This window comes from Channa argus, chromosome 16 (assembly GCF_033026475.1).
Source record: "Channa argus isolate prfri chromosome 16, Channa argus male v1.0, whole genome shotgun sequence".
NCBI classification, from domain to species: Eukaryota; Metazoa; Chordata; class Actinopteri; order Anabantiformes; family Channidae; genus Channa; species Channa argus.
In genome coordinates, this window is record NC_090212.1 from 14,494,244 (window position 1) to 14,634,482 (window position 140,239).

General features: G+C 39.0%; 12 protein-coding genes across 51 annotated transcripts in view; 10 read left to right on the forward strand and 2 right to left on the reverse strand.

The window, feature by feature from the left end:
• Positions 1-2,043: 2,043 nt before the first annotated feature.
• lclat1 (lysocardiolipin acyltransferase 1) lies at positions 2,044-12,848 on the forward strand. Of its 6 annotated transcripts, none has more exons than XM_067478798.1 (6): positions 2,044-2,196; positions 6,798-6,965; positions 7,321-7,519; positions 8,095-8,241; positions 9,534-9,650; positions 10,524-12,848. In XM_067478798.1, exons 2-6 carry the CDS (start codon positions 6,798-6,800, stop codon positions 11,048-11,050), a joined length of 1,158 nt encoding a protein of 385 aa, XP_067334899.1. In that variant the 5' UTR covers positions 2,044-2,196; the 3' UTR covers positions 11,051-12,848. The 6 variants fall into 6 exon arrangements, with proteins under 6 accessions (XP_067334899.1, XP_067334898.1, XP_067334897.1 ...); XM_067478797.1 differs by having other exon boundaries at positions 2,137-2,232; XM_067478796.1 differs by lacking the exon at positions 2,044-2,196 and adding an exon at positions 2,239-2,479.
• Positions 12,849-15,011: 2,163 nt separating this feature from the next.
• Positions 15,012-18,343, reverse strand: LOC137101010 (protein yippee-like 5). 2 transcript variants are annotated; one of them, XM_067478804.1, is made up of 3 exons: positions 18,164-18,343; positions 17,157-17,322; positions 15,012-17,059 (listed from the first exon to the last, which is right to left on the reverse strand). In XM_067478804.1, the coding sequence occupies exons 2-3, from the start codon at positions 17,298-17,300 to the stop codon at positions 16,835-16,837; spliced, it is 369 nt and encodes a 122-aa protein (XP_067334905.1). In that variant the 5' UTR covers positions 17,301-17,322; positions 18,164-18,343; the 3' UTR covers positions 15,012-16,834. The 2 variants fall into 2 exon arrangements, with proteins under 2 accessions (XP_067334905.1, XP_067334904.1); XM_067478803.1 differs by having other exon boundaries at positions 17,157-17,328; positions 18,164-18,339.
• A 1,105-nt stretch (positions 18,344-19,448) lies between these two features.
• Positions 19,449-30,701, forward strand: plb1 (phospholipase B1). 2 transcript variants are annotated; one of them, XM_067478794.1, is made up of 43 exons: positions 19,450-19,815; positions 20,314-20,369; positions 20,457-20,520; positions 20,662-20,725; positions 20,890-20,924; positions 21,510-21,576; positions 21,671-21,713; positions 21,838-21,903; positions 22,009-22,074; positions 22,173-22,228; positions 22,350-22,419; positions 22,509-22,616; positions 22,741-22,794; positions 23,237-23,305; positions 23,520-23,606; positions 23,693-23,753; positions 23,833-23,891; positions 24,121-24,194; positions 24,298-24,341; positions 24,694-24,802; positions 24,947-24,998; positions 25,087-25,167; positions 25,361-25,426; positions 25,542-25,642; positions 25,733-25,814; positions 25,989-26,093; positions 26,189-26,284; positions 26,378-26,449; positions 26,552-26,629; positions 26,705-26,765; positions 26,846-26,904; positions 27,249-27,316; positions 27,409-27,452; positions 27,579-27,678; positions 27,758-27,809; positions 27,946-28,026; positions 28,843-28,908; positions 29,090-29,184; positions 29,451-29,532; positions 29,614-29,718; positions 29,832-29,927; positions 30,069-30,143; positions 30,264-30,701. In XM_067478794.1, exons 1-43 carry the CDS (start codon positions 19,752-19,754, stop codon positions 30,483-30,485), a joined length of 3,255 nt encoding a protein of 1,084 aa, XP_067334895.1. In that variant the 5' UTR covers positions 19,450-19,751; the 3' UTR covers positions 30,486-30,701. The 2 variants fall into 2 exon arrangements, with proteins under 2 accessions (XP_067334896.1, XP_067334895.1); XM_067478795.1 differs by lacking the exon at positions 25,087-25,167 and having other exon boundaries at positions 19,449-19,815; positions 24,947-24,962.
• A 1,433-nt stretch (positions 30,702-32,134) lies between these two features.
• LOC137101009 (serine/threonine-protein phosphatase PP1-beta catalytic subunit-like) lies at positions 32,135-44,392 on the forward strand. The gene is made up of 8 exons (XM_067478802.1): positions 32,135-32,289; positions 36,267-36,398; positions 40,311-40,541; positions 40,620-40,724; positions 40,840-40,911; positions 41,779-41,930; positions 42,209-42,343; positions 42,460-44,392. The coding sequence occupies exons 1-8, from the start codon at positions 32,238-32,240 to the stop codon at positions 42,562-42,564; spliced, it is 984 nt and encodes a 327-aa protein (XP_067334903.1). The 5' UTR covers positions 32,135-32,237; the 3' UTR covers positions 42,565-44,392.
• A 1,679-nt stretch (positions 44,393-46,071) lies between these two features.
• On the forward strand, positions 46,072-51,274 carry manea (mannosidase, endo-alpha). Its single transcript, XM_067480139.1, has 5 exons — positions 46,072-46,366; positions 47,136-47,748; positions 49,796-49,905; positions 49,979-50,055; positions 50,222-51,274. The coding sequence occupies exons 2-5, from the start codon at positions 47,235-47,237 to the stop codon at positions 50,853-50,855; spliced, it is 1,335 nt and encodes a 444-aa protein (XP_067336240.1). The 5' UTR covers positions 46,072-46,366; positions 47,136-47,234; the 3' UTR covers positions 50,856-51,274.
• A 778-nt stretch (positions 51,275-52,052) lies between these two features.
• On the forward strand, positions 52,053-58,742 carry fut9a (fucosyltransferase 9a). Of its 2 annotated transcripts, none has more exons than XM_067480141.1 (3): positions 52,053-52,673; positions 54,452-54,723; positions 55,009-58,742. In XM_067480141.1, the coding sequence occupies exon 3, from the start codon at positions 55,017-55,019 to the stop codon at positions 56,097-56,099; it is 1,083 nt and encodes a 360-aa protein (XP_067336242.1). In that variant the 5' UTR covers positions 52,053-52,673; positions 54,452-54,723; positions 55,009-55,016; the 3' UTR covers positions 56,100-58,742. The 2 variants fall into 2 exon arrangements, with proteins under 2 accessions (XP_067336242.1, XP_067336241.1); XM_067480140.1 differs by having other exon boundaries at positions 54,495-54,723.
• A 5,185-nt stretch (positions 58,743-63,927) lies between these two features.
• On the forward strand, positions 63,928-66,749 carry fhl5 (four and a half LIM domains 5). The gene is made up of 6 exons (XM_067480422.1): positions 63,928-64,053; positions 64,232-64,412; positions 64,680-64,854; positions 65,567-65,736; positions 65,892-66,078; positions 66,224-66,749. The coding sequence occupies exons 2-6, from the start codon at positions 64,251-64,253 to the stop codon at positions 66,373-66,375; spliced, it is 846 nt and encodes a 281-aa protein (XP_067336523.1). The 5' UTR covers positions 63,928-64,053; positions 64,232-64,250; the 3' UTR covers positions 66,376-66,749.
• A 457-nt stretch (positions 66,750-67,206) lies between these two features.
• si:ch211-266g18.9 (transforming growth factor-beta receptor-associated protein 1) lies at positions 67,207-72,631 on the forward strand. 2 transcript variants are annotated; one of them, XM_067480420.1, is made up of 11 exons: positions 67,216-68,266; positions 68,395-68,589; positions 68,757-68,911; positions 69,838-69,920; positions 70,055-70,402; positions 70,565-70,622; positions 70,710-70,853; positions 71,034-71,168; positions 71,255-71,390; positions 71,465-71,886; positions 71,978-72,631. In XM_067480420.1, exons 1-11 carry the CDS (start codon positions 67,579-67,581, stop codon positions 72,119-72,121), a joined length of 2,508 nt encoding a protein of 835 aa, XP_067336521.1. In that variant the 5' UTR covers positions 67,216-67,578; the 3' UTR covers positions 72,122-72,631. The 2 variants fall into 2 exon arrangements, with proteins under 2 accessions (XP_067336520.1, XP_067336521.1); XM_067480419.1 differs by having other exon boundaries at positions 67,207-68,266; positions 70,565-70,853.
• A 14,738-nt stretch (positions 72,632-87,369) lies between these two features.
• On the forward strand, positions 87,370-92,347 carry col10a1a (collagen, type X, alpha 1a). Its single transcript, XM_067479278.1, has 3 exons — positions 87,370-87,502; positions 87,866-87,989; positions 89,874-92,347. Exons 2-3 carry the CDS (start codon positions 87,881-87,883, stop codon positions 91,706-91,708), a joined length of 1,944 nt encoding a protein of 647 aa, XP_067335379.1. The 5' UTR covers positions 87,370-87,502; positions 87,866-87,880; the 3' UTR covers positions 91,709-92,347.
• A 2,822-nt stretch (positions 92,348-95,169) lies between these two features.
• On the reverse strand, positions 95,170-98,389 carry marcksb (myristoylated alanine-rich protein kinase C substrate b). Its single transcript, XM_067479281.1, has 2 exons — positions 98,000-98,389; positions 95,170-97,111 (listed from the first exon to the last, which is right to left on the reverse strand). Exons 1-2 carry the CDS (start codon positions 98,093-98,095, stop codon positions 96,542-96,544), a joined length of 666 nt encoding a protein of 221 aa, XP_067335382.1. The 5' UTR covers positions 98,096-98,389; the 3' UTR covers positions 95,170-96,541.
• A 2,750-nt stretch (positions 98,390-101,139) lies between these two features.
• Positions 101,140-117,087, forward strand: fyna (FYN proto-oncogene, Src family tyrosine kinase a). Of its 2 annotated transcripts, none has more exons than XM_067479279.1 (12): positions 101,140-101,351; positions 107,843-108,099; positions 109,986-110,082; positions 110,477-110,575; positions 110,778-110,881; positions 111,272-111,421; positions 111,568-111,732; positions 112,300-112,479; positions 112,803-112,879; positions 113,385-113,538; positions 114,739-114,870; positions 115,525-117,087. In XM_067479279.1, the coding sequence occupies exons 2-12, from the start codon at positions 107,853-107,855 to the stop codon at positions 115,731-115,733; spliced, it is 1,614 nt and encodes a 537-aa protein (XP_067335380.1). In that variant the 5' UTR covers positions 101,140-101,351; positions 107,843-107,852; the 3' UTR covers positions 115,734-117,087. The 2 variants fall into 2 exon arrangements, with proteins under 2 accessions (XP_067335380.1, XP_067335381.1); XM_067479280.1 differs by lacking the exon at positions 101,140-101,351 and adding an exon at positions 106,890-107,025.
• Positions 117,088-121,713: 4,626 nt separating this feature from the next.
• si:ch211-266g18.10 (trichohyalin) overlaps positions 121,714-140,239 on the forward strand; it is a 26,776-nt gene continuing 8,250 nt past the window's right edge. For 27 of the 30 annotated variants that reach the window (XM_067478892.1, XM_067478895.1, XM_067478893.1 and 24 more), the window contains exons 1-27: positions 121,715-122,185; positions 124,944-125,147; positions 125,234-125,317; positions 125,401-125,505; positions 125,589-125,744; positions 126,485-126,628; positions 126,709-126,852; positions 126,994-127,137; positions 127,238-127,357; positions 127,472-127,591; positions 127,714-127,758; positions 127,897-127,944; positions 128,048-128,074; positions 129,719-129,799; positions 129,917-132,022; positions 132,710-132,769; positions 132,908-133,060; positions 133,367-137,242; positions 137,402-137,497; positions 137,916-138,011; positions 138,423-138,518; positions 138,774-138,830; positions 139,016-139,081; positions 139,368-139,415; positions 139,927-139,968; positions 140,084-140,131; positions 140,238-140,239. The exon at positions 140,238-140,239 is cut by the window's right edge and continues 67 nt beyond it. In XM_067478892.1, coding sequence (XP_067334993.1) covers positions 122,176-122,185; positions 124,944-125,147; positions 125,234-125,317; positions 125,401-125,505; positions 125,589-125,744; positions 126,485-126,628; positions 126,709-126,852; positions 126,994-127,137; positions 127,238-127,357; positions 127,472-127,591; positions 127,714-127,758; positions 127,897-127,944; positions 128,048-128,074; positions 129,719-129,799; positions 129,917-132,022; positions 132,710-132,769; positions 132,908-133,060; positions 133,367-137,242; positions 137,402-137,497; positions 137,916-138,011; positions 138,423-138,518; positions 138,774-138,830; positions 139,016-139,081; positions 139,368-139,415; positions 139,927-139,968; positions 140,084-140,131; positions 140,238-140,239 — 8,178 coding nt within the window. In that variant the 5' untranslated portion in view covers positions 121,715-122,175. Of the gene's footprint in view, positions 122,186-124,943; positions 125,148-125,233; positions 125,318-125,400; positions 125,506-125,588; positions 125,745-126,484; positions 126,629-126,708; positions 126,853-126,993; positions 127,138-127,237; positions 127,358-127,471; positions 127,592-127,713; positions 127,759-127,896; positions 127,945-128,047; positions 128,075-129,718; positions 129,800-129,916; positions 132,023-132,709; positions 132,770-132,907; positions 133,061-133,366; positions 137,243-137,401; positions 137,498-137,915; positions 138,012-138,422; positions 138,519-138,773; positions 138,831-139,015; positions 139,082-139,367; positions 139,416-139,926; positions 139,969-140,083; positions 140,132-140,237 lie in introns of all 30 variants that reach the window. The other 3 variants (XM_067478894.1, XM_067478905.1, XM_067478911.1) reach the window with 3 other exon arrangements.

Here is a 140,239-nt window from a genome sequence, read left to right on the forward strand (position 1 = left end):
GGTGAGGGAAGGTTGTCACTGGGAAGAGGAAGTTAGGTGAAAGAGACTCAAGTTTAGTTGTCCATGTTCACTCTATAAACTACCAAAAAGAAAAAACCTCCAGCAAGAATGTTTCAAAAAAATAAATTAGATGTTTTTTCAATAAAGCTTCATTAAAGCGCTACGAATAGACTCCACTGAAAATAAACCAAAACACAGTGTACAATGCCCGAAAAAAGCCAGAATGTCTCTCCCACGTGGTCTTACATAAGTGGATTGGCATGCCTAACACGAAATAACATTGTTGGTCTCTACATTTGTCTGTAAATTTGATATTACCCAGCACTGTAAAACAGTTCTATTTAACCTGGCCTACCTCCCATATTATTTTTATCAGCAAACGTGACCTAAGTGTGCATACCTAATGTTTTTTCATGGATAAAGATGACTGTAATTCTTACAATAGGGCTTAGATATTTGGAGTTCTCAAAGGAAATATGATTAGGAGTACCTGATGTTGCTTCTGCTAAATTGTCTCGGACAAGCTTCATTAATCACATCAATGTACTTCTCTTCTGAAGGTGAGTTAGGACCAAACTAGAAAAAAAAGACGGCTTGTTTCAAAGCTAAGTTTTTCCGTTCCCCTCTAAAGTGATGCGTTGACCCTTGAAAAGTTTATACTGATAAAGCTATACAGTTAACTCAGTGTCTCAGATAGAGTGCATGCCATAGGGAGCAGGTCATGGAAAAGTCTTGAGTTTGAAGTGCACTCTCTCGTTTACCCTGTCTGTCAGTCCTTCTCTACCTCATTCGCCACGCACACACACAACCACATATGTACACACAGGAGAGTGCATGTGCATGCTCGGATACACTCAGACACACTTACCAATCTACATGCACACACATCACTGAATGCTGAGGTAATATGTAACAGTAGAACAGCTCATAACTGTTGGTAAAAGAAACAAATGACACATGGAAGGATCTGCACTACTTTAAAAGGCTATGTTGGAGGACTCAACTTATCAATACCACACTTGAGATTTGAATGAGTTCTGACATATTATTAACATGGGGGTCTTGACGAGGAACACTACAGGAGCAAAAGCTCTGAAGCGAGGCTGAAAAGAGGATTAGTGAGCAGAAAAGTAGCTACAGAAATTGACATACCTCCTTAGCGGCAGTTCGTTTCAGTGATTTCGACAATGATTTAAAGACTTTTAGGCCATAGCACAGCTATCCTGAAAACCTCCTGAAATCAAGAAGGTAGAGTTGATTAAACATTTTCAAGCCTATTGCTTAGTGTAAGCACTTCTGCCATTGTTAGTGTAGTGTTTTTATAAACTTACATTAATGATTAAATTGATGGTGTTTTGATTAGTTAGTAGGATCAAAGAGGTTTTACAAATTACATGGTTTTAAATGGTAATTCAAACGATGATGCTGTGATGGATTTACTGTATTAAAGAGCTTTTTCTTGTGACGTGTGAGGACTTAGGATTTTATGCTGAGTGATTATTGTTTTTCTTTATTATGCACTGAGGTAGAAAGATTAAATGGCAAAATGCACAGAGGTAGCTTACAATTTTGAGGTACCTGAGGTTACTTGAATATTGCCATTTTTTTGCATCCTCCCTACTATATTTTTAAGCGGAATATATTGTGCTTTTTACTTTACTAAAAGGGTTTACACATATGGTGTTTTAAATTATGCATAGTTACAGATTCAACCACCTTACAATAGTAGTTTAACTTTAAAAATACTGCTCAGATATTAATGCAGATAAATAGTCAACGGTTTGATATATAATAACACATAGAGGGTCCATTTTCAAAATAACTACTTTCACTGCCCATATACTTTGAATACATTTTGCTCATAATACTTATGTGCTTTTACTTTAATAAGGGTTTGATCTAGGAGTGTGTGGACACTCCTACCTTAAAGCTCTTATATCCATCACTAATTGCAGTAGCGATTTTTTAATCAGGACCTGGATAAAGAATTGGTATCTTCCAGCTTCTAACTGACTGAGCACAGCTGATGCAGGTAATCAGAGGTTGGGTAGGGCAGGGATGGCTTGAAACCAAGCGGAACACCGGTCCTTGAGAACTGGAATTGAGAAATCCAAATGAACGTGGTTTGGACAAACAGCGCCCCCTGTTGACGCCCGGGTGTAAGGAGACAAGTGGAGAGTTCCTGTTAGCAACACGGTAAGGCGGCTACATTTTTGCTGCAGTCGTAGTAAAGTAAGTAAGAGCAATAAACGAAATTGAATTTGTGGTGGTTCGTTATTGGCTTATTTAATACTAAACAAATCAGATGGAAGACCGTCTCAATAGGTACTGGCCACCAGTACCGCATTAATGTTACTTGTTAAGCTAACCTTAGCAGGCTACTTGCTGTCTTGCTAAATTGCTATGTCGCAACCAAGTGTTTGGACTCACTGGAGCTAACGTCACTAGCTCATCTCTGATTCTGGAATTAAAACCAAAGGTGGGTGTGGTGTAAGTTACATTCGGCCATTGTTAGCAACTGTTGTGCAGCAGCTGGTTTAGCCAGAGCAGGATAACAGTAGTACATTAGCATGGCGTGTATATTGTGTTAGTTAACGGAACTTATGTAGCTAAGCTAGCAACGAGTTGTCTTGCTAAGTTCTTTATGGCAACCGGCTTTTATGACACATTAGCCCTGCGATAACCTGCACCGCACGTACATTATCGGCGATATTTTGTTTAGTCTCAGCGTTATAGTTTATTGCACGGACAAATTGTTTTTGGTTAACAAAGTGGTTTCTCCAAGCTGACATTGTGAGATAAAACTGGGTGAGCATTAGCTAAAGTACAAATGACTTTAAGTAGATAACGTTACAATTTGACTCAATGTCAAATACCAAACCGTAATCTTAAAGCATATTTTAGTCTCAAGATTGATTTAAGTTATGTGGGTAATTTACTACTAAACAGAACGTCACTGACCAAATGGAGAAATGTTTCAGCTACAGACAGAAATGTTACATTTCGTTATCCATTGAGCTTAACGTTAAGCACTGTTTAAAGTGTCACTGTGGTTGAAGTACTTGATGGGGAATCTACGTACAGTAAATAATTTGGATGCTACATTTGTTACTTCACGGTGGTGATTAGATTTGCATCAGTGAGATGTAGCGGTGGTTCTTTGAGTCAGAGTTTCCTAATGCGGGCTGATTTTAATCATAGAAAGTACCGTGTGTTATTGGATCAAGCAGTATAGCTGCTTCTAAGGCCCACGAAGCGGTGACACACATGTAAATATTTGCAAGTTGGCTATGTTTGGCAATTAGATACCCAACATTAATTTAATATTTTTTTTTTTGTAAAAAAAAATATTGAAAGACTTAATTTCCAACTTTGCACAAATTATATTTTTCCTTCTTTTTGTGATGGTTGTGTAATAAAAAGTTGTTGTTCAGCTGTCAAGTGTCCTTTTAGATAAAAAAAAATAGATTTAGATAGATATTTTAAATCAAATTATCAATCTCTTTATTTCTATCTATTTTGCTCGTGCGCTCTGTTATACACACACACACACACACACACACCACTTAATCACATTGTTTAGTCTAGACATACATAACCCCTTCACTTTGCTTTTCTCTCAGTGGATGTCTGGTCTTGTGAGGTGTGGAAAGTGACGAATGCAAAATGATTGCCAGAGAATTCAAATTTCAACTATGAGTATGCCATGTATTGCATGTGGTGGTGTGTTTGGGGAAGTGCTTTCAATTCATTACTATGGTGATTTAAATGCATTTAAACCAGTCCACATGGTTGGGACTAAGTCAAAGTCACAAGTGGTACTAGCTTTGAGTAGGAAAATTTCAGCACATGGTTTAAATAGTGCTTTATCCTTGGTGCCTATAGCAAGTGGAATAAAAAGCATTGTTGGTTAACACTTTGTTTAGGATTACATGTCCATAATTAGATTCAATCCTTTTGTGAAACAGGTTTTTCTTCTATGTATGAATACTCATCTGAATGTTCTTGTAGCCATCCAAGGGTGTGGATTTATTTGTTAGTTTTTGTTTTTTGTGTGTGTGCTAGGAGACATAGTATAATTGTGGAAATTGTGCTGAGCAAGCCTGTTTCTTCACCTGTCTTGTGTCTCATATTTTCCATTGTTAGGAGTAACCCATAAACCCTTACAGCCAGCGTGATCAAGCGCACAAACATGCTTGCAATTTTTTTTTAATATGCACCTTCAGCCACTTTGGTTATAGCCATGAGACTTGCTGCGTCATGTTGCGGCAGAGGGTGCCAACAAGGGCAAAATGATGGGAGTGTTAGGGACAGGAACTTTGAATTGCAGGCTTGTGCAATCATAACCGTAATTGAGGTGGAAAGGTGCAAACCACAGTTAATGTCAGAGAAAAAAAGTACCTACTGGATGAAAAAGGTCTCAGTAGCATTAGCTCAGACTCCTTATGTCAGCAAAGTGAGGATGTAATTAAATAAAGACTCACTGTATTTCCCCTTTTGAACCTACATCTCAGTGGACTTGGTGGTAATTAACACGTTTTTTTTTTCAAGCTTGATGACTCTTCTTGTTTGATTAGGGCTGTTTTCAGAAATGCCATATTTTTAAAAGTTTTTCTGATCCTGTATGCAGTTTCTTTTTTATATTCACACGCAACTAGATCTATGTGCAGCTTATATAAATAGACACACACTCTCTTTTTAAAATTATTTTTATTAGTATTTTTTGGTCTCAAATTTAGCCCTTCATCTTAACTTGTATTAACACGAGTGCTGTTCATCTCCTTAGATTGTCATATTTTGGTATGGTCAGCTCAGGCACTCTTATTGATATTGCTCAATGGCTATGTGAATACTTTTTGAAGGCCCTACACAACAACATAGGTGTTTTGAATTAGTAATTACTAGATCTCTTCTCAGGTTTGTTGGAGGAGTAACAAGAAATACATGAGGTCACCAAAGTCCATGTACTTGTACAATTGAACACAGCAGGTGCAAGAAAATAGCTCTCTGAGGAAGAGCTCAGTCAAGCATGTAGTCTTAAAAAAATCCAATGAAAACAATAAATGAAAAGACCTTTTAAGATGGACTTTTTGAAGTGGTAACCACTGATATCATTGAAATGAGAAAGGATCCCTGTTAGCATGTTGGTCCTGAAAGGTCCTGTTTTTAAAATTCAGAGGGATTATAGGCTGCCTTCTTTTCCCTGAGGGATCTGATGACGAATCATTTTTATTGGTATTCATCCAGAGTATTGGTATTTGTGAAGTTTGTGTTCGTATTTCAAAGCTGTAACTGTTTATAAAATTGCCCGGTCATGCTTACACAAGTGTGAATAATTGGTGTACAGATTTGTAATGTATCATAAAAATAATTATTGAACTAAAGTTGATATCATATCTCTTATGTTTTTTATCCAAGTAAGAACTTATCACTTCAGATAAACCCTTTGCAGAATGTTACATAATTTAACAATTTTTTTAGGTTCACGCATTATACCAAGGTCACTGCCAAAGAATAACCGCCATAGCCTCAGGTTTTGATGGGCTCACTTTGACCACATAAATGGATATTTATTTAAAAACTGGTTTCTATTAGGAGTGTTTTAGGAGGGTTTCCTTAAACTACTGAGCCTACTGAAAGCACAACTAAATAACAGCTAGTTGAATTTAAAAATATTCATTACAACGGAGTGTGATCCTTACATCCAAAAAAGGCTAAATAAAATTGATGAAATATTTTTAAATGTTTTATATTTATGTCTTGATAATGATCCGATGATAATGATAATGATCACAGTACTTTTTCTGGAAAGTCTCTGCATATCCAATATTCTGCTCTTTGCTTGCAAGACCCACAGCTATTGAAAGGATAGCTACCATGGAATAGATACATAATACACAGTTAAACTGTATTCAGGTTACTGATTGGTGAAATGAAAAACGTTTCATTACAACGGCACGTGTCAAGGGTATTATTTGGGCGACTGTGGCACAGGAAGGTAGAGCGGTTGTCCACCAATCTCACAGTTGTTGGTTCAATCCCCGGCTCCTCCGGTCACATGTTGAAGTGTCCTTGAGCAAGACACTGAACCCCAACTTAGTTGCTCCCGGTGAGTGTTGGCCAGCTGCGTAGCAGCTCCCCCATCGGTGTATGAGTGTGTGTGTGATTGTGAGTGTGAATGGGTAAATAAGAAGCAGTGTAAAGCGCTTTGGTGCAAATAGGTAGAAAAGCGCTATATAAGTGCAGACCATTTACCATTATTTATTTATAATAATACATACATCTTGTTTACCAGCTTAATTGAGAAAATGGTAAGACAATTTCAGAGTTGTTAGATCTTAGCAACTTTATTGTATACAACTAAAAATATTTTTTAGAAAATGTGGCACAAAGTTTATGGCACATTATTGAGTACAGTGAATAATTTCAAAGACACAGTCACACTTGATTTAGTGACCATGCACCTACAGTTTATCCACTCTAAGAAAGGTCCCCTATTTACATTCCAAACCAGGAATGTATGCCTCGGATTTTCCACTGTTTGTGGGAAACGTGTGTTGGAAGAACAACAGAACAGCAGGCTTTGCTACTCATGAGTGTTGCTATGTTTCATGTTTAAGTTGCTTCTTTCCATAGTGGAAATATTCAGGAATAAGTTTCATAAGTTCTCTCAAGTCCCCTTTTCTAATACAGCGAATTCAGCTCAGACTTTCAATTTTGGTTTTTTTTGTTTTTTTTTTGTTTGTTTTTTTATTTAACTTTGACTTAATACATTTTTTATTTTTATCTCTCCACAGATGGCTGTGTCAGTGCGGGGCTTGTACTTTGTGATCACCCTTTTTTTGGGCAGTTTCTTTGGAAGCATCTTCATGCTGGGCCCCGTTTTGCCCCTCATGCTGCTGTCTCCTGCTTGGTACCGGTGGATAAGTGATCGCATTGTTGCTACCTGGCTCACTCTACCTGTGGTATGTACACCAAATTAGCAAAAAGTGATTTTGGTGTGACACAGTCACGATCAGCATAAACCTTTATGTATTAATCCCTATTTTTTTTTAAATTGGTAATTTAGGTTTAAGTCAGTAACCTATTGATTGTGCTTGAGGACCAATGTAGTTTATAATAACCCCCCCATGAATAGCATTTATTTATCTTTTCTTTCTTTTCTGTTTTGGATTCATCTTTACTAAATTTCCTCTTCTTAGCCCCTTCTCTCCTCCTCTATGTGCTTTTTAACTTTTTCTCCTATTTATCATTCACTTCTCCACATACTGTCTCTCACTCTCACTACCATTTCTGTCTCTGGCATTGTACCCTCTGTAGTCCTTGCTAGAGCTGGTATTTGGAGTAAAAGTGGTAATAACAGGTGATGGTTTCATTCCGGGGGAGCGCAGTGTGATCATCATGAACCACCGTACCCGTCTGGACTGGATGTTTCTATGGTGCTGTCTGCTCAGGTACAGCTACCTTCGTTTGGAGAAAATTTGCCTCAAGGCTGCACTCAAGGCTGTGCCTGGCTTTGGTGGGTATGACTTCCTGTATACACATGTGCGTACATACAGTACCTGTCTATCATAATATAATGCATATTTTGTGAGGTCCTTCAAAACATCAGTGCAAAGCAGTTTGTTTTTAAGGGGGTATAAAATCATTAAACTTAAAACATCTAAGATCATAAATGATCAATCTATTAGAATTTCAGCGTAGTACAATGGTCTATAAATTCAAGGCATACACACAGTTGCCAGTTGATTAGGCAGACCTGACTAAAACGAATGGAAATTAAACAGTCATGCATTAAGGCCCACCTTAATGAAAGTACAGTTAAATTAATCACTCTAAATGTTTTATGAAAACAGTGACACAATTAACCATATTATTTAAACTAGGTTGACCTAATTACCTGGGAACTGACAGCAGTTTAACAAACCAAAGACTAATGGCATATATTTTTGCAAGAAAATGCTGTTATGAAAAAAAGGAAAGATTTCTGGGGGCAGTGGAATCCTGAGTACATAACTTGTTGAAAAAGGCCCATGGTCCATGGCTTTTTGTCTACTTGGCCGGCAATGACAAATCTTTGTATCTGTTTTCCAGGCTGGGCAATGCAGGTTGCCTGCTTTGTTTTTATTGAACGACGATGGGAGGCAGACAAGAAGCACATGGAGGACATGCTGGACTACTTCTGTGACATCAGGGAGCCCCTGCAACTGCTTCTGTTCCCTGAAGGCACAGACCTCACAGGTGAGAAGAACAAAATGCGTGGTCTGTGTTTGGTGACTCCCTGTAGGAACTGGATATTTAAAAGTGGTATATGAAATACACCAGTATTCATATACCACCATGTAAGCACAGAAATATCCCTGTTTATTAACCAAGCATGCATCACTCTATCCATGCACGTTACAATGTTGTTAGCCTACATTGTAGTTGTTCTCAGAATGCATTACCCACAAACCAGTTCTTGCGCTCAGTGTGGCCCTACACCTGTCTGATGCCTTCGCACTGTCACTGTTAACAAAACACAATTTTAAAGTGATAAGGCATGGCTAAATCCCAGACACACACCATACACAGTTATTTCTGCAAGAATGCTCTGATCTTTCAATCCAAACAACAGTGACACCACTCTCTAAAGCCCTTTCAGATTACTAGTAAGCCAATCAAAGTCCCGAGTAGCTTTACTAGAGGAACACAAACTTCTCTTTACATATCATGATGTCATGAGGGGTCCAATGTAGTTACATCACCGTAATTGGTCAGAAGCTTTAGGGCTTTAAATATTGTTTCACTTTACTAGAATGACAGATGCCCTTGAGAGAACAGAGGCCTTATCAGCAGGGGTATGTTCAGATGTCTATCATATCATAAGTACAACCAGAGTAGCTGCTAATTATGTACTACTACTACTACTACTACTACTACTACTACTACTACTACTACTACTAATAATAATAATAATAATAATAATAATTATGGTGGAGTTTATATATTATTGTAACACATTCTGGAGGAATTCTTGGTTAATAAACCAATGCTTGGTCATATTTCTGTGTTTACATATAAACTCACTGGTGGGTGTATTTCATATACCATTTTTAACATATCCAGTTTCTACAGGAGGTCAGCAAACACATGAAAATCCAATCTTGATGTGTTCATGTGGTCCAATCTAATGCAATCCAATAAACCAGCTCTGCCATAATTTCTACTTTTAGAATGTTATAATTTCTCAGTGTTTAAGTTGAAACTGTCAGAAAGGCAATAATTCAAATTTCCCTTTATTATTGAGGTCAAACTGGTTAGTGGAGTTGTCTTGGTCTGCATTATGAGAAGAGGTGATTCTAAAAATGCGCATGTGAACATGCCCTCAGATTCCACTTCCTCATCTTTTGTTTCAATAGCTGATATACCAAAGGACTAAAATAGAAGATTAACCATTACATCTAATATACTATAATGATTAATGGCCTCCTCCAAAGTATCTATGGTGGTCGTAGCTGCTAAAGGTTCATAACCGTCTCTTTCTTCTGCAGAAAATACAAGAGTAAAGAGTGATGCATTTGCTGTCCAGAACAGCTTGCCGAAATTTGAGTATGTTTTGCATCCCCGAACTACTGGATTCACCTTTATTGTTGACAGACTACGAAAAGGTAAGGCATATTCTACATCAGCAGTTTCTAAAAATCATCTAATCTACTGAAAATATTAGGCAGCTGAAGTGAACTGTGCCTACTCCTTTTTTTTTTGTTTGTTTGTTTTTGCCCGTTACCTTTTATTTTTCATTATTATGGACATGCTACCATCATGACCATCATAACTGTAGTTTTTCCACTGGTGCTCTTTGTTAAGGAGATATCATACCTGTTATACTTCTTTCAGACCAATGCTTCATTGTACATCCAGTCATTACAACACCTCTTAGATTGTTGTTTCCCTATGAGCTAATTCTGGCTGTCCTCCAAAGTTCCTAAATACCAGCTCTGGATTTGATGTCTCATTCCCGAGCCACCCTGGTTGCTGGCATTAACTCTCCCAGCAGGTGTTTTGAATCAGGGTGATGTCATCAAACTAAGCTAATTCTCTCCCTCTTTGTCTGCATTGCTGACTGGCATCCCATGCATGTTGTCTATGTCCAAATCCATATTTCCCTTATAAGTTCTATATTTACTGTGGTTTAACTGAGCTTTACTGAAGCGGGACCTAGTAGGTGTCCTCCACCTCCAGCCCACTTTATTTCATTTAGCACTCCCAGTATTTGTAAGGACCAGTTAGCTGGTGATGGTATGGAACTCATGACTAGAAGTTCTAGAAGTTGTAAGCCCCAGGATAAATAATGGAATTAAGAGCTCTCCTTGTAGTGTTGTCTATGTAGTTTACAGTGAGTTAGGACTGTTTAAGAGTTTAGCATTTTTGTGTTAGTTGTGGAGCCTCAACAGAGCCAAGAGTCTTGTTTTGGCTTTGTTAAACTAGAATATAAGGCATCATTCTACCTTCACAAATTTAAATATTGTCCCTTTTCCCAGGAGACAACCTAGATGCTGTCCATGACATTACAGTGGCATACCCCAAGAACATCCCTCAGACAGAACGCCACCTGATCCTGGGTCTTTTTCCCCGTGAGATTCACTTCCATGTCCGGCGCTACCCAGTGGCATCACTTCCTACCTCTTCTTCTGAACTTGAGTCTTGGTGTCGAAATCGCTGGGCTGAGAAGGAGGCCCGTCTCCGTGACTTCTACACAGGCCAACCTCGGGGCTTTGACAGGGATGGTGTTGCACGTGTGCCACCTTGTAAGTCAGAACTACGAGTGGCTCTGATTAAAGCCGCCTCACTGATGTACTGGAGCAGCTTTATTGCACTGTGCTTCACTGGCCTGTGGCTGTGGGCTCCTTTCAGGCTCTACTTCCTTGTCATGGTTGGAGTGTATATCACCCAGCAGAAGGTGGTTGGGGGCCTGGAACTGCTAGAGTTAGCCTGCCACCGATACTGGAAGTCCTTGGTTGTTGACAAGGGTGAGAAAGATGAGATCTTGGATGGGAAGATGCAGTGAGGGTGGAAGATGAGGATGACTGAACATTGACTTACTCAGCAAGGACTCAGCGGACTCCACTTGGCCTTTTCATTTCAGAGGGCTAGAGGCTAGAGGGATCCTCTGAGGAATGCAGTACTCTATGCCTTAGTAATGGGCTTATAAGTACACCTCCTGATGGTATGTGCAGCCTCAGTGAAGAGAACTTACTGTTCTTTTGAAAAAGAACGATAACAAATGTTATGTAAAATTCTGGTGGGTTCAAATAATTCTTTACGATTGATGTGTCATTTGTCCTGTAAGTCATTTCTTGTACAATCAGTTAATTAGCTCGTCAGTTCATTTTATCCATTTTATGTTGTTTGTTCCTAGTGTGGACATGTCTTGAAACAATGCTGTTAGAACTTCTTGTACTATTATGTCTTTGAACTGGTTTTATGTGCTGTGTTGCCCTTCCTTCTATGTGTCATAAGTTATGGAGCACAGCCATAGTACAAGCACTTGTACATGCAATGACTTGACTCTAACCATTATTCAAATCAGCACTATAGTTGGCTGGATTATACTAATGGGACTAGTTAAATGATCTGGTCTTCAATAATAGTCTCAGCAAAAAAAGAAAGCACAGAGATAATTCTTTGAATTATTCAGAAGTATACAGGTATATATACGGATACCATTGTTTACCTATATTGGGTATAATTACCGTTTTATACAAACTGGGGAATAAATGTTTCCCAGTTAGTCTTTTGAGAAAACGTGATGTTTATTGCTATAGGTCTTAAACATATTGTTTTATTCTGTTTGTTTGCTCGGGTAGCACAAAAGCCAAAAGTGAGAAACGAGGACACTAAAACAGAATTTTAATAGAATGTAGTCTGTCAGGAAAAGGCAGCTTTAATTACCACTTGGTTGCCTGTAGCAACATTGAGGCAACACAGGAAACGCTCCTCTCATCAAGGTCAGAAATTTGACTGATCTTATGTCTGGATGACAGCAAAGGCAGATGAGCTTTCTGCCCTTTCTGGGAATGAAGGGATGCCTTGTAGAGGCAGGATGTGGGTGGTGCTGGGGTGGTAGAATGTCCTGTTGGGACAACATTACCCCACGGTGTGCAGGGTGTCACAGAGGACCACAATTGGACTGGAAAACTGGCCCTGAACTCAGCCTAATCCGTAAAAGCCCTGTAATGTCCACCTCTGCTTGTTGCTCTCCAGTGGACTGGCATTGATCCGCCTGCTAAACTCAATTAGCAAATGATCGCTGAGAAAGCTACTTCATTTGTGCCAGAAAAAGGACAGAAATTGAAACGCGATTGGAGTGGCACTTCAACCATACTTTTGTCCCGTCTTCGCTTACCATTAAACTCAATACTATTTCGCACCAAGTTAATTCTGGGAGTTGGACAGTTTTTGTTTGTTTGTTTGTTTTTATATCTTAGAGAGTCAGTGGCAGTTTGTAACACTTTAATATGTGAGCTAGGTGACCACATCATCCGTAAATTGAGACAAACGTGAACGTGCACAAAAGAAAGTTGATGGCTGACTCTTGTTTGAATCGGAAGCTCCTGCAGTACATGTAAAGTGTCTGATCCAGTCACTGTGACCAGTTGTCAGCATGTTGTGATTTACCAAACATGGCGCTATATCCAAATACAGCTATTTTTAATATGTATTGCTCTTTCACCTTTGCTGTGTTATGTTGCTCATTTTACAATCACATGCTGATGCTGGAACTCTTTAAAATCACTGTCCTCAGGTAAACACAATGGACACTGTAACGTGTGTTATAAACAAATAAATATACAATACTAACTTAATGTAGTTGCTTCAAGTTTTATGGACAACTTAAAAAATGTTGATGACTACCTGTCAAGTCACTTAATGATTTGTTGAATAGCCATTTAAGTACTTTCATGTTGCTATTAGATGGCATAGTCTGTTTAAAATGTTCCAGACATTACTGACACTTCTCATTTTGGATGTTGACTCATGGCTCCTAGACCTTTTTACTTGTTTGAAACTTCTCACTTCTCATTTAAGTAGCTTCTTTCTGCTTAGGAAAGTTTAATGAAACGAACAACTAACAGTAAGCAGTGAAATGTTTTTGAAATAATGAGAAGTCTAGTGGAGTCCAGTGCCCATGACTCAACTTCCTGATTGTGGTGTAACATTTTTAACTTGCAAAGAAATATAGATATTAGCATTTTTATGTCATTGTTCCACTTACGTAGAGCAGTACTCATTACATTGTGATATATTTATACTGACATTTTTAGTAGCTGTAAGGCATCATCTTGTACATTGTCTCAGCAGTCTTTTAATCTAGATTGTTACAGTGCTGCAGCCAATGAGTCAACCAGACCTTGAATGCTCATGTTACAACACAAAGCCTACAGTTTGGCCTGCCTGTGTTGCATGCTCGCACACAAACGCACACATTCAAGTCTACCGTAGACGACCAAAAAGGTCAGGAGCTGTGAAGGTGAAGTGCAGTCACCATAGTAACTAATGTTGACTCTCCTGTCTCCTAGCAACACGATGTAGAGTGATGTCAATGGAAAGCATGCTATTTTCTCCTGCTGCTAGAATGATGTCACTCCTTTGTGTGAAGAGTGGTGGAAAGAGAGAAGTTTATTTCTATATTCTATATCGCTGCTCTCCTGAGGGGATAGAGAGGGGGTGTGATGCTGACATCCTGTGAAATTAAAGCAAGACAAAAGGTGAGGATAAACTTGAAATAGCTTTCTAGGCATGATGAATCACGGGCCAATTAAGGGTGCAATTATGCCTTTCCACCCCACCCAAATCCCCTGCATCTAAATATAAGAATTTACATGAGACACACAAGACCATCATTTTAGTACTGTTTTTTTCTTCTTCTATTTTTAGATTGATCCTAAGTAATAGAATAGTTGAATTGGAGCGAATTGGAGCGTGATGCTAAAATCTTTTGTCAGTCTTAATGTCATAAGACCTGCTCAAAGGGCATATGCGAGGAAAACAAGCTTTTACTGTGAACACACAGCCGTAAAGACTATGTCACATCTAGATTTGTACCATGTCTATCCAATTGCATAGAGTCTTAATAGGATCAACAAGGCCGTGTAATTATCCTTATCTGGCCAGATGGCTTTTTCAATAAAGACAGTAGACAGTCCTTAGTTTACACAGGGTCAATAGCTACAATCCCTGGAAGTAAGATCTCTCTAGTGAAGCACCATCTCAATCCATCAAGTTCCAAATCCTTCAGAGAGGTGACAAGCATACTGTGATGCCAGATACATAACAAGACCACAATAGTTTGTTGTGTTCAACAACGTTAATATTTGTATATGCTAAGTTTTAGCACATTATGCTCCATGAATGGCGCCTCCAGGAGTGACTGCAGAAAAGCAGATATGCTGTTGATTCCATCACTGTGACACAGACCCTCCCAGACACACCAACAAGAAGCTGTTCAACAGCATCGGAGCTATAAATAACTCCACGGCAGCACTGCAATATTAGTGGGTGGATTAGGAGGAAAATCGTCACCGCCTATTTATAAACCTAATGCAGTCAAACCTCCTCGCCGTGGGTGAGTCACGGTGAGTTCTGGACAGGTGGGATTACAACAGGATTTATAGTCGTGATTTGGTGCTCTTTGTCATGAACTGCATGTTATTTTTTGTCATGTTTTCTCTTAACAGTTTATCCAGCACAGACCTGTCTTTATTTAACTGCAAATGATTCAATGGAATTTATTCATTTCCACTCCTCTAGGGAGCAACATCACTGACATGTAGTTCCAGACTGCAGTGAAGCTCTACAGATCATGCCAAGTAGGCTAACGTCAGAGGCAGGCAAGAGACTCAGCATCATCCTTCCAAGGGAAAACATCTTCAGAGATCCTCCTGTGACTTGATATTCTGCTGCCCCCTTGTGGCCCCTAGTGCTTTGGCTCTACTCAACATTTACTAAAACAAACGCATAACAGAGAATTTAAAGCAGCATCTTTATTTTGAAATCATGTCAAAAAAAACTTGCTATAGTCATACAAGTGGACATTTTCTTCAAACCTCTAATCAAGAAATATACAGCAAGATAAATGTATCAATAATCAATAATAAAAACAACTGAACTATCACTAAAATGTAAAAAGTAACAACAAAATGATAACTTCTTTAATGGCCATATACTGTTTACTTAGTTGGGGATATGGATGTTTCATTATCCTCTGAGCATGTGTGATTTTCCATTTTTGGAGAAATCACAGTAAAAACAACAGTGTGTCACTTGTCAAAACTGGACCATTTTCATTATGCCTGAATGCATTCACACTCAGAAATGGCACGTTTTACCAAGGCCATGGTGCAAGCCAAAGCAAAAATAAATGAAATATTCTGAAAATTGAGAAGATTTTTTTAAACAATTTAACATTTTACATTATTCACAGGACTTTGCCAGTATAAAATGAGAGCCTCTGTCATATAGTTATAGAGATGTCAAAGGCTTAACTTTAAAGCTTGTTTGACTTTGTGTTGTAAAGATCTTATGACAAAACGTGCCCCAAGCACAGGATTATAAAAATAATCAAACTCAAGCTTGACTGAAAAATAATTAGGTTGGTTGTTTCCAAATACTCTCTGCTGAAACCCTACTGTGTTCAGTGGCTCTGTCTCCCAACTAATTTCAAATGTGTATATGACCCATCTGCTGATAGTCCACTTTTTTGGCCAGCAGACGGCCACGGGACATCTCCAGCCACATTCCTCCTCCATCATACTGAAGACACCTGGCTGAAGGAAACATTCTCTTGATAAGTCACAAGATCTTCACACCGCACACATACAGGCCCGGAATGCATTTTTATCAGATGTTGATGTCTAGGACCAAATAAAACTGTGGATTGGCTGTATGATTGTCTGCTGTATAGGAGCTCACTTCCACACTATGATCTGCAAGAATGGGACACTTAAGCCAAGTTGAGTACAATTCAAAAATATGACAATGAAAAGAGCCACGACGTGAGCCACATCTAATTAAAACATCTCTCATAATCAAACACAATAATAAATACCTAGATATGACATCAATCTGTGCAGTCTTTATGGTATCATTTGAATGAGAACAGACTTGAAGCACTATTACATTCGTTACACTACTAGCTAAGAAAAGGTAACCGACATAGAAATAACAACTATCATGGGTTTAACTGCATTCATTACTCACCAGTGACAAATACATTAAGACAACATTCACAACACAGAAGCTCAAGCCCCACAAAAGCAATGTGCACACTGACGCCTCTACTGATTCATTTAACAGTGTTCTTTAATGAGTGGGCTGGTTGCTTTGCCCATGTTTTGATGATGGGACTTACTCAACTTTACTTCCTACTTATTTGTAAACCAGAAAAGCAAGTGATGCCTTGTTTGTGTGACTTATCGTGCATGTCGTTAATTACCATATGAAAAGTGCGGAGCATGCCTTGTGGAGCGATGATGACATTTCTGTGACCGTGCATGAAGTAGATGCATCTCCCTATCTGTGTCCCCAGCTGTTTTAGGGGGGGAGGGTGCCCTGTGATACATACATTTTGGGGAAGCCTATTCAGCAATGATAGATCCAGCAAACCAATCTTCAAATCAGCAGAGGTTTAGAATCATAGGCCCGAGACAGGGTAGGTGTGCGGGGTGAAGCCAAAACGTCACTGACCACTAAGTCTGCAAGGTGTGTTGTGCAGCGCAGAGGCAAGGGGGTGAAGGAGAGGTAAAGGTGAACACGGGAGTGGGCCTTCCCAAGATGATCCAAAGTTTGGTGCTCATGAGTTGTCTGAGGGGACATGCTCTTCAAAGCCCTCACTCTCCCTAACCAGCGCCCTCTCCAGGATGACGCGCCCCTCCTTGTATCGCTGACTGTCCTCGGTAGCAAATTCGTAGATCCAGCCCAGCTTGCTGTTGCAGTTCTTGCAGCTGACATCCCTCACCATGTGTCTGCCGGTAAGCATCACTCTGTCTTGCACTTCACTATACTGCAAGTTCACCACCTGTGTGGTTAGGACACAATGATGCACACTCAATTTTTTAAGCGGCAAAGAAAATACTGAATATGACCAGATTTTAGGGCTATTATTCTTTCTGTACCTTATTAAAGAGAAAGGCTCTGCCAGTGGCTCCTGTGAATCGGGTAGAGATGAGCTCAGACCTATTGGTCAGGATGGTGTCACAGTTGGCACATGAGAAGAGGCGTGTTCCACCAATGTGGTCCAGGAAAATGCGTCCCATCATCAAATCTCAGTGAGTGAGTGAACTAAAACTAAAATATGAGATGTTAAAAAGTGAACCAAAAACAGAACATGATACACACAAGTCATTTAAATCTAGGACCTGAAAGAGGTTCTGCCATGATGTTAATGCCGTTGCAGCTATTCATTTTAAATGGATGTGTCAATCAATGTACATACTATATTAGATGACTAGTAGAACTTTGTTTGTTTGTTTAGTCTTATATTTATACCCAACCCCATTTATCTTTTGCTTGTTTATCTCTTCCATTTTTCTTTCTGGCTTATTTTCCAACAACTCTAACCTAAAAGAAAAAGGGCCTCTGAACCAAATGATGCATGATTTGTGAAAAGCAGCGTGAACTGGAGGGCTTCTTTAAACGTGCCAATGCAACAAACACAGAGGTGATATGATGCAGATTCAACTTTAGAGTCACTTGTGAAAAAAAAATCTCTGCTGCATTTTTGAGTAAATCTATTCTTTTACTAAGTCTTGATCACTGTTCATTCTCCTCCTCTCTATTGACATTCCCGTTTAATTTAAAGTACTTTTTGTTCCTGTCTGGTTCGTCATGAAAATTATCAACGGTAGATGGCAGCTGAGCTTTGAATGTCGCGAGGAAAGGCCATTTTGGCGAATACTAAAGTAATCAATAACAGTTATTGAAATGGGGAAAACGTTGCCTGAATTGACAAAAAACGAGCCCGTTCGCTGGTTTTCGTTGGAGTGCGGGGCATTTTGTACTGATTTGTCAAAGCAAAAGCAGCTAGCATTACGTTAGCCAAGCGGCTAACAGCGACGAAGACGAGCTAGGAACAAGAGAACTACAACCAAACCCATATTAGCTCCAAAAGACCCTGTCCTACCTTGTCGGATTGGATTCAGTGAGACAAAGTGTCCACACCACTGACGATGTCAACGATATTTTCGGGATCGTTGAGATGCCCGTCTGGTTGTTTGTGCCTTCGTGGCTTTGTTGTTCTTTTACAGCTGTTCCTGTCTACTCTGCGCTGCGCTGCGCTCCGAGGCCAGTGTCAACATCCGGTCCTGGCGGCCCGCGCGTGCTCCACCAGGGGTCAGCAAAGCGGAGGAAAAGCCGCCACATTCACAGCTCTCCCGTCGTGCGACATTCAATTCAGAGGGGCAGTTAAAACCAATCGAGCCGCGTGAGTGTGTGCAATTAGTGATTTTAAAAGAAAAATGTAAGTCACACTATGAACACCACAGAGGTTTCGTGCACGTTTGCCCACGTGTTAAGTGACGAGGACTGTGCTAAAATCCTGCGAGATTTCCACACAGACATCTACTGGATGATCAACCAACCTGACATTGTGGTGATGCACTAAAGGTTCAAAGGCTCCTTGTAGGAATACATAGATACGTGGCAAATAAAAGGATAAACCAACATATTAAGAGTTAAGGAGACTCGTAAATGTCACAACTTGCCATCATATTTTCTCCTGCTTGATATAAATCTGATAACTCATTGAGACAACTTGTTACTTGACTCTTTTGATTCCAAGGGTCAGGTTATCTGCAAAGCCAATCTAAGGACAAAGTATGTAGCTATCTCATATCACATCACATCTCCAAATAAAATGTGATCCATCCAATTTGCCTTAATTGCTAGTTGTTAACATAAACTTATACAACAGTGGTAAAATACAGGAAACACAGTGAATTGTATTTGTTCTCAATGTGCATGCAGCATGGCATTAAATTGGGTTGCAGCAAATTAAGATTATTAACGTGAAAGTAAAAAATATTTTGGTGTTTGTTTGCCTTTTACACCCAAATGAATTTTATTGTGAACCACAAATGCATTCACTTCCCTGGAAAAGTACTCTGGTTACTTTTACTGTGTAAATAAACTGTATCCTGTTTGCTGAAATGATGGTGGAAACTCAACAGAAAGCTTAAACAACTAGCATTTCTACTAGCTTACGTAACGTATATACACAAAAAAGCCAGTTATTATATAGATGATTATGTTTACATTTTGATATAATTATGAACAATGTTACTTTCTGTCAAAACACACACACACACACACACACTTGTGTCATGGTGACAGCCATAAACACTTAACATTTCACTGATCTTACATAATGTGTCTGTTAGAAATGCAGGATAAATTGCAGGCTACACACATGAATGAATCCCCGTACAGGGAGAGGTCATACTGTATGGACTAGTAGTTTTCGGTCAATTGTTATCCAGATTATCTCATAAGAGAGAGAATAAAAGACTGAGTGAGAAAAAAAGCAAAAACTATATTTTACATTACCAGTTGTTTCACTCTTGTTTTACTATTTTTTTCTTGTTTACCTCACCTCCAACCCTTTACATGTCTTTGAAAGTGTACAGTCATTATTTCCGAGAGGCTGAGATAAAAAGCAGGAGGGCATTACACAAACCTCACAGTGTGGACAGCACTAAGTATCTCACCACATCATGGCTACTGGATCTGCACTCCCAATTCTCGCAGCCCTTGTTGTATCCTGCACCCAGTTTACAGGTACTAATTTGACATCATTTTATTCACAATTGCCAAATTGAATTCTGTCGTCTGGTACTTTCGAATGCAAACCAATTCTGCTTCTTCGAATGTTCTTGTTATCATGCCCATGTGTTGATTGATGCATCTTGCACCAAATTTAGCATTCATGCATCTTTTTTTTACTAAAATTGTTTCCTTTAAGGCATTTATAGATGGTGTATAAATCACTTGTGACATTGTTGCATGTAGCTATACATTTTTAACTTTTATCAATGCACAGACCTTGTCAACATTCATAACTTATTAAGGTTTACAGCATCTCTTTTTGTTTAAATATAAATGTGAACTCTGCAAGGACTTCAGGTTGCAAACACAAAATGAGTAAACCACACAGAGAGGTTCTTACACCACACGTTATTACACAGTCTTATACTGCTGGCAATAAGTGAGAGTAAATCAGTGAATTCTTAACTAATTTTTATTAAATGTAAACTTAGTTCATTTGGAATTTTTTAGATGCTGTGAACAAAGATGTAAAAAACCATGAACTGTCGAGGGACAAATTAGATACGGTACTGTACTCTGTCTTTTCACTTCTAGCTTTATTTAAAATGTGTGTGTAACAAATGAAGTATGAGGAAGTGTATTTTTTTTAACAGACACAAAGTTACATGCCGATACTCTGCTCACCACTACCTGGTCCCTTGTCACGATCCTCCTCAGGTAGTTAGTTCTGCTGCTGTTCTAACTTTTACAATATGAGTGATTGTGCGTAATGATCAGTCCTCGTATTTACTTTTATTGAAGTCAAATGATGGTATCCAAAATATATTGCCCATTGTTGTGTTGTGATCTCTCCAACAGTACATGCTCTAAGACCCACTGACATCTCAGCTGTTTACACGCTGGGAATACCACTTTCACACAGGTAAGAGCCAAACATAAAATCCACAAATATGTTTCAGTAATACTTCAATCATTGGTGGGGCCAAGGCATATACAGTTTTCTCTGCTGGAGTGGCTTTAAATCTAAAGCTTTAAACATATACCAACCTTAACTCTGTGTAAAAATGTGTATGTCCTCCCTATTAGGGATAAAGCATCCAGAGTGATCAATAGACTAGTTGGTAAGTGTAAATGCAAATGCACTACATTTATCTCACTACTGATTGTTTAGAGATGCAAAAGTGTGGTCTTTTACATTTAATACTTCTAATTGCATGGTAGTTGTGCAATTCACAAAATTTAATAAAGATGAATCCATCATTATTTTCAAGTGGAAAACATAAATATTCAATAGAATAAAAATTTATTGAATCATAGTTATCTTCCGTTGTCACACATATTTACACTGTGAGTAAATTAAAGATAAAACCAGAGACATTTGACATTATTTGGGGATTTTAAGTAGTTGATGTAGATTTGGACGTAGTTGATGGTTTCAACTTAAAGTCAGACCCAAGACCATGTCACAGCAAATAGCACAGATACAAAGGACAATTTGATAATTATGTTGTGAGAACAATATATCTAATTGGTCAAGTTTATCTCTAAAGATTAGTGCGCCATAAACACAGGTTGTTGACCTTTATTTGAAAGAAAGTAAGACAATATTTAACATCAATTACCCTCTAATAGTCTTGATCTTCTGTGTGATTGTAAGAAATTAAATGTACATCTCTACAACTGTGTCTATCTACAAACATTTGTAGAGCTGTTGTCCATGTTTAACCCTGAACTGTTCACTCAGCAAGTGGATCAGACCTCACTGCAACCCAGGTAACATGCAAATGTATACAAACATGTGTGTTCACACACAAACATGTTGCTTAAGGAGACAGTTGGAGGTTTGTTATATGTGTCTGTGTTTCAGGAGTTTGGTGGAAGAAGCTGAGGAGCTGTCCCTATCACATCAGGTGCACATAAACTTCTCATAACAAAGTTTTTTTCAATGTTTATATGTAAACTATTTTATTAAAAAATAGGAAACTTTTTATTTATTAGCAGCTTTTACTATTCATGTGCTCTGTGTCCTTGCAGGTGACAGGCTGGAAACTAGTGCTGCTGTTTGTGTCAGCTGATCCATTGTGTGCCTGTTCACAACATGTAGGATTTCTTGTTTCCTACAAAATCATGTTTTTGCAAATAATAGGTTTAGTAAAGGATAAATGGAGTGTACTTATTTGTGCTAACTTACTCTATGTACTTTAGATTGCTGCAGATGTTGAAGCTGTTGTGCAGGAAGTGGAAGCAGCTCTGCAGATATTGCAAAACACGGTGTGGCACTGCTTGTTCAATTTTATTAGCAAAAGACTTTTGTTTTGCCATTAACATCAAAAAATGAAATAACTGATATGTGGACTGTATGTTTACAGTTGCATCAGACTTTAGTTCATGTTGCTGTTTGGAGCACATATCAACAGAAGGATAAGTGAGTGTTTTGATTTTTTTAGTAGTAGTAGTAGTAATCAACCAGACCAGTATCTTATATGGTGTTATGACCCTGTTAATTGGCATTTAGAGTTATGCGCTTCCATTTTATTTTATTGTAGCTGTGGGTGTATGAGAAACAAAAGCATAAACCAGCGACTACATAAAGCGACTCTTCTGAAAAAACTGCAGGTAAATGGTAGCTGTGTACATCTGGTTCATTTTCATCGGAATCATATTTATCTGTCTGTCTGACCAATTCCTATTTGTCTTGTTTACAGGATTCTCTAATTCATGCCTTGGCAAATTCAAAGAGGCACGTCAAAAGTGAGGTCTTCACTGCTGTGTTGCAGCCGGGTCCAGTTATCTTTGAACCAAACTCTTATTATGTACGTAAACAAAGTCATTTTCCAGGTGGCAAAAACAACTAAACACAGGTGGAAAATGTTCAAACTTCCAGTAACAAAACACCTACGACCATTTTATATGTATAACTCATGTTTATCTTTGTAGGAGAAAACTTGGTCTGATCTAAACCAACTAGCTGTTCAGCTATGGACGAACCTGGTACGTTCTTATAAATCTAAATCACGACACGTAAATGTACAGTGTTCCCATCCATTAGGCACTATGAGAGTGTTGAATGTTGAAACCATCAAACATTAATCTGTAGGCTGCCATGACACTGACATTGACCCTGTGTGTGAGTTGTAAAATGATCCAATAGGGAAGTCTCGCCATGGCCACTCAAAGGAAAAGTGAGCGGGAACATTGATTATAGTGTGTTGCTGTGATGAGACGTAAGATAAGACGTGTGAAGTTTAACTTAGTGATATTTTCTACAGGATGACTTTCTCCAGCTCTGCTCATTCTATATCTACTCTACTGCATATGCGAACAGATGAACCATGTAATCCATACTGTTAGACATTGTATTGTCATAGGGTTCACATAATGACTTCCCCTGACCCCACTGCCTTTAAATAATCCTCATTTTTTGCTACCTCAGCTTCAGCCAGTGACAGGTCAGACAGAAGTCATGGACAACAATATTATTACAATTCCTTGCCCTACCCAGGTAAGGCACCATATCATCATATAACACAGGTAATCCCTTTATGGTGGTCCCATATGTCATACTTGATCCTTGATGCAAACATGTCACAGAGACATGCATCAACAAATGTTCAAATGTTTGCAGCAGCATTTGGTACTTAGTTCAAGGCTAAATAAAAAATAAAATCTAGCAATGATACTTTTGTCAAAAACGTTATTTTCCCCTCTCATATCAGGAACGACCTTTCCTGCGAACACACATGAATTCCCCTGCTGCCAGAGGTGAGGCAGTTCACAGCGAAGCCTTTGCACTAACAGAACTTGTAAGTCAGTCTATATTCAGCCTCAGACCTAAACAGTATGGCAGCACATTCAGTTAGATTTATTGGAGAGTACTCTATGTTTACAGGACATGGGTACTGAAATACCTTGCACAGAGCGGAGTCCATCTCCTACCGTACCAACTTCAGGTAGAAACACTTAGTTCCCTTTCTGTTAATGGTTTGGGGTTAACGCACTGTAATCAACTCTATCCTCTCTTCTGTTTAGTTCATGAACTCCGACCTGCAGATATCAAGGTGGTGGCAGCAGTCGGTGACTCTCTGACGGTGTGTGTTCTATATATTTTTATATTATATGAATATATCTAAACCTCTTTGGAGCAGGGATAGATAGATGGATAGATAGATAGATATTTTAGACGTAAGACTTGTATGTATTGGTCTTGTGGCTCATGATACCCCATATGCAGTGCATGTTTCTGTTTTAAACAATTGTAAACAATATTTCCCCCAGTTCTACTCTGTCTGAGTATCTAACCCCTGATGGTTTCTGCAGGCAGCCAATGGTGTGGGAGCAAAGAAAGACAACCTTCTGTTAGTGATTAATGAGTACAGGGGACTGTCGTGGAGGTAAGATAAGTAGAAACTTTTGATGTGAGAAATTACTCAAAGAGTTCATTTAGTAATTTTTCCACTGCAATTAAAATTAACAAGGTATATGTGCAATTTTTAGTATCGGAGGGGATGAAAACATCACTACTGTGACCACCCTGCCCAGTATGTTTGCCTTTCAGTGTCTATCTCTCTCTCTCTGTCTATTTCTCTCCTTTTATCATAAAAGTATTGCCGAAAATCGAGTGATTCAAAACGCAGCTAAAATATTTGATGTCCAAAGTTGGCTGATTACAATATTGTGCTTGATAACATCTATATTACAGCATCTCATCATTACAATATCAGCATTTCGTGCTAAATGTTTTTAGGATTCTACATGTTGCCATAAGAAAATGCCACACCTTCAGAACATGTCACAAATGGAAGACATAATTCACAAATTAACAGTAAATTGTGAATACAATTTAGCCCAGTTTTGCTTTTTCCTAACCTTCTCTCTGTTTGTGGTGTGCAGACATCCTTAAGGAGTTTAACCCCTCTCTGACTGGCTTCTCAGAGGGAGTAGGTAATCAGAACAGTCAAAAGGCTTTTCTCAATCAGGCTGTGGCAGGAGCAACGAGTAGGTCTGTTGCGTTCTCTATTTGTCAATATTTTGCTTCTTACTCTTATTTACCCTTTTTAAATTAATATTCAATAAAACCTCATAAGAACCCATGGTGCACAGGAAAAACAACCCTTTCACTACTTAACAAAACTTTTATTTTCAGTGATATGGTGCAACAGGTGCGTGTCCTAGTGGATAAAATGAAAAGTGATTCGGTAAGGAGCTTTAAAAACCCGGTTGTGTTTAAGTTTTATGCTCACAATTGCCAAATGAACACAACATTACTTCTAATCTCTTTTCCAGGGCATTGATTTCAAAAATGACTGGAAAGTGATCACCATGTTTATTGGAGGCAATGACATATGTGACTTCTGCACAGACAGTGTGAGCACTTATTTTTAAATGATGTCAGATTTGGGACTTTATTTGTCTCATCTTTACGTAATCCGAAATTGTCAGACTTATTATTTAATAATTGGCTAATCTTTTTAGTTGATTAATTTAGTTAATTCATTTTACATGATATAATTTATTGCATTTCCCACTTTGGGTTTAAGTGAGCAAAATTTGTCCACAGGTTCTTCTCTCACCCAGGAATGTGGTCAGACATATCCGCCAAGCTCTGGACATACTCCACAGTGAAGTACGTTACTTGTACCTTCCTTACAGCCTCGCCGAATGTTTTGCAGGCTCGCCGAATTCAAAGCCATAATACAAATTACACATAGTCTATAAACTTCATGTTTTGTATCATCCAGGTGCCTCGTGCCATTGTCAATCTGATAGAGCTGTTAAACATTGTACCATTGCGTGATCTGCATAGAGATAATACTCTGGGCTGTCCCACTTGGTTTGTGAGGTCAGTGATTTTTGGAAGTGTGGCAAAAACAACTTGATAAAAAAAAAACCTCGAACACATCATTATTCACCTGTTTGATCCCTGTTTCAGATTAATCTGTCCCTGCATACTAAAACCTAATGATGGATCATCTGAACTCCGAAGGGCCACTGACTTCAATAGAGCTTATCAGGTACAAAACAAAGAAAACAAATCAACTAAAAACCATGAAAAAAAGTAAAGTAAATGTAAACATGGTTTTCTGGGAAACAACCGCAGAACTACCATTATGCCATTGCCAGCTAAACACAATTGTCAGTGAAAAAAATTCAAGACACAGTTACACGTCTTTTTTCCTTCCCTGTAGCATGCAATGAGAGAGCTAATTGACTCTGGACGGTATGACACACACAACAATTTCACCGTGGTACTGCAGCCCTTCTTCAGAGAGGTTTTTCTTCCCATGTTAGAGGTAAAAACTGACACCCTTGACACATTAAACATTCCTTATGATACCGTTTGAATTTTTTACAGTTTCCTCTCTTCTCTAACTTTTCATTTCAAAAGGACGGCCGGCCTGATCGCTCATACTTTTCACCTGACTGTTTCCATCTCAGCCAAAAAGCTCACACTCTCATGGCTCGCGCTCTTTGGAACAACATGGTGGGATTTACTTTATTTTTAGAGGCCACATTTATATTTTGGAAGATATGGTTTTTACTTTTCTCTCATCTGCTCTTAAATGACTTCTTTTAGTTAGAGCCTGTGGGCAACAAGACTTTTACACAAGACTTCACAGCTGCCACTGATCTAAGGTGCCCCTCTGAGGTATGTTCGCAGTCAACAACATTTGAGTCCAAACAATTTATCACATACTTGATATTAAATGCACCAATTAAATATGTTTTTTTTTATGGTTTTCTTTATTAGGCAAACCCATTTATCAGGACTGCAATAAATAGCAACTATACCTTTCCAGGCCCCCCACCCACTCCTGCACCTGTTACAGTAAGTCATAGTTTCTGTCTTCATACACAGCCTCTTTCTTAACTTTAAATGCTTAAAGGATGTCTCAATCTTCAGAACTGGGGAAGCGATTTCTCCTGTGTTGACACTTCTCCATCCAACTCTGTGCCCACTTCAGGTAAGTATTCAAGGTGTAACTGCAACATAAAGTGCATTTCTAAGGTAAGATGTAAAACATATATTTTGCCCTTTTGTTAGCTCACAGATTACGACCAGCAGACATTCAAGTGGTGGCTGCTTTGGGAGATTCCATAACGGTAGGTCTGTGCACAATGTGACATTTTGACTTAAATATTCTCCTTAATACAGTAGTTCAATAAAAAGATTTTCACACATGACCCACTTACTACTAGTATTTCTTTGTTCCATGTCAAGAATGAATTTTCACACACTAGAAGGTTAAGAAGCAAAATTAGTGAACACTGACCTTTCAAAAGCATCTTTGTGTTTTTCTGTTTTGTGCGAAACAAATTAAGTTTACTTGCTTGGTTGTCATATTTTATATTTTTTGGGTCTCTACCATTTCAGTGGCTTTTTAATAAAGCTAATGCTAATCATCACATCTGGAAATGACAGACTGAGCATCTTTGTCTGTATGTAGGCTGGATTTGGTGCCAAAGCAAAGAACCTGCTGCAGCTAAAAAACGAGTATAGAGGAGTGTCATGGAGGTGAGAGACTGCATACAAATTACATTTCATTTTCAGTGCATTGTGAACATTTCATTGATTGTTTCTTTATTTCTATGTTCCCCATTAACAAGTGTTGGAGGTGACAAGACTCTTGAGACCGTCACAACATTACCAAGTAAGTACAAAGCGCTCTTGATCCCCCAGTTTTATTACAGTGTCATACACATGAACTCCACTAGATGGAAGCATTGGGCTGTAGTGAGGCTAGCATCCTGGTTGTATCTCTACTTTTTTACATCAGATATCCTAAGGAAGTTCAATCCTAAAATCAAGGGAGTGTCAAAGGGACAAGGGAAGAGGCAGACTGGCTTCAACATGGCCGTGTCAGGGGCTAAAATATCGTGAGTTCTAATATTTCTTTCAATGGGTCATTTTAAAATATTGAGTTGTACACTCATAATTATCTCTAATTTCATACAGAGGCATCCCAGGGCAGGTCCGGCGCCTGATTGATACCATAAAAAATGACACTGTGAGTTTAAGATTAGCACATTTTGTCGCACGCACATGACCACAAATTATGTTTCAGTAATGTCCAAAATAAACTAAAAGCTGTGTTCTATCTCCCAGTCCTTTTAATTCCTTCTCTGTCCTTTTTATGAAAATAGGCCGTGGATTTTCAGAATGACTGGAAGCTGGTGACCCTCTTCATTGGAGGCAATGACCTGTGTCAGTACTGCAATGACAGAGTGAGTTGCTTTAAAAAGTCGTCACAGGAGATGTAGGGTGAGCCAATGGATGAACGGCGTTTCAAAGCACTCCCCTTAGTGCATATCTTTCCATAGCACAGTGGTTAAACATCTCGTAGTATTGTGCGATGCCCTGTGTAGAGCTGTCTCATGATATCACTCTTCAAATGGGACTAAGCACTGGAGCAGAATAATCAAGCTTTGTGAGCAGCCCTCTCGTAATTGTTTTATTGTGTCAGAGTGAGATGAGAGCAGACATGGCTTCTCTTCAATGAGCACATTCTGTCACTCTTCCACCACTCTAACACAAAACACCCCCCTCCCTCCTCACTCTACATTAAACAATCACATGGGCCACAGTGACAGGCCTTGTTTTCTAAGCGGCATAAACAACACAGAAGCCAAACCCAGACTCTCTTCATCCGGTCTCTATCTTGCTCCCACCCGTCCTTTATTTCGTCTTTCTTATTTTGCCTCCATCTGATGTTTTTTTTTCTCTCTCCTTTCATTGCTTGGCTTATGTTCCACTGACAGGGTAGTCCCTCTTTTAATGTTTGTGCTTTGAAGCAGAATTTCAAAGCACAGCATCAATATAAGATAAGCCTGGAGACTGTGTTAGTGACAGCTTAGGGTTAGTTGTTGCTTGTATGCTCATACATGTTGCATGGTGTCTGCTCTTTTGGTTATGTGCTTTTGGCTAGTTACCCCCAAAATATGCCTTAATTATCCTGCACAACAGACAGAGAACAATTAATTATTGGTATGACTTGATAAATACTTTTATTTAAATGCATGTTGTGTGTCTCAACACTATAGGCCTCTTTATCACCTCAGAACTACAGCCTTCATCTGATGATAAGCTTGGATATGTTGTACAAAGAGGTAAAAAAATGTAATCTACAATAAAATAACTTTACTTAATAAAATATTTCCGTTCCTGCTATTTTTTGAAACTTGATTCCTAAAGAGAACAGTTCTGAATTCTGTCCTTTGCAAATGCACAAAGCTTATGTTCTTTCTTTCTTTCTTTTTTCTTTCTTTCTTTCTTTCTTTCTGGATGTAGCTTCCCAGGACAATAGTCAACGTCTTGGAGATCCTGCAAATTGAAGGTCTTCGCAGGATCAAAAGGGACAGTCTTGGGTGCAGTGTGTTGCAAAAGTATGTTCATCGATCAGCATGTCAAATCCGTGAACCAGTGAACCAGAGTCCAAAGCAGATTGCTCCTGTCTGTCAGGAGCACTTCTCTTTTATTTATAGATAGTTGTGCCAATTTAGCAATGAAATACATAAGAATTTGGTATCTAATAAAGGATTAGATCATCCACAATTGTTGTACTATGCTATGGGTTGCATTATGTAGCAAGCAGCTGGACTGAGCATTTATAAAGACAAACAAACTTTTACTTTTCATCTTTGATCCACAGGTATGTCTGCCCATGCTTCTTGTTACCTGGAGAAGATTCACTAGAGCTTGCTGAAGTAAAACGGATAAATCGGGAACTACAGGTTTGCAGACAGTAGCAGTGAGATCAAGTGTTGACATTGCAGTAGGTTTAATACTAAGAGCGTTTGTTGTATTTGTCTTAGATTGAAACTGAAAATTTGGTTTACGGAGGCCGCTACGATGGCAAAGAGGACTTTGCTGTGGTTGTGCAGCCATTTTTTAAAAACGTTATTGTTCCGTTGAATGCTGTAAGTTATTTGCCAAACACACACCCATTGTTCATATGTAATATATCTATTAACTTTAGGACAGTAACAAAGCACAATTCTTGTGAATACCGATTGTATTATCTCTTCTCAAGGAGGGCAGTCCTGACACCACGTACTTCTCTGAGGACTGTTTCCACTTTAGTGAACGGGGTCATGCTGACATGGCTTTAGCTCTGTGGAATAATATGGTGAGTCCAGCAAGGAGGACAGAGAAACGCTAACTGTGTTTGTCAGGGGAAGGGCATTGGGATGTATTCTGTCTAAACTATCGCATCTCAATTCAGTTTGGCCATTAACTAAATAAAGAAGCATTTCTGTTTTATCAATAGCTGGAGCCAGTGGGTAAAAAACTGACATACAATAATTTTACAAATGCCAGAGATAACATCAAGTGCCCCACTCAGGTAAGAAATGCGCAATAGAAGCACACTGTTGTGATTTATCTGTGAATAATATTTAAAAAGAATGACCACCCATGGAATTGATTTGACTTAGTTTAAGGCCTTCCTAATTGTATGTTCCAGGAGCATCCTTACATCTTTACAAAGATGAACAGCTCACCACACCACCCAATCATCTGTGATTGTAAGGACAAGGTGCCAGTATGGCTTGCTGCTACGCTGGCTGTTATTGCTCTCCTGATTGGTTGGGCCGTTACCTGGCTCCTCTTATCCTGCAGAGCGCGAAGCAAAAGAAGCAAGGGAATGATGACGCCTACAGTGGAGATGAAGAGTGTATTGTTTTAAAGTGCGACTTACTTTACTTTGCATTGAACGTCGTGGAAACTTTTAGAAATGACAACTCCAAAATTATGTTGAGCAATTTAGATTTATCCCTGATTGTATCATTTACGTCTATAGTAGTTTACATTGCACATGGCACAATTGTTGAATGACACTATTATACATTGTACAATATAAAACATCTTGGACAGCCTTACTGTAATAAAATGGTTAAAAGGAGTATTTTAGACAATTGTGGACTTATGGAAAAATGCACTGTGGCACTGCACAGCAATATATGTCATTATAATCTTTTTTATTATTGACTTAGCTAGAAACGCCATTGAAACTTCAAAACGTTCAGCTCATAAGGACATTAATACGTTACAGCTTTTTAAATATCTTTTATAGTTTTTTAGGTTTTATTACTTTGATTACATCATCACTGATGTCACATAATTGCCTTTGAGGTTTTTAAGGTTAACCGGCTTTGAAGTTTGCCTCACTAGTATATAAGGAAGCGACTTTCGTTTGAGCTATTTAAGCAAAAGCAGGTTAGCTATTTTCAGGTTATATCTGGTACTTTGACATACTGAGATTTCAATATCATGAAGTTTTGAAATGGTAATAGTAGTTTAGGTGTTTGACTTAAACTTTGCACTCATCTATTACATTTCTACAGTTTCCAGGATTTTTATGTTACTATTTCATGTTACATCTACTTGAGGCAAAACAGCTTACCTTCAATTCTACTTATTTTCTACATTTTTAATTTTTCTTAACATTTTTAAACATTAAATTAATGTAATGTAATTTAATTTATAATTAGATTAGCAAGATTTAATTATTTAAACATTGTTAAAAACATAGTTTTTTCTGTTTTTCTTTTTTAAAGTTTACTATATTTTCCACAGAAATGTTTTTGTAGTTAACTTGAATAATTCAAAATCATTAACATAAACTGCAGCCTCTTGTTTAATGTTTTTACTTCATGATTATGTTTTATAAACTAGATGCACAATGCAATGATGCATTGGTACTGCTTAAACTAAAAACTGAGGGGTACTGAGGAATTATAATTTTGTAAAAGTAGAATTAATGGCAGAGCTACTGTAATGGATAGCATTAGATTGCACAGGTGTACTTTGTTTTTATTTATTTGTATTTTGCTTTGCTTTAGATCAGCGATGGGGAGCATATGGTGGACTGCTATTTTATTCATTTACATTTGGATTTACATTCACATTTAGTCATTTAGCAGACGCTTTTATCCAAAGCGACTTACAAGTGAATTTATTCTTGAATTTATTCAGAGGTGTATCTAGTATACAGCTCACTCTCTTGTGTGTAAATTAAAAGAACAAAAAAGAAGATACACATTTGTAAAAACTAATAGACATATATGATTATGAAGAATTTTCAATCATATTAACATCATTAACAGTATTCAGACATCCTTTGAAAAGTGGTCACTGAGTAACTACTGCTGAGGTAACGCTTGGGGATCATGCTGTAGTACTTTTACCTTCAAAGACCATGGCTGTATGTGGTTGTATGCAAATGCAGCTCAACAGAAACTGTGCCATATATAACAAAATATTGTATGCGAGCTGGAAGAAATGTAATAATGTGAAATACATATGTATCGCCAAAAAACTCAATTAACACACAAGTGGATGAAAGCGTAGCTACGGTGATTGTTTTGTTTACGACAGCGCCCCTCGATGTCTGCAGGGGGAATCGCACCGGCCAGCGCTGTACAGCATCAGTTTGAAGATGGCGGAGAGTGAACTGAACGTGGACAGCCTCATCTCTCGGCTCCTGGAAGGTGAACACATTTAACACTGGTTCTAAAATGAAACACAGTTAATTGTTTTGGTTCACTGCGCCCGGGTTTGGGATATCTCAGTAACTACCGCGGTTTCCCTGGAAGACGCAGGAAAGTGTTAGCTAGCCGTGCTAACTCCAGCCAGTCGTAGCGGCGGCTCCCGGCTAGCTTGTGGCTAACATTACCGTTAGCTGGCAGTGTTTATAAACACTGTCGGCTGTGAACGCCTACATTTCTCAGTCTTCACACTAATGACTACGTTGATCTTGAGCTCATTTTATCGTGTCGCGGACATTACTTTAGTGTGTAATTTAACTTTCTGCTTTTGTTTAAGGTATATTTCATTTATTTGCCACATCAGGTACGGCTGGCGTGGATGGGGATGGAGGGGTTGGACCGTTTGCCCTGTGCGTTGTAGCACTGAAATATGCCTCTAAAATACACCCTATAATCATTTGGCCTGGCGTCAATGGTTTGGACTGTTTTGCAGCTTGGATTATTATATTTTTGTGAGGCACGAACTTCGGTTTTTAGTGGCTCCCTGCCCCTTGACACGGTTAATGTTTGCTCCGTATAAGCGGCGCTGAAAGTTGTCTTTAAAACATAGGCTATCGTGCAGTTTCTGATGGCGAACTGGTTAATGTGGCCTTTTTTTTTTTTTTGAAAAAGCGCATACTTGGATAAAGCAGCTGTATAAAATTGAGTTATATTAAGCAATACTTAAATTAAATCATCCGATATCAGATTTAAGCACAGCCTTCTTTTGAAATGTTTTTACCCTCAGTGGCTTCCTCTTCTCTGGGTTTGTAGGTGTATTTCAGTGGGCAGGTTGTTGTGATTCACTGCACTCATGCACTGCCTTCATCCCATGATGGCCCTTAAAATGTATGAATGTATCTGAATAATACACAAGTTGAGGCATTGCAAACTTTATTAAGCTGAAAGAAATACCTTTTGACATTCTCAGATCTGTCCAGAAAAATATTCAATTCTCCTGGTGAATTTGTACGATCCTGTTTTGCTGCGATCACAATCGCACAATTGTTTCGGTGTTTGGCAATTTAAGGGAATTTTCTTGGCAGTGACAGGAATGTATAAAAATTAATTTGTGTTGCCGGTCCCCCTGCTTCAGAAAACACAGGGAGTCTTCTGTTCCCCTATCATATGTCCTTTGAGATAAGCCAGGCCATTTAAGTATATTCCACTGTCCTTGGCATACTTTCCACCAGTGTCTGTGACTCCGTTGGACACCATGGCATCACTGAAATGTTAAGATTTGTTATTTATAGGCATGTTGGAAAATACTATCAGACTGTAATTGCCTTGTGTTTCTTGCCGTTTCCTTTTTAATTAGGTAACACTACAACCAAATGAAGATGAACTGAAAAAAATAAATAGTACCGTTACCTCACAGCTTACAGTAAACTTCTTGCCCTCATTCCAATCTAAGTTGGAAAACGAAATTACATCTGTAGTGGAACAGTTATTATTTTCTTCATTGATCTGATGGTTTGTGGGATTTGGTATTTGACAACTTGCGACTGACTTGTCATACCCATTTTTCTCAGTTAGAAAGTTTGTTGTTTCCCCACACACTGCATTTTTTGGGCCACTCCACTCAGACTGCAGTAATTTATTTTTTGTGTTGCTCATATTTTAACACAAACTAGACTGGTCAATTTCTTTTGTAATCTCATTTGTTTACACTTCTATTTATGCAAATAAACCAAGTGGATACTAAACGCAGGTCAGATTGATTTTATTTGATAGATTTTGCAAAATATTTATATAAATATGTAATAGCTACAGTTTCCAAAATGTTATGATTTGCTCCGCTTTGTTTGATTTTACATTACAGTATATTTAATATCTTTGGGTTTTGGACTGTTAGTAAAAAAAACTAGATATTTGGGTGGCATCACATTAGACTCTAGGGCAAGTCGAAGGAAATATTTGGCAGAGAATTATTTTACAAATAATAAAATAGTTTTTTGCAAAGCTAAATTGATTACTTAACTTTGCAGAGCTCTCTACAATGTCCGATTCATATAAATATAGCATAGGCTTGTTGTGGACTGAACAAAACAGTTAGAGGCCTCAACAAATGCACTGACTTTTGCTGATATTTTCTGATGTTATGCATATATGCACCATATTCCCACTAATAACTATCCAGTGCTGACTTTGTCGACCAGACAATTAGAAAAGGCTTGAGCCCTTATTTTCCACCCCAACATCACATAATAACATTCATTAGAATTAACATTTATTTTCTCCAGACAAATGCACAATTACACAGTTTAACACGCCAACAAGTATTTGGTTTAGGATGGTGTCACTGCTTCATTGTAACCTTTGCCCTTCAGTGATCATAAGAACATAATCCGTTTTAAAAGTGGCAGCCTGTAAAATGTGAACAGTGAAAGGTTCAGTGTTAAAGCAGCACTGGCTAAGCATCCAAATTTAAGTCGCTCAGCTCTGAGGGGAACTAGCTCTTGACTGGAGCTCAAGTTCTGCAGTTATATGCTTCACACATGGGTATAAATCAGTGCAGATAGAGTAGATGTATTATAAATAAAATTTATAGTGTGAAGCAGCAGTTAATTAAAATTAGTGTACCCCAGGAATAGTTTTTGGCTCACCAAAATCACTTTCTGTGAGGATCCATATTCTTCTAATTGACTCTGATCTCTCAGATTTGGGAAGATTACATTTCTAATAAAGCAGTCACAGTGAGCAAGTCAGAGTACAGTCTGTAAATAGTATGTGTATGCACACTGCATTTGCATATGCACAACCAAGCTTTAGGAATTCCTCACCACTTCATCTATTTTAAGCTATACCCAAACTGGAAATTCTGTAAATTGCTATCATTGTTAGGACACAAAATACGCTTTAGGAAAACTTCTTTCTGACAACTAAGCATTCGTTTCACCAGGCTCTGCACTCTTTCATTGGAATCTGTAGTGGGTGTTAGGCCTCGTTATTACATAATTCTTCAGTAAAGGATTTGCTCATCACATTTGTTTCCATTATCAGTTGTTTTCCATAGTGTTTTAATTTGCTTGTTTTAACGCAGAACTAGGACCAAAGTTTAAATGTAAGTGCAGTCCAGTTATTATTAATTTATCATTTAATGGCTGTCTATAAATATAGTAGGTTAATGAGACACAACTGATGCCCTTTTATTAGCATTTTGTGACCAATTCAATAGCTTGGTATTGTATTTTGCATTTCAGCTTGTGTTTACCATCAGCACTATTCTGTTTTCTAAGGCTACAGTTGCATGCTCTCCTGATGCTCTTTTTCATTAACCAGATTTGCTTTAGATCAGCTATGGTGATGATATGGTGGGCTACTATATCACTAACCAGGTTGTCTGATTAGTGATATGGTGGGCTACTATATCACTAACCAGGTTGTCTGATTAGTGCAAAAAAATGCAAATATCCAATATTTTAAACACAAGTTAATAAAAGTTATGTATTATGTATTTAGAACCTAGGTATGGCAAGTAAGCAGTTTTTATGTACAGTATATTGCCACTTTTCAGATTTCTGACTATTTGAACTGCTGACTGTAGCCAGTGTTTGCAATTCTCATTCCTCTTTTCATCATTTTAAGATAAATCTGCATTTAGAGCTGTGGCAGACGGCCAGAAAGTAGGTTTATGCTAACAGTGCAACTTCACAGCCAATAAGCCCACACCACTGCCGATGCCAGCTCCTCTCATAGTCTAAGCAGTGGGGTTTTTTAGTATGCCTGCGACTAAGCAGCTACAGAATCATTACGCCCACAGCTGATTAGATTTAAAGATTACGTTGGGTTGTGCAATAACGTTTTTTTTCCTTCTCATGAAAAATTTTTCTAGTTTGGCCTCATTCTTTGTGCTGTTGGGTGTTCCTTGTTGCTGCATCAACACATACAATGATGATAAAAATAGACAGTACTGACAGTGTCTTTTCTCTCCTCTTCAGTGCGGGGATGTCGCCCAGGGAAAATAGTCCAGATGACTGAGGCGGAGGTGCGGGGCCTCTGCATCAAATCCAGGGAGATTTTCCTCAGCCAACCCATCCTCCTAGAGCTTGAGGCACCCTTGAAGATCTGTGGTCAGTGTTTCTGACTTATATTGCCTCACCCCCTCGTGCTTATTTTTGCTTGTTTACTTGCTTGCGTTCAGTCTCTCGTAACTCTTTTTACTCTGTAACGTACTCCACTATAATATTTCCTTTAAAGCACTGTTCAAATGAGACATTTAAAAGCACAAGAAGGAAAATGTGAAGATTAATATGAAAATATCTGTAAATAATTGCAATGCCACTGTTCACTTGACCAACTACTTTAATTGACATTCTTCACTGCTAATAGTAATTAATCATGAGAAAGCAATGGCAGACTATAGTATAGATGATATTGGCCATATCTAAAATGCTTTATGTATGCTGTAAAAAGCATACATCAAGCAAGTTTATTCAGTTTTTATAAGCAAAATGAAAGGTCAGCACTTCAATATTTACTTTTTCTTTGGTCAGATAATTTATTGAAGTGGTGTACAGCGCTTGAATTCTTGCCTGTAGTCCTTCACAAATGTCAAAAAGTAACACAATGTACATTTTTAAGATGCAACTCGAGTACAAAGCTACATTCCGACCGTGAAGGGCTGGGTGTACCGATGGCAGACTCCCACTCTGCAGAAGACAGCCCAGAGCTGCATTTACTTCTTTCATGCAACTTTCTGACGTAACAATTACGTCATTAGGGTTAACTTATATAACCAGACCAGATAATACTGTCATAGCCTGGGTATATATTAGGTTAGTTTTACTCACTCGACTCTTCTGCCTTGTGAAACTTGAAAAAGGGGACATGCAGGGGATTGGCACAGACACAATGTACAGATTGTCCATCACTGTCTTTCATGCATAATATAATCAGCCCAAAATAGAGCAAAGAAGCACATATCTGCAGTTTAGCTTCTTTTCAGCAGTTGAAATAGCCTCTGCCATCACTATCTCTAGCTGGCTCCTGCACATCTCAGCACACTCCCACATACTTTATCTTTTCTCTACAGTGTAACACTGCAAGTAGCTCCAAATTGTGTAATGTATGTACCAGTCCTCAAACATACAATACACAAGCTCATACTCAACATATATGCTACATATGCCTACACTTAGTTAATTTGTGAGCCTCATTATAACATTAAAACTTTGCGTTCTTCAGACTTAATAATATATCAACCTTAAATTAAACTTTTTGTATATTAAGTAACCCATAATTTATTAATGTAATGCGAGGGACAATTATCAATATGTCTGTGCAGTACAGTGATCAGAACTAGTGACTTTTTAAAGGCATCAAATGCTCTCACCCTTGTAGACATAAACCTGGCATATTACTCTAAAACATGATTACAAAAGAGGTGGTTTGTCACTGTTTGAGGTTTTTCTTTAACTTTTTGCAGCTAAACCTCTAATCTGAGACCGATGGCTTTGTCGACAGGCTTTCAAAGCACCAGCACTAACCAAAGAGTGAATGCCTTTAAATATTTACTAAGGTCAAGTGAATCAGGTTTGGCTCTCATATGTTAACCATAATGCCACTGGCACTATTCAAGCTGGCAGCTTTGACAGGGTTTGGCTTTATCATGTATTTACCCAGAATAATGTTTGATTCTTAAAATATTGGTTGTTGACTAACTTTCTTTCTTGTGCATGAATAGTGTCATCATTTTGCACAGCATGGCATTTAGGCAAATATTTGTAGGAGCCTATTTTCCATGATGTGTGAAATGTTTACAACTTGTGTATTTATTTGTTGTTCACCACTGTGTTTTTTTTTATGTCTGTGCTTATGGAACGAAGTAATGCAATAAGTCACCTCATAATAGATAAAGTGAGATGTCCTAATGTTGAGCTAATATAAAGGCCTTTACATTGTGCAGTTTATTGTTTTTTTTAACAATTGCTTATTGAAATGTGGTTATAAATATTTTTTATGATGGCTCCCATTGGCTTTATATTTATGTACCATAGATAGGTGGTATTATATGCACTGTTATGTTACAAACTTTACTTTAGTGTAGTTTTATGAGGCAAGTCTTACTCATTTATTAACACTGACCTCAGGTTCATTGCTCCTCTTTTAGCCTTCTGCCTTTTGCTCCGCTTTTTAAACCCTAAATCTCTGCTTTTATTGTCAGACTGTTTTGACACTGCAGAGGCAGTGTTGAGTAAATAAGTCACTGTCATGCTAGAATTTCTTGCGAGAGGGCAGGCAGAGGACTTCCCATTGGAAAGCCAATCTTGGTGAAACTCAGAAATTCATGTACATAATACAGTGTGCTGCATTGCATTACAATGTGAGAAACTGTAAGTATTTGACATTGTAAAACTAACCTATGGCACCTTTCAGACAGACAGCCAATCAGATGAAGACTGCTTAATCATTTAGAGGAAGAGAAGGAAATGATAGTATCTAAATGTTTAAAAGGCAATAAGAAATTAGTTGGTATGCCATGCATGAAAGAGTAGGTTATAAAACTGTGGTTCACTTCCAGGTTCATCTACTGGGCACAACCTAGGTGAAGTTAACCCTCCTCTTACAAAGTTTAATCACTTACACTTAAGACCTTCTGAAACGTTCCTTTAATCAAAACTCCTAAGACCATTTTAGGACACAGGCAACAACAGTAGGTCTGTAGCCTTACAGGTTTGGTGCCAACTGTGGTTTGCAGTTTAGTGTTTAAATAGCTGATGGGCACCAGGAAAGAGAAAATAAAACATCTCAGCCACTCTTATGACTTGCAATTTTTGCTGCTCATTTTAATCTCAAGGCCAGACAGCTGCACAATTTAACAAGCCCTATTATTTCATTTTAATTTGTATTTGGTGCCATCTTGTATGAAAGCTTTACCAGAAAAAGACTCTGGCACATACATTTTGCTTTCAATTTTGGTTACAATAAAGCCTGTTATTATTGTGCTAGTCATTCTGGTAAAGCTCACTGCAGTGATCTGTGTCTGGAGCACTTAGCCAAAATTAGAGCAGCTCTTAAGATGGTGCAAGAGGATATAAACGGAAGCAGATCTTGGTTAGGTGATAAAGTGAGCCTTCCCTGCAGAGTTGCTTTGTTGAGAGTGCGGGCAGCTCATCACTGTCTGACTGATGTTGAATAGAGAAGAGAGTGACCCTGACTCCTGTGACAGAAGTTAAAATTAACATCAGTTTATGAAGGTGTGTATAGCAGAGTGGAAAAAGTTGGCATTCCCTTATGTTGGAATGGCAAAAACAGTAAAACAAATCGACATATTTATTTAATGAACATTCGGCTAAGAAAAACAACAATCAACACTCAAGAAGTGCTTAAAAAGAATGCTGTAGTAAAATAATGAATATTATGTCAGTTTGCATCCTCTTTTTATAAACCTTCCACATCTCTGCATTATTTGGCAGAAAGCCTTTGCTTACTTTTAGACATAAGGCAGCATGTAAAGAAACCAACATGTGAATTTTAAAACAAAATGACGTGGTCTGATAAAACCATAAGTGGAATGATTTGGTTCTTTCACACTATGTTGTGATCCTAAAGAAAGGAGGAGGACGTATACTACAGTCAAACCAGAGGGTTTACTGATGTTTTGGGACTTAATAAAGTGGAAAGGAGGATTTATATATAAGAAGATTTTAAAGCAAAGACTCGTGCCACAAGTCAAAAAAACTAACAGTGGCTCAGTTGGTAGAGTGCCTGCCTACCGACCATAGGGTCGCAGGTTCGCACCCCGCTCTTCCCGACCACATCCCGTAGTGTCCCTGAGCAAGACACTGAACCCCCAACAGCCCAGCCCCATCCCCAGCCGGGCAGTGCTGGTCCCAAGCCTGGTAGAAATTGGGGTGGGTTGCGTCAGGAAGGTCATCCGGTGTGGCAACTCTGAACTCAGGATAAGCTGAAAGGTCACTGCATTAACAATAAATAGTAAAAATGACATTTTGTGCACCTCCTTGCTTCTCATTGGGTTTTAGGTGATATCCATGGACAGTACACAGATCTACTGAGGCTGTTTGAGTATGGTGGTTTCCCTCCAGAGGCAAACTACCTTTTCCTGGGTGACTATGTGGACCGAGGAAAACAGTCACTGGAAACCATCTGCCTCCTGTTGGCCTACAAGATCAAATACCCAGAGAACTTTTTCCTGCTCAGGGGCAACCATGAGTGTGCCTCCATCAACCGCATCTACGGGTTCTACGATGAGTGTGAGTAGAAATCATTGTGCTCAAATGTACCCACAAGCACATGTTCATGTTTAGAATCATGTTTATGTGCTCCAATAGGTAAACGTAGGTTCAACATTAAGCTGTGGAAGACCTTCACTGACTGCTTTAACTGCCTCCCCATTGCTGCCATCATTGATGAGAAGATCTTCTGTTGCCATGGCGGTGAGTCAGTTGCTTATCTTAAATTCAAACTTGAACAATGTTCATTTTTATCCACTGAGTAGCCATAGTTTGAGTGTCGTTGAACCAAAAATAACCTCTTTTTTCACCTGTCCAGGGCTATCGCCAGATTTGCAGTCAATGGAGCAGATTCGCAGGATCATGAGGCCAACAGATGTGCCTGATACAGGTACTGTGTGTGTGTGTGTGTGTGTGTGTGTGTGTGTGTGTGTGTGTGTGTGTTTGTCTTTAAGTGTAGTTGATGAAGAACATGTTCACTCCCTTTGTATTCCTCCCAGGAACTTTTAAATGTATTTTTATTTTACCAGGAAAAATCTTTTTGAGAGTAAAAATCAGTTTTTCAAGAGTGTCCTGCCAAGACAGGCAGAAACACAATCAACTAGTTCTGACATACAATAAAACAAACTTTCAACCATTGAATACAAAAAACTTTAAAACAAGGATACCAGCAATTGATAATTTGACTTAAATCATAAAAGTGTAAATGGGTTGGTCAGGTAAAACATCTACAGCCAGATGACTCTTCTTCCAAGACAGTGGACATTCTCTTAAAGACATTTAATGAAACCACTTTAAGTTTCAGCTTTGTTTGAAACTCATTTAATGAAGAAGGTGGAGCCAAACTGAAAGCCTTTTTTCCCTGTTTGGTTTTAACTCTCTGGAAGGACAACAAAAAGAGGCACTGAGACTCTCCTGAACTCTTCTGTTCGACATAGTCTAAAAGATACTGAGGGATCAGACCTAAAATGGCCTCATAGATCAAAATATGCCAGTGCTTCAATCAACGCAGAGACAGGGAGGACTGACCAAGTAGTTCATACAACAGACAATGTGTGAGAGCTTAAGTTACCTTTAAATGAAAAAAATAACACTTTCTTTTCCTGAGTGAAAGAATGTTACGTCAGAAAGTCATCTGTTTTACATCAGCTTGGTTTTAGCACTTTCTTCCTCCTGTGGTCTGCCTGCACCCTCCTTTTACCTCTGTCTGACTTTTGTGTTCTTTATCTTCATGTCTTTATCTGTGTGTGTCTCACAGGCCTGTTGTGTGACCTGTTGTGGTCAGACCCAGACAAAGATGTCCAAGGCTGGGGAGAGAACGACCGTGGGGTGTCCTTCACATTTGGGGCGGATGTTGTAAGCAAGTTCCTCAACCGCCATGACCTTGACCTCATCTGCAGAGCCCATCAGGTAATTTAGAAGCCAATGAAAATAGCCTACGTATATAAGAAGCACATGGTAACAAACTAAGGCTGTGGACTTTCTTTCTTAGAAAAAATGATTGCAGTTAGCTACAAATTAGCTGCAGCTCTTTAGGCCTTGCAGTCAGCATTTCTTATTGATTCAGTTGTAGGTGGTTTTGTACACTCAACACTGAGAGCTAAGTTGGATTTGGAATCTAAGTTAGGATCTGTTCCTTTGTATTGATTTCTGTAAGCAATGGAATAATGTCAGGTGTCTTTGACCAGGTTGTGGAAGATGGATATGAGTTTTTTGCTAAACGCCAACTGGTCACACTTTTCTCTGCTCCAAACTACTGCGGAGAGTTTGACAATGCAGGCGGCATGATGAGTGTTGATGAATCCCTCATGTGCTCCTTCCAGGTAGTGTGAAAAAACATAAGGACACATGAATCTATTGTCTTTGATATTTCACCCATTGTCTGAAAAACACTTACACGTACACATTTGGTGTGTTTAACTGTATTTGTGTCTTAAAGATCCTAAAACCCTCAGAGAAGAAGGCCAAGTACCAGTATGGTGGTGTAAATTCTGGTCGGCCTGTGACCCCACCCCGCACCACCCAAGCCCCAAAGAAGAGGTGAACGTACAGCCTTGGTTTTTCTCTCCCCCCACACCCCCAACCCCACCCTCTCACCATGCCCATCCTTGGTCTGCCACCCTGGCAACCCCTGTAACCCCCCTGTATAGTGAAGGTACAGGGCTTATCTTATTGTCCAAATCTTTCTCTCCCTCCCCAACTCCCACTGACAGCTCTTTTCTTAATGTGTATGTGTACATAAACTTGCTGTGATCAATCGGTTTTATTTTATTTTTTGCCTGTTTGTTGAAATTTTTTGAAATTATTAACAAATAATCTTTTTGGTGGGTCTAATTCCAGTGTGGTTTGAGGTTTTCTGAGGTTCTGTGTTGTGTAAGGAAATGCCTACTCTGCGCAGGGGGGCAAAGCTAGTGAATTACTTTTTTAGTTTAACCAAAAATAAATGGAGATTGAATGTTGTTTTGCCTTGACCTCTCGAAAAACAGTCCTTTCCATATATTTTACCAACACTGAGATTCCCGTGCAGTCCTAAATCCGTAGACACAAAATAACATCTCTCATATTCCAGTTGAACATGTTAAACTCATTATAGCATGTGCAGTGCACTTTGCGGTTGTTGTGCACAAGCACAATTTATATATTTATCCTTTGGAAAGGTTTACCTCCCCATCAGTAGCAAAGATTGTGACGAGACCAGCTTGAATGAATTGTAGAGACTAAATCAGATGCTGCTGGCAGTGGACACGCTCTGCCCAAACACAACGCCCTCTGGGCATTGATTCCTCCACTCTGTTGTGCCTCCCTGTGCCTCGACTCCACACCCACACATAGACATGCTGCTTCTTCCGCAGAGCTGGTTTCGGTATTAGCCCGTGTCTATTCATTATTTGACCTCCTCAAGATAATTTCCCCTATAAAAATCCTCTTGATTTATAGTGAAACACGCTGAGAGATTATTTTGAGTTTTGTGCCCATAGACAGTTAACTCCACGCAGAGGATTTTAACTAATGAGTCACTTATCCTCAGCATTAAATAGTACTTAAAAGTGCTTACAGATTTGTGCTTTGCTAATCTGTGCTTTTGTATGAAAAACCGGTTTTGGATAGGCAATGTGTAACACCACTGATTGTGATTTTCCAAGTGTCTAACTTGAAATCCACAAAATAAGCCCTTACTGTGTTTTAAAAAAGGGACTAAATATGAAATGAATAGAGGCTTCACATAGTTTTCCACAGTGTGTGTTGTCACAGCAAACAAACAAAATTAACAAGATTGCTTTTGAAGGCTTTTAAATACAATGCCAGCTATCCTTCTTAGGCATAACCTAGTCTGTCCAGGTGCAGAGTATGAAAAGTGCTATGGGGTGGAACAGTGGACAGTGGGTGGAAGGACCAGGTGGTTTTGCTGTGTGACTGTAGTGCCACCTAGTGTACAAATACAGTGTTACATGGCAAAGTAGTACATATCCAATGTTGTAAATTTCAAAGTACACACCTCGAGTTGGGCTTTTCATTATATTGCCCGTACAAAATGTTGGAGGCTCTTCTGTTGTCTGCTTTACCGATTAGCAGTTAGCCTGGTTAGCACCTCAGCTTCAGTCTATTGCAAAGCAGATGCAGTATACTTTTTTGTGAAAAACATTTGCCTTTTTCATTTTTTTATTTTTTTGTTTTGCACTTTGTGGTATTCTTCTTTCGGTTCTTCTATGTTCTCTATTCACATTATTTCGTTTTCTGTTTTACTTTAAATTTAATTTATTTCCTAATAATAATAATAACAAGAAAACAAAGAGGTGTTACCAAAAGCTGTTTTGCAATTTGTACAAGTTTGTTTGAAAGTCTATAAATTCAATAAAATGGATAGAAAGTAATCTTGTTGTCATATGTGCTTTTGTAAATGTCTTTGCATGAACGTGCGTCTGTAAATCCCACAGCATAATAAGGTGCAGACTTTTTTTTTCTTTTTTCTAAATTGGTCCAGCAGATGCCCTTTGTGGAGATTGGACAAGATCCAAACTAAGACAATCCACAAACCCACTTTAATAAAAAGGAGAATGTAATAAAGTATTTTTTGTGAAATGATGGTGGACGTCTGGGAAAAAGCTTAGGAAGAAGGTGTTACCTTTTAATTTGAAGGATTGTTTGCACCATAAAACATGCCATATTATTATTTTTTTACCTATTGGTATAAGAACTAATGTTTTCTTGCCTAACATTTGCATTTTTCACATCAACTGCATCAGCCATCTTTGTATCATTTATCAGGCCTCATTTGCACCTTTCTACATACAGAAGAGTTCTGTGGTTGTTGTTCTTCCATTGTCAATTATGCCTGCAAAGATAGTAATGTGTTTTTAGGCACATCAATCTGCTATTAAGTATTATGTACAAAATCCCTTTAAATAAATCTGATTCTTCAGGCCATAAAAACAAGTGAGCTGCATTGGCATGACTGTTGTAACATTGTTGCCAAAGTGAAACTACATATTGAATATAAAAAAAAATTTACTTTAAAGTGCCATGAGATGACTGTTGTGAATTGGTGCTATATAAATAAAGTTGAATTGCACTTTACTTGCAAAAAGAAACATCGTACAAAAACATTTGAAGAAAAGTAATTTTTACATTCATTTTGTGTGTTTGCTGCACACCCAGTATGTGATTTGCCCACTTTCCTCAAAACTTGCAAGACTAACACAATGACAAATCAATAAATATAGAGGTATAAATCTTAGAAACTTACAATGTAAGGTTTTATTAAAACATCAATCGGTTTACTGTAAAGTTTTTATTTATTTTTTTTTTTTGTCTTTTCGGCTTATCCCGTGAGTTTAGGGTCGCCACAGCAGATCATTGGCCGCATGTTGATTTGCCACAGTTTTTATGCCGGATGCCCTTCCTAACGAAACCCTCCCCAGTTTCTGCCGGGCTTGGAACATCAGTGCACAGCTGGGGATGGGAATGGGCTGTTAAGGGTAGAGTGTCTTGCCTAGACTTCGACATATAGCCAGGGCTGGGGATCAAACCACTGACCCTGTGGACGACTGCCTTTACCAACTGAGCTACAGCCGGCCCCAATCGATTTACTAAGTAGTTACAGATATTTGTACAATCCACTTATGTGTATGAAAATCATTCCTGATGGTGAAAATAAACAAGTGAAGCAAACGCTGCAGAATAAACGGAACCACCTAGAATTTGTACTTTTTAAAGGGATTTTATGCAGCAACATTTATGTATGGAATAAATTTCTATTCCACTCATTTGCAGGCATAAGGGTAAATGTTAGGTCCCAAGACTTAGGAGAAGGCAGGGGTAACTATTGAAGGTCACGCTCAAGTCAGTGTAAGCGGAAACTACATAATCTACCCCCCAGTTTTGGATTATAATGCTATAAGTCTTTTTTTAGTGAAGATTGTGTCATGTAAGTCACCGTCCCCAACGAGCGGGGGCGACATCTGTCATTGTGGTCAAGTTATCTTCTTTGTCCGTTGTTGAACGAACATAACTCATTACGTCACACCCGCTTTGTAAATTACATGGATGGGCCCCAGTCGCTGCTCAGGCGGAGTTGGACGCATTTACAGATCTGTGCTGTTTTCCGCGATAAACTACTGAACCAGAAGTGCAGGTTTCTTCCCGTCCTCTGTGCAACATGCAGCAGATAAATTTATAATAGAGAGCCTTGTTAGCTAGTTAACGGAATATGTCTACATATTTCAGTAGACACAGTTTTAAAACAGTAGACAGCAGCTTATCTGCACGCGTGAGGACAAAACTAGCTTATTTGTGTCATTCTTGTACTGCGTTTCTACTGTGGACAATTCCAAAGTTCATCAATGCAGGTGAAGGTTGAGCTTAGTAGCTTATTATTTGAATCTTTTGTGTATTTCTATGTGGCAAAACATAATGAGCATGGTTTACTGACTGAACTTGATGATATTTTTAAAAATGTGACTTCCGCATAGTGTGCAGTTAGCCCTTTAACCCTTTCGTGCTTGGTATTCAGGGAATAATTCTAGGCATTTTTTACTGTTGGCGTGAATAATCGATCAAGATTGTGTTAAAGAAATTACATGTCAGACCTGTTGCTAATAATAATAGATTTAAGGTTTTCTTTGTTTGTTAAGGACTTGCCCAAAAAGTAAAGCAGTTTTATATAATACAACATTACCACATATTTTATCTGAAAATAAGAAATTTACACAGGACCCCTTTTTTAAGTCAGGAACCAAGACGAAGATTTATCACCTATTTGAGGACATAACGAGTGAACTTCAAGGTTTAGGGATAAAGTGTTGAGGTTACCTGCCTTGCCCAAATAGCAGTTAGTTATTTTACTGCATAATGTTCTGGTTTTGCCTTGCATTACATTATAGAAAACAGAACCAGCGCTGCAACAATTAGTCGCATTTGTTTCTCAAAGGATATTACATCTGCCTCTTTTCTTTGATAGTTAGTTGTTAGACAACAGCTTTTTTTTAAAACTTCCCTCTGAGCTCCTTTAGCAGCTCATTGTCTTTTCATTGTGTATAGATGACATTAATAAGTGATTATTAATTAATTAATTTAATTAATTACATTTACATCCCTTTTTTCTTCAAACCTCCACAGAAACTCACTGACCACCTTTGGATGGCTTTACAGCCAACAACAGTACCTCTCTTCTGTGTCCACAATGAACCCCGGGAAGCTTCAAGCACTGATTGAAGAATGGCAAGGTTTAGGCGCAAATCTTGTATCACAATAATTGCTTTGGTGTTGTTTTTACTCATTGTAACAGCGATCTTGAAGGGACTCGCACCAGACGGCTCTCCATTTAGCAACCCTGCAGGTTTTGAAGTGTTTCTGAAGAGCAAGAATGACAATCAGATCCAAAGAGAAAACGTCAACAAACCTGATCAGACCAAAATGAATGACTTCTCTAAGTCAGTGAAAGATGCACAACTGGAAGCTACACTGAAGAAATTTCCTCCTCCAAACTACTATCTCCATGCTTTCTACTACACGTGGTTTGGAAACCCTAAGTTTGATGGGAAATACATTCACTGGGACCACCCACAGTTGCCACACTGGGACTTAAAGGTTGCTCAGGAGTATCCACAAGGGAGACACAGCCCACCTGATGACATTGGGTCCAACTTCTATCCCTCTTTAGGGGCTTACAGTTCCAGGGATCCCTCTATTATAGAGTCTCATATGCAGCAACTACGTACAGCAGCTATTGGTAAGACAGAATTTAATATAGATAATATGAATAATATGATGAATAATAATATTTTTTTCCAGTTTCACATTGTTTTGGTTATTTATAATACTTTGATATTATAGGTTTGGTCAATCAGTTAAAATTTGGTGACGACCTAATTAATTGGAACGGCTAAGGGGAAGATATGAATTAATAAACATTTAAGTTTGAACTCAGCATCATTATAGAATTCAGTGTTTTTGGTTTAAGTTACATTTATTTAGTCTCAACCGGTCTGGAAACTGCAGTCTGAGCAATTCCTGGCCTCATGTTACCTTATTTGACATCGATCCCTATGAGAGAGAGAGAGAGAGAGAGAGAGATATATATATATATATATATATATATATATATATATATATATATATATATATATATATATATATATATATATATATATATATACACACATACATACATACACACACACACACACACCTATAAATTTTAAAGGTGTGGGGGGAAAGGCAGCGATGATACCATGTTGGACTTATCTCTCATTACAGAATAACTTTACTGGAATACTGGTTGTCTTATTTTGCATGATATGCCTACTTCAGGTCCTTCCACAGCATTTCTGAAGTCAGGGCTTTGATTCAGTCATGCCAAAACATTACATTTCTTTAGCTTTCACTGTTGCTCGGTAGAAAAACTTGTGTGTTTAGGGTCATTGCCTTGCCGCGTGATTGAACTTGAGTTCAGTTCACAGATGGATTCCGAGGCAATTTTCAGTAGAGTTTTCTTGTGGAACTCAGAATTCATAGGTCAATCAATAATTGCAAGCAGGTCCTCTGGTTTATACTCATGGCGTTTTAAACAAACTCTAGATCAGGGGTCACCAACCTTTTTGAAAATGAGAGCTACTTCTTAGGTACCGATTAATGCGAAGGGCTACCAGTTTGATACACGCTTTTAAAATAAAAAATTTGCTCAATTTACCTTTAATTATATGTTAATATTAATAATCAATTAAATTAATTATATGAATCTATGTGAAGACACGGATTATGTTAATGATTTCTCACAATAACTATCAAATGTGATTTTAAAAAAGAATAGCAACACGGGCACCATGTTGGTGACCCCTGCTGTAGATGGTCAGCTATGTTCTTTTTGTAGAGGGCAATCTTCCTCCTTGCCATTCTGCTGTGCACACTATTGCTATTTGTGGTTCTGCTGGTGATGGATGCATGAATATTGATATTGGCCACTGTACTGCAAGAGAGACTCTTGGTTTGGTTGACTATTGCAGGGCAGAGTAACACTGGTGTAAAGCGTTCTGCCTTTGTATATGATCTGACACTTAACAACTCTTCTTCTAAGGTCTTCAGAAATCTCATTTGTGTGAGCCGTTACAACATCTACTATCCTGTGTTGTTAAGACTAGAGTGAAACACGACTTCAATTTTTCCTTTAGTGGAGTGAATTACGTAAGACAGCTTATTTGTCACTTAATGGGACTTTTGGACATAATTTCCCCAGTTTTCGCACCAAATGGCCCTTTTTAATTACCATAAATGTGTTATCAAAAAAATGATAATATAAACTATGATTTAAAGGGCAATTTCATCAATTTTCAACTTGCTCCCGATGGCTTTAGTTTTATTAAATATACAATAATGCTTTTAAACTTCTCTCTGACTTCCCTATTTCAAAAATATTTCTCTTTCTCCATATGACATCACTTGTACGAAAATCCAGTTCAGATAATGTCTTCTCGTTGTTCACACTATGGAGGTTGTGCTCAAACCTGCTTTCCAGAGCTCCCTCAGATGATATTAACTAATGATGTAAAACACCTCCGAGTGATGTTATCTGGAGGGATTGTTTTTAGTCAGAAGAAGAGACATATTTTAAAATAGAGAAGTCAGAGAGAAGTTTAAAAGCATTATTGTATATTTACACCCTAAACTAAACCCACAGGGAGCAAATTGAAAATTGGTAAAGTTAACCCTTTAATGTAAATGAATACTGAATATTTCTATCATATTCGGGTTTGTATTCCATACACTTTTTATATTCTCAGGCGTCATTGCTGTTTCCTGGTATCCTCCTAACTCCAAGGATGAAAACGGTGAGCCAACAGATAGCATTGTGCCTTTGCTGCTGGAAGTGGCACACAAATACCATATTAAGGTATGTATGAAGATGAACTTTATAGCCATTTTGTTTTGTAAATGTTATGTGACTACCATCTCTGTGTTTACAGGTAGCTTTTCACATTGAACCATACAAAGGAAGAGACGAAGTTAACATGTTCTCTAATGTCAAATACATCATTGAAAAGTGAGTAGTGCTGTTTGTTCAGGGTGGACCGTGATCATGGGTTCTTTCTGGGAAACATTCATACACTTGATTCCATCAATTAATGCTTATATTGTTTGCAAAAGTCTTTTGAATGTCTCTGTAATTTGACTTTCTTCCTTTGTTAAACAATAACTCTTCTTCTCAGATACGGAGACCACCCCGCTTTCTTCAGGTATCGGACAAACACTGGCAAGCTTCTTCCCCTCTTCTATGTGTATGACTCATATCTGGTAAACTCGGAGCAGTGGGCCAAACTGCTCAAACACACGGAGAGTAAGAGCATCAGGGACACCCCGTACGACGCGATCTTCATTGCCTTGCTTGTAGAGGAGAAACATAAGAGGGATATCCTGACAGCAGGTTTTGATGGTCTTTACACCTACTTTGCTACTAACGGGTTCTCCTATGGATCAACTCAGCGGAACTGGGACTCTGTTAAAGCGTTCTGCGAAGATAATAACCTCATATTCATTCCAAGTGTCGGCCCAGGCTACATTGACACAAGCATTCGACCCTGGAACTTCCAAAACACTCGAAACCGCATCAATGGCAAGTACTATGAAACATCGCTGAGGGCTGCATTAGAAGCCAGGCCTGATTTTATCTCTATAACATCTTTTAATGAATGGCATGAGGGCACTCAGATCGAGATGGCAATTCCCAAAACAAGCCAGACCGTGTATCTGGATTACCTGCCCAATAACCCGACAATCTACTTGGAGATAACTCGCAAATGGGCTGCGATTTTTGGTGGTGAACGACGAAAGTGGCAGGAATGATCTAAGAGTCCCGTGAAATGCATATTATTCCTTAAATGAAAACTAAATTAAGTTGTAAATTGTTGCTGATGAATAATTGCATGACAGAAGCCAAATGATTTGACAACCACAGTCGATTGAACTACTTCATTACGTTTGTTTCGGCTGCAGTGAGGATTGTATGATTATTTTTTACACTTGAATGATTTTTTTCTTAATTTAGGTGATGTCCTTATTACATGTTGTTTATACAGCTCTGGGCATTTTGGGATTCATAACATACAGTAATTAGCATGTTTAATCACTGTCTCCACTGTATCTAGCTGAAACTGTGCATGGAATGACTTTTCTTCCTTTAATCTGTGATTATATTAAATCTCAATAGAAACGACCAAAGTGCACCCTGGAAAAGACATAAATAAAGACACAAATAAACAATACGCTCTGGTGGTATAAAGATGTTGCCTCACTTTGCTTCCAGCACAGCACAGGAAAATAGCACAAGTGCATTTTGATGTTTCTGACTTATGTCAAAGTGAAATCTTAAGATGATCATCTTGATGAAAACAGAAGAGGGATGACAGGACAGCTGTTCAGTGATTTAAATAGTCACAGGGCTGAGCAAAGGTAGAGGGTAAAATCGAGATTATTTATATCCCTGGAATACTGATATCATCAATTTCGTACTCTTTTGCTGTGTAAATATTCACAATAGGAAGGGGCAGTTTCGTTTACTCTCATTTTTGGTAGAATGTGATGAGAAGATGCAGGAATAGGCATTTTCATCGCATTTCTTCCACACTTTTAAACAAACAAAAAAACCTTTTCGGCCTTGATGCGCTTACTGCAACAATGTGGGATATCAGCCTCTGCAGTTTCTATTTTAATTATTCAACTTCATGGAGGAGTTATACTAGAGGGTTAATTAATGAGCTAATAGTCATCACTGGCAATGTTATAATCTTTAACCATTTCATCGCCTTTGTCTAACAGTGTATCCACAGACTTTGGTGAGACATTAGTCTTTGTTTATTGTAAGTAAATTACATATGCACTTTCGCATAAATCGGTTCACTTATCATTCATTTTATTTACTTTTGACATGGTGCATTACTATCTGTAAAACTGTCATAGATGCGCCTGTGGTTTACCCCTGAATCGCTAAACCGCGGGCACGGAGCTCCAGTTGTGTTATTTGGATAAACGTTTGACACAGGCCAAGTGAGGGAAACGCTTAATTTGTACAATGCTTCACCTGTTTATTCAAATGAGAACGATAACATTAAGCATATAATGCTGTGTGTAATATGCACTAACGCGGAATATCAGCATCCCACACACACTGGAGCTCCGCCACAGTCTGCAGCTGCATTGACGGTAAACAGAGCAAGGTAGCGCATGGGCAGCCAGCAGGGAATTATTCCACATCGCATCACATCCATGAGCATACATGGCGCCCTCACACACTGAGCCATGAATTTAGTGTGCGGGCTGAGGAGGTAGCGGCCAATCTTTTTCTTTTTTGTTTTCTCTCCTTTTTTTTCTTTTTTACATTTTTTTTTTTTTTTTTTTTTTTGCAAGGCATCAGTAATTGCGTCGGTGTGCAGCAGTGGGGAAGATTCAGCGCACATTGCTCGGGTAAGGTATCATCATTTTTCGGGTTCAAGACGATGGATGTGAGCTCATCCCGATTTATCTGTGCAAAAACGTCGGGGTGGCGCGGCTTCTTGTTCCAAATGCATCCACGCCTTCGTATGTTGCAAGGTGTCTTTGAAAAGGGTACAGACCTCTGGAGGAAATGAGAAGAAAGATCTGTTTTGACTCACGCCTGTCGAGATGGTGAGTGAAATGCATGGCTATTTCTTTCCCCCTGCACCCCATCACTGAGCAGCGGCACCTGATTTCTACAGCAAATCCTCGCCAGCTAATTATAAAAGAAAAATGGAACAGTGACCTGTGCGTTATCATTTTCACTAGGTTTCCCCCATTTTTACCAACTGGGCCATTTATACTTCAGGGGAATATAAAGCATTTCCTTCCATGAATGTGCATTGTGTTTCAAATCTTGGAATCCACTGCACATATTATACATGTTCAGCACCATCCGTCACCTTATTGTTTATATTCTGCGCGTTTTGGGTTTTTTTTTTGTTTTTTGTTGTTGTTTTTTTTTTTTTTTTTTTTTTTTTGGTGCGCAAAAGGCTGCTGTTTTGACCAACACATGAAATATTGCAGTGAATATGATAGTCTCATCAACTTCAATGAAGTGCCACGCCAAAAGACAACCATTTTAAACGATGGCTCCACTATACCATTACGTTTTAAAATGACCTTCAGTGTTCGATGGCTGGAAATGAATTCTCACCTGGGATGGAGCGTTCTTTCACACCAAGTGCCGTGGCCTTCGTGACAGAAAACCCATAAATCAAAGTGAAAGCTTTAAAAATGGAATTTAGCAGGACACCAGTGTTTTTCTTTTGCCTTTCACACTACCTGTTACTAAAACCACATCAGTGATTTGATGCATCAGTGACTGATATTACCAGAATTAGGGATTTTGCTGCCTCTCTCCAGTCATTTCTAAGCCCTGCTGCAGCCCACTCACTCATGTAGTGCTCTTTTCTGTGTCCCGAATACATCACAATGCATTTGACAAAAACCTTGCTGTGTTGTTAAAAAAATATGGGTGACTACTGGGGCTGCACACTTTTTTAACCACATCTCAGTTGTTTGTACAGATATGAAGATAATTGAATACTCTGACCTCGGCACCATCTCCATGGAGACACTATAACTTTACCACACTTCATGTTTAACACATCAGATTTTGGTCTTTCCACTATACACTGAATTTATACTATGTTTTACATCTGTGGCAACACCATTTAAAGGTATGCTTGCGCAGCATCCTCTGTAGCAAAGAGCTTAACACTACTCCTAGCAGAAAGCTGTGTAAGAGGATTTGCCTATATGAAAATGTATTGATATTATAAGCCATTAAACTGACTACACACATCTGGCCCATGGTTCATGCGGCCTTTAAATGTAGATATACAGTTTAAACCTAGGTCAAAAAATGTATGAATAGAAGAGATCAAGGGTCGCTGCCACAGCTAATGTTAGTATCGTTGGCAGACAGACAAGGTGAGGGAAATCAAACCAGTGTTTGAGCTGGTGTTAGTGTCATGCATTGGTTTTGCTGTTCACTGAAAAGAATGCAATCATCCCTCGAGGTTTGCTTCTGCAGTTGGCATCTTAATCTGCTTGTATGGCCTCTTTATGCAACATGCAGGTGTGTTGAGCCCCAGAGAACTGAGTTGGGGGGGCTTTGTTCTCTCATCCGCCTTAAGATGGCAGCCTTCTCTAACTAAACATGGTTTGTGCCAAAAAACTAATAACAGTGGGAGGCTCACAGCTGGATGTTATTTAAAATAACAATAATAATAATCATGGCTAACTGGAAATTGTGCATAACTTGTGTTTTCTTTTTGTTTTCTGGCTTATTCAAAAGATTTGCTGTTAGGGAAGAAAGTTATGCATGGATACTGATTTGCATTTAACCCCCAGACGTGCAGGCCTTTTCTGTGTTGATGGTTTGTTTCTTTTCCCTCTTCCAGCCCTAATTGATTCTTTGATTGTCTCTCTCTGCCCACGTAAAAGGAGGCATCATTAGGAAGACCTGTACATTCAAGCTTAAACAACCGTCATTAGATCATTATCACATTCTGCATAAGAGCAAGGAACTGCCTCTTAGCTGTGACTTGGATTTCATTTCTACGGGCACTGGAGCACAGAAAACCCAATCATAGACCCAATGTAGGAGCTGCGCCCCCTGATTCCCACAGCTTCTACTCTTGCTTGGAATTCAGCAGTCAGTCAAATCCACCAGGTTTGTATTATAATGCACTCAACTAGTATTTTTTGTTTTGTTTCATAATAGTTCCTTACACTGAAATTACAGCAAAAATAGGAACACTGTGTTCCCATGCAGATGCTCCCAAGCAAACTGTGTTTAATTGAGGTACAAATAGTGTTTAGAATAAATGATCCAGGAGCCATTATAAACCCATGGAAGTAATATGCTGGACCTTTTCATGATTAGGTGATTATTTTAGATGTCATCCTGTTGATCATGACTTTATTGTGGTGTTTTTCTTTGGCTTGTACGTTTCAGGACAGAGTATGCCATCTGCACCTTTTCACAGAATCCTACGACCCCTTCTGCTTGGTACTTTCATACTGGGATGCTTTGTGACTCTGTTTTTGATGTATTTTAAGCCATCCACCAGCTGGTTATCAGGTCCCGCAGAGTCAACAGTATCCACAGAGCGGGTCAAGAACCTTTTCTCCACCAAAAGCGACAAGAACGTGACCACCGTGCTCATCTGGCTCTGGCCGTTCGGACAAACGTATGACCTGAACGTCTGCAGCTCTCTCTTTACCGTCGAGGGCTGCTTCATCACAGCAGACAGGAACCTCTACAATAAGTCGGATGGGGTCGTCATCCATCACCGAGACATCTCCACTGACCTGTCCAATCTGCCGCCACTCCAGCGACCATCGTTCCAGAAGTGGATATGGATGAACTTGGAGTCGCCATCGCACTCGTCCCAGCTGCCCGGGATTGAAAATCTGTTCAATCTGACTCTTAACTACCGTCAGGATGCTGACATTGAAGTGCCTTATGGGTCCATTGTAGCAGCTGAGGGCGAGGAGGACTTTGTTCCACCTAGCAAAAACAAGCTGATCTGCTGGATAGTGAGCAACTGGAACCAGGACCATGTGCGGGTGAAATACTACAACGAGCTGTACAAACACATAGAGGTTCATGCGTATGGACAAGCTTTTGGGGAGTACATCTCTGACCAAGACTACTTCCCTACCATTGCCAGCTGTAAGTTCTACCTGGCTTTTGAGAACTCCATCCACAAGGACTACATTACAGAGAAACTATACAACCCGCTCTCTGTCGGGACAGTGCCAGTGGTTCTTGGCCCCCCGAGACAGAACTACGAGAACTTCCTTCAGGGAGACGCCTTCATCCACGTGGACGACTTCACCTCGCCCAAGGAGCTGGCTGATTACCTGCTGCTCCTGGACAAGAACGAGGAAATGTACCTCAGGTACTTCGAGTGGCGGCGACACTTTAAAGTAAAGAAGGCTTATTTCTGGGCAGAGCACACGTGCCTGGCTTGTGATTACCTGCGTAGGCATAAGGAGTACAAGGCATTCAACAACCTTGACAAGTGGTACTGGGGTGGATAATGCTTTGAAGGGCTATGCAGTGCCGGTGTTGTTGTTGAAGGCAGTGCTTTAAGATTTTTGTCCTTCAGTGAACATGAAGGTTCATTACTGTTCTCTCCAGAGCAGTTTTTCTATTGGTTTGGTGGCCCAGTGAGGCATCCATCTTGTTTATTTTTTAATTAACAAGCAAATTTTGCTAAGCCTTACTTTGCTTTTTTTTTTACATTATTTGTTTATTGTTATTATTTATTTCTTATAAATTAATAATGCACTGGATTTCTTTTTCTTATTTCAACCTGCGTTTTGCATGACTGCGTTTGCTGCTATTTTTATTTTTTTTCAGTTAGTAGTATGGACGGTTACATTTATGGAAGTTCTGTATAACAGAGAACCTTCACGGTGATATCACCTTTCAACACAATGGCACACAGTGGACAGTAAAATAGTGTTGGCTGCAGAAGGAGACAACCATTAAATTGAAAATATTTATGTAATTTATTAAAGTGAGGCATTATATGATAAAACAATCTCATTTGTGATAGTGATGCAGTCACCTATGCAGTGTTTACTGAACTCAAATGTGAACGTAGTTTGATTGTGTCCTGTACATATTGTGTATTTTTGGAATTATGTAGCCGTCATTTTGCCATATTTTTGTAAGTTTGCAATTGCACTGCTAATCCAACTGTTACCTATCTTTACATATGTACAGTAAGACAGATGGTCATCGTATTATGTGGTTGTAGGTGGCATATGGTGATCATTACCCCGGTAGTCTCTGACAGCAGATGTGACTGTGCTCTATGAGAAGGAGGTTACTATTTTAATCATGTTGCGAATTGTTCATTGTCACATGTAATCTGTCACAGAGCAGTCGGACCCAGTGTGGATGATGATAGCACAGTGCAGACCCATTGCGCTGCAATGTGAAACTCCCACACACATCATTATTTTGCATTCTGATTTGAACTGCAAATGGGAAAGAGCACAAAGTTAAAACCTACTGTAACTGAATAGTTTGATTGAGCTTATTCTTCCGTGTGTGTGCTATACTCTTGTCCCACAATGTGACCTTAAATATTTATACTACTTTGCATTCACATGGGTAAAGTGAGTGCAAATTAGGATGAAATGAGATCATGTGAGATCTGCCAAGGTATTTGGGATCTGTTAAGAGAAATGTCAAAGATGTGAGATTTTTCTGTCACCACAGTGCTGTTTTGGGGGTCAAATGTTGCGTGTCAAAGATATTTTTCAGATTTCTTTAAAAAAATATTTATTGTTTTAATTTATTGTAACAGTACAAAAACAAAGCTCATGATCTGTAGACTAAACATCTCTTTTTATTGTTGTCATCTAATTCTGTGAACAATGCATCTCAACAGCACTCAGCAGCTATTGACATGATAGTTACATTTTTACTCTAAGTACGGTGCCATGTCAACATTTTATGCAAGATAAGCTGGCTTCTTGGACAAAATACTCAAACGTGGTTCAGGTTATTATCATTTTGATATTTCTCCACTTTCAAAGGGACAGTGATGTATATTAGGATTAATTCAGTTATTTTTCTTATGGAATATAGATCCAATTTCATAGTGAACCCTGTATATAATAACCAAATCATCATCTCTGTCAAACCACCCCACTAACCCAGTTCATTCCTGTATGTGCACCAGACTGAACGAGCTCCAGCGGTGTTTGCGTTTATGGAGAAAAGAAAAAAACATGTTGTATATATATTTTTAATGTGCAGATGTCCTGATTACATGCAAGTGGTGTCAGGCAGTGAATGTGATTTCACTGTACTGTTGTAAGTAGCGTTGCTTGGTGCTTCAAGAGGCTGGGAATTGAGAAAAAAAAGCAGGTCCTTGAAAAGGATAACCAGCATCAGAGACAATGGTTTTAATGTTGTGAGGTGGACAGTTTCATAAAGGGAGGCAATTTACACTGTTTATTTTTTTTATATATATATATTTTTAGACTGTAATTCTGTTGGCATGACCTGGCTGAAAAAGGCATGTCAAAAGGCAGCAGAGATATAGCACTTTTATTCATGTGGAGTTGTGTGACTCACTGTGTTGGTGGCTGTCGTAGATGGAGCTATTGTAAGTTAAGAAACTGTCATCCAAGACCTTGGCTGTCCCATAGAATAACTATGAAACTGCCACTCATGGTTTTATATTGTACAGTCCAATCTCATGTATGAAAACAAAGGTTTCTTGTCCAGTGTGGTTAGTGACTTTGCTAAGAAGCAAAACATTTTCTTTCTCGTGCAATGTCTTGTCTCTTTCATAGTCACTCGCTTCTCTTTTTTTGCACAAAACAAATGGGAGGAGCTGTGGTTTCTCTGTCTCCCTGTCCAAGTCAGTGAATGTGTCAATGCACCAGAGAATGAATCCGGATGTCTCGGGGTGACTGTCAGACCTGGCATTGATTTTCCCGCAGTCCTTAAAAACACTGTATACCCATTGGGATGAAATCTTCATCTGTGGTTGAACCATAAGTTTTTTCCTTTTTTTTTTTTTCTGCCAGTTCACTGAAATAACCAGTGAGATTTTTGCCAAATCATTGTATTTTGCCAAATGTTGTGTTTCAAATGTAGATGTCTGATAGTGTCAAAAAAAAAGGAAAATAAATAAAGATATGGAATAATGAATATTACTGTAGCATTCAGCGGTTTATTTTGTAAAATAAAAAACTGGTGATGCTTTTTAATTCTTTCAAATAACTTAACACTGAAAATGTTTAATGTAAAACATTTTCCATGAAAAACAGATGTTTTTGCTTACCTGCAAAGGATTCTTTTGATACTCTGTAAAATATTTACATATTTGCTTCCTTTCCTAGAACTATATGAGAATATTGAGCCAGAGATGTAAAACAGTAATCCCCTAAAATCTGATTGGCCAATCAGAGAAGTGTGTGTGTGTGTGTGTGTGTGTGTGTGTGTGTGTGTGTGTGTGTGTGTGTGTGTGTACATACACACACACACACACACACACACAAAAAAAAAAAAAAAATATATATATATATATATATATATATATATATATATATATATATATATATATATATAAAATTTTATTGGGGTGACATGCACTCAAGTTACGGTGGCTCATTTGAAAAATTATTTACAATGTTGTTACCTTTAGTTTAAAAAAACCTTTTTATATGTTTTAAGTTTTCAGAAATACCAAAAATGGAACTAATGTCTTTTATGAATTGTAGTTTTTGTAACATAGAAAAAAACAGTTGGAAGGAGATAAAGACCCAAAGAGATATTATCTGCCTGGTTGCTACTGTACTACTCTTGGTGAGTTTAGCTTCACAGGATGATTCTAAATGGGGGACCACAACTTATGTATGTTTCATTTGATTGAACGATACAAAAACCGAAGTGTAGAAAATTCAGTTTATTAACTTACCAGGGTGTAAAGTTGCTGGTAAAATAGATTTTGGTATATTTTCTAAACTATCAAACTGTCCCCTCAAATTTGAATATTTGAAAGTTTGAGGTCTTCCGATTGGAAAAAAATAGTTTGTCCTGACAGATTTCACATGTTACGACCTAATATTGTGTTACTGCATCTATATCAGAGACAATTTCCACAGTTGTTGCCCACACTGATTTACACTGCCATGTAATGCTGGCGGGAGTATAAATAGCAATCCAAAAGCCTCGATAAGTGATTGATGAGAGTAAGGAGAGCGTGTTGTGGTGGTTACGCCTAAACCCTCTAGCTGTTGTTAGTTACCCTGTATCCTCACTAGCACTCTGATATTTGCAGACGTCTTCCCCGCCGCACAGAGATGACACATGTTTGTCAAGTGCGTCTGCTTAATGCTGCAGGTCAAAGTTTGTGATGAGTATGTGTGTGGCCGGGTTTAGTGGAACAAATAATCCATTGATGTCAGTTGGGAATTAATGTGAAAGTTCAGGTTTTTCCTTCAGTTTTCAAAGCTCAAGACAGTGGATGAGGTCATTTTCCCCAAGCAGTGGTTTTAGTTTGTCTACAAGCTGTGTAGAACCATTCTGTTTGGGTTTTATCTACTTTTACACACATCGTCAAGGAATAATCCGAAATTTCGAAAATTTTCCTCATCAGCCTTTTTACCCCATTTTAGATACAGTAAGAAGATTATAAACTACAATTTTCATGTGTGTATAGTAATTTAGAGCCAGCAGCAAAGACTGTAAAGTGGGAAACAGCGAGCCTGGAGAAAAAGCTCTGATAGCTGGTGAACATAATGGTGCTTGTAGCAGCTAAACAGACAGATTCAAGAAACCTGAGGAGTTGGTAGAGACCACAAACAGCTTAAAGAGAGCGATGGTGACCACCAGGCACACAAATAGTGGCAGTAATAAACACTGTGCCATTTGCCTTCGCTGTCATTTAAAACCCAATTAAATCCAGACATTTAAAACAAACACCTTGTTCCCATCATAGTGATGACTGCTGGGCTTTTTGAATCCAGAGTGTTAAACTTGCACCTGTTTATTTGTGATGCAGTTTTGGTTTACTTGGATGTGTTTCAGCACAGGTCACAGAGGATGAAGTGGGTGTTTCTGGAGAGGACATTTTAGAGCTGTACAAGGAAACTTTTTTTTTTCCAGTCACATGTAGGTTGTTTTTTAAGTTATGGTATTTGAAGGCCACCTTTACATAACCACCAACTCTATTTTTGCATAACTGACCAAATGCATCTTACAAGGATAAAAACATTGAAAATTTACATGTTTTTTGCATTCCTAAGTTCCTAGTAGTGGACAATCTTTACTCCTAAGCACCAGAGATCATATCTCAGGCTCCCTGACAGGTCTGCACCCACTCATATCATGACTCACTCTGGTGAGAACTGGGGAGCGATGGGGGCCTCCCAGAAGGGGTGTAGGGTTTGGCGATTGTAGACTTAGTAGAATCTATCCTCCTCACCCCCCCAGTCAACCCCCTATGTGGCTATCCTGTTCAGTCAAAAAATGTTGTGTTGAAAAGAGCTTTGCGTCGCGCAGAGGGACTGCAGAGGCCTGCACAAAGGGCCAGGTTTGTGTGAGTGCTCTCATTAACTACCAAAACCACTGCTCATCTCAATCTAATGGACTCCACTTTTCCTGTCATCACTATGCCAACCAGCTGTCAACTAGTGCGGCGAGCCTTTTGTGCTTCAGAGAGATGCAACGGTGTTGTGTTGATATGTCTCAGTCTACAACAAGTCACCACCTCAAAGGAGCCACCGGAATAAATACTTATCTTCTTCTCTGAGATCATTTGATTAAGGGGAGGAAGAAAACAGCCACTGACACTTTATTGTAAAGCCTGAATACATTAAGATAACAGGACACCCGAGTCCAGGTCAAATAAAGGACTATTTATTGGGGCTAGACAGGCCGCATTCAAAATCTGTTGGCAGCTGCCCACTAGTCGACTTCAGAGGATTAAGCAGGCAAAAAGGAATATGCAAGATCAGCAAGCTTTTTGCACTGTAGAGTTGGCCCTCTGTTGTGTAGACGTTAATAATCCAAGAGACAAAGACCAGCACCTGTTATCTGTCTATCTAACAGAGTAGTTCTAATAAAATCACAAACACAAACCCAAATGCAGATCAACACTGACAATGTTTACACAATTCACGATAATCACGGCTCACTAATTAATGAATAACACTGCCTGTTGAGATCCAATGTATTTTATTTTTATGACTTACACATCATTTCACCACTCAAAGATTTTTTTTGTTTGCTGGTGAATATAGGTCACCTCCACCCTGGCTTGATGTGACAGACATACTGTGCAGCAATGCAGCAAAGATTAGCAGCTTTTTGAGAGGCGATGACTAAATTTGTAGTACAGGTCGTTTTGGGTTTATTTAGGGTTTGTGTGGCTTTGTGATTTGCAGGAGTTAATCAGAACAGCAGTAGGGAGCATGGATAAAATACAACAGCAATTTAATCCAGTGCATTAGATAATTTATTGTAATCTGCCAGATCCACCTACTTACTGTAGTATTAAGTGCAACCTGAAGGATTGCATGGCTTCAGATCACAATCTTTGCTAGGCCTGAATTTTCTGCTGAAAGCCTTAAATAATATGCTTCTTGTGTATCACAAATAGCGTAGCCTCGTCTTAATCCTCAGAGTTTTGTAAATACCACCTACAGTACATACAGAGCAGAACTATGTTCCAGCATCATCGGTTGATCTGAAAAAGTGTTTCAGTACAGGGCACTGAGGATAAAGTTGTTATTCCTGGACGCTGCACTTTAAAGCTCTACTCTGACACTCTATGAGGTTTGCCAATGATTGTTTTGTTTTGTTTTTCCTGTCGCATATGTTGGTGTCTCAGGTTTGGCTTTTGAATGCTTTCTTTTAAGTCTATCTCAATTTTTGCAAAAGCACTAATTTGTTTTGTATATATGTTCCAAATTGTAAGCTATTGAGGAATAGAAAGGTTTACAACATTTTTAAATCAATGTCTTTGCTACACCTGCATTTCTGACATAATATTGCTATTTTTGCTGAAAGCCTTACATAACATGCTTCTTGTACATCAAAAATAACAGAGCCTTATGTTAATCCTCAGAGTTTTGTACATACCACCCACATACAGTGCAGTACCATGTTCCAGCATCATCTGTTGGTCCAAAAATGTATAATGTATTTATGACTTCTAATAATAATGTAATTCTAGATTAATTTTCTTGCAAGGAGTGGTACTAAAGTTATTGTAGAAAGAAGACAGAAGGGGGAAGAGTTCCGAGTTGCATTCCTCTCAGCCTCATCCCTGTTGGTGACCTTCCTGTGTGTATATATGAGGGATTAGGCTTCTGGGCAGGGCTGGTGGTCTTCCCAGGCTATTTTTATGAATATGTCCGCCCCCTGATCCTTTTGGGAAACTGATCTCGGCACATGTTCCTAGATTCAAATGTAATTAGTTGACTGTCAGTCAAAGATGCAGGAGAATGTTTTTTAACCAGCTGGAAAATTAATATTTGTACTCTGTCAGAGATGCATTTTTGACACCTACTATTTTGCATTCACTTGCCGTGGTTGTTGGAGCTAAACATGCACACTTGACAAGTACGGACCCTTGAATTAGATATTGTATTGTAATGAACTGGGCATAGCACCAGAACTGGGAAGCTGTTGTTCCACAGCATCACACCAAGAATGCTTTTAATAAAGCTGCATGAGTAATGCTATCAACAAGATGGTCCCAATCAATCTGTCATTTATGCTCCTCTTTCCCTATATTGCCATGAACGGACTGAACATCCACAGGCTCGCAGCTTCCCTCTACTGAAATGTTGCCAAGGTGCTCTCAATAGCCACTGAGAGGTCCTGGCAATGTAGTTCAGTACCTGGCATGCACCAAGCTGCTGGCGCCTACCTTTCATGAGCCATCTGCAACTGCTTGCGTGTTTAGCAGGCAGTGACAAAGGCCACAAGTGTGTCCAGATACGTCATAGTGTCCAAATGGCCAGCTATCTCTGATGAGCCACCAGTATCCCAACTAGAAAAAGTGCGTGGAAAGGAAAATATTTTCTTATCTGTAGGTTCACATCTAATCACTCAAATGCATTTATGTAAATAATTCCCATTGTTTAGATACTGACATGACTTGCATAGCAAACTGTTGCTGACCAACAATAATCCATCTCCTATTGATAAAACTCGACTTCTCAAAGCTTTTTTGCAATTTGCTGGATAAAATTAACTTTGATTAAAACAATTCAGAGGCTTGGTGATCTGTGCACCATTAACTCCCATAAAAGGTACAGCCTGATGGAGTGGAGCATGTCCGTCCTCCCCAGAGATTACTGCTAATAGGAGGGCCAGTATTTATAGAAGATCCCCCACAGTGGATACCCCTAATCCTGCCTCACCCCTTTCCATCCCTGCCCCATACCTTTGCCTGCGCTGCTCACTCTCTGCAGACCCCATCTTCAGCTTCACCCTTGCAACATATCCACTGAGGTAGAGACTTCTGTAAACAGTACACTGCTTTTCTTCAGATTAGTTTGAAAGAAGGAGAAAAATTGATTGCTATCTTTACTTGATGGGAAGAGGAAGAGGTTTTCTGGACTATCACAAGGCTTTTTTTCTTATTGTTTCTTGTCCAAATTTCCCTCCTCCTGCTCTCTGTGACCTGCAGTGGAGAAAAGCAAACAACAATGTCCACCAGCGAGCGTTTTGACTGCCATTATTGCAAAGACTCCCTGCTGGGGAAGAAGTACATAATGAAAGAGGACACACAGTACTGCACTAAGTGCTATGAGAACCTGTTTGCCAACTGCTGCGAGGGCTGCTCTTTACCCATTGGCTGTAATTGCAAGGTAAGGATATACTACCACTGATGCCCTGGGAGAAATTGTTGTCACCTTAAAAAAGTGTAAAATATATTATTTATGTTTATTTATGTTATGATCTAAAGGTGAGAGATATTTTACTAAATTATGATTCATGTTGGCCAACTTGATATAGTTGGTGTTCTTCTTTCTACTTCGTTATATCTGTGGTAATTATATATAGACATTTAAACAAACAAACAAACAAAAAAATCCTTTCTGAAGTGCAATAAGTAATGTTTGAAATACCTATAGGATCTGTCCTACAAGGATCACCACTGGCACGAGCAATGCTTCAAATGTGCCAAGTGCAGCCGCTCTCTGGTGGAAAAGGCTTTTGCCGCCAAGGATGATTTGTTGCTCTGTACAGAATGCCATGCCAATGATTACTCCTCCAAGTGCACCACCTGTAAGAAAACCATCATGCCAGGTACGTTATCATACACAGTCAGTTATAGTCTGAAACAAAACTTTTAGCTTGTTGTGGTTAACTTCCACAGAGTTTGTCTGTGCTGAAGGGCTGGTTAGACAATTTAGGAATTTTTTTTCTTTTTTGCCCAGTTAAATGAGAAGATTGACACCCCGCTCCTGTCTGTACAGTAAACAGCAGATGGAGCAGCAGATTTTCAGAGCACTTTAAAGACATCTCCTCCATGCTGGCTCGAAAGAGATGGAAAAAACTACCAATTTCAACTAGGCACATTAAAGTAAAACATGCAAGTTCTCCACAACAAGGCCCTTTGTTTAGATCTTTTGTCAGCAAAGAGCCTTAAAGGTACCATGGATAAGAACAAAACAGAAAAAAAGCATATGTTGTGTGTATATATATATATATATATATATATATATATATATATATATATATATATATATATATATATATATATATATATATATATATATATATATATATATATATATATATATATATACTAACATATATACTAACATGTCTCAAAATTTTAATATGCAGCTATTGATAGACAGCAGTCCAAATTGCTCCACTCCCAGAATTCCTTCCAAGATTATTAAGATTGCATCGTCCCCACCCTGCAGATAAAGCAGAACTATTTTGGGCTACAGTGTGTTTCTTTCATAGAGGTACCATATGCTGACTAAGCTGCTCTCATCCCTTGTGCCAGGTTCCCGCAAAATGGAATACAAGGGGAACAGCTGGCATGAGACCTGCTTCCTGTGTCACCGCTGCCAGCAGCCAATGGGAACCAAGTCCTTCATCCCTAAAGACTCTGGGTACTTCTGTGTGCCCTGCTTCGAGAAGCAGTTTGCCTACCAGTGCTGTGCTTGTAAGAAGGTAGTGTTACAGCTGAGTGTGTCACATATTGACTGCTGCACTAAATCACCCTGGCTTAGTGTGCATATTAGTGTGGATGCATAATAAAGAGATAGAACGCAGAATTGCATTGTGCGTTCCCTCATGCTTGTATGCATGTTATGTATTACCTCTAGGCCATCACAACAGGTGGAGTGACCTACCAAGACAAGCCCTGGCACCGTGAGTGTTTCCTGTGCATCGGCTGCAGAAGGCAGCTGTCGGGTCAGCGCTTTACTTCACGGGAAAACTATCCCTACTGCCTGGACTGCTTCAACAACCTGTATGCAAAGAAGTGTGTGGGCTGCACCAAGCCCATCACCAGTGAGTCAGTTGCTGTGTTTGTGTCTTCATTCCGTGTCCATTTCCTGCTCATAATTATTTTATTTGCATCTGTGAAGGAATTGTCAGTTAAATTCCTGTTAACACACATATATGTAAAACATGGATGTTTGTTTGTTGTGTGTAGGTCTTGCAGGGGCCAAGTACATCTCTTACGAGGAGCGCCAGTGGCACAGCGAATGTTTCAACTGCATGCAGTGCTCCGTGTCGCTGGTGGGACGCGGCTTCCTCACCCAGCGCGACAGTGTCTTGTGCACCGACTGCGGCAGGGAGAAGTGACCCCTCCATGAGGGGGGTCACAACTTTATCTAGATGACAAGGGTTCATATTCTGAACTAGATGCTGTAGATTCATGAATATTTCTTCTTTGCATGCCCTGATTTTAAAATGCTAGATCCCTGTGTTCTAGAATGGGTTCTCTCAAACATTTTTTTTGTGGACATTTTGAAATCCTTGGGTCTTAAACTGTGTATCAGAGAAAACAATTAATATGAAAACGTCACTTTAGGAAAAAATGGCCATAATCACTATTTTCTAACCTTTTATAGATTGAGAAGACATGTTCTTTAAAAATACCACAACAATTACTTGCACAATTTATGCTTCTTGCATGTGAAAATATTGATACAATAAAGATCTTTCTATCTACAGCATGCTGAAATGCACATCGTTTTACATCTGCTTTTACTACTTTCTGTTAATTTAATATATGTATTTTTCTAAAACATCCATCAAGAGGTGGAGTCTTTGTCAATTTCTATATGACATACCTTTGGGAGGACAGGATACACAAAGTTCAGAACAACAATTGAGCTGTGATGGTAGGTTTAAAATCCAGATCTTTTATAAGCATTTTGTCCCCCGTCAGTCACCCTTTAGACTACTGCTGCTGTAAAACCACCCTCCGCTGTGTTTCTGTGAACCCTAGACCTCATCACACCCAGCTCATACACATTGTAAACGGAGAGCAACCATAAATGGTTTGATCAGCAGATCACCTGCTCCTCTACTTGTCTATTACACACTAACCAAAACCACCACTTTAAGCAGTGCACAGGCCAATAACTCAAGTGACCATAAAAGTAAGGATGTTAAAATATCTGTCTTCTTGGCCATACTTAGTGTTTTCATACTAGTAAAAGTTGTTTTTCTTTCTGAGGCCTTTGCATGAGTTGTGTAATTGTTGTCATGTGTCAGGATGAGCGACACAAAATGCTGACACAGACTTCCTGTCAGGGTATTGTCACATGGGGAGCTTGAACTGCTTTACACTTGGTCACTTGTGGAGTAATCAAAGAGTAAGAGGGGCTTGCAGAGAGGAAGCTTCATCTTTATCTTTACTATTTTGATGGAAGAAGAGTTGCAGCTTAAATTTTGTCAGATACCTACTGTAAATCCACTATTGAGGAACTTCCTGTCTACTTGCTGGTGAGTTATTTCTTGAACAACTTGTGGGCTGCACAAGATTAATTGCATTCTTTAATGGCTTTTAAAGCGTTTACAAAAATGCATGTCCATCACAAGCAAGCAGACCCAAAGGAAAAGGACAAACCCAACATCCAGTGCATTGAGTGCTACGGCCGAAATGCATATATAGGAACTAAAGATGCAACGGTACAGCACCTTATTTTACCTAGTAGCACAAATGGAGACCTAAATCCTGTCCAGGGCAAAACTAGAGAGGGAAGGGTGAGAAAACTAGGCTCCAACAACCCAGTAGTCCAGATGAGGGTAGTTCCACTTTTCAACCATCTGTTGGTCCTGTGGGACCGGAGCGTTTCTGCCCTCAACATGTTTTCCTTAGAGCCGATTCCTACCCTGCAGAGAATCCAATACGTATCATTGTTTGAGTTGTGCGACTCAGCGCTTGCAGCCCAAGCAGGATGTGTGCAGATGGTGACTTCATCCAGCCGCAGGAAGGTGATCAGAATCCACGTGGTAGGGGCGGACAAGTGGGAGGTTGTAAAGGAAGTGACTCTCCTTCAGGAACCTGTGGCCTTGGCGGTAGATGGTGGCAGTCTGTGTGTGGCTACCTGTGACAAGTATCTCCTCTGTGATATTCGGACTGGGTGCAGTGAGAAGCTTTTTCCTCACAGCCACAGCAGGCAGCAGGCTTTTGTTACTTCATTGGGACAGGGGGAATTCCTCCTGAATGGGCCTGAATCTTTGGGTAAGATGTGCCAAAATGTTTATGATACACATTGTTCAACACCTCCATGTATCACTGTATATCCTCCATACATCAAACCTGAGGTATTTGTACCACCAAGATATAATTTCTCTATTGTTAACCCACAGGCATGTTTGTGATGAAAACGGGAGTATGCCAGCGCCCTCCCCTGCAGTGGCCTCTGGAGGTGCTGGCAGCCGGGATTTGTTTCCCTTACATCCTAGCCTTGCAGCCCCAAGTGCTGTCTGTCTACAGCATGTTAGATCAGCAGCACAAACAGACTGTGAGTCTCAGTGGAGCAAAGGGGATCTTCTCTACACCAGGTAAACAAGTCAACATCAATTCCTCACTTAATCCTAGTAGACCAAGCGCCAAACTGTGGTTTTGTCAAAAAAAGATGTAGCTGTGTTTGTCTCAGTTTGCATTGATTCAGTCAATCATTCTTGCACCCACTGTGTTTCTGAAAACCAAAAAACAAATCTCCCCTCAGATGGTGTGTTAGTGTTCACAGAAAGAGACATTTTCAGTCTGTCTCTGGTGCCATTCAAAGAGCAGATCCAGGCACTTGTAGAGCGCGAGAGGGTCGAGGAGGCCTTATTGCTGCTGGACGGAGTTCAAAGCTGTCGTCCACTTGACTCATACAAGGTGAAAGACAATTTGTAGACATAAAGCAAGTTGCAAATGTGTCCCTGCTTTGAAATCTGTTTGAAATCCAATACCTCCAAATCCAATACCTTCCTTTGGAATACAAAACTAGATTTTTGATAATACTTGAGGACATGAATGCAGTTATTTGTCATAAATATTTAACTTAGTGTTACATACTATACTATATGTTTTATGATCATAATAACCTATAATATGACTTAAAAATTCATAACACCATATGACTGTTTAGAAACTTGATCTTCTATATAACAATAATTCACCAGCCATTCTGTTTAACAAGATCACCGTGTTGTTCTATTATGAGAATACTGACCTAGACACAATAAAGGATTTACATTTTTGGCTTTTACCTGAAGTTTTACTTTTCCTTTTTTGTTACCTGAAGTTTTACTTCTTTTTTTTGTTACCTGAAGTTTTACTTCTTTTTTTTTTGTTACCTGAACTTTTACTTCTCTCTTTTTTTGTCACCTGAAGTTTTACTTTTCAATATTCGCTTTTGTCTTCCCTTGCCACTTCATAGCGTGAATTTATGCATAAATTGTGTGTATGCATCACAGCCACAGCTGACTCTGAATCATAGTTTCTGAATTTAACTTTTTATCACTGTGAAAGCAAAATATCACGTTACACTAAACTGACTAAATTATTATGAGCTTGATGTGATTTAGTGTAATTTATGCTGGGGATCAGAGGTGGGGATGTTTACTTTTACATTTAGTCATTTGGAGGTTAGAATTAACATGCTGGTGAGTCATTAGTCTTCAAATGAGTTTCCAATTTTATGCTATATGAATATTTTGAAAGTTCAACTTTTTGCTGCAGGAAATTAAGCAAAATGAACCAGGTATGTGCATTTAAACATGCTCATGTCATGTATGTCTGGCTTTTTATTTTACTTCTAGGAACTGCAGAAAACTATTACTTGCCTAGCTGGATTTGTTCATTTTTACAAGGAGAGTTTTTCCGAGGCCAAGGATCTATTCCTGTAAGGGTAAAACACGATTCAAAACATCTTGCCCATAAATGAATCATGGTAAACTTTGCTGCAATTGTATGTGAATTTTGTGTTATCTGCTGAATTGTACAACAGTCTAACACAACCAATATGCCCTTGAACAGTAAAGGTGAGCTGGACCCCAGAGAAATCATCTACCTCTACCCAGACTTGCAGTTTTGTCTCTGTGAGGACTTTGAATCCCAGTTTGATTTAGTAAACAAGAGCAGGGATCTCCAGGTGCTTTGGCAAGAGGACAGAAACACATTTCATCATTACTTGGCCTTCCTGGGTGATTTTCTCAGTGCAGTCAGAGAGACTGAGCAAGGCTTGAAGTGTGGTACGGCGGTGGACTGCTCCCTCCTGAGGCTGTACACAGAACTGGGAGAGACTGAAAATCTGCAGAAGCTTGTGGGATTTCCTAATGAGTGTGTGCTGGACCGTTGTGTTCCTGTTCTGGAGAAACACAACAGGTTTCCTACATAGATAATTTGCAAATTTGCAAATTTGACGCAAATTAATCAGAATATTTTGCTTAGTCCACAAAAATGTTTATAAATTGAAAGAATAAGAAACGTGATATTATTTGGACAATATCTGAGGGACCATTTGTTGTTTGATCTTTTTAATTTTAGATACTTCGCACTAGGTTTACTCTATCAAAGCCATGGGAAACTAATTGACGGCATAGAGGTACTATTCCCCACCACTCAATGCATGTTCATTCTAACTAAATGTATGAATGGTGTGTGTGGGCTTTATCCTGTATTATTCTTCCAGACCTGGGTGAAGATTGCAGATGGCTTCTACAAAGAACCCTCTTGCTCAGACGTATATAGTCACATAGTTTGGACACTCAGTCAACTAAAAGACCAAGACACTGTATGGAAATTTGCAGACTGGGCGCTGCAAAGAAATCAAGAGGTGCATTTTGTATTTTCATGCTCTCAACCTGACTGCAGGGGGCACAATTGCACCATGCAACAATGTTTAACAAATATAAATACACTCCACGATGCCACCCTCTGTGCTAACTAAATCATCTTGATTATAGGCCAATTATTCTTTATTCAATCACCAACATGTTTCCCTCATCTGAAAAAGATAGGTGTGCGGATTTTCACCAAGCATCCACCAGATGGTCAACTGGAGACACAAGACATAATTAGTCTCTTGGAGAAGTACCCAAAGGCATTGCTTTTTTATCTTGAGTTTTTAATCCATGAATTGAACAATGAGGTGAGTAAAACAGCACCAACCCAATGTAATAACCTGACTCCCTTATTAAATCCAGTGAGAGATGATTGGTGTGATTTGCCCCCCAGGAGGACACACATCATAATCGTCTGGCCATGGCATATGTTAGTGAGACCCTGCAAGGGGAAACTGATTCAGATTTGAGAGGGAAGCTGCAGCAGCTGCTATGGGAATCTAAATTCTATGACATCCCCACCGTATATGGTGGGTACATTATGAGAAGAAAATCACTAAAAAACATCAACAGAAAAGTACAGTAAAAACAATTCTCATTGCAGAAACAGTCAAATCAACAGCCCTACACATAGAGAAAGCAATTCTCCTAAGTAGGAGTGGAAAACAGTCTCAGGCTCTGCAGGTCCTTGTCCATCAGGAGAAAGACCTCCAGGCCGCTGAGGCCTTCTGTAGCAAGGCTGCCGAGGGCCAGGACCCACAGTTCAAGAAAGTTCTGCTGCTCTTCTTGCTCCAAATCTACCTGAGGTCTGAAGATCTCGCCAGTGCTGCTGTGGATCTGCTCAACAACAACCCTCTGGTCTTTGAAGCACAGAAGGCCATCCAGCTCTTTCCTGACCACTGGTCTGTTCAACTGGTCTCCAAATTCTTAGTTGGATCGCTCAGGGAAACCTTCCACCAGAGGTGGATGGCAAAGCTGAAATTGGAACTGGCTCAGGCGGAGCTCATGCAGCACAAGGTCAATTGGGTGAGTTTAATGACCTTTATTTCCTGCTGTGAATGTGATGTGTTTTCTTTTCTTTTTGACTCCTGCTTCCCTTCTATTGTTTCCTCCATAGATGCAGGCTTCTAAAACAAAATTCAGACTGGACAAGGAGCAGAGGTGTAAGGTTTGCCAGAGAGACTTTACACAGCCAGAGTTTGTTTGTAACCCTCACGGTGAACTGATACACACCAGCTGCACTGACTTTTCACCATTGTAAAGACACTGGTAGACCAACCTAGTGTCTGTTTGTGCAAAAACGTGTGAACTCTTGAGCATCACAATCATTTCTAGCTGGATAAGTGTCTGCTTCCTACCTGATAATTTATCTAGATTAGACTGTATCATCTAGGCAATCTTTCTACAAAGATTCAATTCTAGGGCCTTCGACTAGACACATTCCCTAATTGCAAAAAAGAAAATACATTGTGTAAATAACTGGTTTCAAAATGCAAAACAGCAAGCAGTGCACTTTTTCAGGGCGGCATGTCTGAGCCATTTCCTAGAGACACTATAGACAGCAACAGCTATAAAGTGAATTATGGAGAACACTGTGGGGCATATATTCACTGATCAGACACTGGTGTTTAACATTGAAACCACCTGTGGTCACCCCGATGACCAGAGGGAGTTTGATTGCTGTTCCACCGTTGTATATATGGATTCCCAACATCATGGTTTCCACTGACTGTGTGTATTTGTCTACATAAAGCTGGAAATAGAAAGTCAACATGCTGCATGTGAGACTGTTTTTTGAGCTCTGCTTGTGCGTTATTATACATTCATAATTAAAAAAAATACAGGTTTACATTTGAAAAGCTAACAGATCAAGTAAGTCGCGTTTTGGTTCAGTCATTTTACAAGGGACCAAATGACAAATCTGTACTGTGTAAAATACTAAGTCAGAGGCAATTTTTACCATTGGGGAACAGCATAGAAATACCTTCCAACAAATACCACGTAAATGTGCCCACGCGTAAAATATTGAAATCTTTTGATAAACTTAAACCCATATTATTAAGTCAGATGACACCAAACTCAACATGCACTTGTCTATTCCTGTCAGCACTCAGTCCTTAAGGCTAACCACAACTGTCAGTATTTCTTTATCCTAAAGCATTTTGGGGCAAGAGTTGAGGAGACGCCTAGAGGGGCTGGAGCAATGGTTTGACTGCATTGCTTGTAGGTTTTTGCCTTGGTTGGGTGACTAATTGCAATGTAGATAAATAGTGAATTATGAGCATGTTGGAAAAAAATGATCTCTTTGTGATGTCCCTGCCAAAATTTCTACCATTTTGTTTTTCCTCTTATTGAGGTTTTTGTAGGCATTTCTCATTGTTCTCACCCAGAGTCTGGGGGGATGGAGGGACATGTTTATTTAGTGTTTCACTATGTGGGCGTTATGGATTAAAGGCTGCAAGAAGACACTTGTCTCAAGCTTTGACATTTTTCACTCTGAATGTATACATTTAACCTCTGACTCATAAATAGACATCAGCAGAACTTTATTCTTAGCTTTTGACTTTTATGTGGTTACAAGGAAAATGCTGTGCCCACTTTGACATTTGATTTCAATCTGTGCAGTCAGTGTTATGAATGAAGACCTGGAAAGCATCAGTGGAGGAGAAAAAAACTCTACTTAGAGATCAGGTTGCTTATATAGGATGTGTGAGGGGTGCTGCTCTGTGACTGGCTGAGATTTGGGCAGTGCCTGATGACCAACGACCAGTGGACGGGCTGGGGCTGACACTATGTCCAGTCCGACTCTCTCAGGAACATATTCTGGGAGAATTAATGTTGTTTTGGACTCTTGACGATGTTTTGGGCCTCAAAAATGTTTTTCCCATCTTTGATGTTGACCAGTTGCCATTAGTGACCAAATATAATATATAGAAAACAGGCAACTGATTTTAACTGATTAAACTGATTTTTGCCACCAGCTTGCATTTAGCTGTTTCTGCCATTGCTTATTTGAAATAATCAGCTCCTGTGAATATGAACGTCACCCTTTTGCAATCTGGCATTCAGAGCAGGAGTAGGTCAGGGCTCTGGGTCACTGCAGGGTGCCAGCCAGATGGTCTTTTTACACATGAGGTGAATAAAGTGGATGCAAAAACCAACAGTTTTGGAGGAAAGCTTGGTACCCAGACATCGGCCTCACATTATAAATATCCGTGTTGCCACAGACTCTGTGCTGGAATGGAAAACAGGAACATTTTGTTCAGTGTTTTTCCCAAATTAAGTGTCTGCTGTCTGAACCATAGCATGCAATTGTTTATATAATAAAATAGTTCAATTTTGATGATTGAATATGAAGAAAACAATTCCTATACATTATGGTCAATGGCTTAATATGTTTGGGCTCTTAAACATGTTTATCAATGTTATACATCATGGCCTCTGCTTTTTATATGGGAATTGCTGGTATTTTCAGCAGATGACCCATTTAAGAAACTTGTTATGGTCTCAGACACTCCAGCTGCAAAACATGGCTAAATTAAGGTAATGAATTTTTTTTGTATACTCATACAAATACTCATATATATATGTATACTCATACATCTGTGATTGATGCTAACATTACTTTGTACAATACGTTAATGTCATTAGGTTATATGAAAATGTATTTTCCCCTTTGGCACCAAGTGTCAAAAGGAAATATGAAGCAAATGCTGCTTCAGGATTATGAAAATTGCACCAGGTGCCTCACAAAATAAGCCATATGGGGAAAATGAATAGACAATGCTTCGTTGTGCATCATGCATCATATTTATAGTCAAAGCCACAAATTACTGTATCATATCCCTTGTGACGCATTTTTCTGTCTCTTAGTGGTTGCCGAGAGACAAGGAGAATCTTAATTTGCAACCTTTTGGTAGCAATAATGGTAAGGTAGCAGAAAACCTAAACTTAAACTTTAATTCCCACTTTCCCCAGCAATACCAATTCTGTAGCAGAACAAGTAGGGGAATAAATAGCCACAATGAGTGATCAAAAGATATCTTATTTTAACTCCAAAGGCAATGCTCTCATTTTCATGGCCGTCTACCTTGGGAGTTTGGCAGGATGCCACTGGGAGAAATGTGTAGGGTGGCCCACAGGAGGCACAGAGGGTAGAGGCAGCGACCACAGACACCTACCCCGATCTGATGGATGGGGACAGGGTTATACACATAATGCAGTATGCCATAGCAAGTCAAGCCATACTGGGCTATTACTGTACAATGTTTACTTCTTTCAGTACTCGAAACTGTTTGACTGGATATTTTGAGGGGGATATGATGTATTTTTATATGGTACATAACTGGCACTTTCAGAATAAATATAATTACTGCAAAAACAGAACGTATTTGCCCCCAGGTAATTAGTTTCCCTAAGTAGAAAATGATGTTATTACAAGTCAAGTGCTTAGGGACGGCACAAAAATATTAAGGGAAAGAAGTGGTCAAGGGCAGCACAGTGGTGGAGTGGTTAGTGCTGCCACTTCACAGCTAGAAGGTCACAGGTTTGCGTCCCCCGCCGACCGTGTCCTTTCTGTGTGGAGTTTGCATGTTTCCTCTGGGTACTCTGGTTTCCTTCCACAGTCCAAAGACATGCATGTTAGGTTAATTGGTCAAACTAAAAGTGCCTGTAGATTTAAATGGTTTCCTGTGCATGTCTCTGAGATGGCCTGACAACCTGTCCATGGTGTACCCTGCCTCTCCCTATGACAACTGGGATGGGCTCCAGCCCCTCTGGGACCCTGAAAAGGATAAGCAGTTACAGAAATGTAGATTAAATATGTTTGTCCAACAGTCCCTCTCTTTTGGGTCAACATTTGGCCTCGAAAAAAAAAAATACCTGGTGTCTTTGTCATTTATTGCTGCACTAATTTCAACAGCTCATCTCTTTAACCTTTTTTGTCTGTAGACAGACTTACAACAAGTTGAAACTCACTATAAGGATAATTCTCTGCATGTCAGGTGTGAAATAAGAGTTTCATAAATTTTTAAGTGACACAGAAAGTGCAGCCCCCACCCCCAAGCACAAATATTTAATACAGTCCCTTAGGTGACTCAAAACTTTCATTTTTTTCCGCAAACACAGAAACTGCATATCTTTCTCCACTTATAAATAGATGTATTCCTAAACAACTTAAGTGGCATTAGCTTAATGGTCTGTGCTGTGTACAACTAATAACTCAATTTTGGATGAAGAATGAGGGCACATTTTTGGAAATTGTAAGGTTTTTGGCAGCCTTATGTTTATGTTGCTTTTTCAGATGGAGAGTTAAGTATAGGGCCCAGGGGTTCTAGTAGGGTGTGGGGAAATTGTGGTGCAGAAAGGTAGAGCGGTTGTCCACCAATCTCGCAGTTGTTGTTTTAATCCTTGGCTCCTCCGGTCACATGTCGAAGTGTCCTTGAGCAAGACAGTGAACCCAACTTAGTTCAAAGCAGCTACTCTGTGAGTGATTCTGAGAGCAAATGGTTGAATAAGAAGCAGTGTAAAGTGCTCTGAGTGCCAATTGGTAAAAAAAGCAATATATAAGTGCAGACCATTTAGTTGTGATCATCCACCTGTTTATCCCCATCATTTTCAGATCTAGCACCTTTTATCTCTGGATCATTTGGGTTTCTGGGAGCAGAAACAAAAAGCTGCCCAGACTAATTGCTTCATTTTGTTCACTGTGTTGGTAAAACATATGGCGACCTGTATTTTGGGGCACAACATACCAGCAAACAAACAGATCACATTACCTTACATTATAAATTAGTTTCATAAAGCTACTGAAAAATAAACATGGCAATGAATCCTATTTTCATTTGTATTTAGATTTCCTGTCTGGTTTTAATATAAAGCATCCTGTTGATTTGTGTTTAGTGAGCTGCAGGTACGAACCCAACTGAAGCTCTTACAACAAGAGGGACATGTGCATCGCGCAGCAGGATCCATAATAGCTTCTCAGCTTTATCTGTGGGACTTTGCCTTGTGTGCTTTTTACCATCACTGATTACAGAGCTGCAATAAGTTACTGTTACTGTACCCTGGGAAAGTTGAGAATGTAGGATCACGCATAATTAGACATTTAGCTCCAATCCTCACCACAGATGAACACACCCTTCAGCACAACATATAGGCTAAAGGGGTAAAAATAACCCAACGCCCCCCAACTATGACAGTCTAACACGCTTTCCCTCAGCTATCTAGGACTGAACTTTCTGTAACCCACATGACAAAGGCCCCAGAGGCAGATGAAATCCAACACTAACCCTGGGTGCCCTATTTCATACTTTGAGTTTCAGGGACTGCAGCAGAAATCTTAAGTAATCTGTACTTTAGAGCAGAAAACATCCCTTAAACTTTCATAAACTTATATATAGCAATCAAAGCTCCAATCAGAGCTCAGACAAATTAGAGGTATATCAAGTTTGAGCATAGAATTACAATTCTATTTCTACATATCGAACATCTCAGGAAGCCCTGAGTGATTGATAGTTTAAGGCTTTCATTAAGTCTTTCATGAACTATAACCACTAAGCACAGAAGAATGGAACGATTCTTAGCTGAAGTGAAGTTGCACAACATCTCTGCACTTTGTGGTTTCATGCACCAACACATACCCATACTTGAGGGTATTTTGAGGAGTGCCCAAACATCACTAAACAACAAAAAAAGTTTGTCTTCTATCTGTATTTCTCGCGCAAAAATGCTAAACTATAAAGTAACTAAAATAGCCTCCACCTTGATCAGCGACAAAAGTTCAATACTATTTACACACTGATGCATCAGTAACGAACTAATAATATTAAGAAACACTCGTATACCATTTTTGTGCAGCAAAGTACTTTTATATTACATACTTATTTAATTTTTATAATATTTTTTTGCAGTACTGAACTGGTATTACTCCTTAGGTAAAAGTTTTGAATGCATCTTCGAGCACAGTTTGCTCCAGTCTATCTGATATATGTTGGATTATTTGCTGACTGACACGCTGAGTCAGCTTTCAGCCTGTGGGTCCAGATACAGTTGAAAATCAAGGCTCAGACAAGCTTGTGGTGACGCAGTGAATCACAGCATCCAAAATAAAACTCTCCAGCTTTCCATTGTCTAAACAATAAAATCAACTCAGAACTCTATAACATAACATTGCGTATGCTTAACATGTTGCTTAACGAAGCAACAAAGCCATGGCAACAGCCACTATTATATGTCTGAGTTAACCAGAGTGAGCATGTTCTCAGAGCCCATAAAACCTGGGGAAGTACATTTGCATGCTGTTATTCAAACCCGGGGCAAAAACTGCATTAAATGTTCTCAAATCTTCTTTATCGTTCTGTGAAGCCTCTGTGAAGCACAGTGAAGCCTCATGTTTCAGCATCAAATACACATTTGAACTGCTATAAATAGCTCAATGTCAAATAAAAATAACTATTAGAGCAGGTTGACTTTGTTTTTTTATTATTGTGTTGCTTATTCTTGCAGAATGTATGAGCCTTTTTGAATTTGAATGTTTTTTTGATGAGAGTTAAATACTGGGCACCTATACAGATATTTTAAGCCACACTGTTTATAAAAAGAAATAGAAAACAAACATATTTTCTTTTAATCAAGTTTAATCAAAAATAAAATTCCACATTCAAATTAAAAGCTTCAGATGCATGATAAACAAAGTGATTAAGTATTTGTGACGGTTGTGGTTTGAAAAGCGTGTTTTCAAATTGTTTTGTGTCTGTACCAATTGCACATGTCAGTCTTTTTTCCTATGCTCAGGTGATTACTGACATTTACACTTTAGTGCTGCTTTTCATTACAGATCAGAAGGATTATACTGGAGGAGCTCACCTCCATTCTCCTGCTCTCTGTGCAGACTGCAGAAGTCTGATTTCCACAAGCTGAAAGTTACATTAAGCTCTCAGTTGGCAGCTGATGTCAAACTGGGACACACTGACAGACTGGAGAGACTGGGCAGGTTTTTCCTCCCCAAAAAGGCTCCCTGGCTTATAATGTCAGGTTTTGGCACATTTCCGACCTTTAATTTGGAGAGGGTGTTTCACAGTCACGGAACCTTAGAGAGATAATCGTGGGTGAAAGTATAGCTTACAGTAGCTGCATGTGTACAGGCGTGGAATATAATTAGCTTAATTTCAAAGAAGCAAACCACTTGTCTGTGAGGTATAGATGGGATCACATCTAGATGGGGGGGGGGGGGGGGGGGGGCTTAACACTGTGTGCATAAGGTGAAACCCAAGGGCTTTAAAAGAAGAGAAACTAATCACATTTAGGTTTCAAATCTCTCATTTCAGATGTGTTAGGAGAACAGCAAATGGATGCAATTTACACTGTCTTAACAACAGTGCAAGTGGAGAGGACAGCTCTCTGTCATTAGATGAGTGGCATAATCCCTGACTCCAAACAGTTTGCATCTATCTTCACAAACCACAACCTTAACTTTGGGTTAACTGAAAAATTTGCATCCTCCTGATCAGCAAATTATATATATAGGTAGTAACAATCAGGGTAATTTCAGAGAAAGCCCCTCGATAGTGTAAAATATGATTTCAAAGTCATTTAGAAGTATTTCAGCCTTTTTTTACCCTTTTTAATCCTTCAACTGTGTAACAAAATACTGAGAGCGATTACAGTTCTCATCTCGTGACTGTGTGCCACTGCCAACCAGTCGAGATACAGTCTTTACATGTCTGCCCAGATTAATGTCATAGACTCTATGCAGTGAAGGAACATGAAAGAATTCAAGTCTTCACTTGGAGACCTTTGACCTGTTGCATATAGCATGTTGTCCCTTTATTATTTTAGCCTATTAGAAATGTGTTTAATCAATAATTCTTGAATTATGGCCACAAACATGCTTTGCAAGGTCATCTTCACCTTAACATTAGAACTGCAGTTTATAATCAGATCATTCTTTAATCCAAGAAGACGTTTGAGCCAGATGTTGTAAAATTCCTTCCAGGTGAGATATTGATTTGGAACGAATTGGACAGAGGAAATATACATATTGGCCTTGACCTTTGATTTAAATAATTTAAACAATCATATAAATCCTATAAAAAAAAAGATATCATGGATTTATTAAAGAACCATGTCGCATCTTTAAATTGTAAATTAAATCATTAATTGAAATAGAAGCAGCTGAGCTTGAATGAAAGAAAAAACAAGAAGAAGAATTTTCTTTTACAACCAAAGTGGTTACAGCTTCCTGGAAATGGCTGCTTTGAATGAGCAGACGTAATTATGTGAGGCCTTTTTCCATCTTAGGAAAACATGTTTGATCAAATGTTCTGTCCCTTTATTAGACCCTTGAGAAAGCTGATGCCATTTAAATACTACTGCAGGAGTTTCCAGACACAGTCTTAGTCCACCTGTCTGTCTGACATAAGATGGGATTCAAGCAGCGGCCAACCACAGTTTTATTTAACCACGAGCTATTGCAATCTGACCAGAATGTGACTAGACCAATGTAAACAGTGCACCAGCATTAGGACTGTAATTCTCTCTTCCTTTACCACAGGACCTCAAACTTCCACATTTGGAGATTTTGTCTAAAATATAGAACTGTAAATAGCAAAAAAAAACTCTTCAAAGTCTCATACTGTATGTGTGTCATTCAGCAGAATTACCTACTGTATTCAGTTTGTGCAATCCAACTGTGCAGCTTCAACTCTGTCAGACAAAAAGTCCTACAGTAGCTGCATTATCTGGGAAAAAAAGGAGATTTGGTACAGGAATTATAGAAGAGATTAACAGAGGCTCTTTGTTGGGAAAGAAGGTCAGAGACCCAAAATAGTCATCAGGCCTGTCCTAGAAAGATCTTCCCGCAAGCTGTCATTGCAGTTAAACCTATACATGCTGCAACTGAGGGAGAGACCTCTGGGAAGTGCCATCATAATTATTATGTTAGAAGGAAGGGAAAGTTTTACATGTGGATCAGCCTGGTTAACAGGTCTACAGCTGTGGTCACCTAGGACAGCTGCAGTGTGCTGAAATTACAGAGCACAATGACTCAGACTCCTTCTCTGTTTAAGACCACTTGGCTCTGCTTGGGTCGGGACGAGCCCTAACCGTAAAACAGGCTCTCCACAGAGAAACTGTTGGCTCATCAAAACAGCTAACTCTTTGTTCTGCTTTGCAACACTGACCCCACAGACCACCTGGAGACATTTATTATTTCTGACATTATATTGGCCGTAAGACAAAATTAACCCTGAGTTTTGGACACAGGCCACACTGTTGTATTTATGAAGTAGTTTCTATACTGCCATGATTTTTTATTTATAACATTATTTCACTAGCTTTTGATCTAAGTAATGCCACCTGCACACATCATTTAACAAAAAGGAGCCACGATTCAGCCCATTAGACACCACACTCGTACTTTGTGTAATAAGTGCAAGTAAATGTGAACGGATAAATGCAAGTGTGCACATTTCTTTCTGAACACCAGCTCACACAGTGGGTAAAACAACTCATTTCATACAAATGCAGCTCTAATAGCTCCTTTAAAGATGCACCCAAGCGTAACTGTTCAATGTGAAAAACTTTAAATCACTTGTAATTTCACAAAATCCTGCAAAACTGCTTTCTGTGTTTCTGTTTGATTTCAGAGTAAGTGTCCACCAAAAACAGCACAATCCAATTTAGCCATTAAGCTTTTGTGCACTTTGATTTCAGATTTGTTTTGTCTAAATGTCACAGACAGTCTCGAATGACCTGTGGTTAGATGCATTTAATACTGTATAGTTTCCTTTTTAGTGGGAGTTCAAAAACTACCCTAAAGTCAGGAAACAGCCTGGACTCTTCCCACAGGTTCTGTTCAGTGGCAACTGGACTTGCTTGTAAGTTTTTACTGAACAGAACTTTTAGGATAACCATGACCTGAATGACTGAGAATCTTAACATACAGCCTGGACCCTTGTTTTGTCAGACAGATTTCCCTTTTCCACAAAACACAAATGTTTTTGCATTCGGGATCCACCGTTGGCGCGTCTCTTCAAAATATCCTGCAAATATAAAGAGTCTGTTTCCCTGAACCATTTAAATAAACACAACGAGGAGCCAGCTACCATCATGCAGACCATTTTAAATGAATGTTGAGTTTGTGTGTTCTCATCCTGATTTATTCTTGGATGTTCTTGTGTCTGTGGATTACCAGCAACAAACTCCAAAACATCTGCAGACAGCCACTGATCCCGATTTTTTCCTTAATATTTTCAGATAGCAAGCCAGTGGAATACTTTGGTGTACTCTGGTTTTAGGGCAAGACTTCTGTAGATGCCTTGGTCACACATGAGTTCAATCAACAAACCAAATGCATATTTTGCATTTTTATAATACTGGCCTTTTACTTGCCCTGTTTTTACTGATGTTTCAATTACAATTTGACAAAGTGGCCTTGGTTCTTCTCCAGTTAGAATTAAAAAAATTCACCAAAACACACACAATTGTAATATGCCAAAAACAGGAGCAATGCAACAGCAAAAAAAAAAAGAAAGAAAAACACAGAACACACAAGATTCAAAGTGTAATGAAAATGTTCAGTTGTTTTTTTAGTAATATTAGTACTACTAATATGCTTCATCACAGAAGAGAGGCTTATTTTATTTGTCTGTGTTGTATAATGTGGAAAGGTCCCTATTCAGACACAGTGTGGACTGATACAGTCCACACTGTGTCCATCAGCCAGCAAAACAACGCAAATAAAGCCTTGACCGCCACCATTGTCCCAATGTACCTTGAAAGTCCAACTTTCTGCGGTCATATCTTTATATACAAACAGCACAAGCAAAGATATGTGAATGGTGTGGGCAGATACTAACGTTTTATATCCAGCGCATACAATATTTAGAGACAGACATGGCCGGGACCAAATATAGTGTGTACAGAAGCAACACTTGTCTCGTCTCTCCGCAGCCCATTATGGTGTGGAGCTTCAGCAAGTGAGGTGACATTGTGTTGTATAAACATTGTTTCTTGGTTGTCAGTCTGCATTTCAGGCACAGAAGGTGTCTTTTCTCCCCTCGTGCACACATATTCAAACTGCAGCAGGTAAAGTGCTTAAGTCAAATTCAGTTACGGACCCTCAAGTCAAATATAAATCCATCTCTGCTCATACACAGTTTACTACATTAATAGAGAAGAGTGTTTCATTCACATTTCACAAGCTGCGTTTGTTGAGAAATGGCTGGCGATGCCTGAGACACTGCAACCTGACATTTTCACAGGCTTGATGTAAGGGATTAGTCATTATCCCTAAATACAGGTTTCTGCCACCTACATTTAAGCACCCTAAATTCCATTAAGGTGGTTTAATGTAAGTTGATATCTTAAAATGATCCAACAATAAGAAGATACCTCTAGCAGTCTGTCTTCAGTTTGACTGGGAATGTTAAAGATATGTAGAACAAGACAAAATGATCCAAAAAAGGAGTTTTTGATTTGAGAAAAAAAAAAGTAAAAATTGTTTCCTTGCTGAAGGATAAAACAAGAACAAAAATAAAATTCAGTTATTTTACCTCTGTAGTACATTGTGTGCAGCACCTCATAAACTGTCTGGCTGAATACTTCCAGTTAAATCGGGTTTTGGGTCGGCTGCAAGTGAAACTGATTTCCTCAGTTAAACAAAGTATCCCTCAAATCATCAGCTGAGTCAGATTGTTCTAGGAATTAAGTATGAAAACATAAGCAAACAAATCAGATAAAGTAGCACATGACTTGGATGGCTGTGTGTGTGTGACAGCAGCTTAATCCAGCAGACTGGTGATAACATTACAGAAGCCAATGAGGAGACATTTGTGATATACTGTAAACTAAAGTCCACATAAAATATGAACATTTGTGGTTTGTATAGCAATAAGCTAGATAACATTCATGCATTCACACCTGGGAGTTGCTTTAGGACACTGTCTTTACTCTTTCATCCATAGCTGCCATTTTACTGTCATTTTTGGTTTTCAGCTGGTGACCTTCTAGACGCCAGTGCTCATCTCTTAGGCTACCACCACCGCCGTTTTTTCAGTTCCTTTTACACTTCCGGCTCCATTCAGGTCCATGTTTGTTTTCAGGACCCTGTAATTTCCCCACCAATCACTCACATGGGCCCCCATCAAGCCTGCCATTCATAAAGCTTAAAGTAGCTCTTAGTGGTCCATGGAGTTTATTGGAACATTAAATTTGTATTCCAGCCGTGATGGTGTATCTTTAGCTGTTGTTTAATTCACGTGCTCGGTCGGGTCTCCTTGCATCAACCGCCAATTATGTTCTCTTCTTGGGTGTGGGTTGAGCCTCGGTCAGCAAGGCAAAGAAACCAGAAACATCAATTCTTGGGTAGTGGAGTGAACAAAAACCGACAAAATGCAAAAACCTTTCTTGAAACACTGTTATCATTGTAGAATACAAGCACAAACATCACTAGCCTTGCCAGAAACACTATCCAGCAATACTCTCTGGGGAATTTAGGGAAATTTATGATCTGTTGTTAGATACGGATGAAGGCCTTAACAACAATCAGGGAGTCAGATTGCCACCACATGTCCTCTGCTGGAAGGTCAGATGCATTTTTGCCCTGTCACGTCTTCCCACGCTTGTGTGTATCTTTCTTATCAGTCCTAGTTACAAGTTTGCATCAAAATATTCAGTGAATAAGAATAAAACCAAATCAGAATCCTGAAACAAGAGGCTGTGCAACTTACATGACTTCTCAGTGGCTTTGGGTGTGTCACACTTTTCCCATTTTTCCTAAATTCAGTCAAAGTGTTTTTAGTCATATATTAAGTATATGAAGTGACACAAAACTGGAAGCATGTGTGTATTTTACAATTAGGGGCTCTCGACAATATAAGTGCAAAGCAACATCACCACCTTCAGTTTGAAAGCTGTTAACCTAATTCTAATGGTTATTACAATGAGGCCTACAAACCACATCAAGCAGCTCTGTAGTGCAATGAGCGGAGCAGAGAGCGCCGCCATGCACTTTTACAGCCTTCAATTCTGCCCCTATAAGCACAAGGACACAGAGTCCTTCGCAAATGAGTGCCATGGCATGTTTAGAATATAAAAAATATGTTGCAAGGTTATAAACAACAACCAAATTGCACAGTTAATTCGAGTCTTCCTTACGCCAAAGTATACTGGCTCTAAGACTGAGCAAGAATGCTTCAGACTCTTTACAGACTTGCATTAAAATGGAGCTTGTTGTTAGGGTTTTTGTTTTGCATAAAGAGATGAATCATTGTTTTTAGACCATCTGGCCAAAAAACAGAGAACATCTTATGCCATGGTGTAGCCAAGGTTGAAAAACATAAACTGAAATTGTCTGAACCTATAAACATATAAAATCCCAACCCTGTCCTCTCTTGCTCTGTCATTTCATCCAAATCTTAGTAAAGCTGAGATGCCCAGCCCTCCTCTTAGGGCATGAGCACAAAGAGATGTTAAAATGATATACTATAACTACATTTAAAATAAAAAAGCTGGTGACACTTGGTGCAGTATTAACCAGGAATTTAGTCATAATACAAACCTTGACTTTCTAAATATCTGGCTAAACATGATTTGGCTCAGCTCATATATATTCTATAAAACTGAAGATAAGAATATATTACCCTTCTGCCTGAGTTGTCATGTGTGCATGGAATGTGACATTTCATCATCACACTGCCTTCATCACACTGCCTCAGGTAGTTAGTCGGTGCCTTTGCTGTAAAGCGGCTATGAACAGAGTTGCAAACATTCAGGAATGAAAATCACAAATTGCATTATGCTTTATTTGACAGAAAGAGCAAACTTGACCTGTGCTTGCCAATCATAATTAAGTGCTATAAGCCATGGAAGGTAGCACTTTGGAAGACTGTAGATAATTTGGTGTAATTTACAAAAAAGGTTCAAACAAGACCCATGTTGTAGAATCTTTAATTATCTCTGGTAAAATATGCCCATCACAGTCGCGTGCAGTGTAGGTGCCTCGTATAGATGCTTGGTGAAGCCCTTATTGAGCAACTCATCATTTTCATCTCTACAAATATACACATACTGTCAGCAGTAGTCATATACCTCATGAGAACATAGGAAGAACATAGACCATAAATGCTCCCATGTTCAAGAAGATTTGGGGATGTAATATGGAATGCCCTACACATCGTTTATGGCTACTTGTGAGTTTGGGAACATGTGATTATTTGGGTGTATGCATTTCCTATGTGGCTGACCTGAAATTGAGAAATTACAGTTAGAGGATCTTAAAGTAAGCAAGGCAAGGTGGAGGGTGAGGGTGAGGGAGGATAACACTGGAGGCCAGTGCTGATTGAAGAAATACAACATCATGACAGAAACCAGTTGCAATTGAAGGAATAGGCCTGAACCTCTGATGATGTCTATGCACAAAGGGGCCAAAAATAACAGGTGACCACGGGGGCATGGCCCCTTGAAGTAGCAGCAGTAGTTGTAGTAGTATCTTACTGTGCAGGGAGGTGCTATATGACAGTAAAGCCTGCCATCTGGTGTCAGAACGTGAGTACTACACAGGAGAGTTGCACCACACTGGGCTGTATTCACAAGGTTCCACAGAAACAAGCCCAAATGTCTTTTCCAGTGGCTCCTTATATAATTTTATTAGCTGTTTTGAGGGTGAAACACTTACAAAAATACACAACTTCAGAAAAACTGTTCATCCTGAAATAGAGACTGAAATCAAGGCCAGTGTGTTCTCTATGGGCCACAATGGCAAGCTGAACAATAAACACACAGGAAATGAATAGAACTAAATAAATGGAAAACTAAAAATGGCAATCCTTTAAATGATGGAAGCAGATTAAGTATAAATATAATTTACTGCTTCCAATCTAAGGCAATAAAGGCATCTAAAATCTCTCGATAACCTGTCCCCATGATTTCCTATGTTTACCTTATCCTGGAGGTGCCCAGACAGTCAGGAAAGGTAAAGAAGCTGTCTCCACAGGTCGGCTGTTCAAAATGTAAATCTGGAGTTTGGTATATCCTCAATGCAAGCTTTGTGAAGCTGCACAGGTATCACTACAAATCCCGTTGTTTTCATGCATGTCTTTATACAATTATTTTAGATTTGTTTTACATTTATACAGGCAGTTTTATAAACATTAGTTCATATAAACATGTATTGAGTAGAGAAAGTTTAAAATGTTGAAGAAAAACTATAAATTTAAATACAAAGAGTCTCGGAATGACAAGGTGCAATCAGTTCATTCTTCTTTTAGAGCTTGTTTGTTTTCTTTATTTTTACACAAATTTATATATTTTTTTGCTTTGATTACTTTCTACTTCAGATGAAGACTGAAATAAGTGATAATCATGTGTCTGGATATTCAAGACATGGAGGCACCCTGATGTGACATGCCTGCTTTGGGCTGATCTGTCTACTAATTACAGCCTAGGTCTTAGGTGGGAGGTACTTGCGTGGTGGGGATTTTTTTTTTTTTTTTAATGATGTGAGCAGTAGATATGGTATAAATACCCACATCATTGGACTGGAAGGCAGCATATCCTCAGTTGTGCTCTCACCCTAAGGATATACAGCAGCACCGGGAGCTCACTGGTGCTGAAGAGTTTGTTTTCCCACCTTTGGATGCTGGTACGTGTGCTTTCTCTTCCCATCTTAACAACTCTGTCTGTGGAGGAGTGTAGTGAACATCTAGGCTTGATCTAGGCCTCCACAGGTTCCCTTGGAAGGCTGAGGATGGGAGGCAGATTCTGACTGGTCTTGGGACCAAAATTTAGGACACCAGAGTCCTAAATTTTGAATGCTCTGATTGAGTCAAAAGCTTCAATCTTCACCTGTTACACTAACTTTTTTGATATCCATTGAAGTTCTGTAATGATGTACAATATATACACTTAGCTAGTAAATTTTAAGTTCTGTAAAATAATCAGAACATTTCTTAAACTGTACCTTGAGAGATTGGTTGTAATAACTGTCCCCTCATTTCTTTTGCAGGTTTGAACTTGCAAGATGGATATTCGAGTTGTGAGCATCCTCCTCCTCATGGCGACCTTGACAGCAGCCCATGGGAAGGGGTATGTGGTGAAGAAGGTAGTGCCCTACTCTGTGAAGAGCCACGGTAAGGAATCACAGGCTCATGCTCTCTACACAGTGTCTTTTTGACAATAGGTCATGCAAGCATTTATCTTTTCTGTCCTCACCAATGTAGCCCATAAAGTTTTTTTTTCTTCTCTAAAGAATTTTTCTTGAGCAACATTTTGTGACAGTTTAGACTTACCAGAATCATCTCTTAGGAAATAAGCATCTTTGTTGAAGCCGAAGAGAGGAGCATAAGTAACCAGAAGCTGCACTTTGCTTTGAAAAGTGACTCCATCTTGCTCTAAAACCATCTTGTGCTCTGATTGGCTGCAGCAGTGTGCCTGCTTCTCCAATCATAGTCCACTGAGATCTCGGATTTGAATAAATACTCGCATTTACAGAGCTCGCATTTGCTCAGTGCAGAGTTTTTGAGTTTTCTCTTAGTGGAAGTCTTAGGCTTCAACAAATGTTTTTTCCTTGTGTACATTGTAGTTTTGACTGCAGTTTTTTCTTTTATTCTGTCAGGGCAGTAAGTTTAGCATTTATAATAATTTTTTTTAAGTTGTGATCTTCATGTTAACACAGCAGGAACTTCTTTAAACATCTAAAATCGAACATTGTGTTCAGCCTATGTCATTGAACTACAGTTGCATTCAGTGCATTCATTCCAGTCAAGTTTTCTTTAAATCTAAATTGATTTACCACGTTTTAAAATCAGCAATTGCACAGCGGTCTGCAGTGTCTGCTAAAATGCAATACAAAACATGAAATGGGTAAATAAAACACAATTCTACTTTTATTTGAGAAAGTAGCTGTTAGTGAATTATTTTTAGATTAAAATTGACAATTATAGTCCAGTCACCCAGCAGTGTGGTTTGCTTGGGTGTGCCTGCATACACAGAAGCAGAAACATCTGTTTGGCTTTCTCCAAACTTGGCTTCAGTTGCCCAAGCAGTGAGCCTTTAACACTCAAACACATGTGACCACATTAAGGCAGCAAATAAAATAAAAGATCCCTTTCATTTAGATCTACTGTTTCACAAGTAGGTCACAAGATATCTCTTAAAGCTCTTTAAAGTAAGATATAATTATAGCAATCAAATATGTTATTAGAAACATAAAATTGTTTAATTTGGAATTAATTTGTACATTTACTACAGCATAAATAAATGGTTAATAAAATAAATATATAAATATTTTATATATGTGTGTTAAAACATTTTAATATAAAAATGGGAAACCAAATTTGGACACAATTATTCTAATATGAAGGATATGAAACTTTGAACCAAGAGGACTTTTATAAACTATTCCCAGTGAATCTGCAACCTGCAGTCAGACCTAAAAGTAAATCAATTGTTTCATGAGAATAAAACTTGCTCTAGCTCCAATAATGGAATCATGAAATTTAAACTAATCAGTAGTTATTTTTTAATTGCATCTGCCGTTGTTTTAAGATGCAATACACAAAAGCAGCAAATGAAGCCACATTCATGACAGCACTCTTTTCAATTTCACTTCAAATTTGGTTGTTGAACTACCATATTTGAGTCAAGAGGACACTGGCAGAACCAAATCGTTCTCACAGGGCAGTACGTTTAGCAAGTTTAAACTGTATAGACGTATTCTAGGAGTTTATGAGTACAGTGCCCAGATAAAATGTGGGCATTCCCATTGCAATGTGATGTACACATTTTGAAATATACATTTAATCCATTTAATTCAAGTTCTAACAGTTCTAAGGAGTTTTCGTAATTTCCTACACAGTAGTACATTACAACAACACACAAGTCCACAGTTTAGTGCATTTACATTCTGAATCTTTGTTTTCTTGTTTGTTTCTTTGTGATTATTTAATTTATTTATTTATTACCTTCTGCTTGTTGTATTGACACTAATGATGTCACTCTTTCACTCCTAACAGTGATGTCAGTGGCAGGTGAGCCTGGTCCTCCAGGTGAGCCTGGCCCTGAGGGACCTCCTGGCCCTCCTGGTGAACCAGGTGAGAGTGCTGAAGGTCTGCCTGGACCACAAGGACCTCCTGGACCACCTGGACCTCCAGGCCGCTCCATCGCTGGCAAGCCAGGATCCCCAGGTGGACATGGAAAACCTGGCTCTCCTGGAGCACCTGGGGAGAAGGGAGACACCGGAGCCACTGGGCCACAGGGACCTAGGGGAGTCCCTGGATCTCCTGGAAGCCCTGGACCTGCTGGCCTCTCTGCTACTGGCAAGCCTGGACCTACAGGCTTTCCTGGAGCAGCAGGACCTAGAGGAGAGCCTGGTCTAAAAGGACATCCAGGTGTACCTGGACTGCCAGGTGCTAAGGGTGATAGAGGGTATGGGGCTCCTGGACCTCAGGGTGAGAGAGGACCACAAGGACCTATGGGCTCAACTGGAGCACCAGGTGAGCCTGGAGTTGGAAAGCCAGGAATTCCAGGTGCACCAGGTGAGGCAGGAAAGTCAGGTAGCCCAGGTAGAGATGGTGCACCTGGTCCCATGGGACCACAGGGCCCTAAGGGACACACTGGTGCCCCAGGTGTAGGTCTTCCAGGGAAATCAGGGGAAAATGGTGCTCCAGGTCTGCCTGGACCAGTTGGTCCTAAAGGCCACCAAGGACCTGCTGGAGCCCCTGGCGCCCCTGGAGTCCCCGGATATGGAAAACCAGGTGCAAATGGAGAGAAGGGAGAAAGGGGAGCTCAAGGTAGCCCAGGTGCCACAGGTGCAAAGGGTGAGCAAGGCCCAACAGGATATACTGGTGCTACTGGTGCTACTGGTCCCACTGGTCCTGCTGGACCTCAGGGTGCAAGAGGTTTCCCAGGTGAGGCTGGTGCTGTTGGCCCTAAAGGTGATGCAGGTCCAGCTGGGCCTGAAGGGCCTAAGGGAAACAAGGGAGATCAGGGAGCACAGGGTTTTCCTGGTAAGCAGGGTTATACAGGTGCCGCTGGTCCTCCTGGACCAAGAGGAGCCACTGGACCTGCAGGTGACAAAGGTGACGGAGGGGCCCCAGGTACCCCAGGTGCCCCAGGTATTCCAGGACCTGCTGGGCCCAAAGGTCATCCTGGGCGTGCTGGTGAGCCAGGTTCCTCTGGTTCTGACGGTGCTCCAGGTCCCAGAGGACCTGCTGGGCCACAAGGTCCTGCTGGTGCTACTGGTGCTAAGGGACACCCAGGTCTCCCTGGTCCTCCTGGCCCTTCTGGTTTGGCTGCTAAAGGTATTGTCGGACCTCAGGGTCCCCCTGGTTTGCCAGGTGAGCCTGGCTCTGATGGAGAGCCTGGCCCAGCTGGACCTCCTGGTCCCCCTGGTCCTCCTGGTGAGGTTATGTTTGAAAAGGGCAAAGGAGTGGAAGAACTTATGGTGAAATCGCCCATGTCTGCATTCACTGCATCCCTGGTCACTCCCTACCCTGCTGCTGGCAGCCCCATTAAGTTTGATCAGATAGTGTACAATGCTGAGAATCATTATGATCCTGAGACTGGCATTTTCACCTGCCAGGTTCCTGGAGTTTACTATTTTGCCTACAGCATCCATGTTAATGGAGCTCATGCCCTGGTGGCTCTCTACAAGAACGGTGAACCTGTTATGTTTACCTATGATGAGTACAACAAGGGCTTCCTGGACCAGATGTCTGGTAGTGCTGTCCTATTGCTCAATGAGCAGGACACAGTCTACATCCAGATCCCAGATGATGAGGCCAATGGTGTCTTTGCTGCCGAGCACGTCCACTGCTCTTTCTCTGGGTTCCTCATTGCTTCGACGTGATAGGTTGATACAGTAGTTCCCAAAAGGCAACCAACTAAATTTGCAATCTATTTCTCAAACAAAAGTAAACTCCCTGCTCATTTTTCCTCAAATAAACAGACAGGCAGTTCACACTTCTTTGAGGAATAGAAGCATCTCGACTTGAAAAATACAAGAAATAGGTGCTTAGAAGAAGGAAAACTAATTTATAAAAACAGGTGACCAGGGATGGGGAAAGCAATCCGTAAAGTTATCAGTGAGTTTTTGTAATGAAGACAACATGTGAAATTGTTATAACTGTGTTGTGACCTGGTTTATCTTTTCCAATCTGTTCCTTTTATACTGATTTCAACTGGTGACTCTTAATTTAGTGATCTTTTTGTTTTGTTTGTTTGTTTTTGTACAACCTTGTTTTTGTTTGGGCAACCAATAATCTTATCTTATTAAACAGACACCAATACTTTCTGTGCAACATGTTGTAACTAATGTCCTTGTATGTGACTTGAATATTATGAAATAGTCAAATTGACTGTTGAAATAAGTCAAAAGAACAGTGTCATACAAAACACAAATTGTTTACCGGCAACATCATTATATCCCTGAACGTGCATTATGTCATGTAAAGCATAATGACCAAAATAAAAGATGTCTTAACAAATATTTTGTCTCTGGTGCATTTTTTTAATGGTAACCAAATGAATATTAAGTGAAGACACATTAGCTGCTATACACTGGTGTTTCTTTCAAAAACATCGGGTGACTATCTATTTAATCTATCCTTTATGAAAAACATTTATACATAGAAAGAAAGAAGCACCTCTTTTGATGTTGTGGGTGCCAAGTACATTTCAGCTTCAGTTAGCTTGAACATGAGTCTAGGAGAGGAATGGTTTGTGACATTATTTTTTGCAATATAGCAAAACTTAAGAGGTACATTTATATGCTATATATTATAACTTTGCTGTTGAGAACCAAGAAATTAATATTCTTTGCAACACATCTGCTAAAACATAAATGGCATAAATAAATCAGACTGGATTCTAGCATAAACTGCCTCATGAGATTAACTTTTATGAGCTGCGTCATCATAATAGGAAGAGGTAGCAGAAGTACATATATTAAATACTGCAAGTACCTACTTAAAAAATTACTATGGGGGCCTGGTGACTCAGTGGTAGAGCATTGGGTTGGGATGCAGAAGGCCACCCCACCAGGTGTGGCCCCGCTCAGCTGCCAAGGGCCACCTTGGTACTGGTCCCAAGCCCGGATAAAATGGGAGGGTTGTGGCAGGAAAGGCATCCGGTGAAAAACACTTGCCAAATCAATGTGTGGAACATGTTCCGCTGTGGTGACCCCTGAAGGGACAAGCATCAACCTAACTGTGTCTGACAGCAATAACAACAATATATTTTAAACACTGTGGAACCTGATGTTGTTGATAATATAAACATGTCCAGGTTTGCTAGACACATATAAAAAATAGCCAATAAATAATGTTTCTGGAACAATGTTCAGGCCCTGTATTATCACCAGAATATTCTGAAAGTACTGAGACGTCGCCTACACATTATGCAGAATGCCACTTCAGAGTCATATGTTGTATTATCAGATCATACTTCATAACGACTAATGTTAAAGGTGGTACATTTGGGGCTGATTTTAAACATTTATGGACTGTGCCAGGTGGGTGTCATCCTTAACCATACAACATAAATTATTTAGTTGATTATATTTTGTATTCATCTACATCTGCAAAGTATTGTAGCTATTAAATGAGGCTATCAAAGAAATGTCAGAGTAAAAAAGTACAGCAATTCCCTCTGAATGTTGGTGGAGTAAAAGTAAATGCTTACAGTATAATAATATAATACAGCATCACCACTAGTCACAAAAGCCATATTTCCTAATATACTGTATCTTTATGTTCTATTTAGAAGGGATTATGATCCTATTTACGTGAATTACGTAAATTAGTAACACCTCAGTGTAAAAGTAATTCATAAACATGTCTAATATACAAATAAAAACATTAACATCACAATCTACTTAAAGCCCAAATTCTTTGTCTTAGTTTATAATAGAGGTAATTTGGTTAAACTTTGTTTAATGTCTGCATCATGTGAGCAAAATATAAATAGAAAAATACAGAATATTAGCTCAGGACCAACGGTGGATACTGTACTTTACTTCATGTTTCCTTACAAACCAGTTGACATACAGTACTACAGTACTTAAGTAAATGTGTTAAGTTTCTTCACCAGCTCCTGTTGAGATGGATGAAGACATTTCAATCTCTCCTCACGCATCCACTGGTCATCTAATTGGCACCCAAAGTTTACTAAAACTACTCTACCGTGCAAGCCTGAATGTGGGTGTGCTGGAAATAGAGTGTGGGATGAGGGATAAGGAGGAAGCTTTGGCCGGGCAGCAGCTGTTTGATCTCCCTTGTGAGAAAGAGTGGGACGGTGGTTAGGTGAGGGGCCCAAGGGACGGAACAGAGCGGGAGCTGGTTGAAGAAAACCACTGGAGATTGCCGTCGGATGGGACTGCTATATAGAGATAGTCTGCGGTTGGTGCATGCGATGTCACAGACAGGGACACAGATGGAGCCCTGCCTCTGGTCATCTCCACAAGCCACACTCCAAAATTATTTGTTACCCCTAGAGGAATATTTTCACTTTGATTTATTTTTGTGTTTAAGAAGACTCACCTGTTTGTAATTTTTTTAATGTATCTACATTTGTGTATGCGTATCTTAAAAGAAACGTAGGAAGGAAGAAAGTGGCATGAAAACCCACTGAGGAGAAAAGAGAGCAGTGTGTGGCACGATGGGACACTTAATGTGATCTCCATGTGAGGCACACTGAGGGCCAAAGTGGGCAGTGAATCCCTCAACAACCTGACCAAGATGAATTTGAAGACCAGGAAGCAGAAATAGAAATATTATGTGTTAAACACACCCTTCTTGTGGTGTCCAGAGCTGAAGTATAGGGTTAAACTGGCCGCAGAGGAAATAGATGGGTTGAAATGAGCATGGGTACAGCTGTGGGCAGCTAAAAGCACCCTGGAGAATTTTGCTGAAATCTCTTCTACTCTTAAAAAGATTCTGGTGTTTTTATGGGTTTCTGAAAGGACATGTCAATGGTGAGTGCAGGCATCATTTAGGTATGTGATAATAAAGCTCTGGACAGTATAAAAATGTTTGTCATGCATGGTGCAAAAACCAGCAGCTCTGTCAGTGAATCTCATCACAAAATGATGTTTTGGTTGATCCCTTAGTACATCAGTCATTTCCTAAAATACTGTAGGACTGCAAGCACATCTGACTTTGTCCTTCTGTAAATTTGGCTGATTTAGAGAACAAACTATAGCTAAGTGTTAAAGGCACATATATTCTGGATGCACTGAAGCCTAAAATGGGAAGCTCAACACTTATATTGTTGACTTCACTCAAATTCAATCAAACGTTTCAAGTGGAGCAGTAGTTTCTTAAGACTTTATTCAAGTTTTAGCATGTTAATGTTACTAGTTTTAATACTTCACTTACAGCTTAATGTGCTCTACATGAGTTTTTATACGTAAAAGCACCACATGAGGGTACTGTAAACCAAATAATTCATGTGTGTGTCCTCTAGTGGCTGATAAAATATTACACCCATATGATCTACAGAAATGTTTGCTAGACACTAATAAACTAACTCTCCCTATTCATTCAGTGTCCCAATGAAACTGAACTCTGTAATGATATTTTGTATGTTAAATAAAGTGAAGCTTTATTATGTATTAAAAAGATGTTCAAACATTAAACTCATTTTAATTTGAACGTTAAATTGTTTCTAAGCTGGACAGTGTATATATACCAAGGTGTCATCTGTGACTTTAAATTTTTTCACCCAGTCTACTCCCCCTCAGATTTCCATTTAATGTTTGCACTGATTTTCTATCTCAAACATTCATTTTTCATTTAACCGCCTTCTGCAATCATATTGCACGGTTCGTTTCTACCAATTTTAACTTTCTCAGATATATTAGGTATGCGTGTTTCCTGACACACCATGGGCTCATAGAAACATTTCAGTCTACTACATCTGTGCATCTTTGTGGAATGACAAACCTTTGTGAATGTTAATGCAAAGTTTGATTAAAACATCTCCCAATTTTATTCAATCTTACAAATGGTGAAAAACAAGAAAACTTCATTTACAATGGGTAATCTGTTAAAAACTTCAGTCATTTAGGTACATCTCAGTCATAAAACCAGAAATATCAAAGTCTATACAACGTGCATTACTACAGAAGTTTGAAATAGTGGAATCTAATGGAAAGTGATGAGCACCTATGGTTTTGACAACTAAATCTAGAATGGTTGTGTCCACAGGAGCGTTGAGCTTAAAGAGTTGTAAACAACTGTGCACTGCAAAGACAACATTTAGGACTTGGTTTAGAATGTTCCCTTTAAATATCACAATGTGTCAAATCTTGCAGACACAGCTTTAGCTGCTACATCAAATTGCCCAGCACCAAATACTTCGATTAAATATGTCAAATTCAGCAACGTGTCAACACAGTCATGGTATCATGTAGAAAAACATTCACACACATACGCACCTTCACACTCACCCACATCACAAATGCAAGCACCAATGAGCAGTGAGGAAGCAGCACACTCTCCATTACACCCCCTGTCCATCACTGCCAGGGACACCGCAGTCATTCTGGATGAGATGGTTGCAGAATAGTAAACAAACACCAACAAAAAAAAATAAACAAAAAATCCCTGGTTTTAGACAAGTCCTCGCATTCCTTCAGACAGGCTTCATCGTCTCCTTCATTCCGGTGTCTCGTTCAGCAGGATTACTCAGCGGCAGCCGGGGCGTCTGGACTGGCTGCAGTCTCTGGTTCAGTGGGTGAAGCTTCAGCCGGTTTCTCGTTTTCTCCTGCTGCCTCTGTCTTCTCTTCCTCCTCAGGCTTTGGCTCCTCAGCTGCAGCCTCCTTGGTTCCCTCTTCACCAGCCTCAGCTGGCTTGTCCTCAATGGTAGCCGCTTCCTCCGATGCGGCCTTCTCTCCTTTGGCTGGTTCTGCTGCTGCTGCTGCTCCTTCCTCTGCCGCCTCCTCAGACTCTTTCTTGGTTTTCTTGAAAGAGAAGCCACTAAGCTTGAAGGAGGGTTTCTTGAAGGAGAAACGCTTTTTCTTTTGCTTGCCATCCTCGCTGGTGGAAGGAGTGCCTTCTTCTGGTTTGGCAGAAGCCTCACCATTTGTAGCAGCTGGCTCATTCTCCCCTTTAGCCTCGGCTCCCTCTACTTTCTCACCTTCTTCTTTTGGTGCCTCCTCAGTAGGAGTGCTACCATTGGCTTGAGCGTCAGCCTTGTTGGCCTCCTCTCCAGCTGGAGAGGCATCTCCATTAGTCTTGGCATGACCGTTCTCCTGAAAAGAACGAAATAATTAATTCTTTAAAGCTTTTGCTTGTAATCTCGATGTTAACGTGTGTGTGCAGGAATATTGCATGCAAATTCTCCAGAGCTGACATTTAATCAAATTTATAGTAATAATAATCTGGAAGACACCCTAAACCTGCAGCATCTGTTACTAGGAGAGTGACGACAGATCTGTAGCTTTCAGCAGTAGGCCAGTCGGTGAGACAGAAGTGCCGCCGGCATCCAGCAGGTGGCGTTTAACGTTGAGTCAGTGGAAACAACATAGGAATTTTGGAATTTCCCCCTTTTTTTTTTTTAATTACTTGTATAACGAACCGGTATGTTTTATTATAATTTATGCAATTCTCTCTTACCATCATCTGTGTTATAATTCTACAATGTGTTGATAATGTGGGTTGGATGTGTACAAAAACGTGGCTCCTTTCTTGATCCTGGCAACAAAGGCGTGGTATCGTTCTTAAAATGGCCATGCCACCGAGAGGGTCCAGAGACCCCCGCTGCACACATTTCAACCAAATAAATTAAAAGAGCCGCAATGTGTAGTAATCTGATGCCCCCGAGTGTTCATGGTAAATCAAAATTACCATTTATAGTTTATTTTTCACATTCACCTAATCTGAAATTAATTTGCAATATGCAACGTATCGATTTAAATAAATTAAAAGCTGAATCAATGTAGCGCTGAAAAATGCACAGAGTGTAACAATGCATCCCAGGTGAAAATGGATACATGTGGCCACTTTCCCTGAAAGCCGGTGAGCGTGGGCTGCGCTACAGAGAACATGGAGCACGCCATCGACGCAACACATTGCTAAATTGAGACAGACACATTTCTGCAGTTCGCAATTAGGAATTAAATAATTCCGACATCATTTACCTGTCCGTTTGTCTTTGCTGCAACAGCTGCACCGTCTGCTGGCTTTTCTACCGCTGCTTCCTCTTTTCCAGCGGTTTTGGAGATTTGTGCTCCCATGCTTTTGGTCCAACAAAGGAACCCCAACCGATCAAATGAATGAACAAAGACCGCAAGCTTCCTCCCAAAATTGCAACTCAGACGCCGACCCCTCCTTCTCCAACCGAAGCCGAGGAATCAACCCGAAGTCGAAGTGGCTACAAATGATGGGCGAGTGTTTGCAAAAAATGTGGCGGAGGTGTAAAAATAAACGCGAATTTAAAAAATTTCTAGAGCGGATTTTGTAAATGGAGAAATTGGCCCCAACGCAAATGAGATGCGGAGTACAACGCCCAAGTCGACTGATGAATGGGTGCTGGAGCTGTGACGACAAAGCCACCCCGTCTCCACCAATCATAAGTCCGGAATCAGACGACTGTGGGGGGGTCATGGAGCGGGGGCATGGACAATGGGAGAGACACAATATAGCCAGCAACTTGTTTTTCTAGCCCTAGACTGCAGAAACTTACATTTTCTGTCTTAAATCAAGACTATTCTCAAAGTTTTAAATTATAATTGGACATGGACATTTTAAGAAGGGAAGATCCCCAAATTTTGTCACCACTATCTTTAGAGATATGCTCAAAAACACAGAACAGCGGCGCTATTTGGTTTTAAATGATCGATATTGTTTTAGAAATAGGTGCAAATATTTCAAAATACATCTGCAACTCAATTGAAACTGTATTTTTTAATTATGTATGACATGATATTCAACAAATAGCTTAACTGTAATTATTTATATCAGTACAACTTTAAGTCAACATATGCCAGTACCAAAACAACATTGTATTTAGGACAGCCAAGCTGACAAAGCAGAGCTCAGCTGGTCTCACGTTATATCATGAGACATATGCCCCAGTCAGTAAACAGTCTCCTAGAACTATAAGCCCCTGTGCCCACAACTTCCCTCATCCCTCTTCTTGCATAATAGCATCTTGTCTGCTTGTTGCAGCTGGAGCATCCCAGTGACCCAGATATATTGAGAGTTTATGGCCCTCTTCTTCTGTCGCCTGCTCCAGCAGCCTGCAGTGCTCTGTCTCCACCACCAGCCACAAGTCTCCTCTCTCTACCATCGCTGCATGACCCACATCTCCATGGTTACCGTCCAAAATGGCTGCAAGGAAGACGCTGCACTTAGAGGGCTTTATCATGACCGCTGGTTATGGAGAAGTATAGTGTAGGGTGAGAGTGAGTTCAAATCTAAGCAGTGCAGACAGCCGTTTGAGGATTAGGGTGACTTCTTTCAGCCACCCTGTCTGTATCACTAACTAGGCCACGCTCATTGTGGCGATATTCTGATTACATGCAAAGCTGTAGTTATTATGTTGAGCTGCCATGAATATGTAAATTAAAGGATAAAACCAGCAGGGCATGAAGTTGCTTTTTAAAAAGCACCATGCACCCCAGACACTCACAGGTAAAGATCTGTCTATATGTCAGCACCCTGGGTGGAGACTGTGTTTGAGAGCGATAGATATTTGCATAACTATTGTATAAGTGTGCCAGAATGAAAAAAGGCTTTAAAATCAATACAAATTACAAACATGCTGTTCAGTAAACATCTCACTATAAATGGTGTTAAATTAACCCTTTATCAAAAACCAAATGTTTGCATTTTTGCTTCTGCATTGTTTTTTTTTTTCTTTCAGTTGACCACAGCGTTTTAAATTTTAAACTTTCTAAACCAACGCCATGTCTACTTATGGCAAATGTACAGCTGTAAAAATCTACCCAGATAGTTTTCAAATTTCTTTTTATGGACAAGAGTATGTCTAAAAGCCCCAAATTAAAAGATTTTATATGTTGACAGGAGCAAAAGACTGATTTCTTTTCTCATATTTAACTCAATTTACTGTGAGATGTGTATGTAAGTATCCTGCTTATATACAAACAGTGTTGGTCTTAAACAACAAACTACAGCTGGCAGGCCAGTCTATTCTGTCTAGGTTCTCTTTTTCACCATTTTCTTACATTGTACAGACAAAACAGTTGATAGTTGTTAGTTGCAGCCCTTTTCTGATATGCTACAAGTCATAGAGTGAAGTAGCAGAGTGTTGTGGTCATTATTGGTGGGGCTGTTAGTTTGATTCCTAACTTTAACAAGTCTTTGACAGTGATGTATGATAAACTCTCTTTACTGTATATGAATGAAAGAAATATTAAAAGAATTAATAATACCAATTTCATTCAAATACTTTAGGTAGCTTTTTGTAGGCTGACCAGTAATAACAGCTGGCAGTAATAACAGCTGCAAAACTGGTGGAATTATCCTACAAATGTAGGGGAGGTGTTAAGGGTAATGATTGTTTGTCCTTGAAGTTTCCCTCCCAGTGCCTGAATGTTGCACACTTTCTCCCAATGCCAGTTGACTATTTCCTGAAGGACGTTTTGGCCTAAGGAGTGTGACAAGTGTGTGTGCAACACAACACCTTCACAGGCTTTTAGGTAAAAAAAAGAAAGATCTCAGCCTGTTCATTTTAGCTGGACCAAAGCCTTTAACACAGGCCTAATAAGGCATAAAATAGCTGCATAAAACTAGACTGGAGTAACATATTAATAATAATTTTCTTTTGGCTCTAATTTGAAACGTTAGAGCCTAATTAAATGTCTATATATAAGGGGCTATAACTGTATTGCAGCTCTAAACTCTGCTTGCACAAAAACAGATTGCCTACCTTGCCCTGTCTTTCAGTCATTCTACAAATTGGGAGGTGTCCTGTTAGACATTGTAATCTCCGGTTGGCGGAAACCGGTGTCCATCAAATCTCATGGTCAGTTTCGATCCGCATCAGCCGTACGATGATACGCAGCATCTGCACCGAGACAACGGCATACGAACCGGAAATGATGCAGTTTCTTTGTCAAAATCAAACCACGAAAATCCTTTATTGTTCTATATTGTCGGTGGTCGTCGTAATCCTGCTAATACGGTTTTAGTGAGATTAGTATCTTTAAAATTTCCAAAATAACACCAGCGTGTTTGTTTTCACTTCCTTTGAATTTGGAAACAACAAATCGCGAAACAAGCACTTTATTTTAGAACCAACCTACCGGAAATAGCGTTTGCTATTGCTGTGACTTGACTCTAGTCGCCGTCGTCGTCATCTGTACTCACGGCGGCGACAGGAGCTCCCGAATCGGCAGGGACGGGTCTCCTGCCGCGATTTTCTTCCACTGCAAAGGAAAACCACTGGCAGAGAGTGGACACACAGCAGCGAATTTCTCCTCAAAAGTCCCTCTGGATTCTCCGATGGATTAATCTGGGTTTTCTGCGGTAAGTACGCCTTTTCACCCTATGTTGAATATCAATTGATGCGCCCGCCTTGTCCCCTCTTTTGGCAGTATTTGCGTTGTGGGCTGCGAAAGGAATTCATGAATTCGGGAGAGCCCAGAAGATAAATAACACATTGCGGGTCGCAGCAGTCAGGGCAGTCTGCGTTCATCGTGTGGATGCAGTTTCATGTATTTCACGGATAAGTTTCCCTCAACACGTAGAAGCAGAGAGTGGAAACGATCTCATAAATGTGGATGTCGTTTTGCAGTACAGTGATTGTGGAGAGGAGCTCCTGTGTTGCAGCAGCAGGGATGGATGCGCTGCAGAACAGAGCTGACCACTGAGGCCATACACACACACACACACACACACACACACACACACACATAATAAACACCCCAACGGCCTGCGGACGGTCTCCTATTGATTTACTCCCAAATAACTGCCATATGCTGTGAGTTAATTGCATTGCCACACTGCTAAATATTCAATTAATGCTATTCTAATCGGGTTATCTGGTGTGTCTGGAGGTGCAGCCATCCATCTTGTTGGCAAACACCGGAGATCATATACTCGCTCTGTGTGTGTGTGTGTGTGTGAGAGAGAGAGAGAGAGAGAGGTAGGAAACTAAAGCTTCAGATGTGCAGTAAGTTAGTTTAGTCTGCCCTTCTTCCGTGAATTACCGCACAATTGTTTTTAGTTGATATGTATTGAAGTTTGAATGAAAGCTCTTCCATAACCCAACAACTATGTAAGTTTCTCTCAGGTCCACTGTGGAGCAAATACCATCAGTCGTTATGGCATATGAGCTGCCACATGATGTATTTCACTTCCATGCTTTGTTTTGTTTAAAAAAATGTGTTTAATAGTTGTCTGCAATTAATTTTATTTTAGAGTTGAACTAAAGCAGCCACACATTTTGCAGCTTCAGCTCCTTACATGTGATAATTTGCTGTTAGCCTTGTGTTAACATCACTGTACACTGGAACTGCTTCATATTTATTCAATTAATTAAAGAATCACTTCATCATAAAATATCAGAAAGCAACAAACATCTGCATCCCAGAGGTCCACTTATCTTATTCATTTAATGTTTAATGGTGCAACCAAAAGCCAAAAAACCTGAAGATTCTAATTTTATATTGATATAAAACAGAGAACAGTAGCTGCTCACATTGGAAGACAACTTCTGGCATTATTGCTTAAAGAAAGGCTGCAGCTCTGCATGCAGCACTTATGTATCATGTGGCTCGTGTCACAGTTTGTACTTTCCATCAACCTAAGTGTTATTCACTTCTACCAAAAATCTTCCGACCCACATGGAAGCACTGCATCATTGTTTCCCCCCATTGGCACAAGATTTGGAAAGAATCAGTTAAACCCCCCAGTCCAGAGTGACAGGCACAGGCACCAAGGATCTACTGTTGTTTCTACCAAAAAAAGAAAAAAATGGAAAATGTTCATCTAAAGGCGCTCATCCCTGAATGGATGTTTACAATTACAATGGCATGACTCAACACACGCAACTGTGAACACCAAAACACAGTTGGGCTTAAACCCACATTCACATACTGTATGAAGCTCAGCTGTGGGTTTTATAAGCAGCTCTGTTCATTCAAGAATGCTTTAGAAGCTTTAACACTGCATTTTATTGTGTAGATAATCTTGTAACTGAGTGAAATGTGGCCATTGTCTTGTTGTTGAAACACTGAATGAACTCAGTTGTCCAACACAAGCAAATATTGTAACTATTCAGAGAATGCCACCCATAAGAAGGACATTGTAAGGGTTGCGGCAGATCCACTAAACGCAGCACTCAAATGTTGCATAACATGAAATGGGCCTTTTTGGGTCATTTCTTTGATAAACTGCAACAAGTTGTGTTTTGAAGTTGAATAAGGTCACTGTTTGAGGGAGGGGTGTGATAGGGTTGACCTTGTTTTGTAGCATGTCAGTTATCGAAGTGTAAAGGGCCCAAACTTGAAATTAAACAGGACTGTCTTGAAGTGCAAAATGGTTGTAGTGATGGATAGTGGCTGAAGCCATTTGTAAGTTCATTAAAGGGCATTAAAGGGCCTTTCTATGGCTTTATTTTAGTTCTTCCCTCAGACTTCCCTATATTCAAATATTTGTCTGCTTCTAGCTAAAAAGTTCCTCCATATGACATCACCTGGCGAAGTTTTTCATCATTGGGAGTTTACATGATGTCATCTGGAAGAGCTCTGGAAAAGCAGATTGACAATAATTACTATAGTGTGACATAATCTGAACTGAAGGTTCCACTGAGTGATGTCATCTGGAGGAGTTTTTCAGCCAGAAGTACAGAGATATTTTAATATAGGTAGGTCAAAGGGAAGTTTAATGCCATTCATTTACATGTAGTACCCAAATTAGAATCAAAAGAAGCAAGTTCAATATGTGTGTAAGCGTCCTTTAAGGTTAAAAAAAAGAAGAAACCATCACCAATAAATAGTAGCAGGTCAGCTTGTTAGCAACTGGATAGCGTATTCCCACTAGAACGGATGCAATTAGTCCATTTAATTAAAAAAGACGGAACGTTAAACAGCACCATCTTCCAGTTATTTCTCAATCAGAAATACTAAATATTCTCTGGTTTCAGCTTCTTGAATGTGAGGATTTTCTGTTTTGTCTTCGTCATTTGTTGTGGTGAACTTCATATTTCTGGAGACTGAAGGCCTCAGAACACAAGGCTTGTAAAGAATCCACTTAGGCCTCTGGGAAATTATAATGGCATTTAATTACATAATTTTTATTCTTGACATTTAATTGACCAAATGATTAATTGACCAATCTTGGAAAATACCACAATCGGCAGACAAATCAATAATGAAAATAATGGTTAGATGCACCTCTGGCTTCAACTGTATAAACTAAAACTGTATCAACACTTAACGCTTACGTCATATACATGATTTATTGTGTTAAATTAGGGCTTCAGCTACCAATTACGTTAATTAGCAAATAATCTTTAAATAATTTTAGCCCCAAATTTGAAATACCTTCCAGGAGCACAGACAGATTTTTGTATTCAGTTTCACTCCATTCACACAAAGGGGGTTCAGGACTGCACATTTGATTGTTTCTCAGGTCTTACGGATTTCATTCATAAGTTACATTGTGAGACCCTGACACGTCTGTCCTAATTCAGTGTATTGATCTTCCAGCTTCTCTATAAAGGGCTGAGTAGGTCATTATGGCTCCCAACACCGTGTGTGTTATTATAGATAATTAATATATGGGCCTGTACTGCATCAAAATACAGGCTTTTTTTGGGGGGGGGTAAATTCGTTTCCAGTTGAGCCCAGCAGTTGTGACTGATGAAGTAGCACTGACCCTGTCGTCTGTGTTCAGATAATATTGGCGTCCTCATCTTTCTTCATTCTTTATGGCCTGATGTGAGGAAGATCTCACAGCAACGTTGAGAAATTGCGTTCAGTCACAGATTTGGCCAGACTTCAAAGTCAGACTTCAGACTACATCTTGAACCAATCAAGATGAGGACATTTAATATGATAGCCATGTCTGGCCGTGTTTGTCTGTGAACATCAAGTCCTCCCACTCTTTCCCTTGTGTTTTTAACAGTTACAATGCAATACTACAACCCTGTCCCCAGTGGAACTTTCTTATCATGGCAGTACGGTCCTCATAGAGGCAAGCTGTTCATTTGGGTCTGAAAATAAGATGATGAGTTTTCTCACAGGCTGAGGTGGTCATGCGATACTCGTGCTGTGCTGGAGAAAGGAACAAGCCCTGAGGCTGGCATGCCCTCATCTGCTTTTTACAATACTTTTGGCTTTTTTAAAATCCTTTAGTTGATAGTTTCTAGCAAGGAGGTAGACAGGAAATGTGATGAGAGAGAGATGGGGGAGGGTGTGACATGCAGCAAAACTGGGGACCCTGCAATTATGTGCCATGCACTGTAACCACTCAGCTCTAGCATCTGCTGAAACCACTTGATCTAAACTTCTCGTCATCTCCTCCAAGGGCAGACTTTTTGATGTTCAACAAAGGCAGATTTTCATAGCACTCCTTCAGCAACGTCTGTCACAATGCAAAGGGCACAGACATGATTCATATGGAAATGATTTACAAAGCAAACACTGCATTAATAAAAAAAACATGTGTACATAGATAATAGAAGATGGCCTAGATTCTGTGCAGCAGAATGGTTACAGATATGTTAAAGCTATTGTAGTCCTTGGCCTTTTTACTACAAGAGGAGGAAGATTTTTATAATCCCCACAGGCAGCACAACAACATGAGATCTCTGCTCATTTACTCTGATCCCTCCAGGAGTGGAGGCAGTGCTATTTCAGTCTCTGCAGTTAAAGTAAAAAATATATTCACCGGCTAATAAAATGGTTGTATAGTATGTTGTCGTAGTCAATTCATTTAAAGCTGGGCTCTGTGGACTTCTATTCTTATCTTAACTTATGTGTACAGTAGATTTTGTTTTGTACTTAAAATATTCGCACACTGAAAAGTTAAATTATGGTAGATCTTTTCCCCATCTTTTAATTCTCTGGTTGTTATTTTTATTTTCTAAAGTGTTATGTTGGCTACACTTTTCTTGTGTCTGCACTTTTAGAAGAAAAATTGAATTTCTTTTGTAGGCCTAAAATGTTTCAATGTAGATTTTATAATAAATTCAATAAGATGGGAGATGTAAATATAAATCTCAAAGAAGATTATTTGATATCTGTAGGATTACCAGAGAAGCAACACTCCTTTTCCTCCTCCTCCTCCTCCTCCTCCCTCTGTGGTCTTTGGTCAGAGCTTATCCTGTAATGCCACTGCTGGGCTTGTTTCTTCTTCTGGGTATTTTATGGGCTTTTATTTTCAGTAATTAATCACTGTGATCTCCTGCTCTCTGCAGTGTCTCTCTTCTTCTGTTAGTTACAGTATGTATAGCAAATGCTGGATAGGAGTGGAGCACCTGAAAATGCTGGATTCCATATTTGGTAGAAATGCATTGTTTAGTATTTTCTCATCTTATGTACCTGTGCCCTGTGGGTAACACAGAGGTGGGTTTTATTTGTAACCTACATCTCTATGTACGTAGCAAAGTTGGACCATTAGTCCTGTTGACACTGAGACACTGTCTTTACTTAATTGCAGCCCGCAGCAAGTGACACATCTGTTTGCACTTTTTTTTCCTGATGCAGGCGTTTGGCTTTCTTTCCATTAAATGTAGAACAGGCCAGAAAGAATTTGGTCATGTACTGCATTGCTCCAGCTTTCCTCAAGACATGCCTCTGACAGGCTCCAGCTCATTTAGGCTGTAAACTAGTTTCCTAAGAAATGTCAAAAAATTATGATTGCAATTAATGATTATTTTCACTTTTGTTGAAGCTAACAATTATTTTTGATTGCTTTGTTGTTTGTAACATGGAATTCCAGTAAATACCAAAAAATGCTCATTATGAGCTCCAAGAGCCCCTGATGACAATTAAAATCTTTAAATCATTTTACTTTGCTCAGATGCTGCGTGAGACGCCACCTCTCAGTCGACCAGCTGTCCTGTGGTTGTGGCTTAAATGGAGTCTTTAGCTGGGGTCAGGAGAAGTGCGATAGTATCCTTTACCTCCGTCTGCTGCAGCTCTGCCTTTTGCCCCTAGCACCACCTCTCTCCATCATCAGTGACTGTAAACAAGTGTGTTTCTAATTAGCCACCTCCAACCAAAGCTGGCCACTAATGCTGATAAAAGAAAACAGTTCTGTCAGCGGTCTCTTCCTCTTCCCTGTTTTGCACTGGCTTCATGATCTTCCAGGGCTTAAAGGGGGACAGGATATGCCGAAATGTGCATTAGTTTAACTGCGTCTTTAAAGATGCTAAGGCTCTTTTTAATTGGCAAAGCAGATTGGCCTCATTCATTACAGAGACTGGTTTCACTTTGCTTTAGTGAGGTAAAAGGTTCATCAGTCCCCTCATGAGACTGTGTAAATCCTAAGAGTGGTTTGGTGTGAAGAGTCTCTCTGTGCTTTTTAATTCGGTGCTAAGACTCTATAGATGGCTGTGTGGCTCCTAGTAAAAGAAGCAAATATAAAGTGCATGCCAGCTTGTACATGGGAGTGAAATGTGGTCACGGAAATAATGACCAATAAGATGGAAAGGTAAACCATGATTTTAAAGAAAAAAGTCCTGTTTACTTGGTTTATGCCATGTTAATTAAGCTTCAAGTATTTCACATTAACATATGTGCGTGCACATATTTACAGCAGGCTTCACATTAGCCATACACTGCAGCTCTTTCACGTTAGGCTTCTGTTTAATTAGTAATGCAGTTTAAATCATCCTGTTTAATTTCAGCGCAATTGAAAGATTTTTCAGCAGGCTCTATGCAACTCTCAGAGGAGGCTCGGAAATAATGGAATATTGAATCATTATTTCCCCCGTGGAGACGGCTTTTGAGCTATTATTTCACCTAAATACTAATTTCATATCTGTCTCTCTTACCATGCTCGCACAGAGAGTAGAGAATGGGCTGTGTCCAATGTAAGGATAAAGAAGCAGCAAAACTCACGGATGAGCGGGAGACCAGCCTCTCACACAACTCCGGCTACCGGTATGGGTCTGACCCCACACCACAGCACTACCCCAGCTTTGGGGTCACCACTATCCCCAACTACAACAACTTCCACAGTGCCACCACACAGGGAGTGACCGTGTTTGGAGGAGTCCACACGTCCTCGCAGTCTGGGACACTTCGGTCACGAGGAGGAACAGGTGAGGTTAAATAAATGTTTTGGAGCACGATGGCTTTAAGATATAAGCAGGTACTTTTTTTATGCCTGACACAAAATCTCTGACGATGTGTACTAATGACAATATTTACTGGCATTATTTGTGAGATAATTGTTTGGCATTGTGGGAAACAAACAGTAAACGCAGTATAATTTGGTATTAATATAAATAAAGAGTTCCATTCTAATGCAATAATTGAGACCGACTCCTGACTTCTTTTGTTTTTCTAAAACTGAGTCTTTGGAAGATGACAGTCAACTAGCTGCAAATTAATTGAAAACACAGTGACCTAAATTATGGCTTTTGCTCTGCAAGGCACATCTGATGACCAGAAAGTTTAGACATTGTCCTGAAGAGTGCACAACTGTTTACAAGAAGTGAGTTTTACACTCTCTCATTTAGGATTTTTTAAGACACACACAGTATGATCAGCATCTTTTGCTTTGATGTCAACTACAAAGAGTCTAAGGTAGTTTCCAGCACAGACAAACACTTTGCATATGTGGAGTCAGCAGTACCAGCTTCTATGAATAAAAAATGATACCAGGGCGTGGCGTACATCAACATTTCTATCTAAGACTAAAAGAGAAACAGCTGAATCCAGTTTTGGTCACCAAAATTTGCGTTTTAGGGGAAACTAGGTTTACCTAGAAATGTTTAGGTCCTTTTTGCAATATTAGAGCTCATGATGTCCAGGGACAGTTAAGTTCAAATCAGAAAATTAAATAATTTTACAGTTTCATGTTTATTAAGAGTTACAGGTACTAAAGGGCCGTTACATATAACATCTTATGAATTTGGTCGGTCAATTTTAGACCTTAAATGTGTGATGCCCATTCCTAGAGCCGGTTTGTCTGATAAACAGCAAATTCAGATTTGGTATGCTAAAGGAGCCTTATGTGTTTATTAAACCTAAAATATTTTTCTTTGTAAAGTCGTGGTGGTAAACCTGACATATTTAAGTCCAGTATTCATGTTTGTTTTTAGCTGTTCTAATCTCTACCACCGCATAATGGAAAGATTTGACTTTGTAACTGCAGAAAGCCCCACTATATGTCTAATTACATTGGTTGTTGAACATTATGTTGAAGATATTCAACATAATGTTACAAATCAGCAAGTAACATTATATTGAATATATCTTATTTCATCCATAATTCTTCTCTGTAATAAAACATTGCCAAATGGTTATATTATATATATATATATATATATATAGCTCCGTGACCTTGTGTTTTTGCATTCATGCCATTAATGTGGAAATCTCCCACAAGCCTGCAAACAAAGCAAGTGTGGCAGAAGACCAAGTTTACACAAAGCGTTTGAGGAAGAAATAATTCTCCAATAAAACTTTTCTTTGTCATTTGGAAAAGATTTCGCCGCAGATCAGGTGTGAATCAAACATCCATGATTTGAAAGTTGTGTCAGAAAAACCAACAAACACCACCAATATAGGGAGGAGAATAAGGCAGATGCTGGACATAAAACAGTAACAAACTAATTTGGAGAAAAGTTTGGCTGAAACTTTAAGTAAAGAACATTGACTTAAACTATATCATGGTAATTATTGATATGAACCAACATTACATTATTATTAACAATCTATTTAGACTTGTTCTTGATATCCGGTATGTAAATACAGACAAGGAAAAAACATGAATATCATAAATTGCATTGATTTATGTAATGTTTGTCACATTAATAAAATAAAAAATGGGGGGGGGGGGAATGAAAAGGGCAGTAATTCTTATTGCCATTACATGAGCAAACCCCAACAATTAAACCACAATGACAAACCCGACATTTCATCCATACCATTCACCTCCACTAACTGTAACCACCACATGTCACTTTTTGTTTTACAACAGGAGTGACCCTGTTTGTGGCTCTTTATGACTATGAAGCCAGGACTGAAGATGACCTCAGCTTCAGGAAGGGGGAGCGGTTTCAGATCCTCAATAGCACGTAAGTGTGAAAACATCTGCATGACGGCACGAAGGGTGGCGGCTGTCATAAATGTCTGAATGCTGCATTTGGAAAGAAATGTTTCACAGGCAACAATGTGTCTACATGTAATAGACGTGACCTGGAATGTAAGGGTTAGCACTATACAAATAAAACGAGTCTTTTTAGAATCAGTAATAGCAATCAGATGACTTTTACAAAAAAACAAATGTAACCTCGTGATTTCTTTTTATGTGCTATCTACTGAGGTCTCAGAAATGTTTCAGCCAGCAAAACTGTGCGTTTGCTACATTTGCATCTTTACTTGTACAGATCTGCCTATTGCATAAACTGCTTTTGTTTTTATTCCAACCTGCCTCCATCCTCCATCTCTCTCGCGCTGTCCTCTCCTCAGTGAGGGAGACTGGTGGGAGGCTCGTTCTCTCACTACAGGTGGGACTGGTTACATTCCCAGCAATTACGTAGCTCCAGTGGACTCAATCCAAGCTGAAGAGTGAGTAAAACTTTTCAAAAGAACACCCACACACTTATGTGCAGTCTCAAAAGCATGGCAGCTTTATCAGTGGAGAACATATAAATAATTAAGAGCTCATCTTATTAACTTTTGTTAAATTTGGCCCAGTGGTATATACAATAAAATAAAAGATATTTAAAGAATTTCTCTCTAGTTTGATGGGTTTTTTTTTTTCCTGCAGCTGGTATTTTGGTAAATTAGGTCGAAAGGACGCAGAGAGGCAACTGCTCTCCAATGGCAACGCCAGAGGCACTTTCCTCATTCGTGAGAGTGAAACAACCAAAGGTACCCTCCCCACGCAACATAACATACGTAACAGACGGATGTGTTTGTAAATAAATAAAGATTTAGGAACAGTGCACATGAATAAGCAAGTATGGCATGAGAAGTGGCTTATTTATAGCAGACATTATGATGAATCACTTGAATCCAATTTAAAATTCAGTTTAATGTAATGTCAATAACTATGCAGTTGCTCCATATTCATTGTCCTAAATTGTTTGCACATCGTTGCGTCTCTATGTATGTATAATATATAAACGCACTAATAAAAACCTATCATACACTTACTTGTGTTTTATGGCGTCGCAGGAAAACCAGCACTGGTTAAATGATACCAGACATTTTCTTCAAGTCTGTCAGTTCTGCTCTTTATCATTGTTGTCTCTGTTCCAGGGGCCTACTCCCTCTCCATCCAGGACTGGGATGACATCAAGGGAGATCATGTCAAACACTACAAGATTCGTAAGCTGGACAGTGGAGGCTACTACATCACCACCAGGGCCCAATTTGAAACGCTGCAGCAGCTAGTACAGCACTACTCTGGTGAGACTCTTTGCTGTACTGGGGTGATATACGTAAAATTCTTGATTTGACGGATGCATATTGTTTTCTGTTCTGTTAAAACTGACAAAGAATCAAGGCATGTCTTCATACTTCTCTAATAAGCTCAAACTATATGGTCAATTCAGCCAGGGCTGCAGGGCTGTGCTGCCGCCTGATCGTGCCGTGCCACAAAGGCATGCCTCGCCTGACTGACCTGTCCGTCAAAACCAAAGACGTGTGGGAGATCCCACGAGAGTCACTGCAGCTCATTAAACGTCTCGGCAATGGCCAGTTCGGAGAGGTCTGGATGGGTGTGTATCTTCTTGGCGTAAACGAAGAATTGGACATCTGTTAGAAGTGTTGCAGAACATACTGTGTGTGTTGGATCATTCAAAACTAAAAGCCAGCTAACAGTGCCCACAGGGAGAAGAGTTTGTTTCTGTGATTTTTTTTTTTTTAAGGAATTTTGATTGTTGTGCTGTGACTCTACAGGGTCTCTGTCCATTTTTAAGTGTAGCAAAAATGTTTGAACTTGGTTTCTGATCTGATTCAAGATTCGAAAGATCTTTTTTTGAAGATTTAGATCTTTGTTTTCTTTTTTTAATTAAACCGTTTGGATCATTGTTTAAAAAGTGTAAAAACAATAGACTGGATTTTAAATTATTAAGTTATTAAGTTATTTGTAAAGCTTTTATTCAAACTATATTCATTTATTTCGTTTTTTTAAAATATATTTTATGGTGGTGTTAAACATCACTACACTTTACATTCATACTCCAGCATCTAAAAGCAAATATTGGTTTCCAGTTATTCTCTCTACTCTTTACTTAAATTAAGGAAGCACTTACAATCTATTAGTAACTATTACATTTGTGTAGGCACATGGAATGGCACCACCAAGGTAGCAGTGAAGACTCTGAAGCCTGGCACCATGTCGCCTGAGTCCTTCCTGGAGGAGGCTCAGATTATGAAGAAGCTCCGACACGACAAACTGGTGCAGCTCTATGCTGTGGTATCAGAAGAACCCATCTATATTGTCACTGAGTACATGAGCAAAGGTATATGCTGTTTTATTACATATGCATTTTTGCATGTTTACACAGTATAGTGTCCTATTTTACTGCATGGTGCTCAGTCCAATGTCAACATATATACCAATTTATTACAGTTCTCAAATAATACTTTTAGTGGAACAAGAGTGATTGTTATTACAGCAATAACTAACAAATACCATTATGAGCCAAGCATAACGTGTGGCAGAAATCCCAGAGTTGATGTCAGATTAACTACAGCATGCTGCTGCAGATTTGATCTGAATCCGAAAGACAAAAAATACAAAACGATACATAAGGCCTTAACTCATTTTTAAAATATTTTTCAGGGAGTTTGCTTGATTTCCTCAAGGATGGAGAAGGAAGAGGCCTCAAGCTGCCAAATCTAGTGGACATGGCAGCTCAGGTGTGCCACTGAATATAACCCAGAACTTGGGATTTGTTTACTAGAGGACGTGAAAAGAGCTAAATTGACCGAAATCATCTCCAGCTGTAACCCATTTATTCATTTAAGCTGTTGCACATTTACAGCCATTTCGATTTTTATGTTATGCCAGTTTTTTCACGATGCAGCTTCTCCCTTTATCACACTAAAATGGCAGTATTTAAAAGGTTTGAATGAATAAAAAACAACTCTGTGTAGCATATTGTTTTTTTACCAATCTGGCTGCACTGTGTTTGATCTATGCCAACACTAGATGGACGACAGCACTCTCTCACCACAGTTTGTACTTTATTCTAAAGCAGTGATTCATCACCAGTGTGGGTCGATAAGTAATCATACCTGACACTGGAGATTATTTCGGATAACATAGCTGTTGGTCTACTTAGAAATCTTAGCACTGATTTAATTACCTTGAAATTGTACAGTGATATGATGTTTACTGGAAAAAAATACCCCCATTTCCCAGGTGGCAGCAGGTATGGCTTACATTGAGAGAATGAACTACATCCACAGAGATCTGCGCTCCGCCAACATCCTAGTCGGAGATGGCCTGGTGTGTAAAATTGCTGACTTTGGTCTGGCCCGGCTCATCGAGGACAATGAATACACAGCAAGACAAGGTAGATGTATCGAATCGGATGGTGCAAGCTTTTTTAAATTCTTCACTTACATTTTATGACCTTTTGACCTTAAGTACTTGCTAATTCTGTGTAACTATTAAAACATAAAGGAGCATTTTACAACACCACTTAAAGTGATCCAAAGATTTTTGTCTGTACATCAATGAGTACATCACAAACAAGAACTGCTAAAAGCTAATCTGGCAAACTTTTTTTTTAATGGTGCCAATATGTAGTCTAAAAATAAAGGGCTGAAGGCCAGATGTGTCGACTGTTAATGTAAGTTTTGCTGGTGCTTGGTGTAATGTTAAATGTTAAATATTAAATAGGAACAAGTGGAATATCTCTAAATAGGAACAGGTGCGTTGAGTGTTTTCATTTAGTCACAAATCTCCACAACTGCAAGCTACAGTTTAAGGGGACCGCTGAATTTATTGGCCTGGAAATGTATTTTTTAGTAGACATTGCTAGAAAGACAATAACTTGTGATTTATAAATGTATCCGATATCTGATGTATACTCTTTGTTCCCAAATTAAGCACCTTCCATAAACCTCATCATCAACGGAAAGAATTCCCCGACGCACAGATGATTTCTTCCATTTAGTTAATTCCAAGACCTTTACCCAGATGTGTGCACACACACACACTTTACACATACACAGCTTTTCAGAAGAAATGAGCAGGAATTTGACCCAGTGACACCAGTGGAAAACAGGAGTACTTATGGTTACACCATGGCAACAGAGACAACAGAATATTACATTTACACAATAGGCACAGTGAATAGTTAGGATCTGCTTGTGTGCGCCTGTGTGTGTGTGTGTGTGTGTGTGTGTGTGTTGTTGGAAGAAATCATTCAAACGTTGTTCTGGCTGGTCTGTGAGGACAGATGTCAGCTAAGAGAGGAGGACTTCCAGACTCTGTTAGTCACTCTGTCAACACATTCAATCACTCATTTGTAAGTCATTTTGATGTTTACTTGTTAGACCTGGATCTAGTGCAAGTTGAGATGGAGAGATAATGGATTTGTTCTGTTTTTTCCCTGGGGGGATGTTATCATCATCATCCTCATGTTTCTGCACTAATGAAATCAGTACAGAGAAGAATGACCTACTTCTCCTGGGTTGTCCCGTTATTTCCCTCTGTATTTCTGCTGTAATTTGTAAAAACTACAATGTCATTTCTGAAATTCTATTAGGCGCAAAGTTTCCAATAAAGTGGACTGCTCCTGAGGCTGCTCTCTACGGGAAATTCACCATCAAGTCGGATGTGTGGTCATTTGGCATTCTGTTGACAGAGCTGGTGACCAAGGGCAGGGTGCCCTATCCAGGTGAGTGTGTTCCACTCCTTGGATTATGTAATCACTTCTCATTTCCAGTTGGGTGGGTATGTGTGTGTGTGTGTGTCTGAACCTAGAGAAATGCCACTCATGGCTCTGCATGCTAAGAAAAGAGCAGCATGTTGAATAATATACATCACACTGTGAATTATGCAGGGAAACATTCCCAGTTCATTTGTGAACATGTGAAACCTTTCTCTACCCCCGTTCATCTGGCATACACATTTTGGCATTATATTATTATTAATATTATATATTATTATTTAGCTATTTAAGCATCCAGAGGTCCGTTCTAACTAAAGAACAGAAAAAAAGGCTGAAATGCTGGAGAACGCTCCACCCTGAAGAATTTTGTAAAACTACCAGCTTGGGTTGAAAGTGATTAGCTTATTTAAATGCACTCACGGGTTTAAGCATCTTGGTTTTTTTTTGTTTTTTTTTGGCCTTTCGGCTTATCCTGTGAGCTCAGGGTCATCACAGCGGATAATTTTTCCACTGCTGCCCCATCAAATGGCTTTAAATTGAATGCCCTGGCGCACTCACACAGCAGTAACCATCACCAGTAAAAACCAGTAAAAACTTTGAGGTTGTTTTTGAAAAGCTGAGCTTTCACCTGCATGTGCCTTTGCTTCTCCACCTCTCCAGGCATGAATAATCGCGAAGTGCTTGAGCAGGTGGAGCGAGGTTACCGGATGCCGTGCCCGCAGGACTGCCCCTCGTCCCTGCACGAGCTGATGGTGCAGTGCTGGAAGAAAGACCCTGAAGAGAGGCCCACCTTCGAGTACCTGCAGGCCTTTTTGGAGGACTACTTCACTGCCACTGAACCTCAGTACCAGCCGGGGGATAATCTCTGAGCACCTCTGACTTAAAGCTTGCTCCATTTAACTGGCTTTCCACCAGAGGGAGCCAAATCTCTCATCCTGTGACTATAATGATCTTGAAGGCTCATCGACTGACTTCTTAACTTCCAAGCTTCATACACACAGGGACGGACGGCTGCTCTGTCAGCAAACTGACTATCAAATCAGAGGGTGTTTTAAAGGAGGGAGGAAGGGTTTGAATTGTCTGAAGTGTTACAATTGACTGCCATGGATAAACAAGTTGTGTAACTTGTATGTAGTGTAAATATAAATTGCTTGTTTACTTATCTTTTTTGTTTGTTTGTCTCTTTTATTTTATATTACTTTTGATATTTCTGAAACGTGGATTTTTTTTAATCCAGGGTCAAAGTTATTTCAGATGTATGGCACTTAGAGAGATGTGTGAGGCTCACAGTTGGTAACAAATCGTGACATAAGTGTAAAAATGGTCATAGTTAGAAATCATGGACTGAGATGTCTCAGAAATTTTTCTGGGAGTCCATTTACCTTTTTTTACAAGGTTAATATAGCGATACTCCTCTTCTCTTCTCAAGGAACTTAGATGTACTATAACACCTGTTCTTGCCTTTTTATGTTTAGTAATATTCTTATAATGTAAGAGAATGCCTTCATGCTTATTGCCCACTAACTAGTGCATCATGGACTTCTCTACTCAAACGCGTATGGCATCTGCATTCATCGTATTTCAGCTACAGCCAATGATTTTAAGATCGTCTTAAACTAACTTTTAGTTAAGCTTCTTTTAGTTGACAAGAGGCCTGACTTCCTCTTTCTACTGCAACCATTGTTCAGCTGACGACTTATTATACTGATGATATTTTAAAATGTATGTTGCATTTTTGTTTGGCAGCAGGCTGTGTAAGAATTCTGCATTGTCTTTTTGCTTCAGCAGCCAAACAAACAAGCCCCTTCCATGTTGGGAATGAAGGACCTGTTCTTGTCCCTATATAATGTGTATTGGGAAATAACGTTGTTTTCTGAGACCAAAAATGTTAATTTCTTTTAATAATTTGCTCAGCATTTCAGCCAGTTGTTAACATGTTTACATGTTGTTAACGTTTTTGTTAGTTTCTTCCCTGGAAAACTCCAGCTCTGGATGGTATTTTGTCGACCTCAAGTATCAGACTTCTCTCCATAAGTGAGAAGGTGCATTCCAGGAGAGTACACCGTTTCTGTGTGTATTTATTTTGGTGGAAAAGTAAGGAAAGACTACATTTTGTATTACTGTAGTTCTATAGACAACTGTTTTGGTCTCTCTCCCATTATTTATTGTTTCTGTCTATTTCTTGTACACATCTCATTTTGAAATAAACAACCTATCCATTGATGTTTTTTTTGTGATTTACAAACAATTATCAACATTGGTCAGAAAGTGATTTTTATGATTTCTTTTTCTGTTTCTTAAGCAAGCAGACGGCACCGCAGGCTTCGTGGTTTTCAGCACTAAAGGAAAATTGACAGTCAAATCTTTTCACTGTTGTATAAATACATGTAGCTGAAAAAGTGTCTGTGGGGTGATTAAGTCATTTTGGCTTCCCCTCAGGCTGAACTTCACAAAAAGACAACATGACTGAACTCAGAAAGTATGCAAATCACATTGTAGATGTGCTGTCTGCACTGTCTGCACATAATATGTTAACTTTCCATAATTATTTTAATATGAATATGAATATATATATACACACACACAGTTGGGTGCACATGTTTTTTCATCAACACAATAATGCACCTTCAGCTAGTACAAATATTAATCAGAAATCAATGTTAATTTTAAATAAATTTATAGAGGGGAATGCAAACTTTTGCTCTGATATAATTTTTATTATTTTAAAGTATTTTAGTATAGCTTTTTACACATACTATACAGTTCTTGAGAAAAATTAATGATGTAATGATTACATTTGTACTGGCTGAATGTGCAATAAATATAATGTTTTGTCCATTAAAATGTTTTTCATCTCTCTTTCTCTCGCTCTATATATAGATATATATGTCTATAAATTGATATAGATATACACCCTGCAGTTAAGGTACATATACATACACACACAATCAACAGTGTTACCCTGCTCAGCTCAACTTTCCTGGGCGAGCTGGCTGAGCACTACACTACCAACACTACATACTTGGATATGATTGGATGCAGCAGAAACAGGGAAAATTTGCATATAGCAGACTGTGACACACACAAGCCTCTGCACCCAAAGCAGTGAAAAGAATTCAGCTGACAACAGGTAGGCAATTCTTACCCCCCAGCCAACATGGTATGTGCCAAATACGAAATGTGATTTGTTTATATAAATGCAAGCACGTGGAGTAATTTTTGACAGTCATCCTTACAGATTGCGCATGACAATTATTATAAACTAATTCTGTTTTTATTCATTCTTCTCTCTGTTACTTGCAATGAAAAAATCTTGAAAAGTACCTGAATTAAATTCCAAAGCCATACCAACCTTTTGCATCTACACAGATTATCATCAAAGCTCACACAAAGGTGGACAAGTGAAATAAGAGTTTAGGAGTCAGCCAGCTCATGTGGCACAGGATGTAGAGCTGAGCCCAGAGCACAGTGAGCCAGATGATAGAGGAGTGACTGCCGAAATGATGCATAACCATCATTAATCATCTGATGGCTGTAACACAAAATCCTGCAAAGACCAGACAAAGCAACAGAGGAGAAGACTGTTGCTATTGATGCTGTGGACTTACTGACAGCAGACACAGTTAGGTGTCTAATTGAGGAAAAACATTGTGAGAAATTCAAACAACTAAATATACAGTAATTTGGATGAGTTATGAGGATAACGCTGACATAAATAATCAAATTTTCAACCCTCAGAGAGGAGAACAAATACAATTACCAGCATCAGAATGAGGCAAGGAACTTGACCCACCTTTGCCACTGAGATCTGATGAAGTTAACACAACAGTCACATTTGTCTTCCTCTACCACTACATGCACAACTAGGGTGAGGAAAAATGTTGTTTTTTGCTGGGTTGTTTTTTGCAGTGCATAACACAAACACATGGAAGATAAATCTGTATAAATACCGCATAATTACTGCAGGCCTGTACATTTTAAGACTGATAAAATAACCAGATAATGTATATTGTTTCACACATGTACATATGTGTAGTACTGTACAGACAGAAATGGCATTACACAAACAACAACAAAACAACGAAATGTGTGTATGCTGTAATGAATAGTTATTGATGACTTAACTGAGTATTGTGAGTTTTAAATTGCAAATACATTAAAAGTCACAAATAACAGATGTATGAACATTAAAGTTTGCCATTGCATTCTTATTATGAAACTAAGTTTCAGGTTTTACTTGTCATTTTGCTCTTTGACTTTTAGAAATAGTTTTTCATGAGAAAACGTACTTAGTTGTGCACAGACTACCAACTTGAGAATTGTGCTGTCTCATAAATATATTCACACACTCTGGATTTTAGTTATTATCAGTCTGCAGAAGATGGGCAGCACCACCTTTATCCTGTCAGCAGTCACCACTCTGCACACTGCCAGCATGTTCAACACTGGGTTCACCCTCAGAACTGCCAAAAGGAAAACCAGTACACATTGATCTTTAAATTACCTCTAATATCAACAGTCTCTATTTTGCATATTTCACAGACCATTCACATGGCAGCACCAACTGTATTTTTCTTTCTCGCTGCTTTAGGCTCAGACATCACGAGTGTATGAAAGACAACATGGCTCATGGCAGTGTCTCAGTTAACATGCCAGAGTTCTCCATCCCTCATGTAGAAAAAATGTCGCAGGTCAGTCTGATGAACCTAAGCTCAGCTGGAGCAGAGAGGTCTGTCTCCTATTCACACAAGAAAAGAAGCACTATCAGGCTGCCTGATGAGCATCGTGAGTCACTGAAAACTGTCAATTTAAAGGCTCCTTTTGCGAAATTTGGGCGACTCAGATTGCATCTAAACAAAACAATGCTTTCAAAATCTGTTTTAGGCATTTTAAAACTGATTGTGAACAATGAGCTTTTACAAATCACTTCATTAATTGTCTGCCAGGCCTTTTCAAGCTCTTGAAATGCAAATCACATTGTAGATGTGCTGTCTGCACTGTCTACACATAATATGTTAACTTTCCATAATGATTTTAATATGAATATGAATTTATATATATATATTTCAAGTGAAATAAATCACTGTAAGATAAAAACACCAACAGACACAGTGATTTAATTGAAACACCTAGAAAATTAGAAACTCCACTTAATAATCTATCCAGTACAAGAATTCTGTGCATTCATGGATGTCAACAAATGGAAGGACAGTTACCTAAATAATGTGAGTGATCAATGCAGTGAAAACCTGACTTTTCTTCCAAATAAATTAATTTTGTTATATTGGTATTAGCCAATTGTTCCAGCTGATTTGTAAAAGACTACATCACACCCAATGTGTTTGCTTATGTTTAAACCTTTTGAAACTTTTATATGTCATTTGCATTTTCGGGCTGCGACTGCGTGAAAATGTGTTTGTCTAAACAGCCATCAAATCTAATTATCATCACCATCAGTCCAAGGTATAAGGCAGACACTGAAGTATCTGTAGTGGACATCAATGGTCTACACACTAAATATATTGACTCCATGGTGAGAAAGTATTTGCTCTTTATGTAAATAAGACATGGAATAGGCTACTTTAATCAAAATCTTTATATTGTTTGGATGCAGAATTAATTCATCCAATAAGGCAGTTTGAATTTCAGATTCATACCAGTTCTCTTCGTCTAATCATCTCAGGTTAGAGAACTTAATACATGAAAGCAATTTTACACTTTTTTTTTAGATTTTGCCTTTACTAATTATTTTCTAAATTTATTTCTCGCTTTCCTGCTGTTTGCCAAACTCTCTCTACCACATGAAACGATAAACACTTTCTACAGAAGCATGTCCCACGTTGGCTTCAGAACACGTGTGTTTATCAGTGGCTACAGGATGCCAAGTCTTTGTTGCTGATGCTGCTCAGGAAGGAGAGATATGTTCCTCCAACTGGCCCAATGGAGCTCAAGATCATCATCAAGCCTGTGGCCCTGATTTCTGCAGCTACACTCTAAGACACTGCAGTGCATATGCATGTGTTTTTATATGTTCTGTTTCAAGCTACATCTAGTTTGAGTTCTTCTGCAGCTTGTGTGTTTCAGAGTCCTTGAAACTGATTCAATTTTAAGTCACTAACAGCTCCTGTTTTAGGTTTACTGTACAGTTGGTTTTCAGATGTTACAAAAAAGGTTTATTTTCCTAGACTGTATAAAAAGAGCAAGGCTTGTTATGTGGGTTTAGGGGCAGGAGTGTCATTCTGTCAACGCATTAATTCTAGACTGAAATAGTGCAACAAGTAGTGGACAATGAATTGTTGTTAGATTTTGTGATGCCTCCCAAGGATGAATCTCAGTGACTTTGAAGACCCTCTGATTTTTCTGTTTCAACAACTTTAATATATATATTTCTATGTGAAATGGCTCAACAATCGGATAAAGTGCTGTGTACTTTCATACAGCATTCATGTTGACAGGATGACGTACTTTGTGTAGTGAATTTTAGCAAACTAACATCAGTAATATAGCTTTGTTATCAGACGCAAGATAGCATTCAAGTTACTAAGTACAGCTTGTACTTATTTACCTAATTTTGTAAATATGAGCTGTATGATAAGTTCAAACTGCTGTTGTACAATCTGATGTGTGTTGTGGGATCAAAAGACCATTTTCACCTGTGTTGTTGCTCATTCCTGATTTGTCTCTGTTTACTGGGCACGTTAGAGTGCTCCACCAGCAGAGGAGCCCGATTCAGCCATCTGATCTTACTCACACCCCTTCAACCTCCTAAAAAGGCCGGCTGGAGAGGCTGGTACACAGAGCTCCAGCTAAGAATAACCTGGACCTTCTGGGGGGGATATAGTTACCTTGAAGCCACCCTGTGCTCTCCTCTGACCTATACCCATGTGAGGCACCAATAGAACAGGGGGGGGGGATTCTGTCTGTTCCCCCTCACCCTACCCAGCTTTGTGCTTAGCTTGGCTGTTTACTCCCCTTCGTTGCTTTCTTTCAGCCCACCGCCCTCAGATCCCCCCTCTGAAATGCTGCCACACTGGCAGCGCAAAATTCCCCAACAACTCTAAGCTTACATTTTATAATCGATTTTCCATTTGCTTTTGTTTAAATCCTGGATACGTTCAACCTTTGGATTACATGGATCAAGAAACAAGACTGTAATCAGTTGGAAATGGAATAATTCAGTAACAGTGATGGGGTTTTTTGGAGGCTCATTGGATTTATACAACAGTTGTGATTTTCAGGCCAGGTCTGAATGAGGAGGCTCTACCTGCAGCTTAGAAGTAAAAAAAAACCTGAAACTTTCTCCATATCACCATGGCTGAAGGTAGGACTGTTACATCTGTTTTCAGACTCACATTTGGCAAAATTAAGAGAGCTGAGCATCTGCTACAACACATAAATTCTCTGCAAATGCTATGTAATAAATAAATCGCAGTGTTTTCATAGGGTGCGTCCTCTTAGTCCCCTTGATGTGTTGAAAGTTGGGTGCTATTAATACAGGATATCATGTAACCAGGATGTTAGCATTGCTTTTCTGTGACAGACGTGACTGCTGTTGCAGCTGACCTCAATGAATTTCTTTAATTAAATGCTAATAGATCAATGTAAAAATACAATTAGGAAATTTAGAACATAAATCTGTGGCACTGTATAATAGAAGTCTTTAGTTTTTTGTTATTGTTGTGAAATGTATAACATGTAATGCTGAAACATATTTAGATGACGCAGATTTAGACAAAAGTTCTAGTATTTGACACTTCTGGACACTATTTTCTCATGTAATCTGCTCATCTGCTAAACAAACTGCAACAATGAGCAGTTTCTACCATAAAAGTATTTTTGATGAAACACTGACACCTCCTGTCCACCCCTGAATAAAGGGGTGCAGAAAGTGAGAGGTCTGTTTTGAATTTATCATAACGCAGCATTAGTATATGAGGAAGTGATTCATGAGGAAGGCACGTTCAGAGTACATTCGCAATTGGGAGGCATGTTGGCACAAGATTCAAGTTTGAGGCAAACCCACTTCCTTTTTAGCTGATGATGGTGAGTCTGTAATAAGCTTAATAGGAGGGAATCATGTCTGAGTATTTTTGGATAATCTGTCCGCTGTTGGGGACAGGTGGTTCCTGTCTTCTCTGATCTTTAGTACGATGGTACCAACTGAAATAATAATCAATCCATGTTGAACAACACCTTTCAGTTCTTTAAGTTAATTCTGTTAAAACTTCAATACCCACAATTTACCATGTTCCCAAAAATGAATGTGTAAATGTGTTAACCTTTACACAATATCTTTCACTTTAAGTTTAGTGACACCTAGAAGTGAGACAAGATGATGGGACCAGAAATGTGTCTATTTAAAATCATTACTTTTCTATACTATACTTTTCTATATGTTATCAGTACTGATAACATGATTATCATGTTATACTGATAAGAAAGAAAAACTTCTGACCAGAATAAACCATAGTCAACTATACAAACATTTTCACAACGATCTATTGAATTGACTGTTTAACAAAGGCATGAACTGAGTGGGACATTTAAAAGAAAACTTACTAGTGGACAATAACACTGATACATCAGTTTGCCATTTCTGTGCAGTCATATGTAGCTTAAATTGTTACACAGTACTGTTACACGCCGGTAAAATTGTTCAAATATTCTCATTACCCTATATGTCCATTGTACAAAGATCCTCTAAGTCCTAAGGCTTACGCAAACATACAGTAAATATACGCAACTTGACTGATTTTCAACATGCTTCCCATGGTCCTAGTTTGGGAAGTGCATGCACAGTATTAAACTTCAATGTGCCTTCACTATATGAACATATCCCTTTGTTTCTGGCTGAAAAAAAAATCCTTCAGATGACATCATAAGGAGGACTTTTTTAGTTCAAATGTTGTTGGCTGGTTGATTAAAGTACATGCTCCTCCATGTGACATCATCTAAACTGAAAAACTGATGTCACCTGGATGAGTATTTTAGCAGGAGCAGGAAGATAATTTAAAATGGGGAAAGCAGAGGCAACATTAAAAACCATACGCATACATTCACTCCTCAAACCTGAACCACAGGAAGCTTTGAAATGTGTTTGTTTGTGACTGTTCCTCATGCAGCTCTTATTTCTATATAAAACAGAGAAAAGTACGTTACAATTGCCTTTGTCGGTTTCAACTTTGTTGATGCCATAGGGAAATACTATTTGTCCATTTAAACCATTTAGTCCCCCTACTTTTTTACAGAAGGGGGATGAGTTGAACAGTTTAATGGGCACTGGGAGAAAGGATCTCCTGTGGCGTTCTGTGGAGCACTTGACTGTGATCAGTCTATGGCTAAAAGTGCTCTGCTGTGCAGCCAGCAGGCAGTGGAGTGATTGGGAGGGACTGTCCAGGATTGAGAGGAGTTTGGAAGGTGTGATGTTCAATGTTGTTAGTCGTTATGTGATTGATGCAGATTTTAATGGACATGTTGGTGAAGGGAAGACAACACAGCATGGTGGTGTGTAAAATGACTCTGGTTGGGGAGGAAGATGAAGAGGACTAAGAAGGAGCAGAGGACAAAGTGTTGGAAGTTGAAAAAGAAAGAATGTTGTTTTCAGGGAGGAGATGAGACAGACACTGGGTGGTCAGGAGGTGCTTCCAGCTGACCAATCTGCCTATCAATCTCACGATCCATTTTACCCTCACGTGTGAACAAGAACCCCAAGACACTTAAACTGCTTTACTTGGGGCAGTGACTCATTCCCAACCCGAACGGGGCAATCCACCATTTTCAGGGAGAGAACCATGGCCTCAGACTTGGAGGTGCTGACCCCTTCAATTTATTTCAGAGAAAATTCATTTTTTTAAGATGAATCAGATCTGAGGTTCCCTTACACTAATATTCCTCAATATACAGTAATGATTGTGGTGAATTATTGTTATGTTCTGTGTGTATTTATTTAAAGGCATACACACGTTCGGATGTGTTTTGGAGGTGCATGGTAAAACAAGCAAAAATGCATTTATGTACAAGTGTAGCATCTGTCTGGATGATGTCAACAGATCTTAAACTCTATATGTTTCCACATACAGGAGCCAAATCCTCCTCCTCCTCTGCAGCCAGTGGGTCCATAGGAGCAGCAGGGCCACAGACGAGCTCCCTTAAGTCTAAAGGTCTGGGGGTCCTCAGGAAGGTGAAAGTGTCTGTGGAGCTGCTCATAGCACTGGTTGCACTGCTGTCCTGGGTGGTTGTGGGAGTGGTGATGTTTGACTTTGTGGAGTACAAGGCAGTCCCTGGTCAGTCACAAATACCCGAGAAACCTTTCACGCTTGAAGTTAAATGGTCCATATGAAGATTTAACAGTATGCATGTTTGTTTTCAGACGTTCATCAAATCATTACAGACCCTGTTCAGGCTGTAAACGACGCTGTGGATGAAGTGTCCAGTTTGCTCAATAAGTTTCAAGGTACAGAAGAGAAATAGTGTGGTAACATTTGTATATTTACAAGCAAGTGCCATAACAAATGACTTACCTTTGTGGGTCCCCAGAATGTGCACCTGATTTAAGTGACCCAATGTCCGCTGCCACCTATGCAGTTGAAGAAATATCGGAAGCAAAAGATGGATTTGTCCAATATTTTTCAGATGAAGAGGGTATGAAAACACACTGATTCTGAACTAGAAAAAATATATATATTTTACCCTACATGTGACTATACATTATCTCCAAAACACAGGAAACTTCTACCTCAGCTACGTTGACCCTGTGGTGATTGGTAGACAAACCTTCCATTCAACTAATGACTTCATGAGCTTGATGATGGGTTCCTTCAGGGACACACTGTGTGCTACTGTGGATACTATAGTGGACACTATAGTGGATATAAATAAAGGTATGAATGCAATGTTTTCTACATTTTTTCTGAAGAAATCCTCATCCTGAAGAAATCCTCAATATCAGTATATACAACCCCAATTCCAAAAAGTTGGAAGGATGTGAAATTGTAAATAAAAACAGAATGCAATGATGTGCAAATCTCATCAAGCTGGGTATAAAAAGAGCATTTCAGACAGGCAGAGCCTCTCGAATATAAAGATAGGCAGAGGTTCACCAATCTGCCACAAACTGCACCAAAAAAAACATGGAACAGTTTCAATAAAGTGTTCCTCAACTTAAAACTGTGAAGCAGCCATATATGAACATGATCCAGAAATACCAACAAGAATGGAAACGACACTCGTTTCCTAAAATTCTAGCAAATGGTCTCCTCACTTCCCAGACATTTGCAAACAGTTGTTAAAAGAGAAAGGGATGCAACACGATGGTTAACATTGTCCTCTTCTAACTTTTTTCAATGTCTTGCTGCCATCAAATTTAAAATGAGCTAATATTTTCCATGAAATGGAAAATGTCTCAGTTTAAACTGATATGTTGCTTGTGTTCTATTGTGAATAAAATATGGGTTGATGAGATTTGCAAATAATTGCATTTTATTTATGTTTTTACATCTTTTCAACTTTTATGGAATTGGGGTGGTAGCTTATTTACCTTGGCTGAAGCATTGTTCTGTTTATTTGAACTTGTGTTCAAATGGGCTCTTTCTCAGTGTTTTTCTCAATGTGTTTTTCTCAGGAAAAATTGACCTTAGCTACATTGACCCTGTGGTCATAGGCAGAGGTGTCTTCAGTGTCACTAATGAGTTCGTGTGTGGAGTGGTGGGCTACGTCCAGGGTGTCATCTGTGCCTTTGTTAATAATATTCTGGATGTTGTTAAAGGTATTCAAATCTTTAACCTCTGTCTAATCGGTAACTTCTTAACATCCTAAAACGGATATTTAACATCTTTTCTTTCTAAGGAGCCTCTGACGTTAGCTTCATTGACCCTGTGGTAATTGGCCGAAATTTCTTTGGTGCTATTAATGACACTGTGAATGGAATAGTGGGCTACATCCAGGATGTGCTCTGTGCCATCTTGGACAGAATACTGGATATAATAAAAGGTACATCTTTCATATTTTAACTTTATATTTGTTGTGTTGAGAAATTGATATTTATTTTTACATGTAAGTATTACTTAATGTTGCCTTATGTCTGTTGGAATCTCACTGGAGCACTGGATGAATGTGTGTTGTTCTGCTCAGGATCCACTGACATTAGCTACATTGACCCTGTGGTAATTGGCAGAAATGTCTTTGGTGTCGTTAATGACTTTGTTAGTGGAATAGCTGGATACATCCGAGATGCACTTTGTGCAATAGTGGATGTAATACTGGACACATTACAAGGTATAGTATATCTGTATGTTCAGTTACATTGTATACTCAACTCATGCCTGCTATCTGCAGTTTTAACCAACCTAATAGTTTGGATTTCTCTGTTAAAAAGACATCCAGAATGCTGTGGGTTTCAGTCCCATCTCAGTTCTGAAGAGAACGGCAGAACTCACCACAGACCAAATGAAACAGATCATCAACTCTGTCTCTACAACACTGACTGGTGAACAAGGTCTGTTTTAACCCAAAATAAAATGATCAGCCATATCTCTTTCCTGTTGCTGACACCGTTTGCACTTATTTTGACGTCCCATACCTTGAAGACTTTCATTTTTATTGTTTCCAGGCATCATGCCTGAAGTGCTGACTGACCCCATGAAGGTTGTGGAAGATGCCATGTTGGAGTTTAGGCTCAAGAAAGATTCTATCTTGGCATATATGTCAAGCATGCTTGTTGCTGACCAAGGTATAGTTACTGCTTCAATTATGTGCAAACATCTCAGATAATTCTGAAATTCATAAAAGAAATACACATACTTTAAAAAAATATACTGGAAGTGTAATACACATTTACTTCTCTTGTTTTAGGTGAACCTGTTGCCACACCGATTGTAAATATAGTAACGGAAAAAGGTAAAACTTTATTTGTACAATTTTAAAATTCCTTTAAACCACTTCCTAGCATATTTACAGTATGTTGTTCAATATTCTTATAAATGTTCATTTGTCATTCAACAGTTTTAAATAATGTGTGTGTTTGTCTTTGTTCAGATGAAGCTGTAGCCCCCACATCTGATATTAATTTGGTTAGAAGAAAAGGTAAACATCTAAAGTATTTTTAAGTATTTTTTATGTTTTTGATGTCCCATTATTCCTTTGTAACAAAGCTACCTGTCTTTACCCTAACTTGTTTGAAACATAGGCGAATTTTTACCACCTTTTGAAAAAGGTAAGAGCTGTACAATCATGCATGTTCACATTTTATAGGTGCAGTGCATGCTGCAAGCAAATAGTGAGCATAGACTTGTTTGTTTTAATATTTGATCGCAGCGTATTAGCATGTTCATGCAGATATTTTGCATTACTCACCACCACTCCTACATGAGTTTTTTCACAGTATTTTCACTCAGGCTGTGTAACTAGTAACACAGTAACACTGATATATTATGAAATCGTCATGTTTAATTAAACTCCATTCAACTTCTTAAATAATTAAATACATCTTACTGCATGGCAGATTGGCATTAAAACTCTTATATAATGTTATTGTAATAACTGTTTGTACGCAACTGAGTATTTACGGTTTTGTGAATGCTTTTCTCTGTCTTTTTGTTAAACTTACAGTTCATTAAAATCATCAAAAAATATTTTATGGATTTCTTTATTGTCCAGTGTGACTTAAGTTGAATTTATGTTGTCACCATGTCTTCCATCGTTTGGTAAAAAGAACATTCTGAAATACTGAGCATGAATGACTCACTCGTAAGTTTCTTTTGGAACTGTCCACTCCAGCATTGTTCAAGCATCTTCTGTAACAACTGATAACTGTATTTCAACCATCTAAAAATCTGTCATTTACTGTATGTATGTATCTGGATTGTTGCATAGGACGTGATTTCATGTGGAATATTTCATTACGCCCGTGCATGGAATCACACAATCTTACAGTACACCACATGTCTCAAATGTTAGCATTTGTAATATTTTGAGGAAGTGCTGATGTTGGAAAAAACAGAACAATGTAATGTGTAACTTGTTTTATCATCATAATTTCCTGAACAGTTAATTAATCTACGAACAAGTCCCTTTGCAGTGAGCCCTGATAACCCAACACACCAGGGAACCACACTGCTGTACTGAGTGACATGTTGCATGTCAGTTCATTTTGAGCATACTGTGTCGTAACAGAGCATCAAACGTGTATTAATCTGCTGCTGAAAGTAGGTTGTAATAAATATACTACTTATTTCTCATTGAGCAACATTTTGTAAAATCTTCATAACTCAGCCATGAGGAACAAATAGGCCACAGACAGAGTATAAAAGGTGGAAAGTATTGACTAACTTAGTAACACAGTAATAATAATACATAAATGCCTTTTTGTGGCATTTCTGACATTATAAAAATATAAAACTACAATGGGGGCCTGGTCCCCACCTGGTGTGGACTCACCCACCCATCAAGGACTACCTTGGTGCTGGTCCCAAGCCTGGATAAAATAGGAGGGTTGCGGCAGGAAGGGCATCAGGTGTAAAAACTTGTCCCAAGTCAACATGCGAAACATGTCTCGCTGTGGCGACCCCTGAACGGACAAGCTACAATCTGAGCCTTAAAAGTCATTTTAGAAATATTATAATCAAATAGAAACAGATGCTAACTGTGGCACGTGGTGTATATTTAATGTCATGATTGATCATTGCCAATGTCACCATTTCACCACATCAAATTGCTGCTGTACATTAAAACAAGTGTAGACTGTTATGTGAAATGCCAAAAATGGGAACATCAAAAAGCAGAGATGACAACTATGTAGTTAATGATGCAGTTACAGAGATTATGCACACTGTCAAAGATAAGGCTGCTCCTGCTGCAGAGTTAAATGGAGACTCCAAGACTGAGGACAAGACTGGAGCTCCCACTGAAGCAGATGACAAAGGAGCAGAGGAAGATGATGGTATTCATATGTTTTTTCTTCAGTAGTCACATTTATAGGTCATAAGTCAGATACAAGATTGCGACAAAGACATTAAATATGCCACTGTCAAACTAGTGAAACATGTCTCTCCTGAAGAAGCAGAACACAAACCTTCACTGGAAGATGAGGGAGTCCTTGATGTCGTCAAGGAAGAGGAGAGGGTGAAAGAGGAGGAGAAGGAGACCAAATCTAAAGAAGATTTCCTCAAAGATGAGGAAGAGGAGGAGGAGACCAGAAGTATAAAAAATGTTGTCGAAGAGGAGGAAGAAACCGAAGATGAGGAAGACTTGGTTGAAGAGGGGGAGGAGGAGGAGACCATAGCTAAAGATGTTTTGCTCAAAGAGAAGGAGATGCGGGAGGAGGAGCAGGAGAAAGAGGAAGAGGAGGAGGAGGAAGAGGAAGAGCCCAAAACTGAAAAAGATATGGTCAAACACAAAGAAGAAGAAGAGGCCAAAACTGAAGATTTGGTCAAGGAGGAGGAAAAGGAGGAAGAGGAGGAGGAGGAGACCAAAGCTAAAGAAGATTTCCTCAAAGATGAAGAAGAGGGTGAAGGGGAGGAGGAGGAGGACATCAAAGCTAAAGAACGTTTGGTCAAGGAAGAGGAGGAGGAAGAGGAGGAGGAGCAGGAGGAAGACACCAAAGCTGAGGAAGATTTGGTTAAAGAGGGGGAGTGGGACGAGACCATAGCTGAAGATGTTTTGCTCAAAGAGAAGGAGATGCGGGAGGAGGAGCAGGAGAAAGAGGAAGAGGAGGAGGAGGAAGAGGAAGAGCCCAAAACTGAAAAAGATATGGTCAAACACAAAGAAGAAGAAGAGGCCAAAGCTGAAGATTTGGTCAAGGAGGAGGAAAAGGAGAAAGAGGAGGAGGAGGAGACCAAAGCTAAAGAAGATTTCCTCAAAGATGAAGAAGAGGGGGAAGGGGAGGAGGAGGAGGACATCAAAGCTAAAGAACGTTTGGTCAAGGAAGAGGACGAGGAAGAGGAGGAGGAGCAGGAGGAAGACACCAAAGCTGAGGAAGATTTGGTTGAAGAGGGGGAGAGGGACGAGACCATAGCTGAAGATGTTTTGCTCAATGACAAGGAGGAGGGGGATGAGGAGGAGGAGAAGGATGAAGAGGAGGAGGAAGAGGAGGAAACCAAAACTGAAGAACATTTGGTTGAAGATACAGAGGAGGAAGAGGAGGAGAAGGAAGAGCAGGAGGAGGAGATTGAAGCTAGAGAAGATTTGTTCAAAAAGGAGGAGGAAGACGGTGAGGAGGAGGAAACAAAAGCTGAAGAACCTTTGGTTGAAAATAAAGACAAGGAAGAGGAGAGCGAGGAAGAGGAAAAGCGAGACACCAAAGCCAAACAAGATTTCATCAAAAAGGAGGAGGAAAAAGAGGAGGAGAGAGAAAAGGATGAGGAGGCCTTAGCTGAAGATAATTTGTTAAAAAAACAGGATGAGGATGAGAACAAGGACGAACAGGAGGAGGAGATCAAAGGTGAAGAAGATACACTCAAGAAGGAGGAGGAGGCAGAAACAAAAGCTGAAGACCATTTAGTTGAATATAAAGAGGAGGAAGAGGAGGAGAAGAAGCCAAAGGCTGAAGGCTATTTATTTAAAAATAAAGAGGAGGAAGAGGAGGAGAAGAAGCCAAAAGCTGAAGGAGATTTGGCTGAAAGTAAAGAGGATGAAAAGGAGGAAGAAGAGGAGGAACCAAAAACTGAAGAAGACGCTGATAAGGAGAAGACTAAAGTTAAAGATCTTCATGTTGATGAAGAAAGTACTGACACAGACGTCAAAGATACATTTATAAAAAGGGATCAAGACACTGATTCAGATGTAGACAAAGATGAGACTTTAGAAGAAGAGGAGGAGGAGGAAGGAGAAAAACAGGAGGAAATAGACACTGAGACTGAAGTGGACGATGAAAACAAAGACACATCAGTCCAACAACTTCATCCTGAAATTCGGTGGGTTGGACAACTTGATGTCAGTGTAGCAACTGAGTCTGATCAAAAGGATGAAGAAATTCCAACTTCACCACCTCTTTACACCCAACACCAATATTCTGACATATTTGATGATCATGATGAGAACAACAACAACAGTGAGAGCTGGAAAACTGAACCCAAAACTAAGAGGAAGGCCCATGTTACTTTTGAGAGTCCCAGACACAGAGCTGCTTACAAAGATGAGGAGCACTTCCTCAAATATGACAAAGGTACATTCATCATTTCATCACCATAACATAAGCTATTTATCATATTTTGTCTTTGTCTGGTAATGAAAATGTTTCTGAAGGTTTTGATCAGTTGGTTGTGACATAACTAAAGTTATTTGGTTCTAATCGTTGTTTGTTTATTAATGTAATATGTTTTATATTTTCTTTTGAGTGTTTTTTTAATTCGTTATCTTGTGACAATAAGTCAACTCATATCTGCACTTTATTCAGTAGAAATAAACAGATTTTGATCATCTTAACTGGCTATAGGAAATACATACAGCAAGCACATTTGTAAAAATACTAGTGTGTTTTTCTTTAAAAAACATTTTACAGAGAATGTTACTACTTTTGCAACAATAGACCAGTAGTGGAGCAGCAAGATAGAGCTAACACTAAGTTAAGCAATTAGTCAACATGTACTTTTACAATCTAATTTGTATTTCTGAAAATATTTACTGTATAAGTGTACATGACTGCAATGAATCTCTAAACTCAAGAGTTTACCTGTTTTAACAGTATGACATCATGTAGCCTGTGGTGTTATAATGCTGTAGTGCTTATAGTGCTTACAGAGCTTATAGTGCTTATGCAAGCATGATTATTTGTCCCAATGATTATATTACAAATGCAATTATTGGTTACATACAGTATATTATTTGTGTATTTCTATATGATAAACTTTAGTTCTCAAAGAGGCAAAAGAACGACATGCTATAAAACAAGTAAAAGATGCAATCATTAAAGGTAAGAATCTAAAAAGTTGCACATTCTTCCAAACTGCATTTTGTATTTTCTAATGTCCAAAATAAATAAAATGGTTTAGTATAGTTTAAACAATAGTGTGCATATGCATGCAAGCACCTGAGTTTTGACTGCTTACAGACTTCAAAGCTGCAGAAACTGAAAAGGAGGTGATAAAAGAGAAGGAAGACAAACTTGAGGAAACAATACAGATAAAACTGAAACAAGAAAAGCCAAAGGAGGAGGCCAAACCTGAGCCAAAACCCCCTGAGAAGAAACCAGAGAAACTCAAAGGTAATCACACATTTTGGATGATAAAATCTTGTTTATAAGCAATTACAGAAAAGATAAACCAAAAAAGTATAGAGGTATGGTGACAGTTTCAGGCATTTCATTTTTTTAACCATCTTCACAAGGAAAAATAAGCACGAGTAAAACAATTTGTTGAGTACATGTACAATATCTAAAATATTCACATAAGATAATACATTATAACTATATGTTGTACACACTGCTAATATTGGTCAAAATGACAGATGTCACAGAGATTTTGTGGTACGTGAAAAAACTGAAAGGTAACACTTTCATGATTGCATTTAGAAAAAAAGCCAGCTAAGAAACCTTTCATAGAAGAAACAGAAGTCAAGAAACCACCCAAAAAAGAAGTTGAAAAACCTCCAAAAGAAGTGCTAAAAGTAAAAAAGCATCCACAAGAAAAAAAGGAAGTAAGGAAACTGCCTAAAGAAGAAAAGGAAATCAAGAAACATCTCAAAGAAAGGGAAGAAGACAAGAAGGTAAGTGAAGAAGAGAAAGAAATCAAAAAAGCACCTAAAGAAGAGGGGGGATTTAAAAAACCATCCAGTGAAGACAGTCTAGTCAAGAAATCTCTCAAAAAAGAAAAACGAGGCAAGAAATTACTTAAAGAAGATAAAGAAGTCAAAAAGCTACTTAAAGAACTGCAAGAAGTTGTGAAACCACCCAAAGAAAAGAAAGAAGTCAAGAAACCTGTCAAAGATGAAAAAGAAGCAAAGAAACCACCTAAAGAAGAAAAAGAATTACAGAAATTGACCAAGGAGGGAAAAGAAGGTAAGAGACCACCAACTGAAGAGAGAGAAGTCAAGAAATCTCTCAAAGAAAAGAAAAAAGTCAAGAAACCTCTCAAAGAAGAAAAACAAGTCAAGAAAGAGGGGAAAAAACCTCCAGGGGAAGAGGAAGAGGTCAAAAAGCCCCTCATAGAAAAGAAAGAAGTCAAGGACTTACCCAAAGAAAAGAAAGGAGACAAGAAACAGCCTAAAGAAAAGAAAGAAGTCAAAAAGCCTCTAAAAAAAAAGACAGCAGTCAAGGAACTGCCCAAAGAACAGAAAGAAATCAAGGGCCTACCAAAAGAAAAGATAGAAGTCAAGGAACTCCCCAAAGAAGAGATAGAAATCAAGGAACTTCCCAAAGAACAGAAAGAAGTCAAGGAACATCCCAAAGGAAAGAAAGAAGTCAAGGAACTGCCCAAAGAAAAGATAAAAATCAAGGAACTTCCCAAAGAACAGAAAGAAGTCAAGGAACATCCCAAAGGAAAGAAAGAATTCAAGGAACGCCCCAAAGAAAAAATAGAATTCAAAGAACATCCCAGAGAAAAGGCAAAGGACAAGGAACTTTCCAAAGAAAAGAAAGAAGTCAAGGAACATCCAAAAGAAAAGAAAAAATTCAAGGAACTGCCCAAAGAAAAGAAACAAGTTAAGGACCGGCCAAAAGAAAGGAAACAAGTCAAGGACCTACCAAAAGAAAAGAAAGAAGTCAAGGAACATCCCATGAAAATTAAAGAAGTCAAGGAACATCCCAAAGAAAAGACAGAAATCAAGGAACATCCCAAAGAAATGAAAGAAGTTAAGGAACTTCCCAAAGAGAAGAAAGAATTCAAGGAACATCCCATAGAAAAGAGGGAAGACAAGGAACTTCCCAAAGAAAAGAAAGAAGTCAAAGAACTGTCCAAAGAAAAGAAAGAAGTCAAGGAACTTCCCAAAGAAAAGAAAAAATTTAAGGAACGCCCCAAAGAAAAACAAGAATTCAAGGAACATCCCATAGAAAAGAGGGAAGACAAGGAACTTCCCAAAGAAAAGAAAAAAGTCAAGGAACTTCCCAAAGAAAAGAAAGAAGTCAAGGAACTTCCCAAAGAAGAGACAGAAGTCAAGGACCTACCAAAAGAAAAGACAGAAGTCAAGGACCGGCCCAAAGAAAAGAAAGAAGTTAAGGAACATCCCATAAAAATGAAAGAAGTCAAGGAACTTCCCAAAGAGAAGAAAGAAGAGAAGGAACAGCCCAAAGAAAAGACAGAAGTCAAGAAACATCCCAAAGTAAAGAAAGAAATCAAGGAACTTCCCAAAGTAAAGACAGAAGTCAAGAAACATCCCAAAGTAAAGAAAGAAGTCAAGGAACTTCCCAAAGTAAAGAAAGAAGTCAAGGAACTTCCCAAAGAAAAGACAGAAGTCAAGAAACATCCCAAAGTAAAGAAAGAAGTCAAGGAACTTCCCAAAGAAAAGACAGAAGTCGAGAAACTTCCCAAAGAACAGAAAGAAGTCAAGAAACTTCCCAAAGAAAAGACAGAAGTCGAGAAACTTCCCAAAGAAAAGAAAGAAGTAAAGGAACATCCCAAAATAAAGAAAGAATTCGAGAAACTTCCCAAAGAAAAGACAGAAGTCAAGACACCCAACAAAGTAAAGATAGAAGTCAAGGAACTTCCCAAAGAAAAGACAGAAGTCGAGAAACTTCCCAAAGAAAAGAAAGAAGTCAAGGAACTTCCCAAAGAAAAGAAAGAAGAGAAGGAACATCCCATAAGAATGAAAGAAGTCAAGGAATTTCCCAAAGAAAAGAAAGAAGTTAAGGAACCTCCCAAAGAAAAGACAGAAGTCAAGGAACATCCCATAAGAATGAAAGAAGTCAAGGAACTTCCCAAAGAAAAGAAAGAAGTCAAGGAACTTCCCAAAAAAAAGAAAGAAGTCAAGGAACATCCCAAAGAAAAGAAAGAAGTCAAGGAACATCCCATAAAAATGAAAGAAGAAAAGGAACCTCCCAAAGAAAAGAAAGAAGTAGAGGAACTGCCCAAAGAAAAGAAAGAAGTCAAGGAACATCCCAAAGAAAAGAAAGAAGTCAAGGAACATCCCATAAAAATTAAAGAAGTCAAGGAACTGCCCAAAGAAAAGAAAGAAGTCAAGGAACATCCCATAAAAATTAAAGAAGTCAAGGAACTGCCCAAAGAAAAGAAAGAAGTCAAGGAACATCCCATAAAAATGAAAGAAGTAAAGGAACTGCCCAAAGAAAAGAAAGAAGTCAAAGAACATCCCAAAGAAAAGAAAGGAGAGAAGGAACTGCCTAAAGAAAAGAAAGAAGTCAAGGAACATCCCATAAAAATTAAAGAAGTCAAGGAACTGCCCAAAGAAAAGAAAGAAGTCAAGGAACATCCCATAAAAATTAAAGAAGTCAAGGAACTGCCCAAAGAAAAGAAAGAAGTCAAGGAACATCCCATAAAAATTAAAGAAGTCAAGGAACTGCCCAAAGAAAAGAAAGAAGTCAAAGAACCTCTTAAAGACAAGAAAGAAGTCAAGGAACTTCCCAAAGAAAAGACAGAAGTCGAGAAACTTCCCAAAGAAAAGAAAGAAGAGAAGGAACTGCCCAAAGAAAAGAAAGAAGTCGAGAAACTTCCCGAGGAAAAGAAAGAAGTTAAGGAACTTCCCAAAGAAAAGACAGAAGTCAAACAACATCTCAAAGAAAAGAAAGAAGTCGAGAAACTGCCCAAAGAAAAGAAAGAAGTTGAGAAACTTCCCAAAGAAAAAACAGAAGTCAAGGAACATCCCATAAAAATGAAAGAAGCCAAGAAGCCTCCCAAAAAAGAACAGGAAGGGAAGGAACCTACTAAAAAAGAAAAAACACCCAAAGAACAGATTGACTTAAAACTATCTAAGGAAGGTACAGAACCAAAAAAGCCTAAAAAAGATAAAGTAGAGCCCATTGAACAGAAAACAATCAAGACACCTTATGAGGAAGGGAAAGAAGAAAATAAAGATTTTAAGAGGGAGAGAGAAGAGAGAGAGCCCTCCAAGGAGGAGAAACAAGTAAAGAAACCTCCAAAGGAAGAGAGAGAACTTCAGGAGACTTTGGCAGAGGAAAAACATCCTAAAAAAGAACTTGTAAAACCTACCAAAAAAGAAAAGATCTCCAAAGAGAAAATACCAGCCAAACCATCTGAAGAGGTTAAGGAGAAGACAAGCCTAGAAAGGGCTTCTAAAGAACAGGCAGTAGCAAAGAAGCCTCCTGAAACAAAGAAAGAACACAAAAAACAACCTTTAAAATTATCTGTAGAGGCAGAAAAAGAACCACAGAAACTCCAAGTCCAAGACAAACCTAAAAGGTCTGTTAGAAGGGTCAAAGTGGTAAAAAAGGAGGTTGCATCTGTCCTGAAGAAGGAACATCTTAACGTTACAAAAGCAGGTGAGACAAGTTGTAACAGCATGTATCACTTCAATGTTTGGTCAATTTTGCAGTGACACAGTTTCTACCCAGTTGTTTAAATGGAACTAAAAAGCTTAAGATTATAATCGAAAAATTTAATTTGTGGCATTACATGAATCTTTCTGTGCTTCATTTCAGCCGATGAACCAAAGAAGCTTGTCAAGGTGATAAAAGCTGCTAGAAAACACATTGCTCCCATCCTGAAACGAGAACATCTGAATGTCACAAAAGCAGGTAACTGACCACACAGTGTATGAGAGAGATCGTAAACAACAATCACTATTTCTAACACATCTCTCTTTAAAATATCAAGAAATAAATGAAATATACATATTTAGCATATTTAAAATAATTAATACATATACATTATATATACAACCCTCTCATTGGCCATTGCTATATTTCATATTTAAAAATGTAATGAATCTGATATATCAACCATCACTGAAGCTAGTTTTATTCTAGTCTCAAACAGGTTAATGATATTTTGCAAACAGGTTGCCAACTTTCTTGTAGAATGACATACATTTGTTGTGAAAATTGCATTATCTAAATATATTAAATAGGGAAGCTAAGACCATAATACAGTAAATATTAAATCATGGATATTAAATTTGTGGCATTACATGCATCTTTCTGCGTTTCGTTTCAGCCGATGAACCAAAGAAGCTTGTAAAGGTGCTGAAACCTGCTAGAAAACACATTGCTCCCATCCTGAAAAGAGAACATCTGAATGTCACAAAAGCAGGTAACTGACCACACAGTGTATGAGAGAGATCGTAAACAACAATCACTATGTCTAAAACAACTCTACTCTCTACAAAATATTATAATTTACATGAAAAACCCATTTTACCCTATTTAAAATAATGTTAGTAAGTTTATATTTAGAACATTGCTCCCATTGGCCATTGTTGTATAGTAAATTTGAAATGTAATGAATCCGATATATTAACCATCATTGAAGCTGAATTTGTTTTTGTGTCAAACAAGTAACTTTGCATAGTGTATTAAAGATTTCTCATGCAAGTAGATACATTTATTGTCAAACTAAGATTATCAAATAGGTTAAATGAAGGGGTTAAGATAATACAGTGAATATGAAATTTTGCATATCAAATCTGTGGCATTATGTGCATCTTTCTGCATTTCATTTCAGCTGATGAACCCAAAACGCTTGTAAAGGTGATAAAAGCTGCTAGAAAGCGCATTGCTCCTATCCTGAAAAGAGAACATCTGAATGTCACACAAGCGGGTAACAGACCAGGAACCTAATAAAACAGACATATTTAGCATATTTGAAATATTATTAATATGTTTATAATATACTACAAAATTGCTCACGTTGGCCATTTCTGTATTTTATGTTTGTATTGTAATGAATAAGCAAGTTCTGTCCCTGTCTCAAACTGGTGACTTTAATGATAGTTTGCATAGAGTGCTAACAAGTTGCCTACTTTCTAATGGACAAATTATCTAAATAATATATTTTCAAATTTTACCATAACAGAGACTCCTACAGTTCCTAAGGCGAAAGCCAAACCAGCAGTAAAAAGTGCTTTTCAAGGTAATTTTCACTTCATTCAAAAATGTTAATGTCCTTTAGCTGTTTAGATGCTTTACTTTTTTATCTAATATAAAAACTGTTTTATAGCCAACACAAATCAAACTTGAATACAATCTAAGTGTTATTCATATTCTATATATATAATGGCTTGTTGAAGGTTCGTTAATGACATACTTTTTCACCAGTGGCAGCTCCTAAGGAACTCAAGAGGGAACCAAAGCCAAAACTCAAACCTAAGGTTGTGATACCAGGTAATGCAGAGACTCTCAGATGTTTCAGTCCCAGTTGGTGACTGGCTCACTTACAAATGCATAAGAAATTCTAAGTGAAACACTGAAAGTGCTTACATCTGAACCTCACAATCAAATGATAATTTTAACATGAACATATAAGATAATCAGCCCGGAAAATATACATATTAACATATTATATTATATTAACAGCTGCTATTAACAGTACTAGCTTTTAACAGTGTACAGTTGTTTGATCAAGTGTAAATGTTATAACATGCATATTGACTTAACTGTAATTCCATAGCTATCGATGCAGTAAAGGAGAAGAAGAAACCAGCTCCTGCAAAGAAAGGTAGGATTTTTATGAATGTTGTAAGTGAAAATAGATGATTAAAACATAAAAGTCTTTTTTTTTTAATGTTCCTGTTCAGATAGAAACATTTTGCATTGATTTCAGTACTTTGCACAAGTAGCTGTTATGTGACCTGTTGTGTCACAGCATCTCACTGTACTTGTATGATAGCAGGTCCAGGTACATGGGGGTGCTGGGGTGGTGCCTCAGTTTTCTTGTTCCTAGATGTGTCTTACGGCAACAGTGTGGTGATTTTCAAAATCTTACAGTCAAATTATGTGTCTTTAGACTTTACAAAAAATAAAGATGCTCTTATCTTGCCGATGATGGACTGAAATGAACATTGTCATAATGCATGATTCAAAGAGATGCCAACCTAAAGCCGCAATGTGGCCTTTTCATGAAGAAACTAATTCATATTAGTTTAAATTAATATTAGATACAAACTAAACGTAACTGATCAAAATGCGACGATGTTTGACAACACTTTCTGCTCGGCTTTGTGACACAGAAGCTCCAAAGAAAAAAGCCAAAGCAGCTCCTACAGAGAAAGGTAAGAAAATATTATTAATTTACAAATCATAACTACCTGCACGTGTTGGGCTTATCATCATTTCTATAATTGGAGTGAATCTATCCAGTTGTGAAATTGTGTTTTTGTCTAACAGAAGCTGCTGCATCAAAGGAAAAGGCAAAGGCAGTCATCTTGAAAAAAGGTCAGACTGGTGCATGATGTACATAAACATTTCAAACTACAATCTACATCTTCGACAGCAGTTACAAACTTTTTGTGTATTTTATTTATATCTGCCCTTTTGATAGAA

Bases quoted from the DNA above. Each gene is read 5' to 3' on its own strand.
- lclat1 (XM_067478798.1), top strand. From the start codon at position 6,798: ATGGCTGTGTCAGTGCGGGGCTTGTACTTTGTGATCACCCTTTTTTTG. The intron at 7,520-8,094 runs GTGGGTATGACT...TCTGTTTTCCAG, and splicing joins CAAGGCTGTGCCTGGCTTTG to GCTGGGCAATGCAGGTTGCC. The intron at 9,651-10,523 runs GTAAGGCATATT...CCCTTTTCCCAG, and splicing joins TGTTGACAGACTACGAAAAG to GAGACAACCTAGATGCTGTC.
- LOC137101010 (XM_067478804.1), bottom strand. From the start codon at position 17,300: ATGATGGGACGCATTTTCCTGGACCACATTGGTGGAACACGCCTCTTC. The intron at 17,060-17,156 runs GTACAGAAAGAA...CTAACCACACAG, and splicing joins GAGCCTTTCTCTTTAATAAG to GTGGTGAACTTGCAGTATAG.
- plb1 (XM_067478794.1), top strand. From the start codon at position 19,752: ATGGCTACTGGATCTGCACTCCCAATTCTCGCAGCCCTTGTTGTATCC. The intron at 23,892-24,120 runs GTGTGTGTTCTA...TGGTTTCTGCAG, and splicing joins CAGTCGGTGACTCTCTGACG to GCAGCCAATGGTGTGGGAGC. The intron at 26,450-26,551 runs GTATGTTCGCAG...TTTCTTTATTAG, and splicing joins ATCTAAGGTGCCCCTCTGAG to GCAAACCCATTTATCAGGAC.
- LOC137101009 (XM_067478802.1), top strand. From the start codon at position 32,238: ATGGCGGAGAGTGAACTGAACGTGGACAGCCTCATCTCTCGGCTCCTG. The intron at 36,399-40,310 runs GTCAGTGTTTCT...ATTGGGTTTTAG, and splicing joins GGCACCCTTGAAGATCTGTG to GTGATATCCATGGACAGTAC. The intron at 40,542-40,619 runs GTGAGTAGAAAT...GTGCTCCAATAG, and splicing joins CTACGGGTTCTACGATGAGT to GTAAACGTAGGTTCAACATT.
- manea (XM_067480139.1), top strand. From the start codon at position 47,235: ATGGCAAGGTTTAGGCGCAAATCTTGTATCACAATAATTGCTTTGGTG. The intron at 47,749-49,795 runs GTAAGACAGAAT...TTATATTCTCAG, and splicing joins ACTACGTACAGCAGCTATTG to GCGTCATTGCTGTTTCCTGG. The intron at 50,056-50,221 runs GTGAGTAGTGCT...TCTTCTTCTCAG, and splicing joins GTCAAATACATCATTGAAAA to ATACGGAGACCACCCCGCTT.
- fut9a (XM_067480141.1), top strand. From the start codon at position 55,017: ATGCCATCTGCACCTTTTCACAGAATCCTACGACCCCTTCTGCTTGGT.
- fhl5 (XM_067480422.1), top strand. From the start codon at position 64,251: ATGTCCACCAGCGAGCGTTTTGACTGCCATTATTGCAAAGACTCCCTG. The intron at 64,413-64,679 runs GTAAGGATATAC...AAATACCTATAG, and splicing joins CCATTGGCTGTAATTGCAAG to GATCTGTCCTACAAGGATCA. The intron at 64,855-65,566 runs GTACGTTATCAT...CCCTTGTGCCAG, and splicing joins TAAGAAAACCATCATGCCAG to GTTCCCGCAAAATGGAATAC.
- si:ch211-266g18.9 (XM_067480419.1), top strand. From the start codon at position 67,579: ATGGCTTTTAAAGCGTTTACAAAAATGCATGTCCATCACAAGCAAGCA. The intron at 68,267-68,394 runs GTAAGATGTGCC...GTTAACCCACAG, and splicing joins GAATGGGCCTGAATCTTTGG to GCATGTTTGTGATGAAAACG. The intron at 69,921-70,054 runs GTAAGGGTAAAA...GCCCTTGAACAG, and splicing joins GAGGCCAAGGATCTATTCCT to TAAAGGTGAGCTGGACCCCA.
- col10a1a (XM_067479278.1), top strand. From the start codon at position 87,881: ATGGATATTCGAGTTGTGAGCATCCTCCTCCTCATGGCGACCTTGACA. The intron at 87,990-89,873 runs GTAAGGAATCAC...CACTCCTAACAG, and splicing joins CTACTCTGTGAAGAGCCACG to TGATGTCAGTGGCAGGTGAG.
- marcksb (XM_067479281.1), bottom strand. From the start codon at position 98,095: ATGGGAGCACAAATCTCCAAAACCGCTGGAAAAGAGGAAGCAGCGGTA. The intron at 97,112-97,999 runs GTAAATGATGTC...CGTTCTTTTCAG, and splicing joins CAGCAAAGACAAACGGACAG to GAGAACGGTCATGCCAAGAC.
- fyna (XM_067479279.1), top strand. From the start codon at position 107,853: ATGGGCTGTGTCCAATGTAAGGATAAAGAAGCAGCAAAACTCACGGAT. The intron at 112,480-112,802 runs GTATATGCTGTT...AATATTTTTCAG, and splicing joins CACTGAGTACATGAGCAAAG to GGAGTTTGCTTGATTTCCTC. The intron at 113,539-114,738 runs GTAGATGTATCG...AAATTCTATTAG, and splicing joins TGAATACACAGCAAGACAAG to GCGCAAAGTTTCCAATAAAG.